This window comes from Marmota marmota, unplaced genomic scaffold, assembly GCF_001458135.2.
Source record: "Marmota marmota marmota unplaced genomic scaffold, marMar, whole genome shotgun sequence".
Taxonomy (NCBI): Eukaryota; Metazoa; Chordata; class Mammalia; order Rodentia; family Sciuridae; genus Marmota; species Marmota marmota.
The window spans coordinates 15,204,414-15,322,846 of NW_025999913.1; the positions used below are offsets into that span (position 1 = coordinate 15,204,414).

General features: G+C 45.4%; 2 protein-coding genes and 1 long non-coding RNA gene across 10 annotated transcripts in view; all 3 read left to right on the plus strand.

Moving 5' to 3' along the window:
• Positions 1-16,449: 16,449 nt before the first annotated feature.
• E2f3 (E2F transcription factor 3) lies at positions 16,450-61,729 on the plus strand. The gene is made up of 8 exons (XM_015494063.2): positions 16,450-16,462; positions 38,551-38,582; positions 50,428-50,539; positions 51,739-51,958; positions 53,028-53,186; positions 56,069-56,183; positions 57,100-57,235; positions 58,227-61,729. Exons 1-8 carry the CDS (start codon positions 16,450-16,452, stop codon positions 58,487-58,489), a joined length of 1,050 nt encoding a protein of 349 aa, XP_015349549.2. The 3' UTR covers positions 58,490-61,729.
• Positions 61,730-88,999: 27,270 nt separating this feature from the next.
• LOC125615602 lies at positions 89,000-100,199 on the plus strand. Its single transcript, XR_007346257.1, has 3 exons — positions 89,000-89,052; positions 90,919-90,962; positions 97,096-100,199. It is a non-coding gene; the product is annotated as an uncharacterized LOC125615602 (long non-coding RNA).
• A 2,366-nt stretch (positions 100,200-102,565) lies between these two features.
• Cdkal1 (CDK5 regulatory subunit associated protein 1 like 1) overlaps positions 102,566-118,433 on the plus strand; it is a 551,843-nt gene continuing 535,975 nt past the window's right edge. The window contains exons 1-4 of one of the 8 annotated variants that reach the window (XM_048799852.1): positions 102,566-102,665; positions 103,545-103,588; positions 111,597-111,763; positions 113,394-113,506. In XM_048799852.1, coding sequence (XP_048655809.1) covers positions 111,597-111,763; positions 113,394-113,506 — 280 coding nt within the window. In that variant the 5' untranslated portion in view covers positions 102,566-102,665; positions 103,545-103,588. The other 7 variants (XM_015494064.2, XM_048799849.1, XM_048799854.1 and 4 more) reach the window with 7 other exon arrangements.

The following is a 118,433-nucleotide window of genomic DNA, read 5'->3' on the forward strand; positions in this document are numbered from 1 at the left end:
CTGTTTCCCTGCCCTTTCAGACCACGGAGCTGCTCATTGGGGGACTTTTTTGGCTCCGCCCACGTGACCCAGCCAATCGGCCTCAAGAGCAGGAGGATTGGGGGAGGTGGGGGGTGTTGGAATATTTGCATATGCATAACGAGTATTTGCATATGCATAATGAGATAATCTTCTGGTGGGACTTGAGTCAGCCTCAATTGCATTTGTGTTTCCTACACAAATAGCTTAGATACATAGCTTGCAGGTCATTTTTATACTGTACTTTTAATAATTTTGTGCTTGAAACAAGTTTCATGATGTGAGAGTTTTACTTATAGGGACATGATAGCACTGAGTTTCTGATTCTAGAGCATTCCGTGGTTTTGAATTAGGTATGCTCAACCAGTAATGGGAGTTGCCTGCGGGCCTTGTTCCAGATGTAGATTTCCAGGCTCCATGCTGAGCCATCAACCTGGTCTGAAACCCTGGAGAGCGCCCCGCAGGTGTTTGAGCACAGGTACAGGTTCTTGAATGGGACTGTGCCGGCCAGGGCGGAGCCTCCTCAGAATCCATGCACCTGCAGCTCCTCTAAACGCTTCCTTGGTTGTGGAGAACAGACCTGTCCCCAGGGACCCAGGGCTGCTGCCCTCCCTTGTGGTACCCACTTGATCTCCAGGACATCTCCAAGCACAGCACCCAAAGATGAGTTACTCAAAACCCAAAGGGGTGAATCGAGAAGGGACCCCGAGAGGTACATGCCCTGCCTGGAGAGATTTAGTCCCCTAAGCCATGGGAAGCCTTTCCCTTCTTTTGGATCTAGGTCTACCTGAACCCAGGTGACCAAGAGGACAGAGAGCCAGAAATGTGACTGGGAAGAGAACTGGGGCATGTCATTTGGAGTGTGGGTGCTATGGAGCTGGTGAGCCTGGAAGCGGATGGCAGCGCGAGGGTGTGAAGAGGCCAGGTGGGTGTGAAGCCTGGGTGAGGGAGAGGAGTGGGAGATCCTGTCTCCCAAGATGCTCATTTGCTGAGGCGGAAGAATGGACGAGGCGGAGCTGGGCTCAGTGCGCTGTGCAGTGGGATTTGTTAGATGGGGGTAAGGGATTGGTTGTGACACTGTGGCCCAACAGGGTTTCTGAGGGCTTGGGGCTGAGGCCTGGAGGTTTTAGTGGAAGTCCTAGTGGACAGGAGCAGAACTGATCTCCCTGTGTCCAGGGGAATGAATGTGGTGCCACAGAAACCCTTCATCATTGTCTCCTCTTCCTCTGTAATAAGAAAAGGAGACAAATTCAACAGGTGGATTTTGGGAGATCGATACTGTCAGGGCTCCCAGAGACGAACCACCAGATGTTATTTATTGCATGATTTACCAGGTCTGTGCCTGGCTCCTAGCTGCTCTGACAAAGCCCTAGTTTGCAACCTCTCAAAGCCTGTGCCAGCTGGAGATGCTGTGCATAAAGGAAGGTCACATAATTATGTCCCAAACCAAGATGGCCCTTTTTACTATAATTTCCTATGCACTGAGTTTGCTGATTAAAAAAAAAAAAAAAAATATATAAAAATTTATTTTTTTAAGCTCTATCATATTAAAGTTTAAAAATGAGAGTCTGAATACTCTTCTGGAGGAGACAGTCATGTCAATTCTAAATATCCTTATAATTGATTGTTAAAGATGTAACTGTTGAGGCCTCTCCGCGGCCCTCCTGGAATTGGCTGATTTTGTTGCTATATTGCATAGTGACACTTGTGACACCCACACTAATAATGGAGTAAAGTTTCCAGCCTTTCACGTTGCTTTCCCTGTTAGTGTCTCAGACATGCTAGTTCTGGGGGTGGTCTTCAGGGTGCAAGTTTTCAGTCTGGAGACCCAGGGCAGCTTGATGGCATACAGAAAGAGCATGGGACTTGCAGATGTGCCTCTGGAATTGTGCTCTGCTACTTACCACTATGTGACCTTTCACAAATTACATCTGTGACACCAACCAGAAATAATGACCCTGTCCTCTTCACAGCTGGAAAGATGAAATGAGATAGTGTTTACAGGAAATGCACTTTGTGTTCCTTGCTGCCCCCCAACCACCACCATCCACACCCCAGGGTGAGAAGTGGTGAGTGTGGATGGACTCTAAACTCAGGATTTTTACTCTCTTCAACCGTTGGACAACAGTTATTGAACACTCACTTTGTACATTTGTGAAAACTAGTTCCTGGTACCGGGGAGGATTCAGGGTGACTCAGTTGTCCTCTGGCCCTCAAGGAGTTATCTGGAGACAGGAGATGAAACATGTTCTCTAATAATTAAGGTAAGATAGAAGGCAATGCGGACCATAAGGAAACAGCAGTGAACTTTCTTAAGCATTGAGCTTGGGAGAGGACAAAGGAGGCTTCAGGAGGTGTTGATTGACAGCAGGGTTTCAGCTCCATTGATGTCTGGTGTTTCTTTGTGGTGGAGGGCTGACCTGTGCATTTAGGATGTCTGGCTGCATGCCTGACTTCACTTAGATGCCAGGGCACCCCGAGCTAGAACAATTGCAGCCATCTCCAGGCACTGCCAAAAATCCTCTGGGGCAGAACCACCACTGATTGGGAACCCCCGAACTAGACCTTGAGGAAAGGTCAGAAATAGGAACTACGTAAGCATCTGCTAAATACAGTGTACGTGTAAAGCTTAAATTATTATAAATTTTAAGAACAAATGGTTTCTTGTAGCTGGGTTTGATTACTGAACTGCCCCAGAGCCCCAGGGAACCCCAGAGCTGTGATTCGCTGCGCCCACTCTTGGAGGACAGTGCAGAGAACCTGTGCTCTTTGTGGCCAGCTGAAGCTCTGTCCTTTTTATGGTTGGACATAATATTAATGGGAAGCAAGAAACCTCTCTATAACTTGGAGAAGAAAAGATCAAAGTCTGCAATCCAGGGAATGCAGTTTTGCATTTATCATTGACTTGCCGGGGTCACTGAGAGAGACCTTCTGCTCAGGAGCTTCCCAGCTTGGTTCTTCATGCTGGCTTCACCACTGGGTAGCTTGATGACCTGGGCACATCACTGGCCCTCTGAGCTGTTTTCTCTCCAGTTCGAGGCGAGTCCCTGCCCTGCGGGGTTATGATGAGGGTTGGGAGCAGTAGTGCCCATTGGTGCCGGCTCAGCCTGGCCCTGCGCTAGGCACTCGGATGCCAGTGAGGACTTTGCAAATAGTATTGGGCACCAGGTGTACACCTCCTCCCTCCTGGGTGCAAGGGACTGGGTTAGGACAGACAGAATTCCCTGCCATTGTGTGGTTTTGTCATCATTGATCGAGATTTTGCTGTCTAATAGCTACCCAGTCTGGTCTTTGCTGGGGTCTGGTCGGGTTGTTATTGTTACTGTTGTCACAACAGTGGGTTTAAAATGTGTTCCCTCGGACCAGCAGCATCACTCGGGAGCCTGTTAGCAGTGGAAGCTTCCAGGTGGGACCCCAGGCCTATGGAGTCAGAAGCCCTGGTGGTGCTGCCAGCGTGTGGTCTAACAAGCCCCAGGTCATTCTGATGCACCAGGTGTGACAGCCTTGGGGAAAGAAAGGCCCAAGGCTTAGATTGGGCTGAGTGCTGTGTGCAACCCGGTGTAGCACTCCTGCCAGGTTCCAAGCAGGGCTGTGTCCAGACGCCCAAGCCGGCAGCACCTCTTGATCTCCCCTGGGCTGGCCCTTCCTCCTGAACGTGGGAGGGGATCCCAGTCGCACAGCCTGGGTGTCAGAAACTCTCAGCCTTGGCTTTCCGTCACCCGATGAATGCGGAAACTGCCTCTTCTACCCCATTTCTCCAAGGAATTTGGATATGTTTGTTTGACAGTCATTTTGCTTCTTTTAATTCCTTTAAATTTTCCTTATCTAGTGCCAGTGGTAGAGCGCTTGCCTAGCACGTGTAAGGCACTGGGTTCAATTCTCAGTACCACATAAAAATAAATAAAATAAAGGTTTAAAAGAAAAAAGAAGAATGCTTAAAAAAAAAATCTTTGATTCTGTGATCGAATTGCCCCTGAGACTGGGAGGCTTATCTGGAGATGAAGCGGTGCCTCTCCTTGCCTGTCCGGGCTTTGGTCTTTAAGGATCCTGTGAGGAGTAGGTGGAGTGGTAGACCAGGGGAGGGCATCCAGCAGGAACAGGGCTCGGAGTGGTTGGTGCCTTTCCTGCCCCGTGCAGATCGTTGTTAAGACCCGGGAAGGCATCACGTAGGCACCATGGTTCCCTCTGGAAGAACTTTGGGATTATTCAGAGTTTGAGTGAGTATGAATAGCCACCCTATGAGCTAGAACCGAAGCTATAGAATCCGAAGCCTAGATGGATTAGAAATTCTGTGGACAAAGAAATACAAAATCAAATAAACTTAAAAGCATAAAATTATAAAAAAGTTCCTGGATATCTTTCATGATGATGGATTAAAAAAGAAAAAAAAAATAGAAAACTCATATCAGATTGGTAGAAATACTTTTCTTTGCTCTAGCCCCAAACCTGGGTTCAGTTGTAAGTAACTTTTCCATTCAGCGCCACCACTTAATTTGCAAACACTGATTATTAGAGCCACATTCAAAGAGTGTCCGGACCGTTTGTAGCTCCTTCTGAAAGAAGACAGCGTCCTCAGGAGGCTTGAGGGGTTTTAAGGCTCTGCTGTGGTCCAGGTTTGTGTTGATTCTCTAAAAATGCCTCCCTAGGTACGGATGGGCATTTCCTCTTTCTCTGTCCACATTCAGCCCAAATGGCTTCTGGTTGCGTGACAGTTGTAAGTTGCCTGTTGTGGTTGATGGTGCTCTAGAGGTTGGGAAGGCAGGTGGCAGAGCTCATTTCTTCTTCCTGCCTTGCTTCACAGTGTTGGGATGAGCTTCTCTCACCCCGGTTTTCAGTTCTCTATTTAGTAAGGGTGGCCTGGGTGTGGCCCAGGATACCGCCCCCCCCATCTGGCCTGACTCAGCGGCTGCCATCCTGTCCAAAACCAGCTGTGGGAACCCACATGTAGCCTTCCCTCTGACTTGGGGAGTACAAGAAACCGGAATCTTAGAGCAACTCTGGCCGCTGAGTTTCATAAATACTTGTCAGAAGGTTCTAGTAAGGTCGTGTCACATTTGACAGTAACAGGTGGCCAAAGGTTGAGCTCTTCTGAGTTCTACTCTTTGTTTCCTGTCAAGGAAGAGTCTTGGTGCAGGTAGGTCTCTGGCAATGTCTACACCTTAGCGAGACCTCCCTGGAATAGCAAAGCCTTCAATTTTGCAGGTTCTGAATTCAGATCTGCTGCTTTGGAAGACTGCTTTGTGGTAGGTGGTTCTGAGGGCTGATAAACTTATTCATTCATCCCGAGAAATATAACTGTCAGGTGGAACTGCAGAAATTGGTATTATGAACAGAGTCAGAATAAGTGAGTGGCACGATCCCATTAGACTCCTCCGGCTGTGACGATGGCTCTCTTTGGAGTGGACCTGCCCAGGGGGGACACTGCTGTTAAGGAACGCATGGACATTACCGTTTACTTGGGTGTCCAGTTCCGTGGCTGGCAGGAACTGACTTTGTCTCTTCTCTTTAGAGAAGGTACTTATGGTTAGCATATGCTTATTTAATTTTTTAAATCAAAGAACACGAAGTGGAATGGAAATTAAAACACCTTCTTCATTCCCTCCTAGTCCTGCTGCCTTCCCAGAGGTAACCACAATGAAAGCTTGGCCTCTTCGAATCCACTTGCAAATGTATATTTTATGTAAAAGTACAGATGGTTTTAGAATACAGGAGGAGGGGTGGTGGCTTGCGGGTCTGGCTGGGCAGGTAGGGGGCCTAACTCCACATCAGTGTGTTGGTGCTCAGGAGTCTGCGTGGGTGTGCCCAGACGTGCTCAGTCATTTCCCCTCTGACGGTCCTCTGATAGGGCTGACTTTAACTGTTTTGAACATTTCTACATTAGACAGCCATGAATAGTCACATGTCACCTGGTGATGAGGACACATCCTGCGCGAGGGGTCATTGGGCAATACAGCAGTAGAGATGGTGGCAATACAGTAGAGATGGTGGATTGCGGGTTTGACTCCATAAGCCTAGGTGCTGTAGGTGGGCGGCCTCTTGATGCCTCAAGACCCCGTAAACAGGAGATGCATGAAACTGCAGCTGCCACAACGTGGCATACGGTTGGTTCTATGGTCTGCATTTTTTTTTATAAGTTGAAGGAGTATGTTCTAAAATAATGATAAAAGCATCATATAGCTACTGTGTCAATTGCATTGTCTTGTTCATTTTCTGGTACTGGGGACTGAACCTGGGGTACTTAGCCACATTTTATTTTTTATTTCAAGACAGGGTCTCACTAAGTTGCTTAGGCCTCACTAAGTTGCTGAGGCTGGCTTTGAACTTGTGATCTTCCAGCCTCAGCCTCTTGAGCTGTTGGGATTACACGTTGTCGTTTTATTATCAAGTATTACATTCTGTCTGAAGTTGTGCATGATGTATAAACTTTTAAACTGGCTATGCAGTAGGTTTGTTTACACGGGCATCTGACAAACATGAGTAATGCTGTCTTAGGGTGGCCACACTGTCACTAGGTGATAGTGCCTTTTCACCTCCTTATTATATTACGAGACCAAGGCTGTATATGTGGTTGTCACTGGTTGAAACTTCGTTAGATGGCATATGACTGTATATATTTTTGGTGCTTGTGTGTATTTCTGGAGGCTGTATATATATATATTTTTTCCATTGCTGGGGATGGAACCCAGGGCCTTGGCATGTGCTAAGCAGGCACGCTAGCACTGAGCCACACCCCAGCCCTGCGTGTTGCACTTTTGTGTCTTCAACACATATGCTAAAGTGCAGGTAGATTGGTAATAGGGAGGGCCAAACTGTCCCCAGGGGAGGGCTGAACCAGCACAGGGCCTCTTTTTGGCACTTTTGCCAGTGGTGGTTTTGTTGGTGATGCGAGGCGGGATCTCGTGTTTGTGTTTTCTTCATTATTCCTGTTGCTGCCGCCACTGCTGTCGCTGCTACTGGCGACATTGCTATTGAATGTTGATAAATGTCCAATAGTTTTAAGCACTTTATGTGAAGTTCACTAATTTAAACTCCACTGTCCCTATGAAGTGGGTGTGATTATTGTCATCTTTTATAGATAATGAAAGATAATAGGTAAGTAAATTAAAAAGCGTCTTGCTTCCATTTGCATTTCTCTGTTTTCTGTTGGCAAGGCTATTTATAGTTTTCTTATTGAGTTATTGGAACCTTCAGTGAATTGTAGATACTGGGCTTTCTGTGGTGTACATGTGTAGTAAAGATTTTTCCCCTAGCTTGCCATTTCTCGTATAATTTTATATATGATGTGTTTCTCTCTGTAGAAGGTTGTATTCATTCCATAGATATAATTACACCATTTTCAGTTTATGGGCTTGCTTTGAAAAAAACTTTCCTAATCCCCAAAGTAGTATAGCAATGTTCTCCTGTATTTTCTTCTTGACCTCATGATTCTATTATTTTGACCTTTAACTTCCTTGGAAGGGTGTGTGTGGGTTTCAAAGATCTGACTTCATGGTTTTCCCATTTACAAGAGTGCTCTTACCGAATGGTGCAGGCCACTCTTCAATTCCAAATGCCACTTTTCACCATATTAAAGTGCATGTGCTTGCGTGTGTATGCGTGTGCTTGCGTGTGTGCATGTGTGCTTGTGAGTGTCTACAACTCACTGGTTCAAGTAGAGTAGCTCTATAAACAGGGAAAATCCACCTCCTCATAGTATTTTTTCAGTGAAGTTATAGTTTTCATTAATATACTTTCTTGTGTTTTTACAGAGTGGGGCTCCCTCTCTCCCATCCCGTGTGAATTTAGGGTAATAAGGAGGTTAAGAACTGCCTGCACTTAGAGGGTATTTTCCTGCACTGGGAATGGCAGTAAGCATTTTATGTGTACTATTCCTCTACTAGGGCAACCCTAGAGGGCTGATGCCAATGTCCCGGTCTGTAGATGAGGACAAGGAGGCCACTTGTTGATGCATGTGTCCAAAGCTGCACTTCTGAACATGGTGGCCAGGATTCCAGATCGAGTCCGGGTGATTCTTGAACTTTGACCACTGTGCTTGATTCAGGAGCCTCGTGGCACTTGTGTTCCTGGACATGGAGTCTTCTCCTAGGACACAGACAGGCCCCAGGGTGGGTGATCGGGGTTGCTCCATGTCCTGTGGCAGTGAGTGGCATTAGCAGAGTTAGGTTTGCCTTGGGTAACAGACAACCTAACAAGACCTCTGCTACATTAGACAGCTTTCTACATTAGACAGCCATGAATGGTCACGTGTCACCTGGTGATGAGGACACATCCTGCGCAAGGGGTCATTGGGCAATACAGCAGTAGAGATGGTGGCTTGCAGGTTTGACTCCGTAAGTCTAGGTGCTATAGGTGGGTGGCCTCTCGATGCCTCAAGACCCTGTAAACAGGAGATGCATGAGATTGCAGCCACCACAACATGGCATACAGTTCTTTGGTCTGCATTTTTTTAATAAGTCGAAGGAGTATGTTCTAAAATAATGATAAAAGCATCATATAGTTACTATGTCGATTGCATTGTCTTGTTCATTTTCTGGTACTGGGGACTGAACCTGGGGTACTTAGCCACATCTGCATCCTTTTTATTTTTTATTTCAAGACAGAGTAACATGGGGCTGGGGATGTGGCTCAAGCGGTAGCGCGTTCGCCTGGCATGCGTGCGGCCCGGGTTCGATCCTCAGCACCACATACAAATAAAGATGTTGTGTCCGCCGAAAACTAAAAAAATAAATATTAAAAAATTCTCTCTCTCTCTCTCCCTCCCCCCCCCCTTTAAAAAAAAAAAAAAGACAAGAGTCTCACTAAATTGCTTAGGACCTCACTAAGTTGCTGAGGCTGGCTTTGAACTTGTGATCCTCCTGAGCCGCTGGGACTTACACATCAGGGCAGCAAGACATGAAAACTAGCCTTGCCGAGGAGACTTGCTCAGACTTAGGATATGAGTCCAGGTGGGACTCCGATGTGAAATTCAAGTGGCGCAGGAGAGAGGTTGATCAGGTGCTGCTTCGTATGCAGAGGCTGCTGAACCCTCTGTGGCCCTGTTAGGAAGGTGGGTCTAGGTGTGGTTTGCAAGACAGCCAGCCCTCCATGTCTGTAAGTTCCATATCTGTGGATTCAACCCACAGGATACAAAATGTTATCAAAACACTGTGTACTAAAGGGGCACAGACCTTTTTCATTTCATTAATACAGGTAGCAGCTGCCACCATGGCATTCACATTGTATCGGGTACTGTAAGTGATGCAGAATGATTGCAGTTGCCCAGGAGGAAGCAGGCAGGCAACGGCTACACCATTTTACACAGGGATTGAGCATCCTTGGATTTGGGTGCTCTGCGTGGTGGGGTGGTCCTGTGACCCATCTCCCAGCCCAGACACTGAGCAGGGAGCTCCCTGGCAGAAGCCACACCCACTGTGCCCCAGGAGTTTTCTACCACCTTGAAGAAAACGCAGCACGTGTTAGTGGTCTAGTGGAGGAAGAGGTCCCCGGAGACCCAGAGTCTCCAGCTCTGCTGGGGAGGCGCCTGTAAGCCGGGGCATTATTCCTGTGTATTTAAATCAATCATCCCGACCTCTAAGCCTCTTCCCCTCAGGTGGTTGCCTCTTGATTTAGATTCTCTCTGGTGCCTTCGCTTGATTCTTAGGGACGAACATCAGGAAAGTAATTTTCTTTGGAGGACTTTGAAGGCTGCCTCCCCAACAGAAGGCCCACTGAGCTCCCACCAGGAGCCTTAGAAAACTAATCCTATTTATTAGTAGTAGTATATTGATTTTGTGTGTAAAATGGACCCAGAGGCCTGTGACAATGAGTCCATTTGAAATTATAATTTAAAATATCTAACAGAATAGATGTGCGGAAATACTACTCTAGAATATAAATGATTAGACGCTTAGTGAATTTCTTGTGGTCAAATAATTAATTGGCAAGTTTGTTTTCATATACTAAGTCCTTTAATGTACCTTTTCTTCCACAATTGCTGGTATAAGTTAGGGGAATTAAATCTTAGAGGCCTTTATAAACATATGGTTGTGTTTTGCTGTTCATTTATTTATCGGCCTCCATCACCCGATCTTGTCTTGTACAATAGAAGACACCTGATCGAAGACTTCTCACTTCGCCTGCATGACTACAATCTTAGTTTTGTGAAAGCCTAGAAGGTTTCCTTCTAGAATGAAGGGTAAGTGGATAATTATTTTGTCGTTTATTTAGCGTGTTTCTTCCTGGCTGGGATGCCTGCTCCATCCCCAGCCCTCCCCACTGATGGTGCCTGTCTGGTCACCTGGTGTCGCTTTGGGTTTGTGGCTACACGGCAGCCCAGGCTGCACGGGGAGTGACCGCTGGTGCCTGTGACCCTGAAGTCTTGGCCTGGCCTCGGCCAGCAGGCTTTCCCTCCTGCCCAGGCCTTAAACTTGAACTCAGCTCACTGTTCTCAGCTTTTCTCTATGTTTCTTTAAAAACAGACTTGGGCTTCTTCCTTTCCACGCCCCCCCATTACAACTGCCCGGCACCCTGGCTTTTTCCATTCTTGACAAATGATCTGTCCACTGTAACTGTAGCCCTGCTGTGCTGATATCTGTTGAAATTAGACCTAGAATCTAAATGTGGCTTCATGAAACTATGGGTGAGACATTTTTCTCTTCAAATAGTCACGTCTGTTGGTGTCCAGAGTCACCTATCAGCAGCTTCTCCACGGGGATGTTGGGGGAAGACAGTGGGGGTGCTGTGTCCGAAACTCCTCTAGAATCAAAAGTTCTACATGCGGCAGTATCGCCTGTTGGGGTTTGGTTTGGTTTGGCATCTCTGGTGAGGTAGAGAGTTTCCCCCCTGCTGCCTGCCTCCCCCATGGATCGAGCCGACTCCGACCCAATTGCATTTCTTATCATGTCATAGGAATCGTGACCCCTCCCTGTGTCTGCTCCTAGAGCTACTTCTTCCCCCAATGAGGCTTTGAAACCCGAAGATTGTTTCATTTGTGCTTTCTTGACTGAGTCACTAGAGCACTTCGTCTGTGGCCCCTTTTCTCTTAGAAGTTCAGAACAGTAGTTTGGTTCTGAAAGTGCTAATACAAAATGCAGGTCCGTGACAACTGTGAGTTGGTCTGAGCTGTACGCAGGCCAGACGGCGCGGCACCCAGGGAACTGGAGCCTGCTCCAAGCCACAGGCACTCACTGAGGCCACTGAGTTCTTGGGGACGCTGGGGAAGTTTTGCTGCCCAAGTGGCCGGTAATTCTGCTACTGGGTGCTGGGACTCTGGTCCCTGTCCTTCCACACCTAAGTGAACCGCACTGTGAGGCACTGTTATTTCCAAGTTAAACAGCATCAAACATTTAGTGATCTCTGCGCCCCCCACACACACACACACACACTCAGGTGAGGGGTGTGGCTAAGGGCTTGGACTTTGGAATGGATTGAGTTTAAAATCTCAAAAGCTGGGAAAGCTCAGGGCAAGTTATTTCACTTTCCTGGACCTGAGTGTCCTCAGCCGGAACATGGGGCAATTAATGACCTACCTTTCGGCTGAAGGGTTGGGCCAAAGTGAGCGCCCCTCTGGAACACACAGGGTGCAAAAGGTTGGCTCCTCCTGTGTGCAGTGCGCATCCGGAGAGTAGGGCCGAGACACAGCTTTTCTTATATAAAGAGAACAAAAGGCACCATTAGGAGATAGACCTATTTATTTTAATCATCCTGTAAGTATATTTAGGACAGTTTTGGTCAGTGCGGATTTGGTGCAAATTTTGTTGTTTCCTTGTTATTTTAAGCTACCCTGCAATTGTGTTTTTAAATATTTCTGAGAGCTCAGAACTATATAATTGCCAGGGCAGATCCAAGTCATTAAAGCCCTCTTGGGTCAGTGGTTTTCCAGTGGGGACACTATGTGCCCCAAGTGATTTGGCGACGTCTGGAGACCTGTTTGGTTGTGGTGATAGGGACGGGAGGTGCTGTTGGCATCTCAATGGGAGAGCCCAGGGAGGATGTTGAGCATCCTGCGATGCACAGGTCAGTCCCTCCCTAAAACAGCCAGCTGACCCCAAGTGTCAATGCCCTGTCCCCTTTATCTGCAGTTTCACTTTTCCCAGTTCCAGTTCCCTTCATTCCAGAAACAGATGGAAAACTCCAGAAATAAACAGTAAGCTTTCAGGCGCACACCGCTGGAGTAGTGTCATGGATTCTCAGGTCTTCCTGTGGCCTGCCCCTGCTGCCCACCCATTGGTCGCTCCGTGGCCGCTCCAGTCACTACCCCAACCATCAGCTCTGCGACGCGTGCTCCTGTTAGAGTAGCCCAGGTTTCAGTTAATGGGCTCAGAGCACAGAAGTGGCACTGCTGACAGTCTGGATTTGCCCAAGAGAGGCTGTAGAATGCTTCCTGTGAGTGAAAAGGTGAAAGTTGCCTGCTCAGTAAAGGGGGGAAAGTGTGCTGAGGTCACTAAGATCCACAGTAAGAGTGGATCTTCTGTCTGTGAAACTGTGAAGAAGGAAAAAAATCTGTGCTGGTTTTGCTGTCGCACCTCACACTGCAAAAGTCCTGCCGCAGCGCGTGGGTAGTGATCTGATTAGAAGGAAAAGACACGGGCCTGGTGGCGCGTGCTTGTGATCCCAGCAGCTCGGGAGGCTGAGGCAGAAGGATCATCATCAGCCACGGTGAGGAGCTAAGCAACTTAGTGAGACCCTGTCTCTAAATTTAAAAGGCTAGGAATGTGGCTCGGTGGTTTAGCACCCTGAGTCTAATCCCTGATACCAAAAAAAAAAAGGAGGAGGAGGAAAAGGTGTTGGAGTTGGGGATGGACCATGAGAAAATAGCACATGTCCTGACTGATGACCATGTGTTGCCCCAGAAGACATCGAGCTCATAGGATGACTTCAGCCAGGGATCCCCGGAAACCAGTAATGCCCAGACATTGGCTGCCAGTAAGGGTGGTTACAGACTCAGGGGTGGACTGGGACACAGAGAGAACATTCCCATAGCTAACTGTTAATACCTGTTCTATTTAATATCAGATACTGTAAACTGTTTCATAGGCTTCTGTGTATAGGAAAATCATAGCGTATACAGGGTTCGATTCCATCTTTGTTTTTAAATGTCCACGGGGGTCTTGGGACGTATCCCCCAGGATACGGGCCCGCTGTGGTGCGGAGGTTAAGAAGCCGGACTCAGGTGGTCTTCCTTGCAGGCAATCTTTGCCTAATATCACTGGAAAATCTAGGACCATTTCTCAAACTGAGGGGAGGAGGAAGACGGAGAGTAAGCCATTTCTCTTCTCCTATTTACTTTGAAGTATATAAAAGTCTGAGATCAAATCAGAAATCTTTCTCCACAGTTTTTTTCCCAGGATCATAACCCACACTGATGTTTTAGTTTCTGTAAGTGCTAAACAGTGGAGGCTCTACAAATGAAATGTGTTTCTTACTACATTTTAACTGCTCTTTTCTATACAAATAATACATGGCTTTTGTTCTTATAAATTGATTCCTGGGGGAATTTTAATATTAGTTTTTAAGCAATTTAATTTCTTTCAAATTGAACTACCCCAGCTGCAATGAACCATCAGTTATGAAATGCGTGTGTCCTCTATGTTAAGAGGGTAGGGTATGCTAATCGATCCTGCTTAGAGCATTTTGCAGTTAATTGAATTTAAAACAGAAAGTCTTATTTTAAATGTAAATTCTTTTAAATTCTAATTTTGCTGATTTTTCTTCTATTCTGAAATATTGATAGGGTTGCCAGATATAAAATATAGTACACTGAGTTCAATTTGAATTTCAGATAAACAACAAATAACCTTTTCAGTATAAGTAGTACCATCCAATGTTTAGGATAAACCTATTGAATAAATTTTTGTTATTTGTCTGAAATTCCGATGTAATGTTCCGTGTTTTTAGTTGCCACATCACCCTAAAAATAGGACTCGGCATAATTGGGAAACCCCGGGAAACCCCACTCCTGTGGGATATCTCCCTGCACAACTGTATGTCAGATGTTGTACTTCACACCAGGCTTAAGCAGTAACTCTCAGAGAACTGGTTGCCATACAGAAGGAAATGAGTTTCAGAAGGTAAAGTAGAAAATTTGTTTTTCAGTCATATTTATTTGTCTTAAAGTGTAACTCCAGTAAACTAAAACTCAGTGATCTGATGTGACATTCAGAAGTGCCATGTTTGACCTGTCACCTTCATTCCAGAGGGATAGCTGGGAGGGAGAGAATCCTTTTTACAGGTGGGGTTCCTGGGGCTTACCTAGAACTTCAGCTCTTCCTAAGGGGGAGAATTGACTCTAGAGCTGAGGACCAGGTAGCAAGTGGGACAGGTTGATGGCAGTATGATTGGATCAGCGTTGGAAACTAGAAGAACAACAGCAAACACCCAAGCAATGAAAAGCCCATTTAAGGCACAGATTTCTCCAGAATGCTGACGGGGGTGTGCCAGAGAGCGGCACTCTTCAGGTCCTCGCAGTGACCCAGGACACCGGGATCATCTTTGGGGAGGAAGTCAGCTGTCGTTGGAGGCCAGCACCCCACCTTATGGTACAGAGGAGCTCATTGCAGATTCTGGCTGCCGTCAGCCACCTTAGAGACGGTTGGCCCCTGAAGTGTGGCTTTCCGCCCACAGGCCCACCCAGGGAGCTGAGGGTGGCCTCCCTGAGGGTTGTTCCTTCGGGCATCACCGCCCCGTGTGGTGCCACCGCACACCCACAGCAGCCTGGGTCAGGAGTGGCTGTCCCAGGGACAGCCTCACCCAGGGGGAATGGGAGCCATTGAAGAGATGACCCTGGCGCCCCTGGACAGTTCGGCGGGGCATGCAGGGTGCTTCCTGGGAAGCCCCTGTTACCTGTGGTCCTGGCCTTGTTCAGAAACCCCTAGTGACCAACCCCTGCCTCTCAGGATCACTCCACTACCCGCACCCAGGTCCTCCTCGTGGTCTCTGCTCTTGGTGACATTTCAGTGTAGACACCTCTTCTCTAGGGAAGCAGTAGGGCTGCTGTGCAGAACACTGAGTAGGTGGCCCAGGCAGCAGAAATTTATTTTCTCACTGTCCCGGAGGCTGCAAGTCCAGAATCAGGGTGTGGCAGGGTCAGCCTCTCTCCTTGGCCTTTGGAAGGCTGCCTGCCTCCCCATGGCCCTCCCTCTGGCCACACATGGCCTGCACTCTCCTTCTCTTGTGACTCCACATTGGATTAGGGGCCATCCTGATGGCCTCAGTTTAACTCAGCCAGCTCTTTAGAGGCCCTGTGTCCAAACACAGTCACATTCTGGGGCACTGGGGTCTAGGATCCAGTGTGAGGATCTGGGGAGGGCACACTCGGCCCACAGCACCCGTGAAGAAGAACTTGATCTAAAACATCAGCTACTCCAACATGATTGCTTGGCCTCCAGATTGCATTGCTTCCACAACCTTTCTGAAGTCTGTCTCCAGGGCCTGGGGGAGGCGGGTCTGTCGCATTTGTTGGCCATCTCCCCCCAAGTCTGGCGAGCGGCCTCTGCAGCTCCCGCTGCCCCATGCGTCCTGGAGAAGACCTGGACCCTCACAGGCTCAAAGCGGCTTCGGTCACGTGAGAAGACAAGACCATGAGGCGTGTGTCATATGAGGACAGTTCCGGCCTGTGTGACACAAGCAGTATGACACGGACTAGCAGAGATGAAGCGGGGAGTGCTTCAGGGTGAAGCTGTCACCGAGGCGGTGGTTGAGTGAGATGACGTGGAACAACTTCTGCCCTGAGTACTCGGCCACACCAGTGGCCTGGAGGGTGGAATGCGGGCAGTGGAGGCAGGGGGTGGGTGGGGAGAAGTGCAGGGTCTGCGTGGGAGGTGGGGGAGCCTTGCACAGGGTGCCTGGCGTGTGGGGAACAGCAGGGACCCGGGGTGCAGAGAGGTTGGGAAGGTAGCGGGAAGGAGGGCCAGGCCGGTCAGCAGCTGCCCATCTTCCTGCCCAGCCCTCAGCATGGCCCAGGTGCTGCCCGGATGGCCGGCCCAGTCTCCCCACTATGTCTTGGTGCCCTGTCATCCCGGCTCCGCCATCACCTCAGAAGACCTCTGCTGCCCTCCACTCTGTGACCACTGCCCTGCGTCCAGGTCTTCTTTTCTAATCTTTCACCACTGTTGGACGTCAGACTCATGTTCACCCGGCACCTCAGTGTCACCAGACACGGGTGATGTGTGAATGAGGAACTCGACTGGCCTTGGATTTGGAAGTTCCTTGAAGCTGCCTGAGCCACTTCCCCATGTCTTTTTTTTTTTTTTTTTTTAATGCAGACTCCTTGTGTACGGCTTAGTTAAATTCACCTATTTGCCGATGAGATCTCAGGAATCGAAAATGAGCCAGACCTTACCTGGGTCACAGACCAGTTCCATAGTCCAGGTTCTTAACATGGATCCCTGGGTAGAATTAAAGATATTCTTTTACTACCCTGTAACTGGGATTTAGCGTTTCCTTCCACGCACGATGAATGTCAGCGGTAACCCTCAGAATTTTGACATCATCACCCATAGAAATATAGGTGTTTTCATCGCATATTATGCTTGGCTGCAGGGATCTTGATATTCTGCTCACGCTCACTGTGACTTCCTAACCACAGTAATTTTTTAAAATGTTGTTTATATTCATCGTGATTTCAAAACTACAGTTTTTGACCTGCGACTGAATCTTTTTTTTTTTTTTTTTTTGGTACCAGGGATAGAACTCAGGGGCTCTCAACCACTGAGCCACATCTCCAGCCCTATTTTGTAGTTTATTTAGAGATAGGGTCTCACTGAGTTGCTTAGTGCCTTGCAGTTTTGAACTTACAGTTTTGAACTTTCATTAAGGCTTTGAACTTACAATTCTCCTGTCTCAGCCTCCCAAGCTGCTAGGATACAGGCGTGCACCACTGCGCCCAGCAGCAACTGAATCTTTTTATTTGTGTACTGAGACACAATATCACTGCTATACTGCATCATAAATTTCTGAACTGTGAAGAGGTGGATGTCAGTACAGAGGGTTTCTTTGGAATCCTGTGTATTTTATTTTAGATATATGAAAATGTCAGGCTGAGAAGGGCCCAGAGTCCCCACCAGAAGCCAAAGGGGAGTCTATGCACAGAAAGGCTGAGATCCCTGGTGGAATCTGGATAAGAGAGGCCCTGTCACCTGTGTCACCTGTCCTAACCGATGGCCGTCGAGATCTCTAGCAGAATATAGCCCCATCCATGCTCTGGGTCTGTTGCCCCCTCCCATCTTTGTTAATTTCAGGGTGGCCCTTTTGAGAAAGGCCCTTCTTGGAGGTTGGTTGGAAGAGGACTCATCAGACTGTGAGAGGACATAGCAGGGTTTGATTGAGCAGGAAAATCCTGGGACAGCCCTCCCTGGTGGGAGGGACAGGGCTTTCCAGATGATCTTTTGGTTAAGACTTTAATTAAAAACAGCCTAGATTCACTTGTGGCAAAAATTTATTAAAGGAAAATAACCACAAGCAAATCATGTTATTGTCTAAAAAAAGAAGTGCCCCTGTAAGAGTCAGAGGCTTGAATTCTGGAGAACTTCACATGGGCTGGGGGAGCCAAGAAGCTGTGGACTGATTGCTTAACATCTGTGTGATCAGGGGGTGGATCAACCTCTCAGACCTGGGAATCTCTCAACTGAAGATGCTAGAATTTGTGGCTTCGATGTGTAACCTGATACTGAGGTGTAAGAAGAAAGATGGACAGTACCCCTCGGCTTCTTCTCTGCTGTTCTAAATCTCAAACCACGGGCAGCATCTAAATGTAACTGGATTTTTCACCCTTGCTGAACATATCTTGTTTGTTCTTTGTGAACTATGGAGAGAAGTAGGTTTCTCTTAAAATACTTTTAAAATAACTGGTGTACAGTTGTGCTTTGCTTTCTTAAGGACCAGAAGGGGGCTGGACAGCTGAATGCCCACCCCCCTTGCTGGTTCCCTGCCCGTGCCTTCTGATGCTCCTGACCACCCTTGGTGTGGACGAGCACCAGGGGCAGCACCACAGGCAACCCCGCGCAGAGACAGCTTGGCAGATGGAGGGGGCTGGGAACCGAGAGAGGGACCAGCTCCAGGCCTTGTGGCTCAGGAGCACAGGGCCAGAACCCTTGGCACCAGCCCCAGTTGCAAATGGGTGTGGCCCCGGACGGGTGAGGTCCTGCTAGATTATTAGGCATACTTCATGTTGATTTCTATCTGCAGTTGTTCTTTGAAGTCATTTGGAGGTACATCCCTCTTACAGAGGAAGGACTAGAGGCCCCGGTGGGTTGCAACGTGCCCAGAGTCGTGTGAGACCATCAGGAGTCCACCCGGGTTTCCTGTCCGGAGACTTCACGAATATTGCTAGGCCTTTTGATTTGAGAGTGGGACCAGACCACTTTAGAATAATGAGGCGTGGAGGAGGTTACCAAGCCAATTCGTTAACTTTTTTCAAAAAGAGGGAACAATAAGCATTACTAAAATTAATTGAATTATTGAACACACCATAATTAAAGAGCTGCAGGAGGTAAGAATGGCTCTTTTTGTTACAAGCGTAGTACTACTAGTAGTGGTAGTGACCATTATTATTATGGCTCTTTCCTGGCTTCTTGTCCCTCCCTACCTCCTGGGAAAAGAATTTTTCCAAACTAAGACACTAAAGGATTTTCTTCATGAGGGTTACTCGGCTTAACTCTTAGTGTATTTATGTTGGAGTGGAGATTCTAAATTTTCCTCCTTTACCTCGTGTGCTGGATGATTTCCCACATTAGAAGCCCCTTAATATTTCCGGGCAGGCTGGGAGCAGTGGCTCTCGCCTGTAATCCCAGCGGCACAGAGGCTGAGGCAGGAAGATTGCAAGTTCAAAGTCAGCTTCAGCAACTTAGTGCAGCCCTAAACAATTTAGCTAGGTCATGTCTCAAAATAACGTATTAAAAGGAGGTGGGGGGCTGGGGATGTGGTTAAGTGCCCCAGCCCTTCCTGCGTCTCCCCAAAAGCTTGCCAGGCAGGGTTAGAAAGCGTAAAGACAAACGGCCACACTCCTTGTGATAAAGCTGCGGAATTCCAGTGAGTTTCTAATGTGAAGAGTTTTGTAAAGTTGGGTCCGTTTAGGGAGCAGGAATGTTTTCCATAGGTGAGCACGGCCTTCATGGAATTCTAGGCAGCTCAGGTGGGCAGTGATTTGAGCAAAATTCAAAAGCTTTGGAAATGGCATCCATTCGAAAGGAATGATTCTTGTCTCTCGGTCCAGGGCAGGACTACTCTGTCGTCTTACTCCAATATCCTTGATCTGTGCAAAGGTGTAAAGATGGGCTGATGCCCATCAGGTTTGGGATGGCACTAAGCAATGTAATAAACACAGAAAACATTAAATCCTTCCCAAACAAGTTTCTCCTGAAGAGTTAATGTATTGTCTTCCTGATTGCATTGGGTGAAAGTTATTGGAAAGCGTTTTAGAACCAAGCTTTCATTTAGTTAAGGAGGATGGAAAGTCACTGAATTGGAGAGGCGTCTGGCGTCCAGAAGAGGACTAACAAGCCCCCTTCCAAGTACCCGTGAACAGGAAAACCTGAGGCCACCAAGTCTCATAATCTGCTTAATGTGGAAGGGACATGGGTGAAGTTCCTTGCCTGGGATCAGGTAGGGCCGTTGGGAAGCAGCCTTCTTCATTTCCACCTTCCCCAGCCTCAAGCTGCTCGGTGGTAAGATTTATTTTGTGACATGTGTGACTCTAAGACTATTCGTGATGGTGAGTACCACAGGTTTGCCTGGGTAACGTGATATTTTTTATTTGCTTTAAGTTAACTTTAGCCTTAGGCATGGTGGGACGGAAAGGGCAGGAAGCTTGGATCAGAAGACCTGGGTTCAAGTTTCACTTTGACTTGACTTTTGCCTGAGCAGATCTGAGGGCTCTGTTTTCTTAATCCATGAAATGGGACAGACACTCCTCTCACCAGCTCACCTTGCACAGTCTTCTGAGGCTTTGTGAAAAGTATGAAGTGCTCTGTCAGCCAGAGGGTGTCAGTCTCATGTCTTTGGTGACAGGCTACAAGGATAAACTTGTTTCTAAATTCCAGCTACTCTATTTGCATGATCTTGCACATTCCCGGTACATTTTTACTCAGTACGTTATCTTTTAGGATGTCTTGGTGTAGAGCGCTGTAGTATCTCTCTCTGGCGTGGCTGTGTCAGAAGCAGGTACACTTAAAACATCGCTTCCAGCTCATTTTTGGGCCCCGGGGCGTATTTGCAGCTTTTGATGACTATATTCAGTGTGTGAAAGCCGTGTCCTGTAAGAGCACAGGGCACTTAGGCAGGTGTTAAAATTCGTACTGTGAAAACCCTGCTGGTCCTTCAGGGGGGTCAAGGATCCAGGATGGCTTGTGGTGCAGCCACCCCCTTGGAATAGCCCACCCAGGTGTGGCCTGGCTGCACATCAAAAGGGGACTTGGCAGCTACCCTGTTCAGCTCTCCCATGAGCATACCCAGTCTGGGCGATTGGGGTAGCAGAGTGAATTTTTAGGCATGAATTATCTGGTTAAGTTAGCCAGATAATTGCCACATGTCTCCTTTGCGCTCTGCTTCGAAGACCCCAGCCTGAACAATCGACTTCTCTTGACTCAAACAAGCAAGTGCTCGTGTCCATTTTCAAAGGGAAGCAAGTGCCTGTTAGAGTGGTGTTGTAATGGAGCTGTTCTTGTTGCTGATTCAAAGGTTCCACCCCCTCTTGCCAAGATGAGAACCCACTACCAATGCTGACTTGGGGTTACCCTTCTTGACTCTGAGGAATGTAGGACAGGGGATTGGGAAGCTGATGGTAAGGAGGTTTTGTAGAATGGTCAAAACTTATCTCATATTCTTACCAAATATTTTTCTACTAATTTTCCTAACCAAATGGAAACTCCAGCTGTATAAATAATGATTTTTGTTTGAAAATATTTCTTCCCTTGTTTTTAAAGCCATCGGGAGAATTACATTATAAATAAGTAGCAGCAACAAACTGCTTTGCCAATGTGAAGCAGAATGCAAACTTACTTGCATTGTAATCTGAGTTGCAGGGTGCAGAGGCCAGTGTGGACACGGGTGGACAAAGCTAGCTGCCCCTCAGGGAGGAGAGCCATGCGCAGATGTTGCTTTGCTCACCCCTTTATTCACTGGTGCACTCGTCCATTTCTCTCTGATCTGATTTTCATTCTGCAGTTCTTTCCATGTGCTCTTAACAAGTGCGATGGCACGTCCCCAGCACCCATCTTTTCCCCTGTCACTTTTTCTTTAAAAAAAAAAAGAAAAAGTAACTTACATCTCATTTAGCTCTCAAACCTCATCCTATTTAAGATTATGTAATGAGGGACTGGGGATAGAGCTCAGTTGGTAGAGTGCTTGCCTCGCATGCACAAGGCTCTGGGCTCAATCCCCTGCACCACATGCACACATAAAAATTGGCAAATCTTACTGTATGTTAATTGTACCTCAATGAAATCAACAAAAAAATTGTTTAAAAAAAGTTTATATAATGAGAATACTTACATTTATGACGAGTATGGATCCTTCTCTTCCTTTAGGGTTGTGTTTTGGTTATAAACTCCAGTGGGGAAAACAAGGGTACCTCCTCGGGCCAGGGTACCATACCCAGTACCCCCTTACCTCCCACACAGAAACCACCAGTGTCACGTGCCCTCTGACCCCTTCACTGCTGTGCTCCTCACTGAATAGCCAGGCTTTACCCAAGTTATTGAACCGCAGCTTTCTTCACGTTTTGATCTCAGCTTTTCAATGAGGGGGTTGTTTTTACTATATTCTTCATTCCACAAACACTGAGCCAACACATTTCACGACAGGTGCCTTACAACCAACTCAGTTAATTGGGACAATTACTTAACTCAGTTGTCCAGAAATGTTGTGACAACTTCGGTCAGTAGTGTCAGCATCAGCTTACTTTGAACATGTTTCCAGAACGTTCCAAAGCATACAAGATGCTATGGGAATTTTTACCTTAGTCCTAATCTACTTCCAGACTAGGCGGTTGTCACTATAGAAATGTACCCATTGGTCCAAAGAGAGAGGGGAAAGTCCCCCTTCCTGTCCTGTGCAGAGGCCTCGTGGTGTCTGTGGAGGAAGGCCTTTTAACTTGGGCTGGGTCTCGTCCTCAACCCACTGGGTGTTTTCTTTCCATAAAGATCTCAAGTGATGACAGTTACCATCTTTGACGAACTCGTGGAGAATGACCTGTTTTCCTTTGAAGGGGGTCAGGCTGGAGCGGGCAGTGGGGTATGGGCACCCAGGACTGTAAGCCTGTGCTGTGCCTCGGCTCTCCAGGTTTGAGCCCACCATGGCTGGGACTAAACTCAGAGGACGTCTCAAATGAAGGAACGCACAGATGGATTAAGGAGGGGAATGTGGGCAGGGTGGGGCAGAGACACTGCCGACCAGCGTGTACAGGTGGGCAGCTCCTACCCTTCAGGGGTCTTTATTTTATTCATTGTGGAAAGCGGACATTCCATGTGAGTTAGCGGTGTGGCCCTTGGGGGCGCCCAGCCCAACAGCACTAGGTACACTTCTGTGTCGTGAGCCATCATCACCATTTCCAGAACTTGTCGCCATCGGTAACAGGAGCGGCCCTTCCTTTCCCCCGGGCCCTGGTGCCCTGTTCTGCTCTCTCCTGAACTTGACGACTCAGAGAGGAACCTAGAGCCTTGTCTTCCGCGTGGCTTGCTGCTCTGAGCCCAGTGCTCTGCCCTCACCGTGTCCCATCATGTATCAGGATCCCCTTCCCCCTGTGACTTAAGAGTGTCCCACTGCATGTGACCCCGCCGTGCTTCTCCACCCTGGGGTGGGTGGGCCCCGGGAGCCTCCACCTTCTGACTGTCCTGAGTGATGCTGCGGCACGTGTCGGAGGAGAGGGCCTGAGTCCCTGCTTCAGTTCCTGTCCCCACCCTGCTGGCCGCGTCATTGCTGTGTTCAGCCCTTTGAGGACCTGCTGAGCTGCTCCCCATTTTACATCCTGCTGGCCGCACTGGGAGGGCAGGGGCGGGGCTGTTTTGACCCCCCTGGATGCCTCCCCCTGGTTTGCTGACCAGGCTTCACCCTCATGCATCCCCGCGTGTCCTGGACTCTTGTTCCTGGGCGAGTCTGCCTGCCGGTCAGGGCCTTGGCTAGAGAAAGGAGCAGGTTTGTTTTGTCATTGACCTGGCTGGATGTGCTGGGCAGGCGCTGGGGACTGTGTCCTTAGTGTCCAAGGGGGCCCTGGTGACTGCTTCTGCCTCCTAATAGCTGCAGCTTCACCTCAACTAAAAATCGATCCTCTTCTGCTTTCCAATGAGCGGCTCTTCCCGTGTCAGGTGTCATTTCACCATTATCCTGGTAACTTGGGTCCTTCTTAGTCCTAACGCCAGGCTTAGAGTGCCAGGAGGGTCTGCAGCAGGCCACGCTGATGGCTGCTGACCGTCATGCAGTAGCGGGAAGAGGAGCCAGGCTGGGAGGTGCTGGAAGTGCTCCTGGGTGTCCCTCACAGCGGGGCTCTGGTCCTCACTGGCCATCGCAGATGAAGCCTTCACTGAACGCCTGATCATCACTTTTATAGACGCCTCAAATCCTTGTTGGTGGTTTATTTATATATTTTTTAACCTTTGAAACCTCGGGTACAGCAGGTGGCTCGCGGTCACTGCCATCTTCTTTTGGTAGATAAGGAAACAAAAGCAGGTCTGTCAACAAGGAAAGCTGGACCTGCCCTGGAATCGCTGGCAGGACATGGGGAGGAGTGGTGCCCGGTGCCGCCACCCTGGGCAGAGCACAGATGGGAACGGGAATGTCTGACTTGCTTCCTGGGCCTGACTCCCTGGACCCTCAAAGTCCACGTGGTCCCCGTCAACGCATTCCTTTGCTCTTGGTTGGGTTCCTGGGTTCGATTGGTGCGTTCCAACTCAGAACTTTCCCTATCTTACTCTTTGCAAGGTCATGCTGTTTTCGTCGGAAATTCCCAGTTTGGGATTAGTGATGACATTTTTTGAGAACCGTGGTGCTCAGTAGCCTTCAGAAACGGCAAGAGCTGCCCGCGTGCCTGTCGCACGTCTTCCTCAGACTAAAAGTCATTTCACGTGAATTATCCGGTTAATGGTTTGGTTTTCAGATCAAGCACTTTATCACTTTTGAGCATTGCCAAGCTCTTCAGGGGAAAGACTGACTTGTCATTGTCCCCGTGGTGTCCTGTACATTGTGGGAACCGTCCACATGTGTAGGGTGAGTTACTTGCTTATGTGCCTGGAGACTCCTACCAGTCCATTCTCATGAAGTAAACTTCCTTTCCATCCTTGAGAAGTCCGTCTCTCATGGAAGCTGGAGTGGACGCCTTCGACAAGTTCTGTCTGTTGCTTGCTCGTTCCTTCAGAAAACAGGAGTACACAGGATCTAGCAGGATTCCTAGTGGACCCTGGAAAAACATTAGTGTCCTCTCTACTGAGATTGGGGATGGTCACTCTCATCTCAGCCACTGGGTGTGCCTGGATCTGGAAGGACAGGCAGGAGAGTGGCGTGGGCCCTGACCTTGCTCTACAGCCCCATTTAGAAGCAGGATCCTTGGAAATGAGATGTTAATGTCAAAAACACACAAGCAAACAAACAGAGAAAGCCTATTTTCTTAACCATTTGATTCAAGAGTTTGGTATTAAGTCTTGGAAAAGGCTTCGAGTTGATCCAATGGTCCTGGAAAGTCCCCCTGAGTCATGGCTGGGTGTGGTGGGACTGGGATCTGGGGCTCAGACTCTCTGGGCTTAGTTCTGAGGCTGGGTGCCCCAAAGCAGTGGCCAGGCTGAAAGAGTCGTAGGTGCCCAGTGCATCTTAAGCGAGGCTGTGTTGGCCTCGATGCTTCTTGGCCCTTGGACAATTTATCTTCTAGGTCTCAAGTTCCTCCTCAAGGGAGAGGGGAGCGGGGCATGATGTGTTGTCCTTCTGCATAAGAATCCCTGGTGACAGCAGCACCCAGCACAAGTGCCCACCTCATCCTCCTCCCAGGAAAGCAAGCCCTTGGAGGGTCGTCGTCCTCAGTGTCCGTGGTTCCAGGACCTACCTCTGGTACTACAGTCCACGTGCTGTGGCTTGTATCTGCTGTCCCTACAGACCACTTGCTAAAGCTTGGTTGCCGGTCTGTGGCACTAGAGAGGTGGTGGAATTTGAGGAGATGGGATCTAGTGGGGTCTTGCTTATGTGCCTGGAGACTCCTACCAGTCCATTAGGTCACCAGGGCCCCCAATGGGGATTTGGGAACCAGCCCTTGCTTTCTCAGCTGCCCGAAGGTGGAAAGCTTTGCTACCCTGCCCTCCCCACCATGCCTGGCCACTCACCACAGGCCCAAAGTGTGGGGCCAGTGCCCATGGACTGAGCCCATGAGCCAAAGTAAGCCTTCCTCCTCACAAGTTGACCACCCCAGGCATTTTGTCACGGCAGCAGGAGGCTGACGACACACCACAGATGATTGAGCCCCTTGTATAAAGTGGCACGATGTTCACGCAACCTACATGCTTTTGGTTATCGCTGGATTACTTCTAACTGTACTCTGATTGAGGCGGTGTTACACTGTGTGGCTCAGGGAATGTTGATTAGGAAGAGTCTGAACCTGTTGGATACAGACACCTGTTTCCCAAGTATTTTCAATCCTCCGTTGGCTGAATGCTTGGATGCGGACAGTCTCCATGTTTCAAACGTGCATTTTCCCTCATTTGTACGTGGGAGTCATAACATGGGCCTCTACGTTTGTGAGTGAGGCTGCGGTGCCTCTTGTAATCAGTGCCTCCTTTCAGCGAGGGAATGCATTTTCACCCTTGGGGCACTACAAATTGGGCGTTAGAAGGGCGCTCTCCGCTTGGCCACGTTCTAGCTGACGTTCAGTTTCTCCTCGGTGACTTAGAAGTTTGGGGAAGGTGAAATGACGCAGGTCAGCACAGCAACCTGTTAACTCTAATTCTTTTCATTGAATGATTTCACCAGAAGCTTTGGGACCGCCCTTGAAGGGGTTAGGGGTGCCAGGGGGCGGGCCTTGTATGTGACTCCAGTAGGTGGCCCTGGAGGTCAGAATCGCTGCTAACTCCACCGTAAAATGCCCGTTCCCAGACTAGGAAATGGAAAGCGAGATTTGTGATCCACCCTTGTATCATGTTTGATTAGAGCGACAGCTCGACATGGAGAGGGAGTCGGAGAGTTTAGAAGTAAAAACACGTGGTCTTAACAAAAGCCGCTGGCCCGCCACTGCCTTGCTGCTCTAGGTAGGGAGTGCAGCCGCCCTGGGCCCAGTGACGATCGCCTCTTTTTAATTTTCAAGTTAGATCAACGCAGGAGCTTGTGTCTTGTCAGGGAAACCAGGCAGGAGCCTAGAGGAGGAAGCAAGCTCCATGTTGCCCTGTCCAGTCACACTGAAGGGGACAGTGCCCAGCCAATGCTCGTGGTAGCAGGTGTGGGGGACAGGCGTGGCCTCTCCTGAGAGGTCTCCTGCCCAAGGGACAGATGAGCTGAGCACTACTGAGTTACAGGGCGTGTGTGTATGGGAGAGATACAGAGAGAGCCGCTAGGTCTTGCCATTTTGCTTTTTATGACTGCATTCATAACCCCAAGCCACTGTGTTCTCTGCCTGGGCCTCTGCACTTGAGCAGGTCTGGGAAGCAGTGCCCAGACTGAGACCCGTAGCAGTCCAGGCAGGTTTCTCCCACCGCCCGGAACGGCACTGATTTGTACCCATCTGGCCTCGAGGTAATGGCTGGGATGAAATAGTTTGTGTCTGCGTTGTGCCGTCCCATGCAGAGACCCCTGTACACTCAGGGATCGGATGTAAAGGATCGGGCCATGAAGCCGTTTGCCCGTGAGCTGGGTCACAATGCATTCCTTCATCCTAGACAATCACCAGCAGTCACTGCCATAGTTTATTCTCGCCAGTCACTGGGTTTTCCAATGACAGCAAGCTGACAGAATCGCAGCCTGGGTTTCAGCACAGAGGGCTGGGGAAGACCATCCTGAGGCTCGTCTGGCGAGGAGGCCCAGAGAGGAGAAGTGACTGGCCCAGGGACGCCGTGAGTGAGAGCCTGCCCGGGCCTGGAGGTGGTACGTGACCACCGCATTTCCACTGTATTTCCTGGTGACACGTGGATAGGCTTTTACTCATTTCATTCCTGGGGTTGATGGGAAAGGTCTTTGCCCCTGCCTATCCCCAGCCTTTCTCCAGGTAGGTGACCCCTGGCAGTTAGGAGCTGGCCAAGGCACTGTGAATGCCAGCGTGGAAAGGGCTCTTTCTGCTTTGGTTGTCGTGAGAGCTCCATGCAGAGCCTAGAAACAGCTCCAGAGAGATGACCATCAGCTCTCCAAGGAGCGTGGTGTCGCTGGGCCTGCTGCCTTGTTGCCGGTCTGTGCTCCTGGAGGCTCCTGGGGCTGGGGTCAGCATAGGAGCACCTGCACCTGCTGGCTTGCTCTTGGGCCCTTTGCATGACAGTCCTAGAGATGGGCCTCTGGTGCCTTGTCACATCCTGGAGCAGGTCATGTGTTCATCATTATTTTATGTGACATGTGACATCTGAACGTGGGAGACACTTTTTAAAATAGGATCTTTTGGGGGATATTTGAAAACCAGCATAGGGACGAAGAACCTGGTCCCCTGCCTGGTGTGATCCTTATTGTATTTTAGGTCCTACGCAAAGGTGTTTCCTCATTTGAATTGAGTAAGAGACAGGTCTGAGCTGAGGGGAAGGGTAGATTCCATTTCTTGTCGGATCTGGGGTATTTTATATTCCTGAAGTGGATCACTGGGTGCCTACGTTGATTGTCTGTTAAAACAAGGCTGGGGGTACCCCACGGTGGAGAACTCCGTGTCAGACATCTGAGCTTCACTTAAAAGCACCGACTGCAAAGAAATGTGAATTCATGGGCTTAATTGGAAGAGAGTATTTATAGAAACTGAATGATCCAGTAAATGGTAAAAGCCTGGCTTCCTTCATCTGCACAGACCTGCTGTAGTAACCGCGGTTCTGGACAGCCCTGCCTGGGAAGTGGAGTTTGCCGTCCGATTTCTGCCCTCCTGGAGGCCTGCGACTGGTAACCCTGTCACTTGACTCGTGTTTGCTACGTACTTTTTTTTTTTTTTTAACTTTGGATTGTACAAAAAACATATGTAAAGAAAAAAATGTTGATGTAACTGGTTTTCTCATTTTTATATAGTTCCATAATTTGATTTCAATAACTACTATAAAGATACTTATAAGAGTTCACACTTTGACAAATTTTGCTGTCTGACCTGCTCCCATCCACCTGGGTCCTCCCCTGACTTTTAACAGGTCACACTTCATTAAGTTCTCATAGGTTTTATTCCACTGTTCACATGAATTCAAAAATTGATATTTCTTATTTTCTTCTTACTTAGAGAAGATGACAGCTAGATGTTATTGGGTACTTTGTTTGATTTTTCCAGGTGACTATAGAGGTTTTTTTCATATCTTTAAAGACTGTACGGAATTTTGTTTTGTATGGATGGCCTAGAGTCATTAAACCAGTCCCTCTGAACAGACTCTTTGGTTTTCTTTGCTTTCTTCTGTTACAGAGTTGCAACTTAGTGTGGTGTGTAGATGTACCTTTAAGGTAGTCCTGTGAGGGTCGTGTGGGGGCTTGGGCTGGCGGCATGTACACCGGCACCTGTGACCATTGCCCTTTCTGTGGATTCTTTCATTTTGCACTTGTAGGAGGGCTTCACTAACAGAGTGAGTCAGCACACATTTGGGGGTTTTGCCAATCTCAGATGCAAAATACATTGTATCAATATGTTCTAGATTTGCATACTTAAAAAATGCATGGGGCTGGGGCTGGGGCTGAGCGCTAGAGCACTTGCCTAGCCATGTGTGAGGCACTGGGTTCCATCGTCACACCACATTTAAAAAAAAATAATAAAGGTATTGTGTCCATCTACAGCTAAAAAAGAAATTCTTTTTTTAGAACTATGTCCACTTGCCCCGCCCCCTTCCCATGCTGGGTGTTCTGTACTGGCTTTCCTCTCCTGCTGGTTTGCTGGTCTTTTTGTTGAACTGGGAGAGGAGCTCTCAGTCTAATCTCCAGTGTTTCCCCGGTTTATCATTTTCTTTAGACTTTGAAGTTTTGGTTTGCCTCTGCAGAAGTTAACTTTTATGTAGCATTGTCTCATTCATTCTTTTATTCTTTTGGCTTCCGGGTTTCAGGTCACAGAAGCACCTTCCACTGTCCCCCTCCACACACACATAGAAGATTGGATTCCTTTTCCTTCCGAATTCTATTACTGTTATTTTTACTGAAGTATTTGTTCCCTTTAAGTTGATCCTGCTACTCTGTAAACTGTGGGTTCAACTTTCTTTCCAGATGGCCACCCAGTTGCCCTAAGTAGTTAGTCAGAAAGCCCATTTCTACCCCCACTTAAATGCCACCATTATAACACTTTGTAAATGAAAAATAGCCAGTGTCCCTTGTAAAACAAGAAGTCATGGGTCAACAATTTTTGGAAAGAACGCTAAGGTCCTTCTCTAACTTAAGACGCCTCTTGCACTCTCTTCTCCGAGGGTAGTGTGTGTTCCTGAAGTTAACTGGACCCACCTGTGGGTTCCTCCCTAGGGAGATGACAGAATTTTGCATCTTGGCGTAAATCCCAAGATTCACCTTAAGACAGTATCTCACTCCACTCCGAGTAGCCATGTCTGTCACAAAGCGTGAAGCTGGGTGTGAACATCTCTTGGTATTTATTCAGGGATCGTGCCTTCTGTGAGCTCTGCAGATGAGGGAGGGTTCTGTGTGACCCCCGCACCAGCAGCATCGACGTCAGCTGGGAACTTATCCAAGATGCAGACTCTCCTCTTTGACCTCCAGAGTCAGAGCCCTAGTGCGGACAGGCCCCGCAAACCTGAATTGAACTCCAGATCATTCTGGGCGTGCTCCACCTTGAGCCCCAGGACCTTGGAAGTTACCTTTAATTTTGTAATGGCACGTCGCAGCCCTCTAGCACTGCCTTCTGAGTGGATAGGATTTGTCCTTATTTTCTTGACATGTAAAAATGTAAAGATTACCGGGAAACGACAGTATCTGTTCTTTGACACTGGCATTCTTAGAGTAGGAAAGGTCTATGGGTTTTTTCCCAAAAGTCACTAGTGCTTGGACTAGTACATGTTCCATCCAAAATTCTGCCGACTGGATCGGTATTTTCCTTTGTCATATAATTAAAAACCAGCAAAACTGGTTTCTATCATATGCTAGGAAGTTTTGCAGCATTGGAGACTTGTCTCACCCCACAAAAGCATCATTGTTCCTCCCCATCCCTTTTCCCTCTGCCGTTAAAAATAATTTGATACCAGAACAGAATCCGTGTTAACCTCTGCCTGTTAGTCCCACCAGAATGGGACTTAACATTTGGTGGGGAAAGGCAGAGAACCCAAACACAGTGGTCACCTCTGACCCTAATCGCCAGCCAGGGTTCAGTTTTTCAGGACATTAAAACTCCTGATGGCTTTGAAACTTTGGGACACAGGGACGGGTACTTTTTTTTTTTTTTTTTTTTTAATTCTTCTCATTGATTCCAATAACTTTTTTTAAACTAGAGACTGGAGGCAGAGTAAGGAACTTGGCCAACTTTCACATCCTTCCCTGAGCCTCAGTTTCTTCATTGGTACAAAGTGAAGGAGGACTAGAAAATTCCCTGGAATGCTTCCCAGGGCTTGAATGCCAAGCTTTGAGAACCAGGACTTGTGCATTTGATTTAAAATAGCTTGGTTATTATAACAAGGACCCAAAGTACCACATGCAAAACTGGTCCTGAATGCCAGCCCGATCCGAACAAGAAGCGCGTAGTTGAGTTAGCAACTTGCCTGAAGCTTACATCAGTCCCTTGCGGATGCCTTTCTTGTCTTTTGAAGAACCCACGTTGCAGAACGTTTCCAGCCGCATCCTCCGTATTTCCTTGTAATAGTCTTGCTGATGGGTTTTGTTGGCTGCAAGCAAAGCGATAAAATGCCAACGGCCATCTGTGCCAGGGGAGGTCAGGGCTGGACTTTCCAACTTGGCTCCGTTTGGATGCAGTTAGCAGATTGATCCGAACTTCTTTGAGCCTCTGCTGTCGGCAGCTCCTGGGACAGCAGTGTGCTCCCCCACAGCAGCACTGGGTGTCCCCCTCACAGGGTCCGTGGTTTTATTCACTGGTTGTGCGCAGTCTTCCCTGTGGTGAGTTCTATGTAGTTGGCTAAAGGGAAGATGGGCATTGGGTGAAAACCTGACGTCCTGTTTCTCCCCAGACAGGCTCTGCTCATCATAAAGCCAACATTCTTTCACAGGGGCCCTGAGGCAGGGGTGGCCCAGCCACCTTGACAAGGGTGCTGGTGCCCGGTGCCATTTGGTCCTGAGCTGTGTGGTAACAGGGTGGGGAAATACTCGACTCTCATCCCTTTTACAACTCCAACCACTTCTAGAACCCAGCCCTTGGGAATCCCGGCTTCAACTTCAGGCTGTTCCTGAAGTTGAAGGAGCTGGGGGAAGTGCTGTGTGTGGCTACAGACTGAGCCCAAGTCAGGAGCCTCTGGGTGCTCTTCAGTGCTCTTAGGATTCTGTGACAGTCGTTGAAGTACATTTTCCTTACTTTGTGTTTCCAACATGATCTGGTCAAAGTTTCTGGTGAATTAGTGCTTGCCGAGTTCTGGTCAGTCTTACTGAGATGGAAAGCATAAAGAAAAAAAGCGGGAAACTCGTTAACTTCTTAGCATGCGAGGCTTCAGGCAGCGTGACGGGCACTCAAGCCCTGGAAAGCATTCCAGGGAATTTTCTAGTCCTCCTTCACTTTGTGCAAATGAAGAAACTGAGGCTCAGGGAGGGCTCTGTAAGTTGGCCAAGTTCCTTACCATTCTTCCAGTCTTGGTTTAAAAAAAGTATTAACTTATATTTTGCAAACTGACAAGAAGAATTATACACTAATACCCAATGGAAACGACATGCTTTTGAATGTCTCTGCCCTGGGTGTATCCACCTGTGTAGTAGACCAGTCTGAGGGCATCAGCAAGGGCATTTCCTAACCTGGAATGTGGTTCACACGGTCCTGTCTCTTCCTCTTGCGTTTTATGAAACTACGTGACAGCCTACATGCTCGTGCACAGATCCCACTGAGCAACGTTACACACAGGTGCAAACACAAGCATATTTTGGGAAAAAAAAAAGATGTCTGCCACAGTCCGGCTGCAGCAAAATAACTGGGGGGTGACGAGGAACTTGTGTAGATTGATACAGCAGGAGTGGAAGCCGTTTATTGTTGGACCAGAGGTATTTATACATTCCACACAGCTTATCTTAATTAGCATAAACTAGATACAGCAGTCAGCCAATAAGGAATCTCCACACTTAATGGGTCGCTGGCGTTACTTCACAAACCACTCCCTCTGCAAAATGCCAGGCGCCATCCTGACTTGTTTACAGATCCTAACAGATGTCAGTCTATTGGTTGAGGAAAAAAAAAAAGACTAAAGTCATTAGCTATATATCTAATAAAATTCTTGGCCTTTTTTAATTACGTGGTTGTAATGTATAAATAATGTTCTCAGATCTGTGAACTTTGTGGCAATCATGAAGTTTTGTTTACCACCAAGACAAGTGATTTGTAGCTTTAAAAATAGCCTGATAGTTACTTTACGTTTCTAATGACTCGCTGCGGAAAGTTAAGTTGGTAGTGGGCATCCCCAGATGAATTTCTAGGTAAGAGCACTTGCAGAGTTCTTTGAAGGTCATTTGGGGTCAGCCATCAGTGAAGTGCGTTTCAGGGTGATGAGCTCACTTGGCCACAGGTGAGCGGTTCCAACTGAGAACCAGAGGAAGAAGCTGTAGGAGGATCTCATGGAGGCAGCTTCAGAGATGATGGGAGTGTTTCTCCTCCGCACCTGCCTTGTCTACGTCTAGAAATAAGTATAGCCGAGGGAGAGACTGTTTTGCCACTTGTGAGGTTCCGCTAGCGTACTTTCTGAGGTCCTTAGCTCTCTCTTCAGCCTCCCGACTAGCAAGCAGCTCTCTGTTGAGCAGCATCTAATAACTGGATAATCCCTTCACCATCCTACAATAGTTCCAGTTATCAGGTGCTACCTTCACGCATGCCAGTAATCCTAGCTACTTGGGAGGCTGAAGCAGGAGGATGGCAAATTTGAGGCAAGCCTCAGCAATTTAGGGAGACCCTGTTTCAAAATAAAATTTTAAAAAGCACCTTCGATGCTGGATAGAGCAAGTGTTCTAGACAGACTTCTGGTTTGCTATTGATTTTATCAGTAGTGGAACTTCTATCATTGGCCCTTTCCTAGGCAACACTCTTGCATTGTTTTTTCTCCAAAATTCATTTGAAAACGTTTTTGCCTGTACATGTTCATCAACTTCAGTATCATCAGAGCTAGGGATCACTTGGCTTCCTGTCTACATTTTCCAAACGTTTTTTTCTTAGTGCATTTGAAAAATTAGCATGGTTTCATACGTGTTCATCAGCGATTGCGGCCAGAGGCCTTTTTCCTTGGTTTTTCTTGTGACCCTCAAAGGTAGTGGCTCATTATGAAGTAGGAAAAGAAAGATCACAAAGACCTTGTCCTGATCCCTTCGTGGTGAGAGGCTTCTGAGCCCTAATCTCTATCAAAATGTTTGCCCGCATTAGTGTAATGGAGTTCAAGTCCCACTCGTGTGGCCATTCCCCGGGAGTCGCAACGATACAAAATGTGAGCGGAGAAATTTCACTCCTTTCAAGGAATCATGCGTTTCCTGCTTTGATGGCTGTGTTCTTTGGCCCAGAAGATCTAAAAGAAGATCCATTTGTTGCGTCCTCAGACAGAGGGGTCTTGAAGTCCTCCTCCAGCAGCAATCTCTGCCCCCAGAGGCTTCTGCACTTCCTCAGCCTATAAGAGAAACTCTGGGTGGAGTCAGAGGTCACTTTGTGTTCTTTGTTGGATGTCGTTTTTCAGGAGAGCTGAGTTTGCATCCTGGAGCCCAGCTTGTCACAGTGTAGCTCACCTTCCAGGGGTCCCCGTTCTGTCCTCTGCTGAGATAGCACAGCAGCTGGTAGGTCTGTTGGTCACACTGCCAGGGTCAGTGGAGCGGGGCCAGGGTCTTTCTCTGGAAGTTATGGGAAAAGCAATTGGAGTGATGGAGATCCTATGCCTTCGCCCCACTCTGGGTGTTCCAGGATGGTTCTCCCAGCTCACGTTTGCTTAACTCTGCAGGTGCCTTTGGGGACCACATGAAGTGGGGTCTGCAGGAGATTGCCCACGGTAGTTTGCTCTTTAGGGACAAAACCGGGAAGAACTTCAGTGGGAGGAGGAGCAGCAGGGATGACAATGTAGGGATTATCTGCAGAGACGTGTTGATCCAGAACCCTGGTGCCAGCTGTGCCAACCGAGAACCACTCTGCCTTGGGGAAGAGAATGTTCCCGAGCTCTGGTTACCAACATGTTATGTCACTGCTCATAAATAGTCAATGCATCTGAGGATTGACATCTTGACTGCATTGATATTTTTTTTAAATAAAAAGAAAATTTTATCTTAACAAATCAAAGATTTTTTTCCTCTTAACTAATAGAATCAATATGAAAGTACCCAGTAAGCATCAGGTACTTTTTAGTTTCCTTTCTGAAGATTCGGGGTTACCTAGCTATGTGCAGGGCCGATACTGAGGGAGAGTCCAATGGTCCCACACCGGAGGCAGCCATTGCCCCCCGTCTTGCTCCTGCTTCACTAGATGCTGCTGACAGTTTCCATGGAGGCCATCCAGAGCTGGGCTGTCCAGTGGCCCTGCCTGCCTTCCCTCTCCCTCACCTTAATTTCTGGTTCCTCTAATATTTCGTAACCTCTCTGGTTACTGTCTTTCAATGTGTGTTTCCTCCATGCATTTTTTTTTTTTTTTTTTTTGGTGCTAGTAATTGAACCCAGGAGCACTTAACCACTGAGCCACATCCCTGGCCCTTTTTTTATTTTGAGACTGGGTCTGCTGAGTTTCTTAGGGCCTTGCTAAATTACCGAGGCTGGCTGGCTTTGAACTGTGTTCCTCCTGCCTCAGCCTCCCAAGCCTGTGGGCTTATACGTGCGCGCCACCACACCCTGTTCACCACCACACCCTGTTCACCAGTTTTCAAAATGAATGACAACAACAATATTATATTCTCACACACATTCCACTAATTTCCTCGCCCTCCTCACGGGTGGGCTTCCTTCTTAGCCCTGTTCTGTGTGTTTGGACCATGGTCGTTTTTGAATTTTGTTTGCATTCTGGGCGTGGAACCCAGGGCCTCACACAGGCTTGGCAAGGCCTCTACACAGAGGTACAGCCCCAGCCCCTCTGCCTTTGTGTTTGTGTGTGAAACTGCACTGCACATAGCTAGCACTTGATTTTTTTTTTCTTTTTTCTTTTTTCCTTGCTAGGTAAAGCAGAGATTTACTTTAGCCAAAGAATACCAGATCTACATAATATTCTGTAATAGGAGAGCATATATAGAATGGTTTATGTAACCATTCCCTTACTAATGAGCAAGTCATTTGGATGGTTTTTAACTTTAACTGCACGGGCCTCTGTCTGCGTATTTCTTAGTACCGACTTCATTTCTCCCCTCCTTCCCTTTGTACTATTGTGGACGTGCCTTTTACTGAAACATATGTTGTGATCTCCACAATACAACTTACTATGTATATTTTTAGAGAGTTGTCTTTTAAGGAGATTCAAATACCAGGGGGAGGAAACTTACATACCTACCCCATGTAGTTACCATTTCTGATGCTCTGAATTCTTTCTTGTAGATCTATATTTTCATCTTCCATCATTTCCCTCTACTCAAAAGACTTCCCTCAATGTTTCTTCTAGTGCAGGCCTGCTGGTGAAGAATTCTCTGCAAATGTCTCATTTTGCCTTTGGGTTTTGAAAGATATTTTTGCAAGGCATGGGATTCCAGTTTGACAGTGCTTTGCAGTACTTGTAAAGGTGTTGTTCTACTGGCTTCCTAGTAACATTGTTACAAATTAGAATGTGCTGTCATCTTTGTTTCCTTATTTGTAAAAGTTTTGTCTTTGTCATGGTTTTGAGCAAGGCTTGATGTAACTTTCTTTCTGTTGGTTTGGTTTTGGATTCCTGGAGCTTCTTGGACCTGTAGGTTTATATTAGCCATGTCTCCACTAAAAATCTTGAAATATGAGATGCAATTACTTAAACTTTTTTCTATGTCCTTGTGTACTAAGTCTAACGTTGTATTGTTTTTTGAGCAGGTTTCAGTTGATTGATTGATTATTCTCGTGAATATGGGTATATTTTTTATGACCATATTGAAAGGCTGCTAGTCATTGTTGGATACCAGCCTTGTCTTTCTATAAATATTTTTCCCGCCTTTTTTTTTATTGGTGCATTGTAGTTGTACATAGTGATAGGATTTGCTGTTACACATTCTGCACACACACACACAAAATAGAACAGGGTTTGACTTATTTTGCTCAACATGAAGGACTCATTTACCTGAAATGCCATAATTTCATTTTTTATTTATGGCTAGATAAAATTCCATTGTGTACATATGCCACATTTTCTTTATCCATTCACCCAAGGATGAACACTTAGGCTGCTTTTATAGTTTGGCTGTTGTGAATTGTGGTGTTGCGAGCACGGGTGTGCATGGATCACTGTATGTAGCGTGTGACTTTCATTCTTCAGGATACATACTGGGGAGTGGCAGAGCTGGTCAGACCGTGGTTTCATGCCTAGTCTTTAGAGGAACCTCCATGCTGATTTCCATAGCAGTTACTAATTCACAGTCCCACCAACAGTGTAAGAGTGTTCCTTGTTCTCCACATCCTCTTCAACACTTTTTGTATTCTTGATGACTGCCATTCAGACTGGTGCAAGATTAAATCTGTGTACTTTTGATGTGCATTTCTCTATTAATGATATTGAAAATTTTTTCATGTCTTTGTTGGCCATTTGTATTTCTTCTTTTGAGAAGTGTCTTTAATTCATTTGTCCATTTATTAATTGGGTTATTTGATTTTTGTGTGTGTGTGTAAAGTTCTTTGAGCTGTTTATATTTTCTAGATAGTACAAATATTTTCTCCCATTCTGTAGGTTCTGTCTTCACATTTCCAATTGTTTCCTTTGCTGTGCAGAAGCTTTTTAGTTTGATGCTGTACCATTTATTAACTCTTGGCATTCTTTTCTGAGCTTTAGGGGTCCTGTGTCTGTATGCTGGAGTGTGGACTCTACCATTATCTTCTAGGTATTGCATAGCTTCTGGTCTAATTCCAAGGTCTTTGATCCACGTTGAGGTTTTTTTGTTTTTGTGCAGGGTGAGACCTGAGGCCTGGGGGCTGGTTTTATTCTACATATGGATAACCAGTTGCCCTGGCACCTTTGTTTAAAAGGCTTTCTTTTTGCCAATGTGTTTGTGGCACCTTTGTCAAGGATCGGGTGATTGCAGGTGTGTGGGTGTGTCTCTGTGTCTTCTATTCTGCACCAATGCCTTATGTCTGTTTTATGCAGTACCATGCAGTTTTTGTTACCATAGCTCTGTGGTATAGTTTAAAGTCAGGTATCATGATGTCTCCAGCATTACTTTTTTGGCTTAAAATTCCTTTGGCTATTCTGGGTCTTTTTTGTCCTTCCAGATGAATTTTTAGGACTGATTTTTCTAGTTCTGTGAAGAATGTCATTGGTGTCTTGATGGGGATTGCATTGAATCTGTATGTTGATTTTGATAGTGTGGCTATTTTAACAATATTAGTTCTGCGTGTCCATGAACATGGAAGACCTTTCCATCTTCTGAGGTCTTCCTCAATTTCTTCAGTGTTCTATAGTTTTCTTTGTAGAGGTCTTTCACTTCCTTGGTTAGATTCATTTCTAGGGTTTTGTTTGTTTTTTGAGAACTATTGTGAATTAAACTGTTTTCCTGATTTCTTTCTCAGCAGATTGGTTGTTGGTATATAGGAAAGGCATTGATTTTTTTTGTATACTGATTTTCGTAACCTGCTGCTTTGTCATTTTTTTTTTTTTAATTAGCTCTAGCAGTCTTCTGGTGGATTTTTCGGACCTCCTAGATATAGGATCGTATCATCTAGCACTCTATTAAATAGGAGTGGTGAGAGTAGACATCCTTGTCTTGTCCCATATTTTAAAGAAATGTTTTCAGTTTTTCCCTGTAAACATTCTTGAGTGTCATTCCGACCTGCTGTTAGGAACCACTTGATGTTAGATTTATTCTGGGCTCTCTCACCTCCCTGAAGGGCCAGCACCCTCCCAGCACTTTGACCTGTCTTGTGGTTCTTTTGTGGTCTGGGTGCAGTTCCTGTCCCTGCAGGAGCTCTGAGCTCCCAGGCTGAAGCGGTCTGCTGTGCCCAGTGCTCTGCGGGATCCTCAAGGTCCCAACAGCTCTCCAGGGTCCTCTCTTCCTCCCAGTACTCTGTGGGTCTAGCCATGTTGACCTGCCCAGACTCTGATCTCACTCCTCAGCTCAAGAGGTTTTCCAGCTCCGCCACAGTTGCTCCTCACGGTGCTGCAGCCTGGAAACTCCAGCCTCCAATGCCAGGATTCCAAATACCGGAATAGAGTTTGCCACTAAGTGAAGGTTGAGTGAGCAGGAAAACAGCACCCTGGGCCCTCAGGTCATTGTGTAAGTATTGTATGTCCCTGGCATGGGGTAGGACGGCAGATCCCAACTTCCTGTCTTTTATCTTCCCTAAAGCAACATTGGACTCTCTAAAAGTTCTCTGTTCATACGTCTTCCAAAGGTATCATTACTTCTTGGAGTTCATTTTTTACGCCCCTGCCACAGGGGATAGTCTGCAAAACTGTGTCCACCAGGACAGAGATACCTGCCCTTTTGAGCCACACTGGTGATTACCCGCATGTGCTTTGCTGAGGTTTAATGCACGAGTCCTGTGCGGAAGCCATTCGGGAACTCCATGCTGAAGCATGTGCCATGAGCGGCTCTGGGTTAGCTTCAGAAATCTCCTGCTGCGTCAAGAACTCCTCACTGAAGGAGCCGGGCTTGGTGGTGCTCATCTGCAATCTCAGCTACTCCGGAGGCTGAGGCAGGAGGACTACAAGTTTGAAGGCAGCCTGGGTAACTTAGCGAGACCCGGTCTCAAAATAAAAACTGAAAGAGGCTGGGGGATGTGATTCAGTGGCGAAGGCCCCTGAGTTCAATCCCCAGCATAAGGAAGGAGAGAGGCGGGAAGGTCTCAATGGAAAAAGAGCTTGCTGAAAGCCAGTGTGCTGGTGCCAGAATGGAGCAGTTCAATAGCTCCTCTAAAATAGAGCTGTCAGCCCGTAGTAGAACCTGTTCACAGCTCCTCGTTGTACCCAAACTACCATTTTAGCTCTGAATGGGCGAGGACATACAAAGGAGTCCACTCATTGTTCTCTGCAGGATTGGGTCCAGCTCTTCAAAGGGATTGCTCAGTGTTGCTTTTATTTTTAGTCCATGTTTCTGGTCCTCAAAGGACTAAGCATGACAGGGACTTGTAATTCCAATACCTGAAAAAGTGATTGGCTTTCTCGCTTCATAGAATTCTAGAATTGGGTATGAGCAGCTCGGTAAGCTCTCAGGAACACTAAACCAGCTGGAGAAGGACTTTGTCCCCAGAGTCCACAGACTGGTCCGAGGGCCACATGTGGCCTGCTGCCTGTGTTGAAGGTTTTGTGGGAACGTGGCCAGCCCACTAGTTGACACCCCAGTCTGTTCTTGCTACACGGAGGAGCTACAGCGCCGTCTTACCAGGCCCCACTTATTTACTACCTTTCCCTTTATGGAAAATGTTGCCAACTCCTGGGCCATCGTCCTGGAGATGAAGCAAGATAAAAGACCGAAAATCAGGGCTCAGAAGGCAAGTGCCGACAGTCTGAGTAGCGCCCGGCTAGGAGCGCTGAGCACTGGGGCAGGGGCGGGCAGCGCTGGGGCCCCCGCTTTCCTGACCACCCGCCTGGGCTCTTGGGTTGAGATGCCTGGAGGAATCTCACAATCCATTTTATAGTTTATATCTACATATTAAAGGTTAGCAGCAATTTTAGAGAAATGACACCATACAAATCTGATAATAAGAGTACATTTTAAACCCACTTTTTTTTTTAATTTTTTATTGTTGATTGTTCAAAACATTACAAATTTCTTNCTGAGCCACAATCCCAGCCCCAGAGGTTTTTACTTTTTAAGATCAATATTCAGTTGTTAGGGTAAAGATAGGTAGGAGAGATATTAGCAATTATTTCATGCAAAAAAAAAAGTGTCTCTCTATGTAAATTCATTTATTAGTATAAAGTGCCTCTGAAGTTCCTTACCTGTAGTGGGCAGTTGGTGTGACTGGCTGATGAATGAGACTCAGAGGGATGCCTCTGCTTCGGAAAAGCAGCTTGCTATACATGCTGCGTCTTTTCCCTAGAGACCCCATGAAAAAAATAATAATTTTTTTTCTTTTTTTTAATCTTTGGAAACAAGAGATTAAGTGAACAAGGTTCTTCTACAGATCTCTGGGACACCAAAATTAGATGCAGGAAACATTGAGTAGAACATTGGGAGCTGTGGCCAGAGTGTCCATCTGTCCTGGAGAGTCATGGAAGCTCTGGGGTAGAGCCAAGGGCACGAGGGGCCTTGTGGAGGTCCTTATGGAGAATAAATGTTCAGCATCTAAGAGTTTTTCCCTCCAAGACGTAATTGTTGAGAAATCTGCAAATAAGGAGATTGGTTGTATTCTGGCCTTGAAGGACACCACCCCAACTTGAACTGTCCTCTTTCGGGCACTTTAAAAGTATATAGACTGACAAGACTTGTCCACATTCATATAGCTGCTGGTTGTCATTGTACTGCTTTATCTTTATATATAAACAGACAGGAAGCATGACTTGACGATTGTTAAGACAGGGAAAGACGGGGAAACCTGCTCTCCACTCCCCTCTCGCACTGAGAATTGTGTTCATGTTTCATAAATCCTGTTCCTTTATGCTTTAAAAAGATAGGGAAAGATGACTGGAGACAAAGTAGATTAAAAGGAAACAAAACACTTGCATTTTTTTCAAGTGTTTGAAAAAAATCCAATCAGTGTGAACAGAAAGAAGATACTTTTTTCATGAAACAAGAACAGGGTGTATAGAAATAGCTCAGTCATCGAGCAAAGCAGCTGCCCTTGAGGACTAAATATCTAACTGCCTAAAATAAAAAGGGGGAAACCAAATTTGATGTTAAGACAAATAACTAGTACAAGAAGACCAGGAAATAGACCAAAGAAAATTAGGAATTCCTGACAGATTAGATAGACAATAAGAGAGAATAATTTACAATATAAATATTGCTCATAGCTGAAGGCCAAGAGGGCCCATGTGTTCTTCACACAGTGGGAAATAATGCTTATCTTTGACACCTGTAGTAAATTTTTACTGTAAATGTTAGGCCTAGAAGCTTCTAGAGACATTTAAAATCAGGGCTGGGGATGTAGCTCAGTGGTAGAGCACTTGCCTAGAATGCACAAGGCCCTGGGTTTGATGCCCAGCACCAAAAAAGCAAGAAATGTCCATATGGCTTCCAGAGAATGCAAATGCAGTGGGTTTCTCATCTTCACTAAGTATAAAACCAGTGGCGCAAACGCCCTTTGCATCTGAGGCCGCTGATTTGGAGCCTCGAATTCCCAGTCAGACTACCAAGTGTGAAGTGATAATAATAAGGACTGAAGATTTGTCTTCCTTATTACTGTTCGGATGTGTCCCAGGAAGGCAGCTGATTCACCGTGGGGTCAGGAAGCCGAGTCTGTTGCAAGCAACAGGCACCAACTCTGGCTCATTAAGGCAGAAAAGGGATTTATTGAAAGGTGGCAGATCACTCCCAGGATCAGCGGGAAGACGAGAGCCCTGCCTGGAGACCGGGCAGGAGTGAGAACCTCCGAGGCTGGGCCCAGCTTCCACAGCCCACGGCCACCCCAAGCCTTCTCCACTGCTGTGCTTTGCAGGAGCAACGCCAGGTCCAGGGCCACTCTGGGGCTGTGCCGGGCCCACCCGGGTAGTAGGCCTGGCTGAGCTTCCAGGAAGCTGGCGAGAGGGGGCTTCCAGCCCTACGGGGGTGGGCTTGCCCTCCACAAAGGTGGGTGAAGTGGAGGTTTTCCAGTCTTAGGAGAAAAGGCTCAGACACTGGACAGTCAAGTGACAAATGTCCACCCCAGGCGTCAACCCTGTGAGCTGTGAAGGGAGATGGCAGAATGGCAGGCGCACACAGGCCTGGGAACAGCTGGCCAGGAGCAGCAGGAAACGTGGGGACCTCATGGAATCTCTGAAAAGGAGGGGAGTTGGAAGAGCTGGAGGGTGTGGTGGAGCCAACGAGCAGCAAAGAATTGGAAACACCACGGAGAACAAGAAAGGCGATGCGACTCCAGTGCATTGTTCCCCTCTGTACAATCGTGGGCAGCACGGGCTTCTCATTATTCTGACGTGATGATGTGGCTCAGGAGAAAGGGAGGAGGGGAGGTGTGGGTGATGTTGCTGAAGGACAGTTGCACTTCATAATCCAAGCAGCGGAATCAAGAAATACCCGGCCAGGCGCAGAGGCGCACACCAGTAATCTCAGCAGTTTGGGAGACTGAGGCAGGAGGACTTCGAGTTCAAAGCCAGCCTCGGCAACTTAGCAAGGTCCTGAGTAACTCAGTGAGACCCTGTCACTAAATAAATTACAGAAAAGGGCTGGGGATGTGACTCAGTGGTTGTGCACCCTGGATTTACTCCCTAGTACCAAAAAAAAAAGAAAAGAAAAGAAATGTCTATGTGAGCATATTACTTAGGGACACAGAGGAAGCCACCAGGAGAAATGGCAATATTAGTTCCTCTGGGAACATGGCCATTGTAAGTCCTCTGAGATGGCCCAGCTTTTAAAAAACGGGTCAGCCTAGCATGGTGGTGCACACCTGTAATCCCAGCAACTCTGGAGGCTGAGGCAGGAGGATCAAAAGTTTGAGACCAGCCTCAGCAACTTAAACAAGACCCTGTCTTAAAATAAAAATGGCTGGGGTTGTAACTCAGTGGTAGAGCACCTCTGGGTTCAATGCCTAGTTCGATGATCTGCTTCCCACAAATCATTTCCATCTATTTGTTTAAACTATCTTAAATGATTCTTATACATTGCAGAAAGGAAGACACTCGTTTATAAGTGAATGGTTTCTTTTCCTTTAGAAACCTACCTACCTTTCTCTCTCTCTCCCCCCGCCCCACCACCCTAAATTAGCCCACATGTAGAATTTATAGTGACATTAAAATGCCCTAGTTAATAGGTCAAGAGAAGAAAAATGACCGCACATGGGATCCACCCCAGTAACCCGAGTGAGAAACAGTGGGGAGGGCTAGCTGCTGCCTCCTGAGCTCAGGGCTGGCTCTTCCTCGTGGTTTGGTTGGGGACAGGTGCCTCACCCAGGTGCCTCACCCAGGAGCTCACAGGTGCTGCCCGTGGGGAGATTCTGAACTCAGCCTCTCACAGAAGAAGGCTCAGAGAAGACCTGAGGTCTCGCCTGGGGAACTCACCTCTGCTAGTTGGCCCTGGGAGTGCAGTCTGGAGCTTGGTGTGTAGGTGTCCCCACCTTCGTCCTGGTGTGCCAGGGCCCCTTCCTGCCCACGAGGACCCCCACTCCAGGCCTCTCCCAGGTCTCTGTGCTCGGTGCAGGCACAGCCCGTGAGATGACCCTGCTTCACTCCCTCCTGCAGGACAGAGCCGACTGCCATCAGAGGCCCAGCTCCAGCCTTGCCACCTCCTGCGTCCTCTTTGATAAGCAGGGACCACTGTGCCCCCTTTAAAATCACATGCCCATCCAGGGCCTGGCACACAGCAGCACTTACAAAACATTTGAATGGGATGAAAAATGGCAGACTGAGCTGGCATGAGGTCCCATCTAGAAACTAGGTATTCTTGAAATCCCATGCCCTTGCCCAGTGCATGAAGTCCAAGTGTCACCCTGTCCTCGCTCTCTATTTTTCTTTTCTTTTCCTTCTTCTGTTCAAAGTACTCCATCTCATCTTTGACTTTGAAACAAACTATATCATCTGTTCAGTTCTAGCCTGGCCCAGATCTCCTATTCACTGGGGAAAGGGAATTTATTTTAGCTTTGGTTTGTTAACACACGGTAGGCCGTGCCTTGTTCTTGATCTAATGTTTTTCCTGGGGCTCAGCTGCCGGGTGGATAAGGATGACTTCGGTCCCACCCTGACACAAGGATGCCCTTTCTGTTAGCATGTCCCATCCGTTTTAAACCTGCACACACTGAGTGGCACCTAAACCTTTCGACAGTCCAAGAAATAAGCCAGCAGACTTCTTTTGCTTAACCCCAAATGGAAATGATTTTTGCTTTTCTTGTTGTGCACTTAGCCCACGTTTACTTTAAAATGATTTTGAAGTATGAAAAGGTAAGAAGAAAGTGAAATCACCATAAGCCTACCACTCAAAGATTAATGCTTTCATACTATTTGGTGTAGTATCGGTCTTCAGATACTTGGTTTCTATGCATATAATTTCCCCAACCAAAAAATTGTTTCACTATTCACAGCTACTTAAAAAAAAACTTGCATATGTAGATGTACATCATTATTAATTACATAACATTCCATTATATAAATGTACAATGACTTAGGGAATTTTTCTTCTGAGATTGGGCATTTAACTTAGACGTATGTGGAAAAATACAGATATTCAAGTAACTGCTGTTTTTAATAGACAAACTCTAGAAACAATGTGAATGTTCAGGACATACTCTGGAATTGTTAGTTTGAGTGATATAGATTTAATGTATATAAATGGACATGATACTTTTAAAATGCAATAAAATGTTTCAAAATTATCAAAATGAAGTTGTCATCCATATTTAATTTTACTTCCCAGAGATAACATCGCCACCATTACTTAACGTTCTATGTGGATCCTTCCAGAATTCTTTCCTCTATGGATATATGGAAAATTTATTATGAGATTTACAGTTTTTACCCCCAGAGGATCATTTTTTTACATATCTTTTTCCACCTTTAAGTCAGCAACTTTAAATTTTCCTCTGTATGCTTTTTAAAAATCTTTCCAAGTCTTAAGTAGAGATTAACTCCAACATACACACACGTACACACACATCTGTTCCCTGAAGGTGGGTAATGTTGGAGCCTTGTGGTTTACCCATCAAAGAACTCCAGGAATTCCTTGGTTCATACAAACTGAATAAGAGATACGACTCCATGATGCCCTGTGTAAGGCTCTGGGGAATCTGAGCCAAAACTTAAGACCCGGGCCTGAGGTCTGACAGGAGACCTGGAGCATGTGTCATTGTGAAATCATGCAGCGGAAGCCTCGACACAGCCATAAAGCAGAGGAGGGACTTCTCGATGAGACCAAGGAAGTCACGGCCACTGACAAATGCTGAACAGACCACAGTTCAGATGCTGGTCCTGTCACTTGTTAACTGAATCCTCAGGTAAATCCTGAACCTCTCTCTGGCTCGGTGCAAGATGTGTACATACGCCACAGAGTCATATGAATATTTACAGGGAAATGGTTATAGTAGAGGAGTTTTGAATTTCCATTAGTATATTTATGGTTAAGTAAAGGGACCAAGTGTTGAATCAAAGCAGCATTCTATGAAAAGTAAGGTCCTTCTGTATGTACCAACAGGCATTAAACCCTTGAGATGGGTTATTTGGTGGAATAGTATGTGGCTTGCTACCATTTGTGTGAACCTTTGTTTGAAAACTCGTGGTGTTAGATGTCTGTGTACATACTTACATTAACATAGACAATCGGAAAGAATAGCCAAGTATCTTAGTGATACCTATCTTTGAGAAAGGGAGCTAGAGATCGGGAATAAGAGCAACACTCTCTTTCCGTGGATACCCATTCTTGCTACTTAAACTGTCATGTTCATTTATGGTATAAAAAAGTCTTGTTTTTTTTTTTTTTTAATTATGAATGCATTTTTTTTCAAATTCTTTGTAAACACGGTATCAATTTTATATAGCTTTCCAAATGTTTTTATATAGCAATTTTCCGCAATCATCTTTTCAGTAAGGTTTTTTTGTTTGTTTTTTGTTTTGATATTGGGGATTGAACCCAGGGGCGCTTAACCACGGAGCTACATCCCCAACCCTTTTTTATATTTTTATTTTGAGACAGGGTCTAGCTAAGTTGCTTAGGGCCTCACTAAGTTGCTGAGGCTGGCCTTGAACTTGCAATGCTCTTGCCTCAGCCTCCCAGGTCGCTGGGCAGGAAGTGGTTTGCAATATAGACTTGAGCAACTGTACTTGCCAGTGCTGGGTCTTGGCAGATTGTTTTAGATGCTCTAGACGACAGTTTTCTCCTGAATAGGAAGTAATAATAACAACAACAATCTCATGGAGTTGCCTGAGAATGAGATAATCCGGTGGAAAGCAGTTAACGTGATGCGTGGTGGTAAGCACTCAGTGTTGTGTAGTAATGAACACTAACAGTCCATATCCGTCAGGACTCTTGATCACAAGTGGGAGTGACCTCGCTCACTTGCCTCGTGCCCCCAAAGGGAATTACAAGTGTACTGTCCACCTTGGGGCTGCGTGGAGCACCTCTCTCGGGCATTGGGCCAGCCTCTCTTGGGCTCTGAGCGAGGCTTTTCTTCTGTGTTGACTCAGTCTCCAAGTGGCTTCAAGCTTCCATCTTACCAGCATTTTCCGGCAAAAAGAAGCCAGTGGTTCTGACACAGTCCCAGGCTCGACTGGGTGACGGTGTGCTGGTTATGGGCCCCTCCGTGGACCAGACGCTCGGGCTGTGCGACTGGTGCCTCCACATCACCGTACTCGCCTCTGCAGCCTTGGCAGCAAGGCTCATCCTGAAATGCTGAGCAGTCGCGGGCCTTTTGCCCTTAGTCTGGAGAGTCAGAAGCCTCCTGAACTCGATGCTGCAGAAGAGTCACCTCCCCAAAGGAAAAACTAGGAGCAACAAATGCCCGGCAGGCAGAAGCCAGGTGTCGCCCTCACCCATGCAGCAGGGCCTGTCAGGACAGGGGCCAAGGTTCCAAAGTCAGCACGAGCCTCGTTTACAGTAAAAGTTGCCCTTGAAATTACTGCAGGAAGGTGCCCTGGGAGCTCTTCATATCCAGTCTCTACTGCTCATGGGACTAAGTAGCACCAGACAGATCACTTACGTGCTTACAGGCAGTAGAGTGCCTCTTGTAAGAATATCGAGGGACAAGACACCATCAGTACTCACAGTCAGCTTAGAAGACCTCTGTGATCAATTGTGGGGATGGTGTCCCTGACACCCAGTGGGCCAGCAGCTCTGCAGTGGTGTCCTCTGGTTCAGCTCAGTCCTGACTCTCTACCTGGAGGTACTGTCGGGTCCCACAGGTGGAGGCTCAGTCCCAAAAGACTGACCCCTCTCCCAAGGCAACCACAGGCCCCAGGTTGCTGGCCCAGGCTTCTGACCAAACAACTATAAATCAGGGTTTTGTGAGCTTTCTTCAGGGTACAACTGCCATGGTCTAGCAACACACAGAACTCAGAAATACTTAATTGACTGTTTCTTATAAAGACATTGTGAAGGAAATAAATGAAGAGATGCACAGGGTGAGACGGGAGGACCGTGGATGGAGTTCCTCCGTCTCCAGCTCTACCACCCTCCAGGACCCTCCCTGTGGGCAGCCACCCAGGCTCTGCGAATTCCGTCTTTTCAAGTTTGTGGAGGCTTCATTACTCAGGCGTGATTGTTTAAGCTCTTGCCACTGGTGATCAATTCAACCTTCAGCCCCATCCACATCACCACCTTGGGGTTGGGGATGGGGCCAGAAGTCCCAACCCTCAGTCATGGTTTGGTCTTCCTGGTGACCAGCCATCTGTCAACTCATTAACATATTTTTTAAAAATCACTTTGACGAGTCCAAGAGTTTTAGGATTTGTGTGCCAGAAAACTAGACGAAGAACAAATGCATGTCACCACATCACAACTCTCCATTCTCACATTCTGGGCAAGCAAAAGTTGATATTTCCATGGGCTCTGCTGCTCAGCCCAGAGCCGGGCAGCGTAGGCAGAGACCACCTGAACTACTGAAATCCTGCCACCTCATCCGTGTGTGCTTGGATCTGCTGCGCACTGAGACGATCCTGCTCCACCGTATGTCAGTGCTCAGCCTGTCCCCCAAACGGACTTCAGTCAGCGCACCCCGTTCAGACCCAGGACCCAGGTAGCCTCTGGCTCCTGGCTTATCAGCCCTACTGGAAAGGACACAACTACTTGCCAGTGGTTCCAGGAAAATTCCTGGGGTTGTCCCTTGTTCACCCAGCCTTGGCCACGTGCCATCCACCAGGGGAGGGACAGGATGGAGCACAGTGATTAGCCAAGCCTGGGTCACTGTGTGCAGGTGATCTGGCTTGATGGGGAAGGTCAGCCCCAAAACAAAGCCGGAGTGTTTGCCAGGCCACCCAAAGCAATAGTGCCCCCCGACCCCAGGATTCATGGCAGAGCTGGGAGGACACAATGACGTGGAGAAAGCAGCTTGCTGGGCTGGGACAGAGCTCAGCAACAGCACTTACCTCATGCTCAAGTGTTCAATCCTTAGCACGGGCCCCCTGCCCCCAAAATAAGAAAGCAGATTACCAAATTGCCCTTATATAGAGATAGCTTCATAGCTCAGCACTGTCCAGATCTAGTGGACAGAGAATTTGTGCCACAAATGGAGGCCACAGGGCAACATGTAGGAACCAGGTGAAGTAATCACTAGTAGGGCTGATAAGCCAGGAGCCAGAGGCTACCTGGGTCCTGGGTCTGAACGGGGTGCGCTGACTGAAGTCCGTTTGGGGGACAGGCTGAGCACTGACATACGGTGGAGCAGGATCGTCTCAGTGCGCAGCAGATCCAAGCACACACGGATGAGGTGGCAGGATTTCAGTAGTTCAGGTGGTCTCTGCCTACGCTGCCCGGCTCTGGGCTGAGCAGCAGAGCCCATGGAAATATCAACTTTTGCTTGCCCAGAATGTGAGAATGGAGAGTTGTGATGTGGTGACATGCATTTGTTCTTCGTCTAGTTTTCTGGCACACAAATCCTAAAACTCTTGGACTCGTCAAAGTGATTTTTAAAAATATGTTAATGAGTTGACAGATGGCTGGTCACCAGGAAGACCAAACCATGACTGAGGGTTGGGACTTCTGGCCCCATCCCCAACCCCAAGGTGGTGATGTGGATGGGGCTGAAGGTTGAATTGATCACCAGTGGCAAGAGCTTAAACAATCACGCCTGAGTAATGAAGCCTCCACAACTTGAAAAGACGGAATTCAGAGACGGAGTGGTCGGCGTCTCTCAAGGCACACAGGGGATNATGTCACGTTATGGAGATTGTACTGTTTTTTTTTTTTTTTTTTTTTGGCAAAATGTCTACCACTAAACCACATCCCCAGCTCCTGTGTCCCTTTTTTGTACCATGTCTTTGGAATCCAGCGTGTATTTTACACTCACCGCCCATGTGGATTCAGATGAGCTAGTGGCAGGGGTTGCTATAGAGGACAGTAAGGTTTGGTTGGTCATTTTTTCATTCGGGAGCTGGATATCTCATCTTCTTGTAAGTCATTACTGTTCTTCCGTATCATGTGGAGTGATTAGAAGTGTCTTCCCCACAATGAGCCCAAGTACGCCATTTCCACACTGGGGCTGGTTGGAGCCTCTTGGGTCGGAACACACATCCTGGCTGTGCAGTTGGTACCTAACAGTCACCTGTTAGTCATCGGTAAGCCCCAGGAAGACAGGGACTCTCATCAGTCTTGCTTACCTCTGTACCCTAATAAGCACAGTTCCCAGTGCATAGAAGACACTGCCCAGATATTTAAAAGTGGAATAGAATTAAGTTAAAAACGTAGGGCTTCTCATTTACCAGGCTCAGTGATAAACTGGAGAAAGTAACACTGGTTTGAAGCCCACGATTGCATATTTGCAGTATTTGTTTTTCTGATGCTGGACCATTTGTAGTCTGTGGCTAGTTGTATTACCACTCAATCACTCTTTTGATGAATAAATAGAGAATGATTGAATGCCTACAGAAACCCAGGCTCTGTGCCAAGCACTGGGTATACAAAGATAAATGGGAAACAGTCTCTGCCTTAAAATGAAAAACAGATAAGTACAGTAACTTCTACAGTAAAACCAATAAGTGTTACGATACAAATAAACCGTGTTTGGGGAGCATACTGAAGGGGGTCCAAGTCAGGCCAGAGCCTGTGATGTTCGTAGCCTCCAGCCCCATTCCTGGCATGGATGTTGAATTAGTGGCTCAGTGAGCCAAGGGGCACCTGAACTGTTGACGAGGGTTGCCAGTTCTGCCCATCGAGAGAACGCACGATCGCTGCGGGTGCAGAGAGTGCTCTGTGCGGCCTGGCCCCTGGAGGCAGCCCAGAGGGCTGAGAGCTGGCAGAGCCTGCAGCATTTGGCAGGGCAGAGCGCGGGCAGCCTTCTGTGGCCGTCGGTGTGACTGGTGACGATCACTGCACTCTCTCACTACAGGCGAAGCGAAGGCTGGAGCTGGGAGACAGCGGCCATCAGTACCTCTCAGATGGTTTGAAAACCCCCAAGGGCAAAGGAAGAGCCGCGCTGCGAAGTCCAGACAGTCCAAAAAGTAAGGGTTCTTCCCCATCCTTCCTCTTCTCCTCAGTGTGGGGTCCCAACTGCAGAGCTTGTGGCTGGAAGGTGGCAAGGCGTGGAGAATTCTGGCATGATTGGTTCATTTTCGTCTCTTTCTGAGCCTGTCCAGACTGAATACGTTGCCTGCAGACACCTACGTTCACTGTAGCACCCCAGTACTGACTCGGGGTGGGGAGACTTCTCTAGCGGAAGGCAGTTTGACTCTCCCCTCGGAGACAGGCTTTTGGCCTATCTTTGTTCTATAATCAAATTTTATTTTAACTTCCCTTCATGGGCATTACTGCAGACGCCGAGACTAGCTGGGTGTCGATGAACTGTGCCTGTCAGTCATGTCTGTGCCGACCTCCATCTCGGCCTCCCACGTGGTGCAGAAGAATCGATTGCACCCAATACACTGCCGCCAGTTCCCATTTCCATCAAACACTGTCATCATTTCTTTGGGGAGAGAAAGAAGCCAGTGGGTTAGAAGTAGCCCCTTTACAAATTATTGGCATTATTTAACGTGAGAGCTACTTTACCCTTTATTCTGTAGCTGCAGTCTGTGCTTTAGGCCGTCCGCAGCGTGCACCCACTGCTGAACATAAACCTCGGTCCTGCACCTATACCATGATAAAGACAATATTCAGTAAGGAAATTCCATTTGCAAGAGATGGAGAGAGTCGATGAAAGACTTTTCCCGGTGTTCTTCATCAACATTTGAGAAACGTTTCAAATACTCCACACACACACACCAGAGCCAGCAAGGCCAGTTGACATGTGTCTGTTTGAGACCCTGTCCTGGAGAAAGGGTGGCCCTGTCCCTCGGGTTCAGCCCACAGGTGCAATTCCCAGAGACTACAGAGTTTTTTCACTCACTTAACAGATCGTTTTGAGCACCTACTGTGTGTGAGATACTTCATTAGATCCAGGGAGTGGGGTAAGCCAAAGTAGAAGCCACTTTAAAAAGTCCAGGGAAAGTCTATGATCACACACAGGAATTTATCAGCTCTCCTTTTTCTAATAAAGCAGTCACATAGCTTTCTGTAACCCCACCCCCGGCCCCAACAAGAGCTTTGCTTCAGATGCTAATCCTTGGGCTGCAGCGGGATGAGGGCTTGCTGAACTGCAGAGAAACCCTTCATTTCTTTACCTCTCCCCCATCCCCCACCCGTTCGGGTTTTGTTTTTCTTTAAGCTCCAAAATCTCCCTCAGAAAAAACGCGGTATGATACGTCCCTGGGTCTGCTCACCAAGAAGTTCATTCAGCTGCTGAGCCAGTCGCCCGACGGGGTCCTGGACCTGAACAAGGCAGCGGAGGTGCTGAAGGTCCAGAAGAGGAGGATCTACGACATCACCAACGTGCTGGAGGGCATCCACCTCATCAAGAAGAAGTCCAAGAACAACGTGCAGTGGATGTGAGTAGCCCCCCGCTCCCAGCTCCTCCCTCCTTGCTTCCTGGGCAGAAGTTCAAAGTCTTGTGCACGCACAGCTCCCGTCCCGATACTGTCAGGGGTAGAAGGATTTCCGCTTGAATTGCACCAAGCGAGGGACCCTGGGTCCAGGAGGCAGTTGTTAATGGAACACTGTTCCTCTGTCACATTGAGGTCTGCCTCTTGCGTGTGTGATCAGATAGAGCTCACACGTGTCTCTAAGAGGATTTGGAGATTAGGGCTGTACAACCACACTGTCACGTGTAGTGTGTGTCCCCTGGTTCTGGTGGGCCGACTCCCATTCTGTGTAGATTAAGCGAGACACACCTGTCCCAGTCTCTTCTGTAAAGAAGGATGGTGGCCCTTGTCCCCAGTACGCCCACATGTCCGTCATCCGTGAATCCTGGGCAGAGCCTCTTATCAGCCAGTGTTTTGTAAGTACAGCTTTGAACTGTCACAGCACATCAGCAGGAATAAATCTGTTTTAGGGTGGCTTCGAAAAAATAGATTTCACGCATTACAAGATGAATAGATGACCTTTTGGTGCTTTTTGGAATCGGATGATCTGGTGACCCATTTTGACCTGTGCTTTAGAGAAACCTGTTGAGTGCTGGCCTTTGTTCCTACAGATACTTAGCACATCTCTTTCCCTTACCTTCTTTTTAGCTGCTGGTGTAAGACCCCCAGAAATTACCTGGGTCTTCTGTGCTTATGGATGATGTTTTTTTGAATTTCGAACCATTCCATCTTACCGTCTGTCTTTTTATGCTTTTTTCCCCATTCTCTCCCAGGAGGCCTGTAGTGGGTGGGGACAGTCGGGAGCGAGGTGGCTGCATTCTTTTTGCCCTCTGAATTTCTGCCTCTTCACCTAATCTCTATGGTATGAGGAGTGCAGGGCAGTGTTTATGAAAACCATATCTCAGGTTCTCACTTTAACGATTGGTTAACGAGCACTGTGATCTCCTGTGGTAAGAGGGGACATTGACCCGAAGGACCAACTCTCCCTGTCCTCTCTCTCCTGAGTAGCCACAAAGAGTCTGTGTTTGGGTTTTAGGGGCTGCAGTCTGTCTGAGGACGGGGGCATGCTGGCCCAGTGTCAAGGCCTGTCCAAAGAAGTGACCGAGCTCAGTCAGGAAGAGAAGAAATTAGATGAACTGATCCAAAGCTGCACCCTGGACCTCAAACTGTTAACCGAGGATTCAGAGAATCAAAGATATCCTTTGTGCCGCCGGCTCACGGGGCTGTGCCCTCTGGACTATCTCCAGAGTTCACAGTCTGACTTATGCATAAGGTAGATTTTACTGTGGTTTTGTGCAATGAGTGTGTATGCGTGTGTCTGTACACCCTTGTGTGTGCAAACTCTCTTAGCTTTGCCTCCAAAGTCAGTGTTTATGGTAAGATAGTCATCCGACTCGATCCTGTCATTATCTATTTTGATAGCCAAGAGGGAACTGTTTTTTAAAGCATTATATTCATGTGTGGCTGGAACATATGGATACACTCATAGCGTCATGCCACACTATTAAAAGATACGTAAAGTGTCAGTATTAATATTAATGACAACACTCAGCAGATTCGTCTTTGGCTTCCCAGATTTTTGGTGGGTGTTAGCTGTCACTGTTGGGGTTCTCACATTCTATTTTCTTTCCATCAGACATTGTAGCAATTAGAGTTTGGTGCATCTCTCCGCTTGGGCTATAGTGGAAGGGTTTGGAAGAGAATAGAAAAATTGTACTCTAACCCTGAAAGTGCATTATGCTGATTCCAAGAACTGATTTCACAAGCACCCCAAGACCTGAGAAATCTCAACTTGCCTGTTCCTCTTCAAACATTAGTCCTCAGAAATAAAAACATGAGAAGCCAATTCTTATTTTCAACTTACTGACACTTTCTTTGACTGTCAAAGGAAAACTTGTTCTTCATCATCTCACCACAAACAAAATAAGAGGGAGTTTGCTTCATTATGTCGACAAGATTTGCCAATATTCTCAGTGATCAGATAAAAACAACAATTCATATGTTACCTCATCCCTATAACTTTAGGTTCAATCTTCTGATGACTCCACATTTATCTTTGCTAGAAAATAAAATGTGTCCTACCCATATTCATCTAGGGTCTCATTTCTAGCAGACCCTGTTTTGGAGGATCTGGGGACATTTATTTTTCAATTCAGGCAGGGTTTTTTTTTTTTTTTTAACTTGCAACTGTTCATTTCCTGTTGACCAGAGGATTGACCTTGCTGGCTGATCATTTGTGAGCTGGAGAAGAGGGGTGATGGTTTGAAGCCCCAGGGTGACGAGTGGGTTTAGGGAGAGACCAGCAGTGAGTTTCACTCCTTGTTCAGTGGGGCACCCCGCTGGGCAGTGCTCTGTGGCTGCACCTGATTGGCAGCTTTCTGGAACATGTGGCCTGTACCACTGTCACCTATGTTCGCCTTCTCTGGGGCCTTTATTGCAGAAAATAAAAGCTTCCTTGCAGGGGACGGCTCACCCGAGAAGCAGATTCGGGAGGGAGCCACAAAGGAAGCACTTTCAAGTTTGGAAGATTAGAAAATGTGTTTGCACAATTTATTTCAGTTCGCCATTCATTTCCCAATTTGGAGCAGCTTGTTCACAAATGTGTTGAAAGTTTTCTTCCTGCATCATGTTGAGTAATTGTAGATGAATTTTCATTTTAATAAGTTCTCGTCACCTTGCTTTCTGACAGCGGGCTGTAGCGTGGGAGCCTGGTTGTTGGCTTCCCTGGGGCTCTCAGAAAGGACCAGAACAGTCTGGTCTTCTACAAAGGCCCCATTTGGCTTCCTTGGTGGGATAGTGATGACCCAACACCCAGACTCTTGAAAGGGCAGTCACCATCCAGCTCACACTGACCCTCCTATTGTTCGAACTGCTGAGAGTTGAAGAGGAGGGTCCATGATAATTGTCCCCACGTGCGAGTGCAGATTTTATGTGGCTGTGCTTCTTTCCGGGACATGGACGCATACTTCCTTCAGTGTATGAGAAGCTACAGTTCTCAGGGACACCATTTGCCCAGGCTCCCTAAGGCCCCGACACAGGTTGGATCACAGACACTATTAGCTATATTGCCTGCAGAAATGCTTTACTTGATTTTGCTGTTTTATCCTACCCATATTTTGTGGGTTTATATAAGAAGAAATTGGCTAAATACACTGTACATTAATTATGTTCCTCCATGTCCCTTACACAGAAAGCCATGCAGCCTGTTCTCTGACAGTGCCAGGTAAAAGTAAGTGCCGTATTTTGTCACCATGTCTCTTGAGGCTTGGCTTCCAGGACACTTAAAAAGATTTGTGCAATATTCAGAAGTTTCTCCCAGGAGTAGTGAAATTTTCCTCCGTCAGTGTTTCTCCAATTCATTCAGGTTGTGAGCACCTGGGAGCTGCTCCCTCCTTATGAACACTGAAATATCTGTAGAGTTCATAATATCACACAAAGGATAATTTTTCTAACAGAAATGACACTTATCTGTAGGTAATATATAATCACAACCAGCCCAGGTGCACTTAAGAAAACAAGCCGTCTGCCTGAGCAGCGTTCAGAGTTGTGACACTGATAACGTTTGCTACTTATTCATTCACTTGGTGGCTGCTGACACTTACTAATAGCATATAGAAGTGATTGGAGCTCCAAAAACATCATGATTGGTAGACCTTAAATTTTTCCTGCAATTTGGGATCAGCCATCATTCAATTTGAGTGACAGAATACTTTATTAGAGTTCATGGAATACCCTTGGCCAAAGGGACCTGGCTTTGAAATCCCTGACCTAAATGAGTTTTGATTTTTTATTTGATGATTTAACTCTTCTGTTTCTGTGTTTATTGTAATACTTGAAATAGCCATAGACTTTTTTGAGAAATGGGCAGGGTAAAGTATACATTTCTTTTGTTGTCTACAACTTCAACCAATAAAGATTCATTGGAGGAGCCCCATATATTGAAGATTCGCAAGAAGAGACATATATATTCTTCCAAGTCACACAGTGGTTTGAATTTTTTCCATGTGTCTGTTTGTCATATTTCATGATGGCTGTGTTCGAGGCAATTAGACGGAAGATTTCCTTAACGCTCACTACGTTAGCTTATGTTACATATCAAGATATTCGAAAAATTAGTGGCCTTAAAGACCAAACTGTTATAGTTGTGAAAGCCCCTCCAGAAACAAGACTTGAAGTGCCTGATTCAATAGAGGTAAGGAGCCAGCATCTGTGTGCTTCTGCAGAGGGACCTCTGCGGGGCCTGGTGCTCAAGAACCAGTGACTCTGGTTGGCGTCTGCCCCTGCTGAGCACATGACAGTTCCTTCCCGTTTATTTTGCTTAACCCTAAATTTAAAAACATTTTAACAGTTCACTGTTTGTTAAATATCCAAAAAGTCTATTTTCAACCTAGCGGGACATTTAAATAGCGCTGTTAGGCACCTTGTCCCTTCCTGCTTTCTTGTTCACAGTTGACTCTCTGCTGGTTCTGATCAGTTAGAACCACTCGGGAAATTCTACATCGATTCCCCTGTGCGTGGGCCCCCACCATGAACAGAGATACACGTGTTTTCAAGTATCTCCGTAACCTAGCACATTTTAAGATTTTTTTTTAAATTATTCATAGTTTTAAAGAACTTAAACATGACTTTGGGGAAATGGAAAGATTTAAGAAAGTAGGGAGTATATTTTTGTGATTGCTTTTGGATATTCTTTGATAATATAGACCTAAACTATAAGACAATATAGACCTAAACTAAAGAGACTGTGGTCTAAGTGCCAGATGGTGCCTGGCTGTGGATTCGTGAGTCGTGCACCCTCTGTGCCGGCTGTTGGCTCCTGAACTCTGCCGCTGTAACATGAAAACAGCCACAAACGACTGGAACCATCTTGATTCAGTTCCAGTAAAATTTTATTTGCATGGCCAGTCGGGGGTTGGGATTCGGCCCTCAGGCTGTAGCCCGCTGGCCCTGCTCTAGCGGTTGACAGTTGTCCCTGGAGTTAGACCACCATTGAAGACCCAAAAAGAACCATGAATGTTACCCTCACAGTCCACTCGTAAATGAAAATGGCTAAAGTCTTCATTTCTCAAAGAGCTTCTGGGTTGAACTTCTCCCACTTCTGTTCCCAGAGCCTACAAATACATTTGGCAAGTACCCAAGGACCCATTGAGGTTTACTTGTGTCCAGAAGAGACTGAAACCCACAGTCCAATGAAAGCAAACAACCAAGACCACAATGGGAATATCCCTAAACCCACTTCCAAAGGTAAAGACCCCTTTTGTCTTTTGGAAACAATGTTAAGAATGAAGGTAACTAGAAGGATCCTGTGTGGGAACTTCTCCTGTTACTAAGGGAGAAGTTTCTAAAAGTCAGGCTGTTTATAGTTCAAGATAATGACCTTGGGCACATGGCTCCTCCTCTGCTACCAGAGTCCCTCGGGCTTCTGGTATCAGCAGAACCATTTCCTCAGTGCTTTGGGGGCTGCTGAAGTGAGGACTAGGTCATGCCACTCTTGGAGGGCATCAGCTACACCTGGCCAGGCACCTTTGAACCCTGTACAGAGACTCAGGGACGTGAAAATGTGTGGACAGAAGAGGCTTGGCTGTTTTTGTCTTATCTCCCTCCCGTGGTGGGGACAGGATATGGGGGAAAAATGAACCGAACTTCTCCTTCCCCCTCTGTGGCTAGGACATAGCTTTTTGCATTTTTCAGCTTGGGAATATGTATTTAATTTTCTCCCCTACCGTCTCCCAATATAGCAGCAAAAATAGGAGTGATTTCAGTGAATTGGTCTGATTTAATACTGAGCAAATACACGGCACCCGAGCTGGTAAAACAAAAGACCACCCTTTCCACCATGGAGATTCCAAATGGATGTGTCTTATTCTATGCAATATCTCTAATAAGCTGGTCCTTCAAAAAAGAAGTTAAAATTAGTGAATTCCTCCTAGGGAGCCGACTTTTAACTCTGTATGTTTTGTTTTTCTCAAAACAATGAGTAGGTACTGGAGAGAAGTCTTTGAACTCGTTAGCCTCCAGTCTTTGAAGCTGCTGGGTCCTTGTTTTCTGACAGTGGGTGTTTGAAAGGATGAGTCAGGCTAGGATACACTCTTCCATGCCTGTTAGCATAAAAGGTGATCCGAACCAGAAAGCCATCCTGGGGCGAGCAGAGCGACGGTGACCTACTCATTCTTCCAGAAAAATGAATTTGATCTTTCTCCTAACTCTTTGTTTACACCAATTGTTTCCCTTTCAGACTTGGCTTCAAACAACTCAGGACATAGCGATTGCTCGGTTTCTATGGCAAACCTCTCTCCCTTGGCCTCCCCCGCCAACCTCTTACAGCAGACTGAGGACCAGATTCCTTCCAACCTGGAAGGACCCTTTGTGAACTTGCTGCCCCCCCTGCTCCAAGAGGACTACCTGCTGAGCCTGGGCGAGGAAGAAGGCATCAGCGATCTCTTCGACGCTTATGATTTGGAAAAGCTCCCGCTGGTGGAAGACTTCATGTGTAGTTGATCATGCTTTGTGTGGACTCTCCTGATAGACCGATATTTTTTTATCATGGAACCAGAGCGTCTGTCATGCAGTGTTGACCCTTCCCACCTTCTTCCTCTAAGAGAGTATCATGAAGTAAACTACAAACTTCGGAACAAAGCTGACATTTTAATGAATTTTTTTTTTCATTGTCTAAGCGCACAGTTGCAGGCTCTCTTGGGAAAGCCCTGCCTTGTCCCAGGCTCCAAAATCTCCTGGACGAGTCAACAAGTGAGAAAATGTGCAATCAGGTGTCTCTCACCTGTCCTCTTCCTCTCCCCATCCCTCTGCCCGCCCCCCCCCCCATTGGCTTGCTGTGCCTGACGGATGGGCTGTAGAATGGGGTCTGGCCACCTGGCCCGCTGGGAAACAGCAATCTTCCTTAACAGCATTTCAAGCCGTGCCTTCTCTGCAGAATGCATGTCTTTGGGGTCTGCTAATCTGGAATGGAACTGCAGCCAATGCAAACTTGAAGTTATGCAAAAGTATGAAATGGATTTCTTCAGCTCTTCTTAGGAATATTTAAATTACTGTCATAATTCCGTTTAAGCTATGGACTGTGTGTCCCACCAGGAGGTCGCGAGATCCTCCGCAGCCTCTCGGATGAAGAACCTGTTCTCAGAGTACTTGATGCAGACACAGAAGCTCTTGGAGCTCTGGCGCTCGAAGCTGCTGTGGGTTTTCCTGCCTCCACACACCACTCCCACCCCCGTCCCCAGCGTATTGTGAGTTTCCAGTTGATTTGTAGCAGATGCCTACTTAGGTGTTCTTTGTGGATTGTTCTAGACTTTTGATATTTTTTAGCTGCCACTGAAGCATTCCTGTGGCACCCATCACCATTCAGTTTAATTGTTTACTTTGAAGCAGTTTTTGCAAATTCGTATTTCTTTAGCAGAGGGAGAGAACCTCTATGATCAGAGCACGTGAGCCTGTGTGACCTGAGGTCCACCAGCCTCTGCAGGAAGCATCGTCCCATCTTGCTTCCTTTCCCGGGAGGGGAGCCCAGGGCTGTGGGGAAGGACAGCAGGTCAGACGACGAAGCAGTCCCAGGGAGCAGCAGGCATGGACCCCTCCGTCCTTGGGCTTCCCGGGCCCCTGTGCCCGGGGAAAGGGCTCTTATGCCACACTCAGGGAGACCACTTCTCAGGGTGGGGTCAGATGGAGAGGCCTCTGGGGGGAAGGCATCCCGGGAGCGGCCTGCTGCAGGGCCCTTCCGTCAGCTGGTGAGACGGGGCCCCGCTGTCGGGTGGATGGTCCTGGCCGAAACCTGCACCCCTTCTCCATGAAGGAGTGAGCTGGATGAAGGGGCGCGGGAGGGTGGGAAACCCGGCGCTGGAGGCCAGGGCGCCTCCCTCTACTCCTCAGGAACGGTGTCCCAATCACAGGCCTCCTGTCACTGCACATCCTACCGGTCATGTACGTCCCAGATGGCCTTCCTGGGGACAGGTGGCCGTGGCCGCCCTGTCCTGGGAGTGTGGCACAGTACCTCAAATCCATCCTTGGATGCAAGGGCTGCGAAAATGAGGGGTCTTGAGAAATAAACCTCCAAGCCAACAGCTGAATGGAAACGCCGTGTGCCCGGTCCGCCCGTGGGCACATGGTGGGCACTCGACGCGTCCAACCGAATCGAAAATGTCCCTTAGGAAAACCTTTTCCAAAACCACAAGAACCCCGGCCAGTTTACTCTAGGTAGATTTCCCCAATATGCAAAGTGGTGGTGGGGTCGAGACAGACGACACCAGCACTTTAAGCTCTGTGTGTGGGTATGCGTGGTGTGTGTTTGGGAAGAAAAACCAAGGTGCAGACTCTCTTCCTCTCTCCTCCTCAGCCTCCATCCCCGGCCTCCCTCACACACACTGGACTTGGTACGGAACAGCCGTGTGGTCCGAGATGCAGCATGGGGTGGAGGAGGGCGGGGACTCTGTGTTAAGTGCCTACTGGAAATGCACTGTGGGGATTTTCCTGTGCGGGAAACCGTTGATGCCAAGCGTTCCCCATTTCCCGTGTCTGTGTCCTCCGGTTAGCTGCCTCTGCCTCCGGCTTTGTGTGATTCTCCTCGCCAGCTGCACAGAGCTGATCTTTTTCCCCAAAGTCTAAAGACTGAGCTCCCCCGGCTGGGTTGTTGTGTGTTTTGTTGACTTTCTCGTTGAACCTCTTCGTAATGTAATGCCGTATTTATTGTTTAAAAAAAAAATGAAAGGAATACTAATAAGTCTTAAAAGTTCCTTCATGCATAAGATTTTTCCCAGTTATGGGGCTTGCCTGGTGTACGTTCATGAGACGTCCATCCTGTCTTTCTGTTTGCATTAACCCCTTTCTTTTCACATAGTATCTGGCACACAAAGTGGGTTGGTACTACAGTATTTGTGTTCCTTTTAAGTACTGAGTATGCAGGTTTCCTGGTACCATTGAGTTGCTGCTACTAAAGCTCACACACGAAATGGCTAAGAGTTATGAGTGCGGATTATGACTGCGTGAGCCTTAGAAACTAGAGTGTACAGCGGGCGACACATGAGCTGTCAAACAGTGTTAGGCGTGTGTTCATATGTACAGACTTGTGCATAGCAATCGCTTTATTTAAGTGGACATGTAGTCGACTCACCTTTTTCATTATTTAGCAATTTTGTACAAAAAAAAAAAAATAGCAATTAATTTGTAAACACTGCCAGAATATTTTCTAGCTGGTTTGTAATTTTTTAAGAGTGTGACCTTGTTTTCGTTTTTCGTTGTGGTTCTTGTTTTCGTTTTTGTCGTCCGTGTAGATCTGTAAATAGAACCTCAGTATTTAAAGCTTTAGCTTTCAGGAAAGAGGAGGGAAGACCTCTGCGTGCCTGGCGGGCCGATTTGGCAGCGCAGCGGCAGGAAGGGGCCTCGCGGAGCCGGTCAGGTGGCACGCGTCAGGGTGAGGGGGCTTCTTCCTATGGGGTACACGATTTTGTAAAAAAAGGAAGTATTTCTCCCAAGATTGGGAGTAGGCAACCTACTAATTAGTTTAGCTTTGTGTTGTACCCTAGTTTAAAAAAGAAAGTATGTAATATAATGTAAAAAAAAAAAAAAGAAAAAACCAAACAACAACAAAAAAAAGCTTTTATGATGGATTTTGTAAATAGATTTGTTACAGGGCGACCTGTTCTCTAGCTGTGATCTTACCACTTCAAATGGATGTAATTTGAATAAATTTTGTATGGTAAAGGATCAATAAAATGATTTTTTTTAAGAGTTGAGACTTGTGGATGGCTTTTCTTAGTATTGTCTTGTGCTCCTGAACCACCGTAACTTTTAAACACATTCTTTACAAAGCCAGGGACCGGTGGGCAGAGGTTTTCCACCAAGTGCCTGGCCCTTCACCAGGACCCTGCGGTGTCAGGCACCCATGGGGGACTCTGCTTCTGAGCAGCAGAGCTCGCCTTGTCCCCGCGGCCTGTCTGTGGAACCCACTCCCCAGCATCGAAGGGGAATTTTTGCACTGAGAAAATGACAACAGGTCAAGTTTATCCTCTCATAAGGAGCGTGAAGCCAATACATTTTAGTTCTCAAGTCTGGGAATTACCTCCCCTGCACTCGATTCTGCATTTCTTATAGTACCTCTGAGTAGATCAGGATGCTTGACTGCGGGTCCCGGGGTTGACTCCGAGTTTGTCATCCAGAGCCTCAACGTGCTGTGACTGTTCACCCGGAAAATCCATGTAGCAGGAATGAAGTTCATAACGAGAACATTGCCTGCTCCTGACCTTCAGCCTGGAGGTGACCTGCTCTCGTTGGCCCGGTGCTGACCTCCAGTCCTGTCACTTTCCAGACACGCATAAGCCTGTGTCCGTGGACATGTGTGTTTTAACATGGTTTCCTTCCACTCTGCATCCTGGGAAGCCACATGTTAGTATCTTGTTCATGCTCTTAAAGGCTGCATAACCATCCCAGTGGTTGAAACCTGTGCCATCATTACCCACGTGGTCTCCTGTTTTGAGAGACATCTTTATTATTTCACTATAAGAAATAATATAGAAGGTTTGTGGGATGGCTGGCATATGCCAGGAACTTTTTATTTTTAATATAGTAGGTACAAAATTTACCATTATGATGTTGAATACATTAATAATATTGTACAAGCATCACCTCCAGGGCCAGAATTATTTCCTCGCCCCAAAAGGAAACCTTGTACCCATTAAGCAATGGCTCTCTTTCCTGGCTACTGGCAGTCGATAATTTGTTTTCTCTCCCTCTGGATTTGCCTATTCTGGGTTTTCCTTATGAAAGAAATAATGCAATATGTGACCTTTTGTGTCTGGTTTTATAGCTTACTGATTTCAAGGTTCATCCGCATCAATACCTCATCCTTTTTCATGCCCAAATAATAATCCATCTGTTCATCCATCTTCAGCTGATGGGCATCTGTGTTGCTTCCACCCCTAGACTAGAAGAACGCCAGGGACCATTTTAAGTGCTTTCTGTGAGTCCTCAGTATTTTTCAATCCTGCATTACTACTTCATACTATATACCTGTTATCTCTCTCCTACATAAGCTCAGTGAGGAGAGGTTCTTATATTCAGTGTTGTGACCTCAGTTCCTAGAACGGTGCCTGGCATGGAATGAACATTTAATGAATATTTACATGGGATATTCCTATTTTGCCAATGAGTGCTCTGGGGTTTAAAAAATGACTGGGGTGCGGGGAGCTGTCCAAAGGCAGCACACAGGGACGCAGACGTAGTGGGCACTGAGGCTTTTTCCTGTGTGCTTTCCTGCTCTTCCCCCACACTTTGCATTTCAGTTATAGTTCTGGGAAGAGTTCTGTTTGCCCCGTTTGGAAGCCCGAAATCTGTCATCCTACCCAGCGATCTGCACGTCGGATCAGCAGGTGTTCAAGCCCATAGTCAAGCCAGTGATAAAAACTGACAACAGAAAAACACAAAAGCAATACAAAGTCCTTCTTCCGGGTGGTCTGCCCACGGGGGACAAGGCTGGCAAACAAAAGAGAATCGTCCACCCTGGAAAGCAGTTGAAAAATTGGACAGGGTGAATTTGAGCTGATCACATAGGGCTGCGTTCTTCAGCAAGATGGACGCAGGGCTGGGATGGGTCAGTATCCTAAGAACTCAGCCTACTTGAGTATTGTTTAGAAATGGGCTCTGTGCAGAGGGAAGTTTGGGAAGCAGTTCTCAGCAATCAAGGCAGAAAGTAAGATTCTTTGGGGAAAGTTAATTGCGTTTCCTCCTCCGCAGTCCATGAAGGGAAAGACTTGTTCACCTATTCCGTTGTTCAGTCGCTCTTCGAACATGAAGTTTTGACTATATGTCGGGCACTGCTCTAGGTGCTGGGTTCCAAATTTAAAAAGGCATCGTTCCTGTCAGAGAGGAAGTTTGCATTACCTGGGGGAGAAACGAGTTGAGCTAAGAGAAGCAAATACGGACGTCTTGAATGACCGACTTCTCTTTCTGATGCCATTGGCCAAGACCTGGGAGGACAGGTGGGCGGATGCAGCCTTGCCGCTGGAGGCGCCCCGGAGCACCAGAGGGTGCTGCAGGAGCTCTGAGCCACTCCCAAGCTCAGACTTGCACACCTGGAGGCAGGAGCTGTCGCAGAAGATTCCGGGGTGGGCATGACCCCATGGAAGAAACCACTAGATCCGTTCCCTGGGATCCAGAGAGGAGGGAGCCCCAACCTAGCACTAGGCTCCAACGCTGATGGGAAGGCAAACGACAGGACTGAGTTGTCGGTCAAGCATCTGGAAGTCAGGAGGAGGCCCAGGATGTTAACAAGAGGCCCGACAGCGACTGCCCTGAACCGCCAGCTGGAGTCCATCAGAAGTCACAGTAACAGGCCAGCGGGGGGTTGCAGTGTGTCCTCTGCTGCAAAGAACAAGCCGAGCGCAGTGGCGTGAGCCTCCACCCTGGAGACCAAGGCAGGGGGATCCCAGGTTCAAGGCTAGCCTCTGCGACTAAGCAAGACCCAGTTTCCAACTAAAACAATAAAAAGGGCTGAGAGTGCCCCTCAGAAGTAGAACGTCCAAGTTCAAAAAATACCAAGAGTAGCAGCCTTTGACCAGGCCCTTACATCTGGATCTCAAAGTCGGAGGGATGTGAAGTGTTCCCAAGTTCTGTCGGAAAGCTGGGGAGGCTGGGTGGTGGCTCAGTGGCGGAGCGCTTGTCTGGCCTGTGTGAGGCACGGGGTTCGGTTCTCAGCACCACATCTAAACAGATGAATAAAATAAAGGTCCATCAACTAAAAAAAAAAAAAAAAAGGCTGGGGCGTTCCCAACAGTGACGTGTCTGGGACGTGCCATGGGGATAAATCCCCACGCTGGCCCGTGTTGTCAGGGACTTGCCGTGGACGCAGCTTGGGAACCCAGGATTGCTTCTGCTAGGCCGCCCCAGGACTTGGACCTGTGCCCTCACGGAATATGTCAAGCTTTGCCTAGCCCAAGGACAGGGCCTCTCTGTCCTTGTCACATTAGCTACCGAGCCTGACTTGACATGGATCCGGGAGACAGAGCCACGGGAACTAAACCCAGGGGACTGAGAGGAACCAGCAAAACAGGGTCTGGCGTTCCCATCCCGACTGCGGCTGCCATGATCACGGAGTCCCAGAGTCTGAGTGGGAACGACCTCACATTCCACAAAGGGCCTTTTTTTCTTTTTCCTTTTTTCCATCCAGGAGAGGTGCGCAGACCCCTCGTTCAACACTCTTCTGCTGCATCTCCAAAGGCTGCTGGTCCTCTGCTCAAGCCTGCTCACCGGAACCCTGCCTCCTCCAAGCCTTCCTCCCGGAACTGGAGCCTGGCTGGCCTCGCTCATTGGTCACTCTGGAGTAACCCAAGCTTCTAAAGACCCTGGTCCTGTCCCTTCAGCTCTTCACCAGCTTTCCAAGCGCATGGCCGTCATCCCTCAGCCTCTGTGCACAAGAAGTGGGGGAGATGAGAACCCTTGCGAAGAAGAGCTTTGGAGGACTTGGTGTTTCTTTTGTCGTCAGTGTTGGATAAAAATAGACATGTTCTGTTTAAATAGAGGAAGAATCAAATTGGCAGCAGCTTCTAAATAAGATACTCTGTTTCCTCCTTAAAAGACTTCTCTTCCTGGATAGACCACTTTCCGGCTTTGGAAGTCTTCAAGACACTTTTTCTGTATAATCAAAATCGGGGGTTTTTGCCTAGCTGCAGCCTGATTTATATCATCTCATTCCTGAATGGTCCTAAGCATTGTAGGGGGCTTTACGGTTTCCAGAGTAATTTTATGTGCCTGTCTCTTCCTTGAAAGCCATTGTAACTGATGGCAACAGCTGCAGAATAACTAATCCATCCGAAAAACGACAGAACAGTACACGGGCAGCGCTGTGAGTAAAGAAAGAGAAGCATTTATCCTTGAGCAGACCCTGGAGGCCAAAGGAACAAGAGAGAGCATCGCAGTTCCACAGGAGAGATCTGAAATAATGACATGGGGCTCTAAAAATTAAAGCCTGCCACCAAAGAAAGCGTGTGGCGATGGGTGGGAATGGGAATTGGGCATGGGGTTGGGGTGTGTTTACAAGGGGAAGGAGACCCCAGAAGTTAAGAAGAGCCAGGAGCTAAGTTCTGTCCTTGGCAAGAAACCAAAGAATGAGAGTTCCTTTAGTCAAAGAGGAAGTACCAGCACTGCTGACTCAGACCTGGGTGTCTGTTAAAGGAAGAGCAGATGTCAAGGAGAGGGCAGGCCTACAGGTGGGATGAAGGGAGCGGAGGAGGCAGAGAGTGCAGGAAAAGTCCGCACACGGTCCTGGGAAGGAGATCAGCCAGCAGCTGGGGGCAAGATCACTTGTAAAATAATAATAATAATAATAATAATAATAATAATAATAACAGGAAAAAAAAGAACTGGAGGGAACTTCAACTTCTGGCAATGGGGCAGACAGCCAGGGAGCCCTCCATGACAAAGCATCTGGTAGGAACAGAAAACCTGATTTTTGTTTGTTGTGGAGATTACAGGAAAAGGGAAGGTTGAGAAGCACACACGTGAGAAGAGAGAGACTCCTCGGCACAGCTACCAGTTCCATGGTCAGTGTTGCCACTGGAATGAGAAGGAAGGTCAAGGGCAGCAGAGAAAGGTCACAGAAAGGACCTGAAGACTCCAGCACTCCAGGTCATGGGCATCTCCCTGGCTTCCAGCAAGAGCAGACGAGTCCTGTGTGGACAAGGCGTTCCCAATGTCCTGCCACAGACTGGACCCACCAAGTATGAGCTGACCAACAGAGGTCACCGAGTACCTCAGGAAACGAGCCACAGCCATCGCCGAAGCAGCAAAGAACACATTTCGACCTTCAGGAATTCCAATAATGGAATTATCAGATGTGGAGCGTAAAATGAACATATATGAAATGATTAAAGAAATGTCACCACAGAAATGAGTGAGCAACAAGAGATGATCACAATTTGCCAGATAGGTTAGAAAAAGAATGAAAGTGAACAGCACAAAGTAAAAATGCATCCGTTGAAAGAAATTCCAAGAAAACCACTGATGACCAAATCAGTAGTTTAGATACGGCGAAAGAAATAATAATAAACTGGAAAATATATCTGACAAAATTACCAGAATGTAGCACAGAGAGAAAATGAGATGAGAAATATAAAGAAATGTTGAGACATGGAGCAGAAAGTTGGAATATTTTTTTTTTCTAGGAAGAGCTAGGAAATAAATATTTTAGGCATTGTGGGCCATGGGTCTCTGTCAAAACTACTGTATTCTGCACCCGTATGTGAAAGTAGTTATAAACCTTATATAAAGAAAAAAGCATGGCTATGTTTCAATAAAACTTTATGGATGTTAAAATTTTATTTTCAGGTAATTTTCACTTGTTGTAAAGTTTTATTCTTGTTTTGCTTAGTCATTTAAAAAGTACAGAAATCATCTTAATCTCACGGATTGTACACAACAGCTGGCAACAAGGGGAAAACTCAGCCATCTGAACCCCGAGAGCTGTCCTGTAGGTGCATCTGAGAAGTGAGATGCAGACCACCACCTGGACACGGAGGACAGGTGGCTCCCATGAAGCACAGCTCTCCAGGCAGAGATTGCCCCCGGCACCAACACTTGGTAGGAAAACCTAAAGAGTAAGCGATTGATAGTTAGAGCCTGGACAAGACTACTTGAGAGAGAAAAATCTGAGGACCAGATTTGGGGGAAGCCCGCACACCATTGTGAACTTTTCTTCCACCAACTCAACCAGGTCCTCAGGGTGGAGATTTGAGGAAATTTCCATCATGCTTCTGGTGGGGCAGGGGTCAGGGGGAAGGTAACCAGAGCGTTCTGGTCTCCTTAACAAAGGCCTGCCCTCCAGAAAACTATTTTACCATAACCCGCCAAGGTGGGAGAAAGAAAACACCAAATCCAGCCCCGGGTAACCCAGCCAGCCCACCCAATGCAGCAGGTGGGGACATGAGAAGGTCACAGTCCAGAGGCACAAAGACCGAAATCAGCTCAGAGGTTCTAGAAGGCCTCCCTCCTCTCCCCACATCTGACCACCACATCAGTGCGTCTGTCTGATGACAGGGAAAGAACCACAAGCCTCAGGCTCTGTAGTTGAAAGGAATCTCTAGAAAAGCCTAAAACCTCATGCTAAAACCCCGCCTCCTTCAGTTCCTTTTACCCAGTTCATAATGTCTGGTTTTCAGCAAAAAATAAAAGGCATGCCAAAAGGTAAAACTGCCTGAAGAGTCAAAGCAAGCGTGAAAATCAGATTCAGACATGGCGGACGTTTGAGAATCGACTGGGAAGTCAACTGTGATTGACAGGCTAAGGGAGCTAATGTGAAATGTGGGCTTTCTATAGGAACAGATGGGCAACATAAGCAGGCAAATGGAAATCCTATGGAAAAAATATGAAGAAAATCTATAAATTAAAAACATGGAAACAGAAATGAAGATCTTGGTTGGGCTCATCAGTAGACCAGACGTGTTGAAGTAAAGAAAGAATCAGTGAATTTGAAAATCTGTCAATAGAAACTTCACAAATTGAAAACCAAAAGAGAAAAGAGACTGCATAAAAAGACCCATAATATCCTAGTGGGAAAAAGGGTGGAAGAGAACAAATATTCAAACTATTAGAGCTGAGAATTTTCCAAAAGTAGGGACAGGAATCAAACTACAGACGCAGGAAGCTCACAGATCACCAAGGGAGATAAATACCAAAAAAATGACATGTGGGCATCTCATAGTCAAACTGCAGAGAACCAGAGACAAAGAACCTTGAAAGACGCCTCCTGGGGGTGGGGTGGGGGCAGGATAGAGGAGCAAAGAGAAGACTTATATCAGAGCTCTTCTCAGAACCCATGCAAGCAGGGTGGGTTCCCTGAAATATGTGAAGTGTTGAAAGATAGAAGCCACCAACAGAGAATTCAGTATCCAGCAAAATCGTCCTTCAAACATTTATGGAGTTTGCTGCCAGGAGACCCACCTTGTAAGAAAGACTAACAGGGGCTGGGGCTGGGGCTCAGTGGCAGAGCACTTGCCTAGTACACGTGAGGCACAGGGTTCCATCCTCAGCACCACCTAAAAATAAATAAAATAAAGGTAGTGTGTCCAACTACAACTAAAAAAAAAAAAAAGAAAAAGAAAAGAAAGAAAGAAAGGAATGAAGGCAAAATAAGTTTTTTTAACCTAATTTATCTAATAGATAATAGTTTAAAATAATAATGGCAGTGTATAAGAAGATTATAATTTATGGATAAGTGAAGAAAATGACCGCAATGTTACAAGAGATGTGAAAGAGAATTAGGATACACTTTTGCACTACCAGTAAAGCAGAAGACAGGTTGCATATCCCTTATCCAAAATGCTTGGGACCAAAAGTGCTTCTGATTTCAGATAGTTTTTGGATTTTGGAATACTTGCATATCTACAATGTGATATCTTGGGAATAGGACCCAGGTCTAAACATTTAAGTTTTTTTATGGTTTATATATACACTGTATGCACACCCCAAAGGTAACTTTATTTTTTGTACACATGTGCTTTTACATTTTTTTTGGGGGGGGGGGTGCTGGGGATTGAACTCAGGGCCTTGGGCATATGAGGCAAACACTCTAACAAATGAGCTATATCCCCAGCCCACCTGTGCTTTTACTGTGACCTTTCATGTGAAGTCAGATGTGGAATTTTCCACTTGTGACATCAATCATGCCAGCACTCAAATTTTTCAGATTTTGGAGCATTTTAGGTTATCAAGTTACCTATAGTGTTTCTATAAAGTAGATCTAGACTAGTCGTAAATGTCTACTGCAAACTGTATGTCAAATACTAAAACTCTTTATGAATAAGCATGCTAAATATTTTATACTTACTTATAAGCAATATGCTAAGAAAGGAAGAAAATGGACTCATCCAAAATGCTCATTTAAAATTAGGAAAGAAAAAAAGGGTTAAAGAAAAAAAGAACAAAGAGTGACTTTGAGAAAAAGTAACAAATATGGTAGGTATTAATCCCACACTATCAAGAATCACTTAAAATGTCGGTGGTCTAAAGACACTAATTCACATGTTAAGAAACTGTCAGACTGACGGAGCTGGGCTGGGGCTCAGTGGTGGAGCACCTGCCTGGCATGTGTGAGGCACTGGGCTCGATCCTCGGCACCACATAAAAATAAATAAAATAAAGTAAAGGTATTATGTCCACCTACAACTAAAAATATAAAAAGGAAAAGAGAAACTGTCAGGCTGAATTAAAAAACAGGAGCCAACTATGTTACCTACAAAAGATCCACTTTGGGTATTGGGAAAGGCTCACAGCCAACACCATACCCTGGTGAGAAACCGAGAGCTTGTCCTTCAAGACGAGTAGCAAGGGGAGGCTGACCCCTCTTGCCACTTCTGTTCAATATAGCACTAAACGTTCTAGCCAGAGAGAGAGGGTAAGAAAAATAAGTAAAAGAGATCTAAATCAAAAGGGAAAATCATTGAAACCGGTTTGAGATGGAACCCGATTCTCTGCTTCTGTTAGCGGGTGGAGTCTGTGCAAGCTGCAGGCCTCTGCTGCCAAGAAAGCCCGTGTCTTCCCCGCTACCCTTGAGTGCTGCAGCTCTTTATGGTGGGCCATGACCTCCGGTGCTGGGGCAGACTCCCAGCAGCTCACTGACAATTTCTTCTTTCTGGGTTTTTATCTCAGGAGTCCCTCGAGGATGAGTGGTGAGTCTGAGAGCAGAATTGATCCCAGTGTGAGTAGAAACAGAAGTCCCCAGGGTAAGAGGGCACCTGCCAGAGGTCGCCCCCTGAGTGTGGTAGTCCAGGGGTTACGTAGCACTTGGGTAAAATACATTCGGTCCAAGTTTTTGCCAGTCCGGGTTTGGAAAGGTGCTGATGCTGTTGGTTGCTCTTGAGCCTGGACTTCCATTCAGGTCGCCCACTTGCATTCTCTCACTGCTGGGCAGGAAGGGGAGGCAGAGATCCTCGGATGGTGGAGGCTGTGGTTATGAGCTGCAGCGCTGTGGGCCTCTGCAGCAGGCGGGCCACTGAGATGCAGCAGACCGGCGTGCCCTCGGGTACTGTGGCACTGGCGTGGAGCACCTCAGGTAGGCCTGCACCTGTCCGGCAGCCCGGTGCCACAGCCTGAGCTGTCCACGCTGCTGTTCTGCAGCGTCCTGACAAGGACTTGGCTTCATTGTCTCTGCTTGTAGATGACATGATTTTACATGTAGAAAACTCTAAGGAGTACACACACACACACACACACACACACACACACACTTTTAGAACTAATAAGTTCAGTAGAGTTTCAGGATGCCGAATCAACAACACTAATCAGTTGTATTTCTGTACACTGACAGCAAGCTATCTGAAAAGGAAATTAAAACAATCCTATTCACAACAGCATCAAAAATAAGTAAAATACTTAGAAATAAATTAAACGAAGGATGTGAAAGCCATGGACACTGAAAAACTGTACAAAACACTGACGAGCCAGGCATGGTGGCACACACCTGCCATCCCAGCAGCTCAGCCGCTCAGGTGGAGGTTAGGACTGGCTCAGAGCCAGGCTCAGCAATTTAGCGAGGCCCTGAACAACTCAGCAAGACTGTCTCAAAATAAAAAAGGCTGAGGATGTCAAGTGCCCCTGGGTTCAATCCCGGTACCAAAACAAAACAACAACAAAAACTGATGAAAGGAATTAAATAAGACATGAATTACTGGGAAAGCCATCCTGTGACTATAGATTGGAAAACTTAATATTGTTAAAATATCAATACTACCCAGAAGAATCTACAGTTTCATGCAATCCCTATTAAAAATACCAATGGCATTTTTATAGGAATAGAAAAAAAATTTCTAAAATGTATTTAGAAACACAAAGGACCCCAATTGAAAAAAAAAAAGGAATAGAGAGGGAGGCATCACCTTTTCCAATTTCAATGCACATTACAAACCTAGAGTAATCCGTCAGCGTGGGACGTCATGAAGACAGAGAGCGATGGTGCAGCAACTGATCTTTGATAAGAGTGCCAAGAATACACACTGAGGAGAAATATTTCCACTACCAATACTGGGGAAATTATGTAATCACATACAAAAATGACACATCTGGACAGATGACCTACACCAAAAATCGATCCAAAGGAATCCAAGACTCAAGGGTGAACCTTGAAACTGACATTCCTACAAGAAAGAGGAGGGAAGGCCCCGCGACCTGAGTCTGGGCAGTGGTTTCCCAGAGATGATGCTGGAGACACAGGTCACCAAAGCAAAAAGAAACAAGTGGAAACCACTCTAAACAAGTAGTTTCTGCATAGCCAAGGGAACACGCAGCGTGGGGGAAAATCTTGGCAAACTCCCTGTCTGATAAGGAATTCTGTCCAATGTGTATATAGGACTCCCTTAACTTAATAGCAAAAAAATAAATAGATAATAGAAACCAAATAATTGGATTGTTTTAAATGTGCAAAGGACTTGAAGAGACATTTCTCCAAAGACATACAAATCGACAACATGCCCGTGAGAAGGTACTCAGTGTCACTCGTCGTTTGGGAAATGCAGATCAAAGCCACTGTGAGGTATCACCTCACACCTGTGGGGATGGCTATTATTAAAAGTGAATGATAATAAACGTGAGTGAGTCTGTGGAGACACTGGGACCCTGAGACACTGCTGATGAGAATGTCAGATGGAAGGATTGCTATGCAAAACAGTATGGCAGGTCCTCAAAAACTAAAAATAAAGCCACCATATAACTCGGCACTTCTTTTTCTTGGTATTTATCTGAAAGTGTTGAAATCGGGCCTTCAGAGAGATGTTTATGACCCATATTTATGGCAACATTTTTCACACCAGCCGTGATGTTGAAACAACTTCAGTGTCCACCAATAGACAAATGGCTAAAGAAATATGACACACGCATACAACGGAATATTATTCAGCCTTAAAAAGAAGGAAATCCTGCCCTGTGTGACAACCTGGGTGAATCTTGGGGACCTTAGGCTATGTGAAATAATCCAGTCACAGAGGGACAGAATGAGTCCAACACTAGAAGTAGGCAGTAGAATAGTGACTTCCAGGGGCTGTAGGAGGGGGGATGGGAAGTCACTAGTCAATAAGTCTAATGCTTCAGTTATAAAGACGACTAAATTCTGCAGATCTGCTGTAAAGCTTTGTGCCTATGGTTTCATGTTGCACACTTATAAATCTGTTAAGAAGGTACATCTCACGTTAAGTGTTCTTACCATGATAAAATAAGTTTAAATAAAGAAAGTAGAGAGATGGAGAAAGTTATACAAGCGCTAGTCAAAAGAAAGCTGGAGCCAGGCACGGTGGCGCACGCCTGTCATCCCAGCAGCTCGGGAGGCTGAGACAGGAGAATCATGAGTTCAAAGCCAGCCTCAGCAAAAGCGAGGCACCAGGCAACTCAGCAAGACCCTGTCTCTAAATAAAATACAAAATAGGGCTGAGGATGTGGCTCAGTGGTCGAGTGCCCCTGAGTTCAATCCCCAGTACTCCAAACCAAAGAAAGCTGGAGAAGTATATTAATTTCATCAAAACATACTATAGTGCAAAGCAAGTATCAGGGATGAGGGCCATTACACAATAATAATGGGGTTAGTCCTCCAAGAAGACATATTGATGCTTAATGTGTGTGCACCTAAACAGCAAGTGTCAAAATATACAAAGAAAAATATATAGCAGTGTGAGGAGAAACAGATGCATCTACTATTACCGTTGAAGACTTAAACACTCTTCTGTTAGCAATTAGCAGATTCACTAGGCAGAAAATCAGCAAGGACATAGTTGAATAAACAGCAACATCAACTAGATCTAATTGACATCTCTGTTCCTCTAAAGACCAAGAATAGACATGCCTTCTGAGCACACATGGAACATTCGCCAATAAAAACAACCCTGGAAATCCATGATAGATAACTGTAGACGGGCCGATGGTACATGCCTGTAATCCCAGCAACTTGGGAGGCTAAGACAGGAGGATCACAAGTTCAAAGCCAGCCTCAGCAATAGCGAGGCACTAAGCACCTCAGTGAGACCCTGTCTCTAAATAAAATACAAAATAGGGCTGGAGATGTGGCTTGGTGATCGAGTGCTCCTGAGTTCAATCCCCCTGGTACCTCCCACCCCCCCACCAAAAAAAAGATAACTGGAAAATCCATAGAGTTAGAAGTTAACACACTTCTAAATAACACATGGATCAAAGAAATCTCTAGGGACATTAAAAAGTATTTCCACTAAATGAAAATGACAGTAAGACTTAACAGCATTTGTGGAATGAAGTCAAAGTTATGCCTAGAGGGAAATTTACAGAATTGAATGTGTACATCAGGTCAGAAGATAGGTCCAAAATTAATCATCTAGGTTTCCAAACTTAGGAATCTAGAAAGAGAAAAACAAATTAAATTCAAGGTATGCAGGAGAAAAGAGCTAATGAAAATTAGAGCAGAAATCAATAAAGTTGGAGATAGGAAATCAACAGAGAAAATCAATAAAATCAAATTTGGTTCATTGGAAAAAAACAACAGTAAAAGAGGGGCCAGCAGTACACACCTCATGGTCATTAGAATGATTTAAAAAAGGAATATTATGAACAAATTTATGCCCACAAATTTAATAAACTAGATGGAGCAATTCTTTGAAGACATAATCAACCAAAACTTACACAAAGAGAGAGAGATGATCTGGATGGGTCAAAATCCATTAAAATTATTGACTCAATGTTTAATAAACTTCAAAACAGAAAGCACTCGGCTCAGGTGGATTTACTAGTGAATTCTACCAGACACTTAGGGGAGAAATTACGCCATTTGTCTAAAATCTTTTCCAGACCAAAAACATAAACAAAGGAAATGCTTCCTAACTGTTTCTATGAGGACCACATCACCCTAATGCCAAACTCAGACAAGACATTGTAAGAATGGAACACTACAAATATCTCTCATGAAGATAAATGCAAAAATCCTCAACAATCTATAAATAAATCAAATGTAACAAAGAATTACACAACAATAAAGTGGAGTTTACTGCAGACATGCAAGGCTGTGTCAATATTCAAAAATCAATTAAAGTAATCCATCATATCAACAGGCTAAAGAAGAACCATCATGGGATAATACCAATAGATGTAGAAAGAGCAGGTCACTGAGTCTAATGCCCATTCAGGAAACACTTTCAGCAAACTAGAAGTAGAAGGAGCTGCCTCAACTTTAGAAAGAAGATTTATAAAAAAAAAAACTGGCAAATCACATCATATCTAATGGTGAGAAACTAGATGTTTTGCCCCAATAATTAATAACAGAGAAAAAGATATTTCTTTACATTAATCTATTCAAAATCATACTGGAAGTCCTAATGCAATAAGACAAGTAAATAAAAGGTCAACTGACTGGGAAAGAAGAAATAAAACTGTTTTCGGATCACACGATTTTCTAGGCAGAAAATCCCAATGAACAACAATGAAAAACCTACTAGAACTAATGAGTGATCACAGCAATACTGCAGGGTACAGTTTAGTATACAGCTTCAGTTGTATTCCTATTTACCAGTGATGAACAACTGGGATTTAAAATAATAATAAAAAACAACAACACCACTAACATTTTCACCAAATAAAGAGAAATAAGTAAGTATGAACCTAAAAAACTGTACAGGATCTAAATCAGGAAAATTACCACCTTGGATGAAAGGAACCCAAGGTCTATATAAATGAAAAGCTCTTTCATGTTCCTGGATGGAAAGAATTCATCTTTTGACACATCCGTTCTTCCCTACATGAGCTATGTATTTAATCTCAGTCAAAATCCCAGCAAGTTATTTTGTGAATATTGACACACTCTGAAGTTTATATGAAGAGGCAGAAACCCAGAATAGGCAACCAAATATTGAAGGAGAACAATGCTGGAGCTGGAGGCCTGACATTACCCAACTTGAAGACTTCCCGCAAAGCTTTGGTCAAGAGTGCATGGCGGGGCTGCGACTGTGGCTCGGTGGTGGGGTGCTTGCCTACATGTGTGAGGCCCTGGGTTCAATCCTCCGCACCATATAAAAGAAAGACTAAACAAATAAAATAAAGTTCTTTAAAAAAATAAAAAGACTGGATGGCATTGGCAAAAGGATGATCCATGAAAAAATGAATTTACAGGTTGGTCACAGTTTAATACAACAGTACAGATGGCTTCTGAAGTGGTGAGCTCACGGGTACTTATTCTATCATCAACACTTACATTTATACTACATGTCACCTTTTTGTGTGCTAAATTATTACATGATTAAAAATGATTTTTGGCGTTGGACCCCCAGATGCCAGAAGGACAAAGTGAGGGATTGACGGGTTCTTGGACAACCAACCGGTCTTTAGAAGGGCGAGTACGATGTCTCATTAGCCAGTGTGCTCTGATTTAATCCTGGCCGCTATCTAAATGATCTATCTAGAGGGGACCACCCTGCTCCCTCAGTGCTTCTGATAGAGATAAAAGTAGAGAATGAGTTGAATTAAGAGAAAGGAAAGAGTTCATTTTTAAAAGAGTCAGACACAGAAAACCTAGAAGAGGAGCAAGAAGACAGAAGAAGGTAGATTTTTACTGTGCCGACTCTGTCGACTCGACTCGCGCCTCCTCGCAGGAGAGACGTGCTCAGAGAGGGTCAGGAACTGCCTTGATTAAAGCCGCTTTCCTCCAGGTCCTGGGTTGCGCTGCCCGATTACTTTCCCCCCAAAGCCTTGGGCAGGATGGGCTGGTTGACAGGGGCCAACCCCGCAGGCCAGGGAGGAGCAAAGGCCCGGAGCACGAGACGTCACTGACCCTTGCTGGCGCCTTCTTCCTTCTGGTGATTTTGTGAAGATACTAGGAAAAAAGTCTGGCGTAAGAAAGGCCTTTGTGGGCTATTCTTGCTGATTTTTCCTCTTTTCTTTGTTCTTTGGTTTTTGTCTTTCTCTCTGTTAGCTGGGCGTGGCCCCAGGCCCTCGGGCTGAGGCACACACCGTTATTACCCCTTGACTGCGGCGGTTGCACATTTCACCGCCCTCTCCATGCCCACTTTGCCCTCCCTCACTTTTCCCCTCTCCAGTGAGTGTGGCGTGACCTGGAGACACCTGCCCACTGCCCCTGCGGCCGGCCATCCCTGCTGCTGCCACCCAGAGCTAATACTTGGCACCAAAGGCCTCAGTGCTACAATTCTGGCCTTCACAGCCCACAGTTAGTGGAAGAGCCGATGATCAAATGATCTTCCTAATAAATATTTTCCGGAAATAGCCACCACTTAATTCAGTTTAAGACTTTCTTTAGGCCGGTGTTCTTTTTTTTCCCCCCCATTTATTGTACTTTGAGGGAAAATGTATTCCATAGACATTCCCATCCTTTAATTATTTACCTCCTTAAGTTAAAATCACAAAGGTATTCTCTTTGGTAAAATGACCAACTTTCCCCTCGCATATTTCTTCAGGCCATTTTGTGGCATGACTGAAATAGGTCACCCAACCCTTGTAGCCAGCAGTGTTCTGGATCACCTGTGGAAACTTCTGGCTTAGGGCCGTGTTACAGTCAGCTTTTCTGCTGCGGAGGCTGAAAGCCCTGACAAGAACAATCAGAGGAGGAAAAGCTTACCTGGGGCTCATGGTGGTGTTAGAGGTCCAGTCCATAAGGCCATCTCCATTCCCCAGGGCTGGACGTCACAACATAAAGGAACAGTGTGGTGGCGGGAAGTGGCTCAGGACATGGCCACCAGGAGACAGAGCATTTCCCTCCACAAGGACTAAGCCCCAAAGGCACACCCCCAGGGACGCCCCTCCTCCAGCCAGGGCCCACCCATCCACAGTCACCACAGTCACCACCGGTCAACCCCTCCCAGATTCATGCCCGATCAGGTTGAGGCTCCGTAACCCGCCATCTCACCTGTAAACCCTCTCACGTCGCCTCACACATGAGCTTTGGGGGACCTCTCCCATCTGAACCCCAACAGGCTGTGTTTTCCTCACTCAGGCCAGAGGTGACCTGATAATAGAAAAGGGGGTGCAGAGTCTCCTCTGTCGCCTTCTGTCTAGGCCTGCCCTGTGGGAAGCTGCCACCTGAGTCTGTTGGTGGGACTCCACATGGGATGTCACAGAGAGCCCCACTCACGGTGATGCTCTGTCTCTTCAGCGGCCACCCATACAGCAGATGGCTCCACTGCAGCCTTCCGTGCCCCTCAGGTAGCGGCAGAGGGAGGAGACTTTCCAGAGTGCTCAGGAAAACTCCTCTCCAGCCATGTTGGTTGGACAGTTCAGATGAGATCATCACGTCTCCTCCTGAAGCCGTGGCTGCCCAGCAACTCTGGTTTGCGCCTGGCTCTTCAGCTTTGCCACCTCTGAACAAAGGGCCCTGTTAGAAGTCAGCATTTTTGAAGATCTGAGATAAAGAGCATATGTTTTAAGATGGTAAGAGAAGAGCAATTTAGACTAGTTTAAAAAAAAAAAAAAAGTGCCTGGAAGTGTTTGACAACACATTGCAGCTTGAGCGCTTGACTTTCCTTGAGCTGTGGTGAGAGGTTGATGGCACGCCCTGAGTTCCTTTTAGAAGTGTAAACAGGAATCCCGGAAGGGAAGGGATGTGGGAATCAGATCATATGACGACTTTTTAAAATGCCAATTGTTCATTTCAGCATCATTAAAAATGAAAAAGTTTGGTCTTTGCTGTATGAAAAGAACAAGAATTTTGACAACTGCTTTCTCCATGTATTCATACTCTTGTCATAAAGGGCTGTTAAGTAAACTTAAAAACAAATTAGTGAGGCAATTAAGAAATGGAAAATGAAGGTAGTTTTAAAGATGATGTGTGGATAGGAATGAGTTTAGTGTACAGAATGGAAATTACTTCGCATTTGCTAAAAAGGCAACACTAACTCAATTCCAACTTTTTCTTGGGGCACAGTGGGAGGGTACTGGGGATTGAAGTCAGGGGCACTCGCCCACTGAGCCAACATCCCCAGCCCTATTTTGTATTTTATTAGAGATAGGGTCTCACTGACTTGCTTAGCACCTTGCTGTTGTTGACACTGGCTTTGAACTTTCGATTCTCCTGCCTCAGCCTCTAGAGCTGCTGGGATTGCAGGTGTGCTCCACCACACTGGTCTCAACTCCAGCTTTTTAGACCCAATATGAAGAGAAATGAACCATTCCATGATTTAGGTTGCACCAGACGCAACAAACCAGGGCCCAGGAGAATGCCTGACCATTTCTGGTGCTGAGATCCCCAATCACAATTCCTCTGAGGGTCTTCATAAAGAAATGAGAACAAAGGTGATTCAACCCAACTATGGGGACAAGTGCATGGAGTACTGCATACATGGCATACGTTAAGGGCATCTGAGTGACAGGCCACTCCCCCCGCTAGGCGTGTGAGCAGCAGGCCGCTTACCCTGTAGGCACAGTCCTGGGCGTGAGGCCATGTGTTGCGGTCCCTGCGCCTGCTCCACAGCCCACTCCTCGATTGGTCGCTGCAAGGACAGTTAGCAGACATTGCATTGGTGGTCGCCTGTAATCTGCTTAGCTCCTGCCTGAGGATATATACATGGTAACTGTGCAATAAAATCAGGCCTGCTTCCTGCTTGGTCTCCGGAGGTCTTGATTAGCGACTCTGCAGCCACACTCTCCTCTACCCTGTTCCAAGGACCTCCTCACTGGACGAGAGAGAGCCCACATACCCAACTACTGTTTATCGAGCACTGGAATTATCTTCTGTGTGGACCTCACTGGACCGTGGTGCCCAGATGCATGGTCCAACAGGAACTGGGAGTTTCTGTGAGGATGTTTGGGAGGAGCTTAACACTAGAATCTGTGTGGGTGAGCCACATACAATCTGATGAAGGACTGAATAGAAAAGACTGAGCTTAGAGCAGAGGGGATGCTGCCTTTGGACCTGAACTATGTCAGCCCTTCCCTGGGTCCCCAGTTTGTTCATCTACCCTGAAGATTATGCACTTGCCAGCCACCAGAGTTACAAGAGCCAATGCCTTAAATAAACCTTCTCTCTCTCTCTCTCTCTCACACACACACACACACACACACACACACATACACACCATTGGTTCTGTTTTTTGGAGAAACCTAATACAACAATCTATGTAGCAGAAACCTTCGCAGCACCTGGCCTTCCCCCACTATCAATCCACAGGAGCCCCTGATGTGACATGGCCCTGGCTTCCTGGGCTCAGATGATTGCACACAGCCCAGGTGCAACCATTCAAGAGGGTTGCTCAGTCCTCTTCCACGTGAACCGAGCAGCCGAGAACCATGGCAGCGAGAGGAGAAGGCAGCCCAGTGGGGACAGAGGCAGGGAGAGACGAGTCAGCCACAGCAGATGACTGTCCGGAGGCCACTCTGACCCAGGAGTTCTCCTTACAGGAAACCCTTCATTGCTGAGTCAGGCTTGAGTTTGTTTCCATTACTTGCAGCCAAAAGATCCTAACTCACCTGCCCTACTGAGTCAGACCACTTGCCAGCCACTAGGAAACCAGAGATGGCTGGGGAGGGGAGACATGGTCCCCATCCTGCCGCCCTCCCAGCAGCTCACCAAATCATGCCACAGCCCTGCCCTCAGGGAGCTCCCAGTGGCTGGGGACAGGCACACGTGCCAGCACACGAACTCTGTGCAGGTGGCCGCGAGGAGAAGTGGAGTGCGGCCACATTTAGAAAGCAAAGCCTTTAAATGACCTCATTTTGTTTGAATTTCAGATCAACAGGGAATCATTTTTAGAGCAAGTTCATCCCAAATATTTCCCTTGACAATCTCTGAGATACATCACATACAGGCGTTAGAAAAGGGGGCTTTAGTCAGGCTGAAACATCCGAGAAATTCCATTTATCTATCTATCTATTTATTTATTCAGTGATTTTCTGCAGAAAACAATGTTACAGTCGGTCAAGTTTTAAAGGACGTGTAGGAGTTCAGCAGGTGGAGGAAGGTGGAATATTTAAGGAAGAAACAGAAAACAACAGACCAGTACAACACGAGCACAGCAGTGTGTGCATGTGCGCGCACACACCTACTGGGAACTCAAGCACATGGGTGTCTAACGCTCACAACAAGTACCAGGCAATGAGATAGCAAGCGCCAGTGGATGAGTCGGGATTAAGATGTCGTGCTAAGCATAAAGATGAGTCCCTCCCTGCACACACGCCTGCTGAAACATCAAGAAGGATCCTGTAAAAGCAGCCATTCATGATGACCCTAGAAGTCTAGAAGGCTTACGCAGCATGTCAGAGATCTGGAGACTCCTGGAAAAGGAAACACTTACAGGGTCAGATCTGCAGGGAAATTGTAAACAAAACACAAAGAGCAGAAAGTGGCTTCAATGCTATTTCAAAGGTAAGAATGAATTTTTTCTAAGGAAACTCCAAGTTCACTGTCAACAAACAGGAAAAAGGAGAAGAGCCCAGAGGGGTCATCATGACGAGGGCTAAAAGTCTGACCTGGAGCACAGCCCTGCTGGTTCATCCCCAGCCCCACGTCCTGCGCATGGCTCACTCCCAGGAAGACCCGAGGACGTGCTCTTCTGAGCCTAGTGTGGAAGGCGAGTTAGGCTTATCTGGATATCTGGGTGAGAGAATAAATCAAGGAGGAGCCAGGGGTGACTTTAGACTTTGGCAAAGACTACAGAGGGTGAAAAATGAAAGTCATGATCACTGCTCTCCAAAGACACAGCCGTGTCCTACAAGATGGCAAGAGGGCCCCAGGGAAGAGTGAGGTGCTTCCCAAAGTCTAAGGCGAGAGCGATGGGGGCCTTGTGTGTGTGTGTGAATCACATGTGTACGTGTGCATTGTACATATGCACACGCACACACGTGTGTTTTATATCTATGTATTCATATATATGTAAATAATCCTCATATGTATATGCATGTATCTATATCAACCTTCTGCCTTGATAGATAAATGCCCCTTTATAACAACAAACATTTTTTTTCTTTTTTCTTTTTTTTTTATACCTTTATTTCACTCATTTATTTTTTACGTGGTGCTGAGGATTGAACCCAGGGTCCCGTGCATGCGAGACGAGTGCTCTACTGCTGAGCCACAACCCCAGCCCCAACAAACATTTTTAAAGTGTGCGAAACTGTGTTCTGGCTTTAACCAGAATTGCACCTGTCTGGACATCTATGATGGACCTATTGTGTTTAGATGTGGAAAAAAAATAAGCATAGACATGTAATTCATAAGTTTTGTGGGTTTATTTCATAAATTTTATTTTTCTTGACTTATTTCACCAAAAACACTAATTACATAATAATAAAAATTCTCACATAATTTAGGATCTGACAGTAATAGCCTGAGATTAGAAATAAAACGTAATTATATTTAATGGGCACAAAATTCAAGTTGTCTTTATCAAAATGTGTAAATTAAAATATTGGGAAATAAAATCATTTTTCAGTGGGGCATAGTGGCACACGCCTCTTATCCCAGCAGCTCAGAAGCCTGAGGCAGGAGGATCAGAGGTTCAAAGCCAGACTCAGAAACTTGGCAAGGCCCTAAACAATTTAGCAGACCCTATCTCTAAATAAAATATAAAAAAGGGCTGGTGGGGCTGGGGTTGAGGCTCACTGGTAGAGCAGTTGCCTCCAATGTGGGAGGCACTGGGTTCGATTCTCAGCACCACATATAAATAAAAAATAAAGGTCCATCAACAACTAAAATTAATAAATATAAAAAAAGGGGTGGGAGCTGGTGATGTGGCTCAGTAGTTAAACGCCCTTGGGTTCAATCTCTGGTACCAAAAAAGAAAAATATTTTTTACACAAGGTTTTAGGAAATGTCGTTTTCTTCCAAAATATTTAAAGCTATCTATTAAATGACCATATACAAATTAAATTTAATAAATAATGAGCTTTCAAATCATATCTTTTTAAAATTTTTTTTTAGTTGTTGATAGAACTTTATTTTTATTTATTTATCTGTGGTGTTGAGAATCAAACCCAGTGCCTCACACGTTAGGCAAACGCTCTGCCACTGGGCTACAACCCCAGCCCCTCAAATCAAACCATTTTTAAATTTGAAATTCAAATTCAACTTTAGTCATGTTCAGATAAATAATACTAAAAACTGTTCACAAATTTATTTTTGCATGTTCATGGAAAGAATCATGTTACAAGCCTATTGTGTTTAGACCTATATGGCTACAAAATGTAAAGGGTATGAATTATTTATTCCACAAAATTTTGTACAGCTGTCATTTGCTTCAAATATCGAGCTAGTTCAAGAGACCCTCCAGATCTGAGAGACATGGGAAAGTGGATGCTCAGGCCCCTCGGGGAAGGTGATTTATTATCAGGAACCTGCCACATCCGTCTCCAGAGGAAGGATGTGTCACCATAATGAATCTGAATTCTCTCTCTCCTCAGTGTCTGCCCTCAACCTGTCCCTGCTGAAGCGGTACCCACTCCTGGAACTGATGGGGCACAACTCCCAAACCTTCATGGCCTCTGGTCAGGATATCTCCTTTTGTTTCAAGGTCATGGATTCGGGGTAAGGACACGTGCTTCTCTGGGGCGTGAGCAGTGCTAGTCTGAGAGCAGATGTTTAGGGATGCAGTCTGCTGACGTGGGACTGAGAGCTGACTCCCCAGTGGGAAAGGCTCTGAGGTCACCTTTAAACCTGCATGTCCAGGTCTGAGGGGGTGACAGCTCCTACTCTCCACTGGCCGAGTGACCCAGCTGTCACCTGCATCATGAGGAGTGCTCTCCTGTGGTGAGATCTTGAACTCGCTGATGGGCAGTCGGATAGTTTCCTGTGGGTGGGGCTGTTTGATCTAGACCCACAGAGCAAATATGAACGAGAGATGCTGAAACAGAGCAAAGCCCACCAGACCTCGCAGGACAGCAGCCCTCCAAACAGGCCCAGATGCCACCAACCAGGGCGTTGCAGGAATGCACCATGCCTGGAGTTCACGGGCCATACTGAGGGAACTGGACTTCCTGCAGCTGCGGGGGCCAGAGCGAGGATTCTGTTGGGGGGAATGCCTCTGCACATGTGCCAACGGGCCACTGGCTGCAGGGTGAAGAACAGTTTCAAAGGGAAGAAGATTAGAGGCAGGAAACCATTTGCGAATCTATTATTTAATAGCCTAGAGGGGAGGTGATAGAGAGCCGAACCACAGCAGTGGGGTAGAGAAGAAGAAAATAATCTAAAGTACCTGGCAGATAGGATCATTAGACCGTAATGACCAGATACGGAGAGTGAAGGAGAAAATCCGTCCAGGACAATGTCTAGGTGTGGGGTGTTCTCACAATCCGGATTGCTATGCCACTAAATGATTTTGAAAAACAGGAGAAGCCGATTTGGTTAAAATTGAAATATAAAAATAATAGTAGTAACAGTAATAGCAACTAATGATGATAATGGGTGACATTTACTCAGCTTCTACTACACGCTATGACTTCATTTCATGCTTTAAAATATCGATATATATTATTTCATTTAGTGCTATATAAGCATTCAGAGAAATTTCCATCATCATAGCAAAGAGGTTACTACAGTTGTTTCTTTTTAATGGCTGTTTTAATCTGTTGCTGGATAACAAGATACCCCAAAATGCATTTCCTTAAGACAACAGCAAACCTTTATTTTCTCATGGCGCTTCCGAGGGTCAGGGTTTTGGGAGCTGGCTGGAGTGTGCCTTGCCCGAGGTGGCTGTCAGGTGTTGGCAGGTGGGGTTATCTGAAGGCTGTCTGGGGGTGGGGACTTGCTTGAGCTGACACTCATCGTTGGCGCTGGCTGTTGGCTGGAGGACTTCCCCATGGACTCCTTCACAGAATTACTTAAGTGTCCTCTCTACAGGGCCACTGACTTCCCCAGAACAAATGACCCAAGAGACAAAAGGGCAGATGCTCAATGCCCTTTAGGACCTGGCCTCAGAAGTCATACATTTCATTCCTTGGTCTCCTACTGAGGACGCAGGCCAGTGTCACTGTGGAAGGAGAATACACAAAGGTAAGGATCACTGGGGGCATTTACTTACTAGCTGCCACATGTCCCTTAATCTGGCCACATGGCACCAAGTCCCAGAACCTTTCATCAGTGCAGGCCAGCTCTCTGCTCATCTGACTTAACCCGCCGATAGATTTCTAGAGACAAGCATGCACTCCATACCCTTAAGGCGATCCTCTATTAATATTGGATCTGTCAACCGAGCTTTAGTCAATGTGGAGCATTGGGAAATTTGACATTGTAATCCCTGGCAAATTCCTGGAGGGCAGTACGTATCTCTTGCTGATTAAGGGCACGGAAAGCCTGGCAGAGCTGATCTCTGCCTGAGTCTAATTCCTCCCCACGCAGCCCTCTCCCTCTGTGCAGCAGGCTCCTGGCCTCCCTCCCACCCCGGGGCCTGGCTCTGCCCTGCCCTGCACCTGGACGGCTTCCCCTCGCAGCCTCACACCCTCCCTCCCCTGGTGCCTCTCATCCCAGGCTTCTGCTTAAATGTCACCACCTCAGAGAGAATTTCCCTGCTCTCTTGGAATATAATTGGGCCCCTGAGCGACATCCTGCAGTGCAGTGAGGGCAGAGGAACCCGGTCCCTTGTTCCCTTGGTCTCTCGGAGGGAGGCTCCTTCAGCACCCTCGCAGGGAAGGCAGGGGCCATTTGTTGTCTCTCTCGTGACCGATGCCACTGAACACAGGTCTTGCTTCCACTTGTCAGGGCCTAGAGAGCAGCTGGATCCTTGGCCCCCATTTGTTCAAGAATCTGCTCACATAAAAACATTAGTGAATAAAGGGACCTTCCCAAAAGCATAAAGGAAAGAAGAAGAAACCCCCAAAACAATGCTCCCTTCGGTTGTCATTGTCCAAGGCACTCTCGGCGCAGTTCTGACCTGGGAGTGCTTTTTTCAGTCATGCTGGTAAATGGTCGCCAGTTTGTTCCTTGGGTTGTGGGTGGGGGGACGTCAGATTTGTAGAGCTGCCAGGTTCTGTGGTGGGAACATTCCATCTCCTGTGGCTGATGCACTCTGCCAACCACCTGCCATCTGAGTGTAGGGTTGGGAAGAGTCACCACGGACCAGCCCCGGAGCCCACGGGAGCCACTCCGACTGCACCCTGCTTGTCCGTCAGCACCGACTTCCTCCGTTCTTTCCCTCTTCTCCCAGCCTGATTCGTCCTTTAACTCCCACCTCTCCAAACGGGCACACACAGACCTGTCCACTCTGAGGAATAAAGAGGCGTAGTGAACAGGATCGACCCTCCTCTAAGTATCTTGATAGTAGAACTTCACTCCTGGAGCCTTAGCCCCAAGAAACACATCAAAGCATTTTTCCCATATTGACTTATTAGGTCATAAGAGACTTTCAGAAAGAGACATAGATTCTGTCTCCTTATACAGTCATCACATTTATACTCCTCACAACTCTCATTGGGATAATATTATCCCAATCTCTTAAATTAAGAAATTAAAGGTACACACCTGTAATCCCAGCAGCTTGGGAGGCTGAGGCAGGAGATTTCAAGTTCAAGGCCAGCCACAGCAACTCAGTGAGACCCTGCCTGTAAATAAAATACAAAAAACGGCTGAGGATGTGGCTCGGTATTTGAGTGCCCTTGGGTTCAATCCCAGGTACTGAAACAAAAAACCAAAAACAAAGCAAAGTTCAGGGAATTTAATTGATGCGCCCCTTCACTGAATTAGAATGTGGTACGTCATAGACCCAACCTGATTTTCTTTTTAAACTGGGAGCCATCTCGCTGGGGCCTCCAAAATGTTAGACCAAGATGCAAGAAAAGACCTCTGACTCCAATTAAAATCAAATTAAAGCAAGCTTATTATTTCGATCAGCCGGGCTGTCTTGTTCCCGTGGTTTGCTTTAATTTGATTTTAATTGGAGTCAGTGGTCTTTTCTTGCGTCTTAGTACAACTAAGATTCGAGGATAGGACCAACTGATTCCAAGTCAGGCTCTTAACCCTGACCCTGCATGACAGGAGCCTGTGAACCAGTTCTGTGACAGGGTCCTGATGGGGAAGCCCTGCTGGGGGCATTTCTCAGTCAGCCAGAATGTTGCTGGGGAATGACTTCACATCAGGACAGATAAAGAATGGGTTGAAAATGAGGAAATTCAGAAACTCGTCTTTTGTGTCTACTACACAGGAAACCAAGGGCCAGGTAGAGAAGTGGATATAACCTGGGACCAAGCCTTCTTCAGCATGGGTAGAAGACCAGCAAATAAGGTGTTTTAAACCAGGGTCTCCAAGAAGGGCCACCCAGGGGTGACTGTAGACTCTACAGAACTGTAGCTCTCAGACCCCTCAGGTGGCTTCCCGAGAAATCAGCCGTGCTGTCTAAACTCAGTTTGGGGGGCCAGCCCCCCTCTGACTTCCTGTTCTCATGTCACTGTACTCTGGGAAGCCAGGCCCTGCAGGTGGTGCCGCCCCATGTCCCATACTTCCAAAGAGTTCACATGGTGTAGAGTATGATGTATGTGAATGATATGTCAATACACAAACATGTTCAGGGACAGCTATGTGCTCCAATCAAGTGAATAAAACAAGTCAGATAATGCCGGGATTACTAAAAGGCACACTTGAATTTTTTTTTACCGTGTTGAATCAGGTCACTGTAGGCTGTCATCTTGCTGTCCCTGGAGCTGGAAACCTTCTCAAGACACAAAATCAATGGCATTTCTGTTTAACCTTCATCCCAAACCAGCCTTGATTGATGTGAGATGAAAACCAAGGTTTTTCAGTTACATAAGCCAGTAACATTCCTTAAAAAAAAAAAAAAAAAAATCTATGCCAGTTCAGATTGTGATTTCTGTTATTTGTATCCAAGAAGAAGTTCTAAATGGTGAAGGATTTTATACTGGAATTGGGCATAAAAGGCACCAAATCATAGAATCATATAAACTAAGGGTAGTTTCAAGAAGAATGAGGACCTTTCTGTCCTAGGCTGAAAGTTAATAATCCTAACTTTTCTTATGAAATAGGAAACAGCTGGCCAAATGACTATCATGCATTTTATCTTGGGGACTAGGACCATTTTTTGGTAAAAGTCTGAAATGTTAGAGAACATAGTATGACAATGTCTGAATTTTGGAGCGTGTTGACTGTGTCTTGTGGCCTGTGTCACAGCTGCAGAAGGAGGCCTTGGTTCAAAGTGGCTCTTCTGAAATCTAAGAGCTGGCATCTTAAAACACTCCTGGTCCCATAGGTCTCATCCAGCCACCTCCCTTAATGCAGTTCTGCCTGACAAAATGGCCAATTACCATTTACAAAAGTGTGGCTGGAATGCGGGCCTGGAGCAGACTAGCCTCTCTTCCTGGCCCCAGAATGGCATTTTGAATTGCCTCAAGACAGATGTGGAGATGAAGGCCTTTATACCTAGGGCTAGAAGAGATGGACAGAGCATTAGAATCCACTGCTAAGAAACAGAAGCCCCTAGAGCCAGGTCTATGGCTGGTCGTCTGACTTCACCCAGAGGATTGCATGGAGGTGAATACTAACCATAGTTCAGGTCTGGCAAAAAAGAATGAAAAATAATCATTAGTCCTTTTTTTTCCCCCTCCCACTTTGTCAGCTTTCTGTTACTATAACAAATGCCCAAGAAAATCAACTCATCATTAGGAAAAGGTCATTTTGGCTTGTGTTTTTAAAAGTTTCATTCCAGTATCACTTGGCTCCAAGGTTTCCGGGCCTGTGCCCAGGAGCACAGCGTGGTGGTGAGTACGTGGTGGAGCAGAGCAGCTCACCTCATGGCCAGCATGCAACAGAAGAGGAAAAGTAGGAGGTCCCACTGTCCCCTTCAAGGACACGCCCCAGGAAGACCTCCCATCTCTTCAAGGTTCCACCACTACCAACAGAGCAAAGTTGGGGACCAAGCCATTAACACTGGCCTTTGCCACACTATTGGAAAAGGAAGAGTCCGTAACAAAGTATTACCTTTTCTTTCTCTTTTATTTTTTAGGTACTGGGGATTGAACCGAGGGTACTTAACTACCGAGCCACATTCCCCTGCCACCAGCTCTTTTTATTTTTTATTTTGAGACAGGGTATTGCTAAGTTGCTTAGAGCCTCACTGAGTCTCTGAGGCTGGCCTTGAACTTGAGATCCTCCTACCTCAGCCTCTGGAATCACTGGGAGTATCCAGGTAGTTTTTTTTTTGCCAGACAAAAAATAATTTTTTTTCACAATTTTTTTTTTTTTTTTGCAAGCACCTATAGTCTTAGGTAATTGGAGGCTGAGCCCAAGAGTTTGAGTTTAGCTTGGGCAACATAACAAGGCTCCATTTCAATTAAAAAAAAAAAGTTTGGTTTCCTTAGTTTTTCTTTTGTTCCAGATTTCTGTTTAAATATAATTTAAAATTTAGCTGGGCTTGGTGGCCCATAATCTAGGCTTAGGAGACTGAGGCAGGGTTACAAGTTGGAGGCCAGCCTCAGACAATTAGTTGCAAGGCCCTAAGCAACTGAGTGAGACCCTATCTAACAATAAAAATTAATATATAAAATTTGAATTTTTGTTGTTATAGTAATTTTTTTTTAAATAAAAACTTTTTTTATGGGGCCGGGATATAGATCAATTGGGAGAGTGCTTGCTTAGCATGCATAAGGCCATGGGTTCAATCCCCAGCACCACATTAAAAAAAAAAAAGAGCACAAAAACTGTTTTTACTCATTTTTAGCATTATTCCTTTTGTGGGGGGTAACTGGGGATTGAACTCAGGTGCACTCAACCACTGAATCACATCCCCAGCCCTATTTTATATTTTATTTAGTGAGACAGGGTCTCACTGAGTTGCTTAGAGCCTCAGTTTTTTGCTGAGGCTGGCTTTGAACTTGCCATCCTCCTGTCTCAGCCTCCCAGGTCGATAGGATTACAGGCATGCACCCCTGCGCCTGGCTAGCATTATTCTTTAATATTTTTGTCCATTCAAAAAGTTTTAAAGTTAGGTTTGTTGAAGTATAATTTGTATACATTAAAATCCACTATTTAAGAGTTTTGACAAATGCATATGCAGTCAGGCAACAAATACCATTACCAATACAGTGGAGACCGTGGTGGGGAAGGCAGAGGAACTTTGCTAGTCAGTCCCTCCCTTGTTCCCAGTTCCTGTCAGTCTCTGTTCTGTTTTAGGTTTTACCTTTTTTCAGGATGTTGTGTACTGTGAAGCTACTGGAATGTGGCTTCTTTCATGAATCACAATGTGATTCCCCCACATTGATGTATGTATAAGTTCATTTTGGGGGGTGACATGCCATTGTATTTATGTACCAGAGTTTATGTATTGACTAGTTGAAGGACACTGGGTTGTTTGCAGGTTTTCTTGGTATTTTTCAAAGTGAATTTTATCAACATTTCCTATTTCTATAGAAGCTCTCTTATGATTTTGTTTCCCTTGTAAGTTTATGTCCCTTTTGACGTTTGCCATATCTGCCTTCTCATTTTTAAGTATTGTGCTTTTTCTTTTTATGGTGTTACATTTATCACTTCTTCATTTTATTGGTCTTTTTTTAAAATATTTTTTTAGTTGTAGCTGGTACAATATCTTTTATTTATTTATTTATTTAATGTGGTGCTGAGGATCCAACCCAGTACCTCACATGTGCGAGGCAAGTGCTCTGCCACTGAGCTACAGCCCTGGCCCCTTCTTGGTCTTTATTTAACAACCAGCTTTGGGCTTTCTTTGTCAAGTGTTTTTAATTGTTAATTTACTTAATATGCTTTTAGTTTTATTTCACTCAGGGTTGAGTGAATTGATTGATCAACAATCAGTTCAATTTATTTTACTTTTCTAAGATTTTTTTTAAAAAATTTGTTTTTTAGATGTAGATGATACAACACAATGCCTTTATTTTTATGTGGTGCTGAGGATCGAACCCGGGTCCCGCCCGTGCTAGGCGAACTACCGCTGAGCCACAATCCCAGCCCCCTTTTCTAAGATTTTAATGGAACGTTTTAACTAATTGTCTTTCTGTTAATAATAAAATAATTTAAAGGCATATATTTTCTTCTACAGAGTTTTCCTGCACTTGGTGGTTTCTGAGACATGTTTCCACAAAGGTATTTTCTTTTATTTATTTATGTATTGTAGTTGTAGATGGACAGCTTGTCTTTATTTATTTTCATGAGGTGCTAAGGATCGAACCCAGTGTCTTACACATCTAGGCAAGTGCTCTGCCACTGAGCCCCAGCCCCAGCCTCACAAAGGTAATTTTCTCAAACTATTATTTTTAAATGTATTTTTATTGTGTTCTTAGTTTTTTCCATGGTAAGTCAATTCTTTAGAAAGAAATCAAGGTTTTTTTTTTCATGTAATTTCTTTTTTTCTTATGTTTTCAGTATTAAATTATGTTTCCATGGCAAGTTGGAGGGGGAGTTAGAGGTTACTTAAATGCATTATAAATACATATCCTCTAGCTCATTTAATTTATTGCAGCTATCAACTAATTTTATATATGTTGGTGTCAGGACCTGTTATACAATTATATTTCATCTACTCAGTCTCAATTTATTGACACTGAGAATAAACTCTCCAATATAATTTGATTCTGTCAATTACCATATTTCTAGAAAACACGTTCTTCTCTACCTGACTTCAGCCACTTTCTTAGGTAACTTATACATTCCATTTCTTAGCCTCACAGTCCGCACCTCTCTCCTGCAACGACTGCTTCCTACAGCGACAGTCCACTCTCCCAGCCACATCCTGGATCTTGTTACAATTTAGGATTCATCTACTTTGCCATCTCACTCTTAGAATATATCCTGCTTTCCTTCCTCTCAATTTCTGACACCCACAGGGCGGCAGACTCATAGTGCCTTCCAAATCAGACCTGTTCTAGTTGCATTTATTCCATTTTGGATTCTCTTTCTTCTCAACTCAACTTGACCCCCATTTTGAGCCACACAAACTACATTCCCAATGGTCTTTTCCATTCCTTCCCTTCCTGTCTTTTTACTCCCAGAATCCCAACCCTGGATCAATACATTCATCTGACTTCTTTGACAACACCTTCAGGAGCTGCAGGATTAGTTAAGGCTCTTGACTGACAATAAGAACCAACTAGAGCTGGCTTCCAGCAGGAAATGAATTTGAAGGGTCAAAGGTGAGCTCTTAGAGAACCAAGAACGGAGGATGCAGCCTGGCCTCCGGAATCAGAATCAGGAACGCTCCACTCATTCTCCCACGGGGCTGCTCTCTGCCTGCTTCTTTCTCCCCCCACTCTCTCTCTAGAACAGCGTTCTCTCCTCCCACAGCCACACGGTATTTTCCTAACATACAATCTCTCTGTTAGAGCGAGGTACTGGTCACTGGGCATACACTGCAAGGATGCTGGACTCGCAGTCCCAATTTCTCATCCATGAGGAAAGAACTCTGGTTTGCCCACATTGGTAAGAGGTCTAGTGTAGACGGATCAGTCAGGGTCAGAGGGCACGGCTATGTCGGATTACAATGGTAACTAGGGACTTGGGGCCATTGGCTGTGCTCACCCGTGGACTCTCTTCCCAGGAGGGTAGTGTGGGTTGAAGGGGCCAGCCAGGTCGTATGTACTCACCAAATCCTCTGCAGTGGCCGGAGGATACTAGGCTCCAGGAACTCATCTTAGTTACATGCCGAGGTGGCACATCCCTGTCCAGAATCGAGTAAGTAAGAGGAGGTCCTTCCCAACAGGAAACCGAGCACCGTCCCACGTAGCTGTACAATAGATAAGGAAGCTGGGAAACTTCCAGATGATCGATTCCCACGCGGTTATTGCAAGGTCAGTACGTGTAAGACCTGGCTCTGAATGTCATCTGTCTCTACTCCGTGTGTTCTCGTTGCTTTATTCGAAGATTTTAAGATCTTATATTGTTAAAAAATACCAGGATTCATTCCTACCTGACAATTCTTTCTTCAGAATCAAATATTAATGGCATCAGATTATTTTGGATTAACCACACCATTGTTTCTTCCATTAGTTCAGATGATCAACAATCAATTCAATAAACTGACATATGTCATTTGTATAACGATGCATCATAATTATGTAAAAACCAATCAACTTCAGGGAGTAGTTTTGCTGGGAGTAAATTCATTTAGGATGTGAATTCTGCCCATATTTAGACATAACATAATCAAATATGTGCTTTGAAAATAAGTGCTGTAACAAGTCACTGTCTTCGTACCACTCATTTGAGACATTGTAGAGGATGAATGTAAGAACACAACAAAATTAAAACAAAAGGTCTCGTTTCCTTTATTTTCTCCTGGCTTGCATTTTCTTTGATCTCTGCTCTTACTCTCCTATTGAATGGACAACCTCAAAGAGGCTCTTCAAGAAATTTAGAATAAGCAAATAAACTGAAACTGAATACTTTCCTCTGCTCTCTCCTCTCCCAGCTGTTGCAATTTAAATCTGCTTTTTCTGTAGGTTCAGGGAGTAAATTCTCATGACATCAGTTCTGTTCTGTTCTCTGACAAAGAGTTTCTCACTAGTAAAACCCTCTCTGACCTTTGTTATTCTCCTCGCTCACTCTCAAAGAGATTTGCTCTGGGTGGAATTGCAAATCTCTGAATTTCTCCTGCAGATTCATCACTTGCAGGGAAATATTTGGAAAGAAGCCAGTGAGAGATGTAACCAATAGAGATCATTTAGTGAATGTGTTTTATCCCCAAATAAAAACCATGACTGCTCTATGGGGCGGGGGGGGGAGGGGAGGAGAGAGAGAGAGAGAGAGATTTTTCTCTTTGATCTTCTAATATCCCACAGGATATNGGGGGGGGGGGGGGGGGGGGGAGAGAGAGAGAGAGAGAGAGAGATTTTTCTCTTTCCACATCTTCCTGGCAGTGACCACATGCTGATTCTTGCCAGCAAAATATATTTCCAGTATATTATAGTTGACTATTGACAGTCACTGCTGTCTTTCTAGAAAGCTCTAGTTTCTTAGGAAAATGACATCTTTAAATTTGGATTTGAAAATAACATCAGCCAAAGGTATTTGATTTTGAAAAGTAAGTAAACAACTCTCATTCATTTCCCACGCGTCTGTACCTACAGTGGTGTGACACGGTGCTTTGGAAATAAGTGGGGTAACAAGTCACAGAGAGTGGCCCTTCTCAGGCATCCCCCTGCAGCCCTTCCCCCCCTCGCCCTTCATCCATCTCCCATCTCCACAGGCCGTTCCTATTTAGCATATGAGTGGGTCCTGGTCCTCCTCTCTTAACCCCTTCTGAACCCCCTTCCTCCGTGCTGTACCCCCATGTCTGCTCCTCTCTGCAGCAAACCTTGAAGGAGCCGTCTGCACTCCTTCTGCTGGATCCCCTTCATCCTGGAACCCCTCCTCTGGGCTCTCACCCACATCACTGCTCCAGAACTGCCCTTCCAGGTGGTTCACTCTCACGACAATGCCCTCTTCATGTCACGTGGCCTGTCATTGCCACCCGCCTGTGATTCGCTTTCATCACCTGGCTTCTGGGGCCCCCAATCCCCCACAGAAATATTCCTCCCTCCCTGGATGATCTTCTCAGGATTGTTTCCGGGCTTAACACTGGGTGCCCTAAGCCTCAGTCTCACTCCATCGGTGATCTCATCCCCTCTCCTGGCTCTATAGGTCACCTTCATGCCAGTGACCCCCCAAGTTCATATTTTCAGCCAAAAGTTCTCCTTAAAACCTCAGAATCAAGCTGGGCACAGTGGCATACACCTGTAATACCAGTAGCTTGGGAGGCTGAGGCAGGAGGATTGCAAATCCAAAGCCAACCTCAGCAATTGTGCTGAGGCCCTAAGCAACTCAGTGAGGCCCTGTCTCTAAATAAAATACAAAACAGGGCTGGGGATGTGGCTCAGTGGTTGAGTGCCCTTGAATTCAACTCCTGGTACCCAAAACAAAAAACAAAGCAAAACAAAAACCCTTAGAATCATCAACCCAGCCACCAAGCTAACCCATTCTCTTGGATGCCTGATGGACACCTCAGGTTTAACATGATTGAATCCCAGCTCCTGAGGCAATGACCCAGACAAGCAACAAGCATGTCTGGTGCCCATATCTTGGGCATTTCCAAATGCTATTTTAAACTAATGGGAACCATGGATTCCTGGAGAATTGCCTGATGCCAGGGTTGGGGCAGAGAAGGTGCCAGATGAGCCTGGAGCCTCTTGTGGTGACAGAATAAAAGGGAAATGTATATATATGTATATATGTATATGTATATTTATATCTAGATTTTTTTTTGACATGGAAAAAAGAACACAGAAGTCAACCTAACTATGGCCAACTTTGGAATAATACCGGCAACTAAATAATGCTAGTGGTGGATTATAAATCATAGCATAAAATAAACACCACAAGTCCATCTTAATATAAATAATTACTAGACAAAGTGAGCAGGAAAGCTCATTCAGTAATATAAGTGGGGGTGATGTAAATGGAAAAGCACCATTTGGCAAACACCACAGTAATAATCATTGCCTACAAGTATCATTAAAGGATGCCTCAATTAGGGGGCGATAACTCATTATGGCACTAGACACTTACATAATCTCAAAGTGTCCTCCCACCAGACCCTTGTTAATAACAAAGGGAGCAGTGGTAATGTGACAGGGGAGAGACCACGTTCAAAGGGTGTCCCGGCTCACAAGACCCAGCTGAGCCTTTGATCTGATTGGTGGAGAGGGCTGAGCATCACTTCTGTGGGTTCTTGTCAGAAATCCACAACCTGAGTTCAGCTGTGAGGGACCATCAGATGACTCCCAGGGAGGGACATTTTATAAAACAACTGGTCATTTTCCTTCAGAAGTGTCCAGTTCATGAAAGATAAAGGATGAGGACCTGTTCTGCACTGGGATAGTGAATAGCATCCTGGGAATTCCCTGTGTGGATGACTGTGCTCCGGCTTTATAGAGCCTTATCATCTGGGGAAGCCGGGTGAAGGACACAGGTGAATCAAGTGTAATATTTTTGCAACTTTTATGAACTCTGAAATTAAATTTCAAAGCGAAAAGTCAGGTAGAAAGATTAAAAAGCTTCCAATCCTGAGTTCTTGATCTCAACCTTCCCACTCCCAGATGATCTCTGTCTGCGTCTTTTCAATTTCTGTTTAGGGAGATCTCATTCTTCTTGTCCAGGCCTAGACCTTTAAAGTCATCTTTATTTCTCTTTTTCTCTCTTATGTCAAATCCAAACTACAGAGAGTTCTGTGGGTAGTGTCTTTAGAGATGTCCCCAGTCAAACCACTTCTCTCAACTCTCTTGAGTTCTCTACTACAGGACACTGTGGGTGCTTGCCTGGATTATTATTATTTTTATTGGTGCATCATAGTTATACATAATGGTGGGATTTATTATGCCATATTTGCACATGCACATAATTTGATCAGTCTCATTCTCCAGTACCTTCCCTTTCCCTCCCTGATCTGCTTGCTCTACTCTTCTTGTCTTCCTTCTATTATTATTATTATTACTATTTAATTAGTGTATTATAGTTATATACAAAAGTGGTATTCATTGTGCTATGTCCATCTATTACACATGGACATAGCACAATTCGGTAGTTTTTGTTCCTTTGTCAGCTGTTCTTCTAAAGGGAATTAATATCCAGAATATATAAAGAACTTACAATTTTTTTGTTGTTGTTTGTTTGTGGTGCTGGGGATTGAACCCAGGGCCTTGTACATGCAAGGCAAGCTCTCTACCAACTGAGCCATATCCCCAGCCCCAAGAACTTAGAGAATTTCACATCAGAAAAACAAATAACCCAATCAATAAATGGGCAAATGGTGTAAACAGACATTTCTCAAAAGAAGAAATACAAATGGTTAAGAAGTACCCAAAAGGCTATCCAACACCCTTACTGATCAGGGAAGTGCATGTCAAAACTGCACTGAGATTCTGCTCGCTCCTGTTTGAATGGCCGCCATCGGGATTCAGACAGCGTCTTGCTGCGAGGCTGTGGGGGAAGGTGCACACCGACATTGCTGGTGGGACTGTGACTAGTGCAGCCACTCTGGAAATCAGCAGGGAGTTTCCTCCAAAGACCAGGACTGGAGCCACCATGTGACCAGCTGCCTGCCCTCGCGTGACTGCACAGTCTTCTAAGTGACCTTCTTCTCATAACCTCTACTGGCTCCTGAGTTTCTTTTGCCTTTCTTTCTTTCTTTCTTTCTTTTTATTTATTTATTTGACACAATTTCTTTATTTTATTTATTTATTTTTAGGTGGTGCTGAGGATCGAACCCAGGGCCTGGCACGTGTCGGGCGAGTGCTTGATGGCTGACCCACAACCCCAGCTCTGCAATTCTTTTCTTTCCTGAGTAAAAGCCAAGGACGAGGTCCTCCACCATCTGGTTTCTTTCACTGTCCCCAGCATCTCCTTTGACCTCCTCTGTTACTACTCGGCCTCACTCCATCCCAGGCACTCTGGGCTTCCGCTGCTCCTCAGCAGGCCAGGACTCTCCTATCAGGGCTCTTTCACCAGCTGGACTCTTCTTCTTGAATGTCCAAGAAAAAGACTATTCCTTGGCTCACTCCCTCACCCCTCCAAGCCTTTTTTTTCGAGGTTCTTTTCTCTCAATGAACCTACTCTGACCTCCATCCTTAAAAATCTCAAGCTCTGATTCTTGGTTCTCTGTAATCTGCTGTCGTTTTTTGGCCGTCTTTATCACCACTGAACATGTAATGCGATCTTAACGTCATGTTTGTTTCGTCCGCCTCTTCCTGCTAGCATATAAACGCTTAAAAGGGCAGGACGTTGGTATGTTTTGTTTCCTGAGCACTGAGAACAGTGCTTAGTATACTGCATATGTGCAATAAATGCGTTATTATATAACTTAACGAATTTGTTATATATTGAGTCATGCATTGCAGAAGGATAGAGAAAACATGTTTCCCACTGACACTTATAAGCAATTAGAGAGTTAGACAACAGATTCAAATTATTTTTATTCAGGGATTAACCACTTAACTGCTAAGCCACTTCCCCAACCCTTTTTATCTTTTATTTAGAGACATGGCCTTGCTAAGTTGCTTAGGGCCTTGCTAAGTTGCTAATGCCAGCTTTGAACTTGGGATCCTCCTGCCTCAGCCTCCAGAGCCACTGGGATTACAGGCGTGCACCACCGCACCTGACTCATATTGTTATTTTTAATCCTTGAGAGAATAGGAGCTTTAGCCAGAACTCTTTTGGTTGAAAATCATAAAAACCCACTTTAATTAGCTTAAGGGAAGAAAAGTGGAGACTTTTATTCACAAAACTGAAGCGCTCAGCTCCGGGTACGCCTGGTACAGAGGCCGTGGTGGGTCGCCTTTGGAACTCGCTGACCTCTCTCTCGTGGTCACCCCTGCTTTCCTCTGAAACAGCTTTGGTGTCAGGCATCAGTCCTCCTCATGCAGGCCTGGAAACTTCAGCCTCCGATTCTTGCAGTTGATGCGGAGCCCAGAATGTGCTCTGGTCTGGTGTGGGTTACATGCCCTCTGGCAAGAGAACGTGGTGCTCTCATTGCAAGGTCCTGGGCCACGGGCCACTTGTCCAGCCTCTACACCACTTGTACTGAGAGTGGGAGAGTGAAAGATAGAATTAATTATGGAATTGAACCAGTCAGGTTTGCGTAAACTGATAGGATGGCTGATATTAGAAATATAGCACTCTGACCCCTAGTGGTCACATTACAAGGAGCATACTCGGCGCACATACAAAGGAGGCGATTTCATGTCAAGCTTTTCTATTACCTTCCATCAGTTTATTTAGGAACAGCAGCAGCCTTCTCTTTTACCCTCCACATTGACGCATTCATCCATTTCATTCATTTTTCTTTTGACCTAGCTATTACATTCTTCTTTATTTTCTTCTGTCTTTACCATCAACATCTTTCTTCTTGGATTTGTGTAACACACTTGATAAATCCTCCTAGAAAAACTACTTTAGTTGTATGGTGTCCAGGTGAGGAACTTTATTCTGACTCCCAATTTATTAGATTGAATTCAAATCACTATGTAATGTACCACTGATTGACATGTGCCAAGCTCACCTCTTACATAAGAAAAATTGGAGCTGGGTGGTAGCATGTGGCTCAGTGATAGCCTACTTGGGTCTGTCTCTAGCATGGAAAAAAACATTAGGGCTGGATTTTTGTCATATGCAATGAAAAGCTAATATAAATAACAATATACTTGCACATGCACGGTGACTTACTGAACTTTAACAACAGCATTATTACTCTTTCCATCTCTGACAGAAGAACTAGATTAACTTATTTTAAATCTTATTCTACTGTGTATCTAATATTCCACACTGAAAATTTCATGTTAACTTTTAAAAAATCATTTTTCAATAGTGAATTAAACACATGAATTATTCATCATAAAAGGATATCGATTGACATACATTCATAAGTACAATGGCTAATTGCTCAAATCATAAGCAAAATCTAAATACATGTTCCTACTTTAAATTTTTTCTTATTTTATTCTTGCTTGATTCATGTCTGAGATAGTAAGGATTCTCTAATTTTATTATTGCTCACAATTCCCTTCAATTTTCATTGTCAGACTAATATAAAATATCAGATCATTCTGAAGGCATATGGGTTTTATTCCACACATTCTCTATAATTCCTTTCTGTTTTCTTGCCAATATTTTTTTTATTTGAAATTTTTCATTACTGTTAATGGAAGTACACAGCTTCTTGTGAAGTACTCACATAGAATTGTTAAAACAATTGAAATTGTTAAAACAATTGACAGCACAGCCTAAGAGAGAGGATGCTAAGAAGACAGTATTCCTGATATAAGAACTAGACCTAAGTAGGGCTACTTCAGAGCTCTAGAGAGTGTAAGGATGGTAATCCACAAAGAGGGCTTAACATGGTTACCGGCACACATTTAAAAGTGCTCCCCAAATTTAGCTTTCCCCATTATTTTATAGGTTCATTTGCATTTTAATGTGTCTTTGTCTATTCTGGCTTGCCCACTGCTAAACATTTAGTAAGCATTAGTGTAAAATTGTGGGCTGAGAAAACAACGATAAAATGAGGTATATTATTTTTCGTGTATCTATTTTATAATCTGATTTGAGAAATAAAGCATGAAAGTTTAAAATTGATTAAACAAAATGTAGTCTATACCTGCAATGGAATATTATTCAGCCTTAAAAAGGACGGACATTCTGACATGTTCCATGAACGAACCTCACAGGTATTAGACTGAGTGCAATAAATCAGTTGCAAAAGGACAAATAGTGTTCAAGTCCAGTTATATGAATCACCTAGAGTAGTCAAGTTCATAGAAACAGGTAGCAGAAGGGCACTTGCCAGTAGTTGGGGAGAGGGAGAAATAAGAAGGGTGGGGAGATGAAGTTCCAGAGACGGATGGTGATGAGGGTTACACAAAAATGAACGTACTTAATGGCACCGAATTGCCTACTTAACATAATTAAAATGATAAATTTTATGTTAAATTTATCTCACCGAATTGGAGATTTAAAACTTAAATATCACTGTAAAGTTAAATCTCAAAATAATTGTTGAATAATATTACAATACAAGAGATAAACTATCAAATGTTATTTTAATTTTTCTTATAAAATCTGTTTTTTTATAATTCACTTTTTGGATAAATAACACATTTGCAAAACATAAAAGGTACGAAATGATAAAGTAAGGAAAAGAACATTTCCTCTGAGCTACCTTGTTCTCTTAGTGCTTTATCTCAGGGACAACCCCATACCCAGTTACTTATATATCCTGCCAGAAATAATGCGTATATTTACTCCAATTACTATATACAACCCTGCACTCCCTTTCTTGCAAGTTGCTTTTTCCATTTAAGAAATTATTTTGTGTCGCACATTAAAAGCATCTCATTCTTTCCCAACAGCTGTGCAGATACTATAAATGCATGTAGGCAATCCTCTGTTGAGGAGCTGGAGAGGGTTTCTACTCTTGCTATTATAAGAGATGCTTCAAAAACACTTGGAACATATGTCATTTCTGTAAGATAGATTCCTAGAGGCAGGGTCCCTGGCTTTTCAAATGATTTAGACTAAAAGTATCTGAAGAGCAGATTTCGTGGAGGAGGAATCTGTGTTGGTTGCTTCAGCCAAAAACCTGGAGACATTCTTGCGTCTTCTCCTTTTACAACCAGAGATCACTAAGTCTCGCTGATTCTACCTCCTCAGTAGCTCTCCTGGTCCATCCTCCCTCCCCACTCCTCACAGTTAACAGCCCACTTTAGGCCTTCGCTATTCCTCTGTGCCTGAAGTACTGTTCTCAAACCTGTTCTCCTGAGATAATAATTTGCTCAGATACTGCATGCTGCCTAATAAATCCATGACTAGGGCTAATGTCCATGGTTTACTGCACAAGGTTCACCTGAATCTGTTCCTGCACTGCCCCTCTCCAGCTGACCTCTCCTGTCTCACTCGTTCTGCTTTACAGTGTTGAACCGTCCACAGTTCCAGGCCTCCTTGTGTTTGCTCTCCCCCATCCTGGAGTGAATCTGCCTATCTCCCTCACTACACCTTTGTCCTGTGCGCTCCTCTTTCACAGTGATTGCCACTCTCTACCAAAACTGCTTCTTCCCAGTAGCCTACAACCACCATGGAAGTCTCTTTCTTTCTCTGTAGCTCCAAAGCCTATCACAGTACTTGCAGTTAGGGGGCGCACACTCAGTACAATTTTTTTTTTAACCCAATTCAATTAGATCTTGGGGAAAAGAAGTAGAATCATTCATTCATTCATTCATTCATTCAACAAATATTTATTGAGAGGCTATAAATTCAAGGTTATGTGTTAGGCAGTGGAATTACAACCAAGATAAGCCAGTGCCCACTTTTGGTGTAATGAAAGAACCAGAGTAATTTACACATGCATAATTCTAGCAGGTAAGGGCTACAGGTGGGTCCCAAGTCACAATTGTCTTGTGGGCATGGATGAGCAAAAGGTGGCATTTGGAGTAGATGAGGAATACTAGGAAAGACGTACTAGGAGAGACATTTGCAAAATAACTGCCTCAAATCGTGATGATACTCAAAGTGGGGCAGAGGACACGATTTCTGACTCCTGTTAACAGTCTGCTTCCTCCACTTCTTAAGCTGGAGAAACTTTTCTGGTAAACAAAGTCGAATAAATATACTGTCTTGGGCAAATACTAATGAAGTGAGATAACTTATATAAAGGTCAGAATCAGTACACTCCATTGGAGGGACGTAGGAACTGCCTTCTAAGTAAAGAAATGAGATAACCAAAACAAAACCTCTCAACCCTTGCTTGGGTGTTAAATGATTCATATTAGATTTAATCTTCCAACTCTTCTTTATCCTTCCTACCAAAGTTTGGGCAAACTACCAAAATACAGTGAGGACAGCAGTTTCTCTGGGAGTCAGAAGTGGATTGGGCCTAGGGAGCCATCACTCTGGTAGAGGAACTGTGGGTGTAAGCCAGGAACACTAATAATAAATAAATTGAGAGATAATATTTATGTAAAGTGCTTCGCAAAGTTCCTGACAAGTTACAAGAGCTCGGGAGTTAGTCAGTCGGCGATTCTAAGAACTCTGAGGACTTGGGGACTTATTTTGGCTCTTGCAACCAAAGGAATTGGAAAGTCAAGCTTTACTAAGTAGAGTTCAACCGGGAGTCGCGCTTTCAGCAGTGACGCAGTTTGACCTCTCAGGGCCACCGTCGCCGAGCATGCGTACATAAACGTGGCGGGACGTAAGTGTCATGGCGCGCTCCTTGTAAAGCCCGTGCAGTTTCCGGAAAAGCGGCGGGTAGATTTCCCCCACTTTGGAAAGGTGTGTTATTCCCTACTGAGGTCAGAATGTGACCTGCACCACTTCTGTGGCAGAGCCTCGTTTCCGCGGTTGTCGTGGTCGCGCCGATCGCTCTCAGTCTCTGCCACCAGCTGGGACCGGGGTCGGCGGGGATCGGGTCTTTGGCTGCAGCGGTGGCCGGCGCGTCTGGCCATCTAGATCCCGGGTCCGCAGTTGGCCTGCTTCATTTGTCCTCCCACTGTCTGCGTGGCTGATTCGTGGGCGACGGGACGTTCGCAGGTGTCCGGCTGACCCGCCGGGGACCGGAGTCGACACCCGGGCGCTCCCCCCGGAGCCCCAGCCCAGCCCGTCCGTTTCCTACGGTGAGACGGGGCCTCGCCAAACTGCAAGTCTGGCCTTGAACTTGGCGATCCTCCTGCCTCAGCCTCTGTCGCGGGGATGACAGGTGTGCGCCACTGATCTGGGCTTATCCTTAGTAAGGATTTGGACTCAGTCGGGCAGAGGGCCAGGTGCCGCCTGTTCACTTTGTGTCCTTTACTCCATACCCACCCACCCCCCAACCTCGGGACACGTCTCCTTGGTGTGATCTGGAAGGCGATCTGCATGCCTGGTCGGTACCTGCTTCCTGTGTGTAGTTGTGGGTTACTGCGACCGCCCGAGGTCTTGCAGCAGTGGGTAGCATCTTGTCAGAGGGCCAGATGTCGGCGGCTCGCAGGTAGGCAGGTGTCTGCACAGGCAGCCTCTGTAAGCAGCAAGCCAGGCGTGCAGCTTCATTAACCCCGCTGTACAGAAAGCCTTCCTAGGCAGCGTGATTCCTTTTAGGTAGTTTTGAAGAGTCCTTACAGTGGTTTTGTGAGCGTATTGAGGACTTGCATTTTCTAATCAGTTTTTATTTTCCAGACTCATCTTTCAAGAGGACTTGAGACTAATTGCAAATAATTAAGGTACTGATTTACTCTGAATCTTTTATGTTTGAGTGCCATATTGCACATTAGCAGTGCAGAAAGGTAGCCCAATTTCTTAGTAATTTACCGTCATTTCATGAAAACACAATGATTTCTATATCACTAAGTCCAGGGACATTTTCATTTATTTTACTCTTTCATTTTTATTCAACAGTGTTGACCATATTCACCTCCTTCACACGTTCTCTTCTTTTGCCATCTGTGGCATGCTTACCTTCTTTGGTAGCTGCTGCTTGGTTTCTCTTATAGGCTCATTTTGCTCTGCTTGACAGTGAAATTTGGAGTTCCTTGAGGTTTGTTTCCGTACCCCTTCTACCTCTGTTTTTCTCTCTGGGTGATCTTACTCAAGTGTTGACAATATTGTTAATCTGTTCATTTTATTCCAAGTGGTTGATCATTGTGGTTTTAATTTGCCTAGTGGCTAACAGGATTACCATATTTTCATGTGTTTATCAGCCATTTGTGTATCTTTTTTTTGGGGGAAATGTCTGCTCAGATCCTTCGCCTATAATTTATTTTGGGTAGTTTATAATTTGGGTTGTTTGGCGATCCTCCTGCTTCATCCTCTGTCGATGGGATGGCAGGTGTGCACCACTGATCTGGGCTTATCCTTAGAAAGGATTTGCCTGAAATCGGGCAGGGGGCCAGGTGCTGCCTGTTCACTTTGTGTTCTCCTCTACTCCATAAAATCCCTCCCTGAACCTCGGGACACGTCTTGGGCTTAGTTGTTGGTAATTTTCTTTTTGTCTTTTTTATTGGTGCTGGGGATTAAACACAAGTTGTTGCTAATTTTCAAAAGCTACTCAGGTGGCTAGAATGAACACTCAAAGGGCTTCTACCATTGCTGAAGGAGAGCTGTGTGGGGTTTTTTTTTTGGTACCAGGGATTGAACCTGGGGTGCTTAGCCACTGAGAAACGTCCTCAGCCTATTTTTATATTTTAAATAGTTAGAGACAGTTTTTTACCGAGTTGCTTAGAGCCTCTCTAAGTTGCTGAGGCTGGCTTTGAACTCAAGATCCCCCTGCCTCAGCCTCCTAAGCAGCTAGGATTATGGGAGTGTGCCTGCCTTGATGTGGTTCTCAGTTAGGGATGATTAGGGGCAGCATCTGGGAGGGATTTTTTTTTTTTTCCACGTGGGATGATTAGGAGCAGCATCTGGGAGGGATTTTTTTTTTCCACGTGCTGGGAATTCATCCCCGGGCCTCCAGTGTGCTGAGCCTGGGTGGCCGCTGAGCTCCACCCCCAGCCTTACCTGGGCGGCTTTTAAGTTCTTGTGCCTCTCGTCTTGGAGATTCTGAGTCAGACCGGAGCCTGGGTGTGTGATGTTCTGAAGGCTCCGTAATAACTCTCTCGGTAAGTGAACGCTGTTCTAGGATAGTGTCTGTTGTCAGTATTTCTCCTTTTCACTGACTGACTTTATTCCCTTTATCAGACTTGATTGCCTCTGCCTTTGAGAAAAAAATTTCGTATGATTCTGTTGCCTTATTTGAATGTTGTCTTCCTTTCCTTTTATACCCAAACTTTCATTTTTGTTACTTATTAAAATTTTTCTTGAGGGCTTAATTCCTTCTATCAGTTTGTTTGAGGTAGAAACTTCCACTTACTCATAGTGATGAAAGAGATTGTGTATGTGTTCATGATATGCAGCCAGGTTTAGGAACCTCTACGTCACATTATAGTCATCTCCTTTGTCCCCAGCTAGAGGGAATTTCGGAAATAGAATTGCTGGGTCAAAAGATACACAAGTTTCAAACTTTCAAATGGATTGCTGAGTTGCCCTGCAGTCCCTTTGAAACCCATTTTATACATGTTTTCAGGTAAAGGCCTTTTGTCAGTGTAATCTGTGAAGTGGAGGAAAAATATCAAGTATTGAAACAATCAGCATTTAGTTCGGTTGTATATACTTTCCCATTTTTACTAGCTGTTTTTTTTTTTTCTTGTGATCTGGGAACCTGGTCTGAGACTTCCTATTCCTGAGCTATATCCTTGGCCCCTCTTATATTTTGAGATGGGGTCTTACCAAGTTGCCTAGGCCGGCTTGGAACTTGCAATCCTCCTGCCTCAACTTCCCAAGTTTTGGGGAATTACAGGTGTCCACCCATGTGTCCCGCTGTCTGTATTTAAGTGAATCGCCTGTTTTGCCTTTTCCCATTTTCTGGCACGTGTTGCCCCTTGGTGATACATTAGATTCTTGCATTGTTCTTGCTGGTGAGGCCAAGCCATAGGGGAAGAGCATGGTATTTCGAGGAAGCCTGCCTTCTGATTTTAGCTCCACTCTGGACTCCAGTTCTGGAACGTCAGGAGCTTAGCAATACTCCCTGCTTCCCTAAGTCTGTAATGGCGTGGCGTGTCTCCTGCAGTAGAGTCCTTCCACTCCTCTTTCCATTCTGTTTCCCTTCGGTGGATCTGTACACAGTTGTGTATGGATGTAAACATTGTGTACTTTTTACAAGTAAACATTGTGTACTTTTTGCAAAAGTATTGCTTTTAATTTATCATTTGGTTATTCGTGGTCCTTCAGTAGTTCTCAGAAACTCTGAAAGGCATGACTTTGCCCTCTATTTAAGCAAGCTTGGTAGTCAGGTAATGACTGTTGCATGCTGCTGTGTGCTCAGCGTCCTTAGGTGTTGGAGAGAGTGGTGGAAAAGAGGCGACACCTGTGTCTATGGAACGTGAGCTGTAATGAGACACGAGGCCTGTGGAAGGTGTTGGTGAGTGCCGTGAAGAAGCATGGCGCAACAAGCGGGGGTGGGGGTGTGAGGACGCCTGGGCGGTGCAGGTGTTTAGGAAGGCAGCCAGTGAAGGCCGAGGAGGTATCAGCGATAGAGAAGCGGGCAGCAAGCCATGCAGGGACCCGGGGGCTGAATGTCCAGGGGAGGGAGGACACGTGTGAAGGCCTTGGAGTCGGAGGAGTTTGGCTTAACTCAGAATACCCAAGCCGGGCGTGGTGGCTCACGCCTGTCCTCCCAGCAACTTGGGAGGCTGAGGCAGGAGGATTATGTGTTCAAAGCCAGCCTCAGCAGATTAACGAGGCACCTAGCAACTTGGCAAGACGCTGTCCCTAAATTAAAAGGCTTGGGAAGCGCCCCTGGGTTCAATCTCCAGGACCTCCCCCAAAATTTGAAATAGTGGGAGGTGGAAGAGGGAGGTAGCTAGCTCCATATCTTGTAAAAAACTGTTGTCTACACTAAAATATTTAGAACCTGGTGCTGGATATAGTTGCAGGCTCCTGAGATAAAGCTGTGAACAAAGTGTGCAAAAGCCCTTACCCCCACGAGTAAATATTCTAGAACAAAGAGGCAGCAAAAGCACGTAAGCAGGTGATGAAGTATGTGGTTAAAGAAAGGATTGGGAGGGATGGGAATTTGGCAAGGGTTGCTTGCAAAGGCCTCACTGGTGACGTTTGAGCAAGTACCTGAAGGGCTGGAGTGAATGGCTGTGGAGGAAGAGCCCTCCAGGCAGGAGCGACTGTGACAGGGCTCTGATCACAGGTGGATTCTGAATATACTTAAAGGTAACACCAATAGGATTTTGCTGGTGGATTGGACTTGGGGTGAGGGAAAGGAAGGAGTCGGATAATCATATTGGTATGAGGAGGTTGGGGCCGTTTGGGGTAGGGGAAGCTGGGAGAGTCAAAGTTCTGGCTGAGTGTTGAACTTTGAAATGGCTGATAGACATTCAGGCAGGGATGTCCAGCAGGCAGTCAGACATCTGAGTCGGAAGAGCGGGCTGTTATATAAGCACACAGTTGGTATTTCAAGGCCACAGGACGGGGTGAGATCACCAGGGAGTGCCTGTAAACAGAGAAGAGCTCCTGTCAGGGAGCCATGGGCTTCCCAGTGGGGAGAGGGACTGAGCCAGCAAGCCCCTGGAGGAGGAGAATGAGGAAAGGGCATCCTGGGGCCGTGGAGAAGAGTGCTTTGAGGTGAGAGTGGTCGGCATTGCAGATGCCACAAATGGCGTCTCATCAGACGGCTGAGTGTTGGTCATGGTCTGTATCATTGGAGGGTTTCCTGAGGGCTGTTTTGGTGGAGTGGTGGGTGTAAAAGTCTGGCTGGTGAGAATGGGAGGGGGAAATTGGAGACAGTAAATACAGGGAGCTTCTCTTTAAAGGTGAGCTGAGAGGAAGAGTGGCTTCATGAGAGGGATTTATTGTCTTTTAAATGAGAGAAGTAGTAGAAACAGTGTCTCTCGCTAGATCTTGATTCCATGGAGGCCATCAGTGATGGGGAAGAGGGAGCACGGCTGGAGTCCAGGCTGACCTAGAGAGTAGAAGGATTGCCTTCAGGAGTAGCGGTTGGAAGGGAGAGTGCTGGGGTGAAGAGACTGTGTCCCAGTAAAGGCAGGAGGCCACCGTCTGGGCAGGGGATGGAGGGGCTGCGCCAGTCGGGCCTGCTGTTTCAGTGCCATCTTTCCATCTAAGGAGATCTGTAAGAAAGGAAATCTTAGAAAATTCCTAAGATAATGAGTTTGAAGTTTCCTGACTGCAGCTCTTCACAGTTCTTAATCAGTACACAGTGCATATAAAAGGAGGCAGAATTTCCCAAATTCTGCTGAAGACTTTTTTCCCTCAGAGTTACTTCAAGAGTAACTTGGTAAAGACTAACTGGTGACTGGGGTTATGGTCAGGAGAAGAGCACTCCTCTAGCATGCATGAGGCACTGGGTTCGATCTTTAGCCCACATTAAGATAAAGGTATTGTGTCCGTCTTCAACTAAAAAATATTAAATAAAAAAGCCTGAAACTTGGTTCATTTCACTTTACCTGGGCTGTACCTGGGCTCTTGTCTGCAAGACCAGGAAGCCCAACTCAAACTAATTTAAGCCCCAGGGAATTTAGTGGCTCACGTGGTTGGGCAGAAGTGGGCTGCACCAGGGTTCAAGCACTGGTTGGGTCCAGGTGCTTAAATGGCATCAGTACGGCTGTTTCTCTCCCTTGCTCCTATTTGGTTTTGTTCCTTCTCGAGGCTTCCTCCTTGTGACAGGCAAGATGGCCCCTGGGATCCTAGAGTTGACATCCTTCCCATTTAGTCACTTGAAGGAGTAGAGAAGCCATCTTTTCTATTAGCTGTGGCTCAGAAGACCTTGCAGTCCTTTCTGGTTGGCTGGGCTTGTCCTGACCAAGCCTGAGCCGATCACTGTGGCCAAGGAGACAGGTGACTGTCAGAGTGGGGTTTGGGTCCTGTGCTTTGTTCTTGCTTTAGGGAAGGAGAGGGCTGGGATTGACAGTCCTACTTTGACCATGGATTATATATGTCGATTACATCCAGGCCTAACGGTGGACATTTGGGTTATTTCTTACTAACAATAAAACTAGATGAGTTTCAAACACTCGTTTGTCTGATGGGCAGCACATAATTTGTGGTAAAGAACACTTTACAAAGGGCACAAAATGAGCCTGGCTGGAAGCCACTGTTGAGTGATATGAATGGAAAGATGGGAATCTGGTGTGAAGAGAAGGGACCTTCATCAGGAAGGCTTGAGGCACCTGAGAACACAGGTTCTGGATGCTGGTCCAGTGACACTGCTGAGAACAGGTCAGCAGGCGGTGGGTGGGCGTGGACGCATCCAGATTGGGAGCCCTTGTCTTCTGTGGGCAGATTAGCCCCTCTGCTTCCACTTGCTCACCATAGAGGGAGACTAGTGCTGCCGTGTGCCTCCTGGGCTGTCTGCTGCGCTGACCCTGTGAAGGGCTCCAGACTCGCATTTCAGTCTGGTCTACACTGACAACTGTGGGCCTCATTGTTGGTTGGTTCGGAAGTCGGGGTCCCTGCCTGGCCTTCTGTGACTCTACTCTCGTGGGGCATGTCAGGGCATCTTGTAGGGGGGAAGTCGGCTCCCCACTTGACCCTATGACTGCCTGCGGGTGGGACTACAGTGCGTGTGTGGGGCTGAGGCGGGAGGAGAGCGGCGATTATCCAAGCTTCCCGTTCCTGATGGGAGGCCGACTTGTTGGACCTGCGTTGTCTGCACCTGTGGGCATCCTGGACTGCTGGCTGCTTCGGCCCGAGTTTGGATATAGGAGGCAAAAGGGAACCCAAAGAACTCGCTGACCTTTTCCTGGGTTCTGAGGTCTTTAGCCTTCTTTCTCCTTTCATGTTTTCTTTTATGTATGATTCCAAAGTTGTGCTTTGTGTGAGGAATGTGTGTCTACCTGGAAGCTGTGTCCACATCTTCTTTAATTCTGAAAAATTTGGTATTCATTATATCGGGTATCATGATATAATGAATACCAAATAGCTGTTGTTGGGCTGCAGGTGTAGTTTTGTGGCAGAGTGATTGCCTAGCATGTGGAGGGTCCTGGGTTCCATCCTCAGCACCACAGAAGAATAAATAAATGAAATAAAGGTATAAAAAGTACAATAACATTTAACAGAAGAAACCTACCTATTTTCTAGTTTTAAGAGTTGTAAATGTTTTTAATCTTTTATTTTTTTGGTACCAGGGATTGAACCCAGGGGCACTTAACTACTTGAGCCACATCCTCAGCCCTTTTTTCTGTTTGATACAAGGCCTCACCAAGTTGCTTAGAGTCTCACTAAGCTTCTGGGGCTGGCTTTGAACTTGTGATCCTCCTTCCTCAGCCTCCTGCTGGGATTACAGGCATATGCCAATACCCCTGGCTAATCTGTTTGTTTGTTTTAACCACCCTGAGGAAAATCTGAGGTGGATATATATATATATATAAAAAATATAGTTGTAGATGGACACAATACAACACAATTTTACGTGATTCTGAGGGTTGAACCTGGTGCCTCTGCTGTGCTAAGCAAGTGCTCTACCACTGAGCCACCACCCCAGCCTCCTCCTGAGATGTTTTAAAATAAATTATAAACATGGTATTTCACCTTGAAGTGTTCAATATGTATCAATAAAAATAGTTTGAGGGCTGGGGTTGTGGCTCAGCGGTAGAGCACTCGCCTAGCACGTGCAAGACCCTAGGTTCGATCCTCAGCACTGCATAAAAATAAGTAAAATAAAGATATTGTACCCAACTATAACTAAAGAGAAAATAGTTTTGAACATAAGAACAATAATGATTTATAATAATATCCTCATCTAATATCTAGCTCATGTTCTGATTTTTTAATTAGTTCCCAAAGTTTATCATAGTTGGATAAAATAAGAACATGAGTTGCATTAGTTGTTAGACCTTTTTTTAAAAAATTAGAGGAATGATTTCTTAGCTGACCCAGGTCAGTGAGAAACTTCCATGGAACTCAATTCAAAGAAATTTTTTATATTTAAAAATCATTCTTCACCTTGAAAGACAGTGGCCTTCCTCATCGCCTTTCATGCAGTCATAATTTCTGTAGACACCTGCATGTGCCTGTCTTAGCCACAGTCGCCATAGGGACTGGCAACCCCCAGGGACACAACATGAAGCTGCCGAGGCTTGGCCTGAAGGCCACTGAGTTTTTCCAACCCTGGAGGCCATGGTAGTTATTGTCAACAATGGTCACCTTCCTAAGCTGGTGGAGGTCTTGAGCTTTTAAATCTTTTAAATCTCCTTTTATCTTTTTTTGTTGTGGGGGTGGGGGAGGTGGTACCAAGCACTGGACCACTGAGCCACATCCCCAGCTCTGTTTTGTGTTTTATTTAGAGACGGTCTTGCTCAGTTGCTTGGCCCCTCGATTTTGTTGAGGCTGGCTTTGAGCTCTGTAATCTTCCTTTCTCACCTTCTGAGCTGCTGGGATTATGGGCACTTACCGCCATGCCTGGCTCCTTTCCTTTAATCTTGAAGATGTCCTGCCTTACTTTTTTCCCCATGGAGTTGCTTTGTTTGAGGAAATAGTTCTGTTGAATCTTGGAATGTCCCATTATCAGTGTGACTTCTGATCGTCTCCTTGTGTTGATCCCCTGCATTTTCTCTAAACTTGAAATTGACTTAACAGGCTTGATTAGTTTGCTGAAAAATTTTTTATAGGTGATGTCGTGTTAAGTAGATTTCATAAGCTTGTGCTGTTTATGACTTTGTGATAGAAAAGATGCCTTCTGCATCCTGTGATACCCTGCTGGATGACATAGAAGACATTGTGTCCCAGGAAGATTCAAAGCCACAAGACAGACATTCTTCAAGAAGGCAGGTTGTTCCGAAAGTGCGAAGGCGCAATACCCAGATGTTCTCGGAAGAGAACGGCCCGCCAAGTGACAGGTAAGCTTTCCTGGAAATGTGTGCAGCTTAATTTCTGGCAAGATGCTGGCAGGACTAGTCTGTGTGATCTGCATAGGGTTTCTTTTTTGGGCTCTTTGGACTTTTGGTAGAAACATGAGGGTCCCCCCACCCCCACCCCCCATTTCAGTGGCTTTGAATTTGGCAAGGCAAGGTGATTGATTAAAGAAAAGGATGTCCAGTTGGATGTTCTTGGAAGGCAGGGCCCAGAACAATAGAAACCTCTTTCACTGCAATTGGTATGTAATTCTGTGGTACTTGTAAATTAAAATTTTTATTGAGATTTGTGATTCTTATGAGGTGTTTTGGATCTTTGATAGTGAATACTTACAGACCAGCTTAAGGCATTGGGCACAAGAGTTATTACCATTTCCACTGTTACGGTGGGACCGTGGTCAGTAAGATTCTAATGCAACATTGCCAAGAAGGATTGCCAAATTGTAAGATTTTAAGGAGCTCTATAATTGTTCAGCGTATTGTTGAGAGAGTTTTAATATAGTTGATTATTTTTGTCTGGAACATTAAGCTTTTAAGCAATTTTTAAATTTATAAATTCTATTTTATGACTGAAGTTTATAATATTTGTCCTGAACACATCCTTAAGGTAGTTTCTTTTTACCTGAAATTATTAAAGTAACATAAGTTCTTTTTTTCCTTTCTAAAAATATTACATTTTAAACTCTATTTTTATAGATGGAGTACTTTTTAAAAACTGCACTATGGGGGATTGAACCTGGGGCATTCTACCACTGAGCTGCATTCTACCCTGTCCCTTTTTATTCTTAATTTTGAGACAGGGTTTTCTTAAATTGTCCAGGCTGGCCTTGAACCTGTACTCCTCAGCCTCCAAGTCGCTGGGGATTATGGGTGTGTGCCAGCACACCTAGATGGAATACTTTTAATAATGGTGTAGGGTGACAGTTTTTAATTTTGATTAAATTGTTCATTTTTAAAATAGATAATGATTGCAGCTAATATGTAGGAGTCTGAAAAGATATTATTTCATTTGCTATTGCTGCTAGATTCAGTTTCTGTGCTGTTATTGTGTGTATTTTTTTTAGAAGTTAAATTAATGGTAGTATGGTCAGTAGTAGGATTTAAAAGCACAATTCAGGGGGCTGGGGTTGTGGCTCAGAGGTAGAGCACTCGCCTAGCATGCTTGAGCCACTAGGTTTGATCCTCAGCACCACACAAAAATAAAATGAAGGTATGTCCACATACAACTAAAAAATAATGATTAAAAAAAGGATACAGATCAGAGGGGCTGGGGTTGTGGCTCAGTGGTAGAGTGCTCGCCTAGCATGCGTGAGGCCCTGGGTTCGACTCTTAGCACCACATATAAATACATGAATAAAATGAAAGGTCCATCAACATCTAAAAGATATTAAAAAAAAATTCAAACACTTTTTTTTTTTTTAACGTAGAGATTCTTGAACTTTTGTGGTTGGTTTATCTTGATTAGTCGTCTTGTAACAGGTTTTTAATTGGTGCATTTAATGAACAGCCAGTGAATTAATTGTAGTTTGCTTTTTTGTGTAATATGCTCTGAAATCATCCATTGCCTTTTTTTAAAAACACTTAATGAGACTGCTTATTTATTTTTTTAAAACAGCACTATTCCAGGCATACAGAAAATTTGGATACGAACATGGGGTTGCTCACATAATAATTCAGATGGAGAATATATGGCTGGACAGCTAGCTGCTTATGGCTATAAAATTACAGGTAATGTGTTCTGTAATGTATTAAAAGTCTGTTACAGGTTTGAAAGAGTCTGGTTGCAGCAATCGACAGGTATTTTCGCATAACGTAATGATTTTAAGGCAAAATAATGATAGCTACTATACCTAGAAAACTAAGGATCTTTAAAGTTACTTTAAAATATATACATTTATTTTGAAGTAAGTTTAGAATTTGAGAAGTAGCAAGCTGCAGAGAGCTCCCGTGTGCCCTTCACCCACCTTCTCTTAGTGTTGCCACCTTACATAACTGTTATGTAATTAATAAACTAGGACATTAACACTCGTGCAGTACTCTTCTCTAAACTGCACAGCCTTTTAGAGTCTTACCAGTTTTTCCTTTAACTACTTTTTCTGTTCCAGGGTCTAGTTCAGGTCCCACCTTACATTATTGTCATGTCTCCTTGGTCTTTTGAATCTGTGACAGTTTCTCCATTTTTGTTTTTCCTCTTCTTTCATTGCCTTGACACTTCTAAGGTAACTGACCTATTATTTAGTAGAGTGTTCCGAGTTTGTCTGATTCCTTGTGATTAGGACAAAATAAAAAGATCTGGGGATGTAGGTCAGTGGTAGAGTGTGCCTGGCTGGGGGCTGGGTTCAATCCCCATTACTGTCAAACAAAACAACAAAACCCCAAAAACAAAAACAAAAAAAATATTGTATTCATTAGTAGTTTTTACTCTGGGCATGCCTTAACACATTCCAATGGTATGGTTTTATTATTAAGAAAATAGCCTTTAAGATAATTTCCTAATACATTAAAAAGATATCACATGTTGACTTAATATATTTTGATTTAAATTTAGTCCATTTGTTTGGTCTGATGATGGCTGTCTTCTGTATAAAAGAACAGTCCTCATATGTTTAAGAATGTTAATCTTTGCTTTGCACACATAATTTTGATTTTTTATTTGGGAATATTTAAAAAGTTGTTTGAATATAAAATTTTCTTTTTTGCTGATGAGTATGTTACTCTTACATACTTGCATTATCTGCATTGTTTGTGATAATCATACTGTTGACTGTGCCTGCTGCAGATGCTCACAGTCCGTCTTTCCTTCTGAGGTGGCTGATGTGTAACAGACTGCAGGACTGCTTCCTCCACTGGTCCAGGTGCTCGAGGCCTAGGAAATACAAACCAGATCGCTTCTGTTAGGAACTTGGAATGAAATCTTATTTTTTTTTTTTTTGTGGTGGAACTTAGAATTGAACTCGAACTTGCTCATTCTAGGCATTGAGCTCCACCACAGCTCTCTGTAGATCTGCTATTTAGATAAATGAGTTCTGGATTACCTATGTCTGTGTTGGTTTCATTATTATGGAGTAGTAAGAGTTTATAGAAATTAATAATTTGTCTTTGTTAATAAAATGTGGACCTAAAATAGCAAATGTGTAATTGATATGCATAATCTACATTTTGTACCTATTTATAACGTATACAGAGATTATTGAAAAGAATACACAGAAAATTAAATCAAAATTAGCTCTCAATTACCAGTTACAGATCTTTGCACTATTTTGCAAAGAACAGTTGTGTGGGTAGTTACTTGAAGTTGCTTTTACTGTGAGTTGAGAATAATTCATAGTAAAACTTCATAAAGGCTCAGGGAAGTTGGCTGTTATTTTCGAACTTTTTGGTTTTGAAGAAAAAGCTGGTTCATATCTTTTGGATTAAGTATTAGAAAACAGTGCTTGCTTACCTCTCATCTCAAAGAATGAAACTTAGAGGAGAAATGATATTAGTCCCTAAAACTCAGGATATTGTGGATGCATGGAAACATGATAAAATTAGAATCATGAGAAGTAGTAAAACTTCCCCTGCAGATAGTATTGCTTTTTTAAGAAGTATGCTCTGAATGCACACATTCCAGGAATGTATTCTTCAAGTAAACCACTTTTGTGGGTGCCACTGTTTTCCCTGTAATGCTTTGGTTATTGCTTTTGAATTTTTCCTTTGGAGATACTGGCAAATTATTTTTGGTGTGGTCATTGGTGGCAAATTTCATATTTTGAGAGTATATTTAGTGTTAACAGTAGTCAGGTCAGAGGCCAGATCTGGTGAGTGAGGTATGTGATGTGTTGAACAACATTACTTTAAAGAATTTGTCACCAGTCCCTAACCCAGTAGTGAAATAAAGGCTCAGTCTTCCAAGGTGACTACTTCAGGGATCACTCTCATTTGGATATGGCTGTGGTAGATACAGCTGTGTTAGGTGTAGTTTTTAGTTACCTGCTGTGAATGATAGTACTCGTATTTGGTTAGTGGGGGGGAAAAAGTCCATCTCAAGGACACTGAGGCCCTACCTCATAAACAAGAGAATAACGTGTGCAATGCATATGAAATATTTGTGGACAAGCTTAGCTAAGTCAGAATTGTTCATTTTGGAATCCCTTCATTCCAGAAAACAATCATTTTAAATTGCTGGCTGTTAAAATTCTTGATAGTTTTTTTGTACAAGTTGTATATAGTTCATTCATTCAGTAAATGTTCTCTGAACCTGTCACATGTCACAGGTCTAGGAGGTGTAGAGATGTGAAATGAACTAGCCGTGGATTCTAGTAGACAAGTTTATTTGGTTTTTGGCAAAGGAAAAGCCTCAGATTCCATGTCAAATCTAGAAATTATTTTAGTAAATCTCGGGCTCATAATTATTTTTCCATTGTACAGTATGGTAGCAGGACCTACTGTTTTAAAGGCATTTTTATGACCTGTATCTTCTGAATACTTTGCAATGATGTCAAGTGAGAATGTAGCATCTTGTGTTTTTGAATTAAGGAAAATTTCTCTTCATAAACAAGTAAATACTAGTTTATTGGGTATAGAAGTTACTAAAATTGAGTGGTTTAATATAGCATGTTCTTTAGTTCGGACCATTTAACTTGAGGTACCATTAAATTTTTTTAACTGAGGTCAGTGGGATATCTGTATGGAAAAGTCTGCACAAGAAAAACATCCAAGAACCACACTAGTCATCAGAATTTGAAGGATGTTAGAGCAATCCTTTTGTGTTTAGAGAAATCATGCTTGTTGCACATAAAGTAGGAGTGTAGGTAGTTTTTAAAAAGTGACAGATTTTGCCTCCTTATGTCAGTATTCTTTAAGAGCTGGCAACCTTGACATTTCAGACTAATCATTTTTTTTGAGTACTCTCCCGTACTTTTTTTTTTTTAAGTACTGGGGGCACTCGACCACTGAGTCACATCCCCAGCCCTATTTTGTATTTTAGAGATAGGGTCTCGCCGAGTTGCATAGTGCTTTGCTGTTGTTGAGGCTGGCTTTGAACTCGGGATACTCCTGCCTCAGCCTCCTGAGCTGCTGGGATTATAGGTGTGTGCCACCACGCCCAGTCTCACACTAATATGTTGAGTTTACCTTTATGATAAAATACAGTGATAAGTTAATTTTGTGGAAAGTGAGAAAGCAGTAGACTCCAGCTTCTAAAATGCAACTAATTGAGAAGCTTAAGGCATGTTATGCTTATCTTGGGCAGAGCAGTTCTCAGTGGGGCAGGATTTTTGTATACATTCCTAGGAGGGACATTGATTTGGTTGTAAGGCAGCGTGTGTTGGGCATTACTGTGTATTGCAGGAATCGGCTGACATAACTGGCATGAGGTACCTCAGTTTTAGAGTGAGATGGAGATTGGAGAAGATGGTGGACTGTGCCACTTCACCCAGCTAGCACATGCTTGAGCTGACACTGGACACAGGTGTGTCTGCCTATACAGCCTCACTTCTTGTGTTAGCCACCTTGTCTTTGTGCAAAAGACGGAAATCTGTCAATAGTAACAGCTTTTATCAGAGTAATTTTTGCTGCCCAACATTTTTGAGATTTTGTCCTTCCTGAGAGCCTTACATGTGACCCTTTATTAGAAGGCTTTCAGTCCTGGGAGGGGAAATGGGGGTAGATACTATTGTATTTGCACCACAGGAGCATGCTCATATTACTCTCATTGCCGAGTTAGGAGTTGGAAGTGAGTTTTTTAGTGAAAGGTAGTGTCAGCTGAGAGCTGCCTGGTCCATCCCCACCTCCTTAATAAAAATACAAAGTCATCACCAGTGGAAAAATACATGGAAAAACCTTGAATTTTTTTTTTTTTTAATTCTTCTTGAACCTTTTGTGGAAATCAGTGGGAATAAAACCATTGGCTTATCTTAGTACAGGGCTGTTAACTTGCTCTTTAAACTTCTTTTCCTTTATCTTCACCATGATTATATTGAATCATGTCATACAGTCTGAAAAATACTCCTGTATCTTGAAAGTTTTATGTATCATGCTCTTGAGGATAAAGGCCCAACTTTGTTGTCTTAAAAAAAGTTATTTAAAAATATCCTGACATTTTGGGTTTTGATTTCATATTATACCATATGTAATAGTAACGAGTGTTGATAATGAGCTATTTAGTTTTGTGTTGAATAGTATACTAAAAAAAAGGGGGGGCTGAGGTCATGGCTCAGTGGTAGAGTGCTTGCCTAGCATGCGTGAGGCACTAGGTTCAATCCTTGGCACCACATAAAAGAATAAATGAATAAAACAAACAAAAATAAGCTAGGGTACATTTGCAGAATTTCTTTTGGAGGTCAAAGATGATGCCTTATAAGATTCTGAGATCCATCTGGTATTATAGAAGAAATAAATTATACTCTGATCATGTGCAGAGTGTCTGAAATAGTCAGCTTATAGATGTAGTTGAATCTTAGCATTATTAAAAAATAAAGTTTTTATTGGGAATTATAATCGTGCGTAACAGGCTTCCTCGTGGTACATTCTCACCTGCCCGGAGTATAATTTGGTTTCCTCTTTACCCTTGTACCTGACCCTTCCTTCCCCCTGATTCCTGTTTTCTATACCTCAGTGGTCTCCCTTCCCTTTTCATGAGATTCTTTTTTTCCCTCTTTTTTTTTTTTTTTTT

Bases quoted from the DNA above. Each gene is read 5' to 3' on its own strand.
- E2f3 (XM_015494063.2), top strand. The intron at 38,583-50,427 runs GTAAGTATTGTA...CTCTCACTACAG, and splicing joins CTGGGCCCTCAGGTCATTGT to GCGAAGCGAAGGCTGGAGCT. The intron at 50,540-51,738 runs GTAAGGGTTCTT...TTTTTCTTTAAG, and splicing joins AAGTCCAGACAGTCCAAAAA to CTCCAAAATCTCCCTCAGAA.